Source organism: Engystomops pustulosus, chromosome 5, assembly GCF_040894005.1.
Source record: "Engystomops pustulosus chromosome 5, aEngPut4.maternal, whole genome shotgun sequence".
In the NCBI taxonomy this organism is placed as follows: Eukaryota; Metazoa; Chordata; class Amphibia; order Anura; family Leptodactylidae; genus Engystomops; species Engystomops pustulosus.
In genome coordinates this window covers 49269016-49413194 of record NC_092415.1, presented here as the reverse complement: position 1 = coordinate 49413194, position 144179 = coordinate 49269016, and the positions used below count along the sequence as shown (strand labels likewise).

The 144179-nt window shown below is 42.5% G+C and overlaps 1 protein-coding gene and 1 long non-coding RNA gene across 4 annotated transcripts; one reads left to right on the top strand and one right to left on the bottom strand.

Moving 5' to 3' along the window:
• Positions 1-33886: 33886 nt before the first annotated feature.
• Positions 33887-143326, bottom strand: ATP6V1H (ATPase H+ transporting V1 subunit H). 3 transcript variants are annotated; one of them, XM_072151916.1, is made up of 15 exons: positions 143211-143326; positions 103153-103236; positions 101244-101363; positions 97207-97306; positions 93842-93931; positions 89215-89328; positions 87643-87747; positions 81112-81165; positions 75300-75397; positions 73248-73440; positions 70851-71029; positions 62796-62921; positions 62162-62263; positions 55958-56071; positions 33887-34248 (listed from the first exon to the last, which is right to left on the bottom strand). In XM_072151916.1, exons 3-15 carry the CDS (start codon positions 101345-101347, stop codon positions 34188-34190), a joined length of 1440 nt encoding a protein of 479 aa, XP_072008017.1. In that variant the 5' UTR covers positions 101348-101363; positions 103153-103236; positions 143211-143326; the 3' UTR covers positions 33887-34187. The 3 variants fall into 3 exon arrangements, with proteins under 3 accessions (XP_072008017.1, XP_072008015.1, XP_072008016.1); XM_072151914.1 differs by lacking the exon at positions 143211-143326 and adding an exon at positions 104738-104875; XM_072151915.1 differs by lacking the exon at positions 143211-143326 and adding an exon at positions 104738-104849 and having other exon boundaries at positions 103153-103228.
• Positions 43350-45238, top strand: LOC140132756 (uncharacterized). Its single transcript, XR_011855707.1, has 2 exons — positions 43350-43496; positions 45119-45238. It is a non-coding gene; the product is annotated as an uncharacterized lncRNA (long non-coding RNA).
• Positions 143327-144179: the final 853 nt, after the last annotated feature.

The window sequence follows — 144179 nt, the reverse complement described above, 5'->3', positions numbered from 1 at the left end:
AGCATGGTGTACCTAATAAAGTGGCCGGTGAGTGTATGCCTGCCTCATCCTCTGTCCGTAAAGTATGGCTGTCATTTTGTTCCGTTCTGTCGTAGTTAGTCTAAACAATAACACTAGCAGTCTTCATTGATCTCTACTGCACCCATTTGTCTCCTGTGAACTCTGCTCTGGTTTACTAACAGTTAATCCACTTTGATGGACAGGATCTCTCCTTACTCTCATTGCTGCCCTGTCTGATGTCAGAGAACTGATCCAATCATCTTCTGCATTGGGGCTTAGGCATCTTATAAAGGTTTGTAGAGTTCATTCTTGTTTCTTTATTATGATATATTTGACCCTTCTGTGTGTTTGCACAGTAATTGTGATCTGTATTGTCCTCTTTATTCGGACATGTATTACAGGCAGGAAGAGAACATCGACCAGTTGTCTCTTAACACTTAGGATAGGTTAGGCAAATAGGCAAGCACAGTGGGAAGGATGTTTAGTCTAAGGGACCACTGTCTTGGTCAGTTTCCCAAGTCCATTCCCAGACCACACATAACACTGTCATTCCACATCCCATGGTCCTCCTTCCAGCATCTTGTAGAAATTGTAGGAAATCTGTAGCCATATAGCACAAATCTGTACAAATCTATACAAATCTATACAAATCTGGCAAAATCGGTGTCTTTTAGGACTAGTACTGGTTATATACCAATTTGCAGGACAATTGGAACTGGAAGTCCATATAGGGCCTTAAGCATTCTGCTCAAGGCAAGGATATAACAAAAAAGGAGAGAAGAAACACGTGTAAAACATCAACATGGGGGTGCATAGCTGGCCACTCACCTCATGTGCTATGGATGGGGACATATCAATTTTTTTTATGAATTACATATTACATATTTTTCCACATACAAAATATCATGTGAGAGAAATTTACAAAATTCAACCATAATAAAAATAAAACCCACATGATCCTAACTCCCTATCCCACCTATACCCCATGATCCATCCCCAGAAAGGACACAGACAAACTTCAAGTCATTAGTTGAAAAGAGAAAGGGGAGCATCAGACAGAAGAATAAAGAGGAAACTACTGGAAAGGGGGGACTTTTATAACTCCTTTCTCTTCCTCAAACACACCAAGGCTCAAATAGTCATTTATAATGATTACCCCCACTAAACCTGATCTCATATTGGCTCGTCTTTCTTAAATAAATTTCTCCATTCTACCATGTAAAAATCTTGAGCTGAATTCCAGTTCCTAATTAACACTAGTCTTGCCAAAAACAACAGTTTTAACATCAATTTAAATGTCATACTTGGAAAAACTGAAGTCTGCAATAAGCCTTATACTGCCGCTTTAGTATTGGCAGACAATTGAGTCTTTAATTGGGTCTCTTTCATTTTAAAGACTCGTATCCAATATTTATTCACTTGAGAGCAGCTTCACAGCACATGAAAAATATTTGCTGGACCACTATGAGAAAAGGAATTATTTCTGATTTTTATCATAAAGAGCTCATACACCCTAATAGTACATTCAACTGTACAAACCTGTGATTCATATTAAGTGATGAATAAATCTCTAGCCAATGTGATTCATTTACCGTATATACTTAAGTATAAGCCGACCCGAGTATAAGCCGAGACCCCTAAATTCAACACAAAAAACTGGGAAAACCTATTGACTCGAGTATAAGCCGAGGGTGGGAAATGCATTGATCACAGCCTCCCAGTATATAGCCAGCAAGCCCCCAATAGTATATAGCCAGCCCCCTGTAGTTTATAGTTTGCCAGCCCCTCTAGTGTACAGCCTGCATTGTCCCTGTAGTATACAGCCTGCCCAGCCCCTGTAGTATACAGCCTGCCTAGCCCCTGTAGTATACAGCCTGCCTAGCCCCTGTAGTATACAGCCTGCCCAGCCCTTGTAGTATACAGCCAGCCCCCTGAAGTATACAGTTTGCCAAGCCCCTGTAGTATACAGCCAGCCCCCTGTAGTATACAGCCAGCTCAGCCCCTGTAGTATACAGCCTACCCAGCCTCTGTAGTATACAGCCTGCCCAGCCCCCTGTAGTATACAGCCTGTCCAGCCCCCTGTAGTATACAGCCTGCCCAGCCCCCTGTAGTATACAGCCTGCCCAGCCCCCTGTAGTATACAGCCTGCCCAGTCCCCTGTAGTATACAGCCTGCCCAGTCCCCTGTAGTATACAGCCTGCCCAGCCCCCTGTAGTATACAGCCTGCCCAGCCCCCTGTAGTATACAGCCTGCCCAGCCCCCTGTAGTATACAGCCTGCCCAGCCCCTGTAGTATACAGCCTGCCCAGCCCCTGTAGTAAGAAAAAAATAACACTGCACTCACCTATCCAATGTCCCCCGTAGGTTCTCTTCTGTCTCTGATGCTCGGGTGCTGCCTCAGGTCCTTCGGTCCTCTTCAGGTTCTTCTGCTCCTCTTCGGCTCCTCTTCAGGACATTCCACTCCTCTTCGGGTCTTCGCGCTCGGCCGGCACACAGAATGACATCAGCAGTTGTCGACGTCATTGTTTGTGAGCCGCAGGCATCCCGAGGCTCACATTCCAGGATCAGCGGTATCACCAATAGTGTGGTAGTCAAGCCCCACCTAGTTATGTAGATTTATTTATGGGTCGGTTTGAGTCCCTATCCATTGATACAACCCCCTACTGGACAAAAACATTGTATATTATAAACAATATATAGGCAATCTTTTCCTTATTTGGAAGGGAGACATCTCTGCGGCATTGACTTTTGTCCAGTCTTTAGATTTTAACTGGGAACTTACCTTTACCCTAAATTTGGACAAAGAAAAAATCTCTGGATTTTAAAAGTGCACATTTTTCTAAGTGGCTGAAAACTTCCCATTTAGTCAGTTCTATGAATCGAATGTATGAAAATGCTTATGGCATGTGTGCAGCTACTCTAATCATTTTGGAAATTACCAAGTGCATCGCGCACATATTTTGGAGATCAGCTGCATTTCCCAGCCCTATCCACTACACAAAAAAACGGGATGGTCTTTCAACCACGTTCTGTGTTATTTTTTCAGCTGATTTGTGGGGATTCAAGTGTTGTTCCCTGTCAATCTGACATTATATGACATTTTGGCTCGTTTATTGCTTCTCCTGCTTCAGTCATACTACACGTTGTGTGGATCCATAAGATAATATCTTTTACGAGGTATGTATATCATCAATATCATTATCCTTAAAAAAGCCTTGAATTTGTTGTATGGTTTCGTTAATACTGTCTGAGTAGTCAGTGACTGGTCAGTAATGAACAAGATATATTTTACACGTCCATATGTGTTTGGAGTTTGTTATAGAAAATAATTATTTCATGGTAAAGGAACTGGATTGTGAAATCCTCTTATAATACATAGTCCATAGAAATAGGGCATGCCACATACTGGATGTAACTGTAGGTAAATCAGCATATACATGGGACCATATATATAAGGGACCATATATGGGACCATATATATCTCTGGATATTATCTTATGGATCCACACAACGTGAAGTATGACTGTTGCAGGAGAAGCAATAAACGAGCCAAAATGTCATATAACATTTGTGATAACATTAAAGGAAATCTACCATCAAAATCATGCATGATAAACCAGGGGCTCTACCTCATAGATCTAAGCACAGTGACTGTGGTAATCTTATAAAATTTGATTTTAGAAGAAGGAGGCCATGGATAACAAGTCTAATTATGCTAATGAACCTGAAGGGCTCTGTGGGTGTTAACAGAGCCAGTCAGTGCTGTAGATTTACAGGATGATACAATGAGCAGAGCAGGTCTCTCCTCCCACTGCACTTCCTGCTGCTGCTAGAGAGGGAGAGAGCAGGGGGTTGTGTGAGGCATGTTCTGCTCATTGTAACAACCTGTAAATCTACAGCAAAGAGGGTCTATGGTTATTAGCATAATATTAAAAGCTCATTTTTAGAAGAAAGAAGGCTGTGGATAACAAATACAAGATAACCGCAGTCACAGGGCCTGGATCTTTGAGTAAGTATCCCTGGTTTATCATGATGGAATATGATGGTAGATTTCCTTTTAAATAAATATGATCAATTGTTAATGTCACTAGGCAGAGGAAAATACAGCACAAGTTTAAAAACATCCATGTCCCTCCACATCATTCCAAGAAGCCATCATTTACATATCTACTCCTTTAGTCTACACTAGAACATTATTTCCATAATTATCACCATCTTCCGTAAAGTTCCTTTCTCGCCATTGAACATTGTACGTGAATGCGTCCTTAGCATAATGCCCCCCTCATTTTCGAGCACCACTTAGAATATATTACTGCTAAGTGTACACTAAATTTATGCGCCACCTAAATGCAGCGGAGATTCTCCACACGGCTTATAGATAAGGCACAATTATGCTAACAACCAGATATTTGCTGTAAACTGTGATTAAATTCATTTTTCCACACTCATATACATAAGAATGCATAAAGAATAGCATAAACCTAAAGTAATAATATCATATTACAGATATATAAGGACATTATGATGTATATATGGATTTCACGGTAGGCGATCATTGGCTGCAGTGTGAAATCAGATTACTGAATACACATGGAACGGGAAAAGCGAGGTGTGAATTGGAGTTTGGATTTGAAAATAAGTCATATATCACAGAGTAACAATATGCCACAGCTTGTAATAATAATTAATTGCAAAGAATATTAGCATAGCTTGTGACTGCGAAGATTAAATCTGTTTTGGCAGATAATATTCTGCTGTGTTTATTTCGCTCAGTAAATAAGTAATTGAAGCTTGTGGCGCTGTCCCTTCATTCACGGAAAACTGCAGCACCGTAGGTGATTTCTAATTAATCTCCGATAATCCTGAAGGCTCCAAAAACATATAATAAAGTTTATTGTGTGAAAGGAACCCACCTTAGGTACATATTCCCATTCGTTGATAAGAGGATGTAACGATGGAAGGAGCCAAAAGAGAAATTATTCAATCGGCAAAAAAAAAAACAATGTAAATAAAAACCAGAATACACAATGGGAAGTAAGGATCAACCTTTGCTTTTTATTTTTTGTATTAACTTAAGGTGATTCAGGTTTTATGAAATATATGTTAAGTTTTGAAAACATTTCAGCAGAAATCAACAATTTTGACCTTTAAAGTGGTTTTCCCAGGAAACTGATTGGTGGGGTCTCAGTGATAAGACCCCCACAGATCATGAGAACTGGGCCCGATGTTGCTTGAGATACCTCCGTCGGACCCCTCATCGCTCCCCGAGACAAGAGGACCAGACAGATGCACATGTCCATTCTGGTGTATTCATCTCTATATAGCTACCAGATATTGTTGAATGCGGCCCTACTTTTTCCCCTCCAGGGAAAACCCCTTTTAAGGGAAGTTAATTTTATCTTTTCAACAGATGATAGATGTGGGTCCCACTTCTGGGAGCTGCACCCATCTCAGGAACAGATGTCTGCTGCCAGGGGTGGATTAAAACTGCCATGGGCCCCTACAATTCTGGAATTACTTGCTACATTTGGTAGTAGAATCAAGCTTCTTGGGGAATAGAGGATGTGTCCCTCCTGCCTACTTTCAGTCTGCCATTTCAAGACCTTTGGAGGCCATTGAAGAATTGCCCTTGTGTACAAGTGTATTGAAATCAGTAACAGATGTATGAGGATTTCACGGGTGAAGGCCCTTCTTAGTATAAAATTTGGTGGGTGGTTTGGGTGGCAATCAGACTCCTGGAAGGCTTAGGTCCTGGGCTACTTCCCAAACCACCTATTTTGTAATCCACTACTGTCTGCTGTCCTCCTTGCTGCTGCTGGGCTGAATGTAGATAATGCTGCACATGCCTGGCCATTCACCATTCAACTCTACAGGAGCTCCAACAAGAGTTGACACTATACACTCGGCTCTCCAATAGAGCTAAATAGAGAGTGGCTCTGCACGTGCGGCACTCCCTCCATTCAGCTCATCTGTAGGAAGGAGGTCAGCGGACAGAGGTCTGAGGTCATCATTTCTTCAATCATTTTTAAAAAGCTATAATTTTTCAACACAGTTTTATTTTTATCTTTGTTGAAAACAATTGACCTTTTAGAATGTGATGGTAATTGTTGTTGAATTACAATTAATTTAACTTTACAGAAGCTGGGTCCCAATACAACATTTTTCACAGGATCCCTAATAGAGATGAATGGATCAAACTTCCCATTCAGTTCGGATTGGTTGCCGAAAAGCCAATCCAGCAAATGAATGCCCCTAGTGACTAGCCATGGCTATGATTGGCCAGGGGTGTCCTCTTGGTCAATCACAGCAATGCCAAGTGGCTATGGTGATAATTTGCCAGATTGGCTTTTTGGCGGCCATTGCAACAATATGTCCGGGTCGCTTGGGGTGCACCCGAACCAGAGCGGGAAATTTGGATCTGCTCATCTGTAATCCCTAAATAGAATGTATCACACACAGTACTAGCCTCATTTTGAGGTGCCTGAGTCCAATATAACTGCCTCCTCTGTACCTCCTGAAGGTAAACCCTTGGATTGTGCTGAATATTAGAATACAGTGAAACCTTTCCAGAACACCACTCCTGTGAGAAGACCCCTCCTTAAAAAAAAAAAACGATCTTTTTTCAGTGTCTGATTTATTTTCCCATTATACTCTATAGAAGTTGCCCCCTATGAGCGGATCACCCCTTTATAATGCTAATTTGCTCTGCTAAGAGTGGTCTGCTCAAAGAGGTTTTACTGTATTCTTTTATCTGTAACCTAGGGCAATCACCTCACAGTTCCAAGGGGTATGTTATTGAAATCAATAACATCTAAGACGGTCCCTGCATTGAGCAAAACTTCCTTGCTGATTGCTAGTGCAGTGTCTTGTAATTCATTAACATATAATGGGATCCATTGGAGAAACAACATGGAGTCATTCGTTTTGATGATAAAGCTGACTAATCTTCCTGTAAAATTCAAAAGAACTGCTAACAAAGGCCCCAACGTCTATGATGGAAGTGTGATCATAGCCACATTTAACTAAGTTTTAGAACCCCTTAATATCTTCAGTGTACTTTATTCGACCTTCATGATGTTAGGAGGTACCTGGCTTGAAAATATGGTTCTTGAAGACCGATAACTCAACTAAAATTCATGAAAAAGGCCACAACATTTGCCATTATTCTGGCTCATGTTCCAAAGTTTTTAATGAATACCATGTTGAAAAAAATTTGTGGCTTTGCAAAATAAAACTATTCTATCTATTCATGAAACATGAGATCCCTAAATCACTTTACACCCCAACCTGTCCCCGTTGGTGAGGGGATTGACTGAGTGACCATATGACGGAGGAGATGTACCTTTAGAAGGTGGGTTCCTCGATTTAAAACACTCCCCCCTTCACTGCTGATAAGCTACTACCACTTAATTTTGAAGGAGACAAACTGTGCACCTGGCAAGTATATCACCGCCATCTACACCCAATGGTAGGCATATAGTTCTTTCCTTTCTGTATTTTATTCCTCTGTGTTATAATTCTCTGTTTTGTTTATGTTCAAGAGAAGTCTGTTACGTGAATGTATAGTCATAGTACCAGGATGTCTATAACTACATGGTGTATGCTGTAAACAACTGTGTAGCTATATCCACAGCTGAATGATTTACAAAGAAATGTATCAATGCTATACCAGCGTGAAGTACTATGCACTTCATTAAAGGGAACCTGTCAGCAGAAATTGACCTAATAAACCCCTAGCAATATGTCATGAAGCAGATGAACACCTTCTAGATCATATCTATTTCATGGCCCAGTGTGGTGGCTTCGTTCAGAAAATCAACTTTGAAGTGACATGTAATTTGGTTGTATAAAGTCAAGGAGGTGGAGATTATAACACTGAAGTCAAGCTTTCCTGTATTTAGAATTTCCTCTTCACTGTAATTGATGGTCCTGCATCCAGACACATCACTAACCAAATCTTCTTCATTCTGAGCTGAGGAAAGTTTTACTTCAATGCTGAGCTCTCTGCCTCCTTGACTTTATACAACCAATTTAGATCTCTTCAAAGTTGATTTTTTGAATGATGCCACTACACTGGACCATGAAAGAAACATGATTTGGAAGGCGTTAATCTGCTTCACAACATACTGGTAATGGTTAATTAGGTAAATTTTTGATGACAGGTTCCCTTTAATGGTATGGTATGGAAAAGAAAAAAAACTCAATAAAAAATAATTCTATAAGAAGAAAAACAATGAATGTAGTTTGTTTACAAGTTTTATCTTTAGAAAAGTTTTAAACTTACTTTTCAAGGAACTTGGATGAAAACAAGTTGAGCGGCCATTTCTTACAAAAAGAATACATAAATAAATTTCTTTACAGCAGAAACAAGCCAAAGATGCCCGAGGAATAACAAACAGCATATGTTGTCCTCTTATATAATACCAGAGATGAAGAAAAACTACACGCTATTACAAAACAGGTTTGTCATATTTATTCAGTGTGTGCTGCACAATATAAAACTGTCACAATCTATTACGTTCTGTTTTTCATCTTCTGCTTCTCTTGTCATTACTCGTTTCGGTCTAAGAACGTAATTCTGGTCAACACTAAGTCTTCCGTCTGAATTCACGGAGGGTCAATGAATGAAATAGTTGGTGTTACTAGCATCTGATGCTCATTTTATGTACAAGGTTATATACTAAGCCCCTGTCACTAGTAGTAAATCAGAAATGAAATTCCTTTTTCCGTCACCTCCATTTCACAAGTCAAATATGGAAGTGGAATACAAACATGAAGTTATTCTGCACCTGCTGAAAACAGAATTCTACCCAATAGTATAGTATCAATTTAGGTTCCAAAAGAATGATCCTTGCTAAAGGAGACCCTATTAGTCGGAGTAGAACGTAACACATGTAACATAAGTTCCTGGGCCCTAATGAGAAATCTGTTGTCATTACTATTGTTACTGTTGGTAAACAAATAATTTTGTTAATATTTGAAATGTTTTGGAAGATATGGGCTGTTACACAGATTCAGGGGCAATTAGAATTTTCCTTCTAGCCCCCATGGTTGCATAGATATCCTTCCCAGTATCTGACCAGTATAATCTGTGTCAGTATCTGTGGTTGTGGATCCTCTGTACCACAGCGAGCAATGGCGTGAGCCGACACCTGGGAGCAGTGGCAGCTGGTTTTCACCAGAGCCTGCCGCAAAGCGGGATGGACCTGCTGTGGCTGGGTACCACCGGTTTACTCCACAGGCGCAACTTTGCCTGGTATGGTGGCCAATGCGTGGTACAAAGTCATGAGGCAAAATCATGGTTGGAGAGAGGCAGGATGGGATCAACACCAGGGACAAAGCAGGAGGTCAAGACCGACAGCACGGAGTCAAAGTCAGGAATGGAACCGGGGTCACAACGGAAAATCAACAAACATACACTAGACAACGAAACAAGCTTTTTCTGAGGCATATAGCACAAAGGTCTGGTGGGGAATACTGGGAGAGGCCGGCTTTTATTCAATTCCTGAAAATGGCCAGCACAAATCAGCGGTGCACTGGCCCTTTAAATCTTCGGCTGCTAATAGCGGAGCAGGAAATTAGAGAGATAAGGCATGCAAAGCGGGGAGCTGAGGGCCAGAGAGCGACACAAGTGTGCCTGCGACCTGGGCGTGGGTCCCAGGAGCACCCTTGATGCTGTGTTTGGTAAGAGGGGAGGAGCTGGGGCTGGAGCCGGAGACATGTTATGCTAATCTTCTCTCATACTGTCCAATCAGTGGTAGTCAAAGTCAGAGAAGCTATTATGAATAGTGAGCGGTGTGTTCATCTACAGGCTGTGTTCACAAACATTCCACTAATATTCTGTTGACATTGCGTTTACACTGCATTTACATAATCAAGTTACGAAATTGCATTCACTTTGCGTGTACATTCTGTTTAGATCGCAAACAAGTTGTGAAAGCAAATGCCACAAAATCAATGGAAATGCAAATTTGATAACATGATGTAAACATGATATGAATGCAGATGCTGTGTAAACCCGAACACAATGTTACTGCAAAAGCGATGTAAACATAAGACGTGATGTCAAAGCATCTACCTTACAATATGAATGACATTAACATTAACATTTGTACTAACATCGCATTTCCATTTGCCTTACATTTGCATTGACATGGCATGTGCGTGGTGTTTCGCTGGTGGTTGCATTAACATGTTGTTTTCATCGTGTTTACAATACATTTACATTTAAGTGGCGCTTTTGCCCTTTTACACTTACGTTTACATGGTGTTTGTATTTACTTTATGTTTGTGTGGCGTTTGCATCGCATTTATGTCACATTTGCGTTTATGTAGTGTTTACAACGCATTTACACTTACAAGGCATTTGCTCTGCATGCAAGTGGTGTTTGCCATGTTTACGCTTGAGCTTATGTGGCGTTACACCTGACCGGCGTTTGCGTCTAGTTCACGCGGCATTTGCATTGTGCTTATACTTACGTGATGTTTGTGTCACATTTAGGCTTATGTGGCGTTTGCATTTTTGTTGTGTTTACACTTATGTGGAGTTTGCATTAGCGAAGCATTCACGCTTACATGGCCTTTGGGTTGCGTTTGTGTCTTGCTTATGGGTACACTTATGTTGTGTTTGCATCACATTTGCAGCTGCTTTACCCTTATGCGGCATTTGCATTGCATTTACATCTCGATTACACTTACCCTTAAGTGTCATTTGTATTGCATTTACAATTATGTGGTATTTGCATTTGCGTTGCTTTTACTATTATGCAACGTTTTCATTTATGTCATGTGACATTTTATTTACGCTGATGTGGTGTTTGATGTCCCATTTACCCTTATGTGATGTTTCCTTTAGTTTGCATTTATGTTGCGTTGGCATTCATGTTGCGTTTACACTTACATTTACCCAGTGTTTGCATTTCAGTTGTGGCATTTTATGTGGCGCTTGCATTTGTGTTTATATCTGCGGGATGTTTACATGGCATCAACATAGGGGCAGATTTACTTACCCGGTCAATTCACCATCCAGGGGCGCGTTCTCTGTGGTGGATTTGGGTCTTCCGGCGATTCACTAAGGCAGTTCCTCCAACGTCCACCAGGTGTCGCTGCTGCGCTGAAGTCCGCCGAGGTCCGCCGGAGTGCATGATCCATTGCCGGGTGAAGGTAAGCGTGTGTCCAACGACACTTTTAAAAAAAAAATGCAGCGGTTTCTCCGAATCCGTCGGGTTTTCGTATGGCCACGCCCCCAAATTTCCGTCGCGTGCATGCCAATGCGCCACAATCCAATCGCGTGCGCCGAAATCCCGAGGCAATACAGGGAAAATCGGCGCAAAACTGCGAATCAGGCCCTTAGTAAATGACCCCAATTGTGTTTATATTGCACTTACATCATGTTTGCGTTTACATTGCGTTTATGTTTACATTGCATGTGTGTTTACAATGCGTTTGTGTTTACACTGCATGTGTGTTTGCAATGCATATGCATTTACACTGGACTCGCGTTTTCAACCCGTTCACATTGCAATTTGTAACATTGCATTTTTATATACAGAATATTAGTGGAATGTGTGTGATCACAGCCTTAAGATGCACATAGAGAAATCACAGCTTACTACTGTACATAGTAGCTTTTCTGACAATGGCTGACACTGATTGGACAGTATAATAGAAGATTAACATAACACACGCCTCCAGCCCCAGCTCCTCCTCTCTGACCAAACACTGATTATAATGGTCAGATACTGGGAATGATATCTCCGCAACTGTGGGGGCTAGAAAGAAAATTCAAAGTGCTCCTTAGTGTGTTTAACAACCCCTACAGAAGAGTATGCTAAATTATACAAGTGCAATGTGGTGAAAGGTCATCTTTAAAAGAGTTTTTATGTATAGGTTAATTTAATTTTGTTGGGGAAGGGTTGAGGAGGTTGAAGTACTGTTTACTTACACTTTACTTCTATCAAAATTGGAAAAGTAGGGCACATTTACCTGGTGGCAGGAGTTCACCAAAAGTGATTCGTAGATTAACTAAGATTGTGCGCCGGATATCCTGCATGTGTCGCTTCCCTGCTCAGGTCCGACAGAGTTCACCATCTTTTAAGTGGTGCATGTAAGTGCATTAGCTTGCGACACACTCAGTCCAAATCAGTTGGATCGTCTGACCGCAGGCCCCCCAATTTGTGCTACATGGAAGCAGCGCAGCTGCGCCAATTCCAGCGCAGACACCATTTAAATACCTGTGCAAGCTGTGCAATCCCTAAAAAAGAGTGAAAAACCTGACGAAAGTGAGCAGCGCGACCCTTAGTAAATGAGCCCCAGTGTCTTTGGATGCCTAGTAATTGTAATCTCTAATTTCAGTATAGACAAGATCTTGCATGTGACCTGGTCTATACCTATAGCAGACCTAGGGGCATGGCAGGTAGAACTGACAGACAGATCCTTAGATGATATGTCGCTAATAACCTGACATGGGTAAGTGTTGGTCCTGGAGATCTGTGTAACCATATATTTGTCTTTGATGTAAGTAGCAGCAGGACTGTTAAAAAATGCATAGATATTCCAGGATTGCAGCTGGATTCAGAGCACTCTGATGCATTGGAGTGTAAGATCCCTCCAGTGTACTGCTGCACAGCTCCTTCCAGGACTTGTGTCACTGTGGTAGGATTCAAACAGAAGCCAATAAAAAAGTGACAGCGAGGAGCTGTCCAGCAGCACCCTGAAGAGTGCATTAGAATGTCCACACGAAAAGGTACGGTTACACAGGTCTCCAGGCCAAACACTTCATACTGTTTGCATATTTGATTTCCTTTAAGGGTTTGATAGATGTGGAGTTTGATATCATCATAATAGAAATGTATAGATAGTATATAATATTCTTATCAAAATCTGCCTCTTGATTTTCTGGTCTAAGAGTTTTCTTCCAAGTCTTTTTTTTCTATTCTTTATGTAAGTTGTGGTGTTTGCCTTTAGATTATAAAAGTAATAATTATAGATATTAATATTTAATGGAATATATATTATGGTTATAGTATAAAATGTAAAGAATAAATAGTACAGCTCACCTCCCTTGTGGTCCTGGTGCAAGAAAGTCAGACTCCGAGAACCTTCAACCACGCAAAAAAATTTTTAGCAATGCTTCAGCACTCAGGGATCCAGTCAAAAAAGAAGCTTTATTCCATTAAAATCCATTTAGGTATAAACATACAGAGGTGAAAGTCATAGAGTTGGCACAGGTAATCGACCTACGCGTTTCGCTATAGGAGCTTAATCATGGTCTGCTGTAGCCCCGAAGTTGCCCGAGGTAGTAAATAGTTGGTCTTAGATGTAACAAAATAGAATGGGTTAACAAAAAATATCTATCTGTCTCTCTACCTATCTCTGTCTCTCTATCTCTATCTATCTGTCTCTCCATCTTTCTCTCGCTGTCTCTCTCTGTATGTTTCTGTCTGTCTCGCTGGGGGATATTTATAAGGACCTCTGCGCTACGCCAGTGGCGCAGAGGCCCTGAAATAAACGCAAATGCTAGCTTATTGTTAACTTTTGCGATTATTTGCCCCAATCCGCCACCTTCACGCCAGTGGGGCGTGAAGGGGCGTGAAGGGGGGGCGCGGCCGGGCGTGCGGAGGGCGCAGTCTGCCGTGAGTGGGCCGGTGCAGGGCGTTACTGTCCCCACGCCTGCGCACTCGCTGCTGCCGGCGACTTTTCATACGTCAAAAGTCGCCGGCGTAGGATAGGCCCTGCTGGCGTATAGGCCCTGCCTGGCGTAGGATAAACGCTTCACAGCCTCCTGCCCCGATACATCAAGAGGCCGAAGCCTCTTGATGTATTGGGCTGCGAACTGTCTCTGTCTCTATCCATATTAACTCCCACAAAAGCTGTCTAATACTCAGTGCCTATAGTAACCAATCAAAGCTTAGGACTCATATTAATGATGGCAAAATAAAAGCTGAGCTCTAAATGGTTGCTAACTGCCACAGCAGCAGACAATGGCTCCTGTATATGGTGGTTAATAAATGTATTTTGGAATGGTGAAAATTTCGGCTCGAGTCACAGAGTGTGCAAAATTTGGTGATTGAAAACACAACGGTGCAGACTCCTTTAGTGGACATACATACATACACACACTTACATACACTCAGCTTTATACATTAGATGTTTATTCTGAATGTACTGGATACATGTGATACATCCCATTGCTTCTATACACTTAATGTAATTTCATCAACAGTCTTGTACTTAATAAAGGGGACATGTCAGAATTACCAATAATGAACAGCATACCCCAGTTGTATTACTGCTGTTCCATGAAATATTTGGTGAGTTCTTGTTTTTTAATCCATCCACCTGTTCATAAGATATGAAGTGCATATGTGTAGTAGCTCTGTGCTCCCTTGGTTAGTATGAGCTAATTCATATATAAACGTCTGGGTCCATATCATTTAAATATATGTATGTCCTAATATCTACATATGATCAACAGAAATTCATATATCCCAATGAATAACAATAAATGTATTATTTGGTGAAAAAATCTTATGGAGCCTTAATACTGTTCCCCCTGGACTCTACCTCCTTAGGCCTCCAATTTCTACAGAGATTTCTTCTATAGAAACAGCGCCATGCCCCCACATCAGATACTAAATTATGAAGGTATTCTTCTGTATCCTAGCGTACAATATGTGCATCTAGAGAGCAGTACAGAGACATCATATACACACAAAGTAGGATTTATGTTGGTTCTAGTCTCATGAACCTGTGTCTAAGCATTACTTAATCTGTGAACATTTCTAAGCTCACATTACATGGGTTTTCACCTAATTTGTGTATTTAAAGGAATACTCCAGTCTCAGCTGGTTCATTGTATTATACTTTGTGCAGGACCTGAATGGAGGAGCTTGACTCCAGGTTCTAGGAATACAATGAAAATGCTGCTCCTTCCTTCAGGCCCTTCACCATATATTATTCAATGAAGTAGTCTTGACTGGAATGTTCCTTTAAAAAACTTCAATTCAAGGTCAGCAGAGTATTAAAAATTCAAAAATATGGAAGACCAGGAGTAGATGAGCCACAAGTCCCAAAATCACCAAGCATTGGTAAAGCATTAATGTAAATGTATTTTAACATTTTATAAGCTTTTTCCTGTTAATTCAAGTTGTAAATTGATATAATCGTTCAGTTTGAAGGTTAAAACCTCATGTAAATCAAAAGAAAAATAATGTAAATTCTTTCAAATGAAGATTTTCTTGTGTAGATAAAACATATTCTTTATTAAAGTTTATGAATTCTTTGAATTAGTGTGTATGGAGTAATGGAGAAAAGTGTCAGAACACTCTGAACCTTTGCTATGTTTTTGGCTACTCTTTTCTTCTTTTGCCTCTTTTGTCCTTCACCGCCATCTTGTTTTGACATGGTTTTCCTGTCTATTCTCTCAGTTGTCCTTCTGTGTTCATTTGTTATCTGTTCTAAGCACTTACTCAGAGTAGGGATTGTCGACCAGTTGTGGCTGGGGCAGTCTGGGAAATTAGGTAAGGACAGGTGGGTGAGTACAGGGCCTCTGTACTCACCCACAGGATCAATACTGTAACCATTGTAGCACACTAATCTCTATAACCCCAGTTACTTACTAAATACTTGCCTACTGCTACTTCTGACAATAATACATTAACAAGGCAGGATGAGTAGGCTTGTCCTGTTGATCTGGTACTAGTGTGATCATATTTCTTCTGCATGAGGCCTGTGTTAGAGATACAGGGCAGTTTAAACTACTGCAAGGTTGATAGCGGAAGCTAACAGAGTGGTTGGATAGGTCTTTCATTTCATTTCCCTGCAAGAATGAGGCCATTGAAAAATACAGCTCCTTTTGCAAACAACAAGCCCTCATATGCCTATTAAGTCTGTGTCAGATGATTCAAGCATGTAAAAAGGAAAGTAAAGAGGGAGGGAGGTATGACTAGAAACATGCATCATAAATCCTAGTGTATAAAGTAAGGTCAAAGTATTTACACCTCATAATCCATTCACAACTTGCCAGCAAAAATTTTCAATGACCAGTCATGAAGGGGCCGCATAATAAAATGTGATAAAAAGGTCATACAGTTCTCAACATGTATCCATGAAAAAAAATCCAGCATCCTGCACAGCAGGACACCATTCCCAGCTCTGTACACTAGAACATAAAAAAGTTAAGGGTATGAAAATATGGCGACACAAGACTTATTTTCATACAATTTTTTAAAATTTTTAATTGGGACTATTTCAGAGCTTGTACCACAGAAAATGAGTAAATCTGCTCTGTTGATTCTATGGCCACAACTACTACTACTCTAACTCACATAACTTTCCTTCTGAACTTTCCAATGCGATTTCTATAGGTTAGTAACAGTTCTTTATAAACTTTTTCAAGATGAACACTTAATTTTTGGCTGCCCTCTAAGGCAGAGACAGATACAGATATTTCTATGAATGTATGAATAAGCTTAACAGCTCAGCACCATTTACTATAGTTCCTAGAATTACTATTAGTTCATCAGTTATTACTTCCATTAAGCAGAGAAAGAGTTTCTGCACTTTATTGTTTTGTGTCTCAATGAGAAATAGCACAAATATTAATCAATGACATGCACAAAGTCTATCATTTCAAGGCTTTCTATAGAGACCTCATTACTATAGCAACCATGAATATGCAGAAAAAGAATAAAAATATGAATAAAAGAACTAGGTATGAATGAATAGCTGGCAAAAGACAGAATGTAGAATGTACTATGATAAAGTATAGATAAACGTCATGGTCTAGTTACAATACTTTACAGTATAACAACAATCTTTTTTGTGTCATTGTTTTGCTGCAGTATTAAGAACAATGTCGGTTGTAATGTACATTCTGCAAAAGTTTAAATTCACTACAGTATTAAAAATATTTTCATAATGTACATAATGTGCAATGGGCTACTGCTACTGTGCCAGCTAGGTCAGCAGCTAGGATAACACCAATGTCACTGTGCCAGATAGACCAGCAGCTACTGTGCCAGCCAAGCCAGCAGCTAGGATAACACCACCATTAATGTGCCAGCTAGACCAGCAGCTAGGATAACACCACTGTCACTGTGCCAGCTAGACCAGCAGCTAGGATAACACCACTGCCACTGTGCCAGCTAGACCAGCAGCTAGGATAACACCACTATTAATGTGCCAGATAGACCAGCAGCTAGGATAACACCACTGTCACTGTGCCAGCCAAGCCAGCAGCTAGGATAACACCACTATTAATGTGCCAGATAGACCAGCAGCTAGGATAACACCACTGTCACTGTGCCATATAGACCAGCAGCTAGGATAACACCACTGCCACTGTGCCAGCTAGACCAGCAGCTAGGATAACACCACTGCCACTGTGCCAGCTAGACCAGCAGCTAGGATAACACCACTATTAATGTGCCAGATAGACCAGCAGCTAGGATAACACCACTGTCACTGTGCCAGATAGACCAGCAGCTAGGATAACACCACTGCCACTGTGCCAGCTAGACCAGCAGCTAGGATAACACCACTGCCACTGTGCCAGCTAGATCAGCACCTAGGCTAACACCACTCCTACTGTGCCAGCTAAACCAGCAGCTACGCTAACACCACTGCCGCTGTGCCAGCCAAGCCAGCAGCTAGGATAACACCACTATTAATGTGCCAGCTAGACCAGCAGCTAGGATAACACCACTGTCACTGTGCCAGATAGACCAGCAGCTAGGATAACACCACTGTCACTGTGCCAGATAGACCAGCAGCTAGGATAACACCACTGCCACTGTGCCAGATAGACCAGCAGCTAGGATAACACCACTGCCACTGTGCCAGATAGACCAGCAGCTAGGATAACACCACTGCCACTGTGCCAGCTAGACCAGCAGCTAGGATAACACCACTGCCACTGTGCCAGCTAGACCAGCAGCTAGGATAACACCACTGCCACTGTGCCAGCTAGATCAGCACCTAGGCTAACACCACTCCTACTGTGCCAGCTAAACCAGCAGCTACGCTAACACCACTGCCGCTGTGCCAGCCAAGCCAGCAGCTAGGATAACACCACTATTAATGTGCCAGATAGACCAGCAGCTAGGATAACACCACTGTCACTGTGCCAGATAGACCAGCAGCTAGGATAACACCACTGTCACTGTGCCAGATAGACCAGCAGCTAGGATAACACCACTGCCACTGTGCCAGATAGACCAGCAGCTAGGATAACACCACTGCCACTGTGCCAGCTAGACCAGCAGCTAGGATAACACCACTGCCACTGTGCCAGCTAGACCAGCAGCTAGGATAACACCACTGCCACTGTGCCAGCTAGATCAGCACCTAGGCTAACACCACTCCTACTGTGCCAGCTAAACCAGCAGCTACGCTAACACCACTGCCGCTGTGCCAGCCAAGCCAGCAGCTAGGATAACACCACTATTAATGTGCCAGATAGACCAGCAGCTAGGATAACACCACTGTCACTGTGCCAGATAGACCAGCAGCTAGGATAACACCACTGTCACTGTGCCAGATAGACCAGCAGCTAGGATAACACCACTGTCACTGTGCCAGATAGACCAGCAGCTACGATAACACCACTGCCACTGTGCCAGATAGACCAGCAGCTAGGATAACACCACTACCACTGTGCCAGATAGACCAGCAGCTAGGATAACACCACTGCCACTGTGCCAGCTAGACCAGCAGCTAGGATAACACCACTGCCACTGTGCCAGCTAGACCAGCAGCTAGGATAACACCACTATTAATGTGCCAGATAGACCAGCAGCTAGGATAACACCACTGTCACTGTGCCAGATAGACCAGCAGCTAGGATAACACCACTGCCACTGTGCCAGCTAGACCAGCAGCTAGGATAACACCACTATTAATGTGCCAGATAGACCAGCAGCTAGGATAACACCACTATTACTGTGCCAGATAGACCAGCAGCTACGATAACACCACTGCCACTGTGCCAGATAGACCAGCAGCTAGGATAACACCACTACCACTGTGCCAGATAGACCAGCAGCTAGGATAACACCACTGCCACTGTGCCAGCTAGACCAGCAGCTAGGATAACACCACTGCCACTGTGCCAGCTAGACCAGCAGCTAGGCTAACACCACTGCCACTGTGCCAGCTAGACCAGCAGCTAGGCTAACACCACTGCCATTGTGCCAGCTAGACCAGCAGCTAGGCTAACACCACTGCCACTGTGCCAGCTAGACCAGCAGCTAGGACAACACTACTGCCACTGTGCCAGCTAGATCAGCAGCTAGGACAACACCACTGTCACTGTGCCAGATAGGCCAGCAGCTAGGATAACACCACTATCACTGAGCTAGGCTGTAAGTATGAGAAAATTTCCAATATTGATAATAATTTAGAATAATAATGTGTGATACTGTCTGCCATACATTCAGATTTTGCACCCAGTGGCCTCCACCTACCCTGACCTTGCCCTGCAAGTCACACACCAGTTACACAGTAACTCAAAGCTATAGTTTGTAGTATATTAAGAAAGGAGGTACAAATGTAATAATCCCATATTATAAGTGACATCACATTTGCATATGTACTTATGTAAATCTCATCTATTGGACTGTATTTTAAACCTGCTCTCCATAGAAAGTCACTGAGATCCAATAACAAGCGATACGGCTGCTTCTTTTCAACTATTTTTCTAAATGGGCTACTATTAAATTCTATTGTTAGTTCTAATCTACACATTTAGTTTTTGAAATATGTAAATATAATTGGGTTTAATGGAAAAAAAAAGAAAATATTGTTCATATCTTGTGCTTTATGTATCTCTAAGCGGTGGAGAAATATTGCATTAGTTGTTCAGAATATTTCTTGAAAGAAGAATCTAATATACAATAATTATATAAGTGCCTGTAACGCTCCAGTCCTTTGGATACTTATATATTTATAAAGTATTTTTTTTCCAAGTTGATAAGTCAATTTTTCTCTAATTGTAACCTTATTGTATCTCACTTACTAAACATATCACCCACCATTGATCTCTCCCCAGTTCTTCCGTATCCCAGTGTGGAGACAAATCCTGTATCCCATATTTCAGGTGTTTATTGATTGAAAGCTCTTGTGAGCTTGAACATGTTATTGCTCTATAATGTACTATTTTGTTTGTATATGTGCCCTATGATCTGTAAAGGGCTGCAGAATATGATATGCCGAAGGTGCTTTAGAAAAAAAAATTATTACTATTCTATGTACAAGTTTTACTGAAGTCTCTCAGCTTCAACAGACTTTAATACATTCACGCCCCCCTAAGGAAGAGCACACGCCGGGTCCCCTGACATCCCCACACAAGGGGTGTGAATACATTAAAGTCCGGGTAGGCCGAGACATGCTCTGGCGCCATCAGAATAAAACAGCAAGACAGGTGCAAAAACTTCCCAAAATGGCAAAAACTTCAACTTACTTTTTCTTGCTTTGTACACCGGAAAACTGTGTGATGCAATAGAGAAATACATATTGTTTGGACTTAAAGGAAACCTACCACTACGGATCTACCTACTAAGGTAGATCCGGTGGTAGGTGCCTCTTACGTATGTTAATCTTTAAGTCCCTTTTATCTTTTTTAATCTTTAATTGTGGTAATATGCTAATTTACCAAGGAGGCTACTGAGGCGTCGAGTAGCCGGAACTGAGACTTCACTGCGCGGCTACTCCATGTCCCAGTAGCCTCCTTGATCCTCTTACCTAGACATCTTCAGCGTGCAGCTACAAGGAGCTACAGTGCTTCTTGGATGAGGGCGTGTGGCTCCGAGGAGCTGCATGCTGAAGATTTTTTGGGTAGAAGGATCAAGGAGGCTATTGGGGGGTGGAGTAGCCGTGCCGTGTAGCCTCAGCTCCGGCTACTCCACGCCCCAGTAGCCTCTTTGGTAAATTAGCATATTACCACAATTAAAGATTCAAATAGATAAAGGGGACTAAAGGATTAGCCCTTAAAAGGCTTACTATCCTTACATAGATAAGAGGCACCTACCACAGGATCTACCTTAAAGGAAACCTACCACCATGGATCTACCTATTAAGAACAGTATATGACCCTCATATGATGTGCTGGAGGCTGCACATATGATCCCCCACCACCAGAAACTGTTAAATTATATGATATTGTTATGAATGGCACCTGATATCTGTCCATGTTAGGACCCATCGCTATACAGTGTTCTCCTGAGGAGACTGAAGCCCATATTAAACCTTCTTGTCATAATCTTTAAACAGAGATGTAATAAACTAACAGTAACCCATCAGAAATTTTCGCTGTTTCATGTGGGTTTGCAGGGAAGCACTTGGCATCCCAGGGGATCCAATCCAATATTAGCGTGGAGTCAGAAATCAATAGTGTCAACCCCATCTGCATTTTAATGTTATTGACAGTCCAAAACCATTTACATTTTAAAAACTGCTGTTGTACAAGAGAAATTATCCTGGGACATGTTTACACGATGAAAGAATGTATGTATTTCATATGGTATACTCTGAATGGAGAAATTGGCAGGACACAAAACTTTGAGTGTTGTTCACATTTGTTTGCTTACTATTTGCAGTGAGAAATGTCATAGAGAAGGGTACAATAGTTTCTGCAGGTTAGAAGCATAAAAAGGAGTGCGATTGCCTTGTCGAATATTAAAATAATTTTGATGTGCACCATAAGTTTGCCTGTCATCTATTGAGCATGTATCATCTATAGTATAGTTCAATTCATTCATGTAAGAGGAATAGATGAAGGGGGATGTCAACAGGACAGGGCATTTTTTAGACAAAATGAGTCCCCAAAATAATAAAAACTGTTTTATGGACCGTCCAGGTATCAGGTGAAATAAGCTGCAACGTTTACTCAGCCGAAACGTTACAGCTTGGAATAAAGTCCACAGGTTATTTGCCCTGATACTCGGACTGGAGTACTGCTGTTTTTATCTACATAGATATGAGATAGACAGGTAAATATACAGCCCCCACCCCTGTTCCCCTGCTATATTTGTCCCACTAAATTCACATATAATTCTTTTAAAAGCGCCAACACCCTGATCAGAAAAAGTTGACATTACTTATCGACTGACAATACACAAGCCACCGCTGTCTCACAGCCCCCACAGTCTATATACAGCCCCTCACAGTTTATATACAGCCCTCCTCCACCCCTAAAATCTATATCAGACCTGGGCATAGGTAATCACAGTCTATAGCTATGGGAGTACATGAAGTAATAGTCTATAGAAGTGTTTGTTATCTAAATGATTACAAGGGAGAGTTTTATACTTGAACTAATTTTTATTATCACTGACCAAACATCATTATAATTACTCAGAAATAAGAACATCTTAGTTTTCCATTCAAAGAGTTTTATTGAATAACAAACTGGAATAAAGTTAAAGCAAAAGCATGACAGTAGTATGACAGCAATACAGTTCCTTTTGGGGCAAGATGAACCAATAGCCATATAAAAGTAGTGCATACAGAAGCAATACAGAATGAGGTGGTAAGTTGTATAGTCATACTTATAACTTTAGATAGGTGAAGAATGAAAAATCAAAAGAGAGGACTTTGTAGAAAATAAGTAAGACAGGAGGCAAAGGGATAGGGGAGAGAGGGATGGGGGGGGGGACGGGAAGGAGCAGTCGGAAGTGCACAAGGAGGTCGGGAGAGGGTCCACCAGAGGGGAGTCATGGTGCCCACGCTTCAGCCACATCGCTAGCAGACATCAGGGATCAAGGGCGACCATACATGCAGTAGCGAGGGCCTCTGTACCACCGGGAAAGAATCTTGTAGGCCCAGTGGCGTAACTAGAAGCTGATGGGCCCCAGTGCAAAGACTGTACCAGGCCCCGACAATAATGTATGCTTTATAGTAATAGTCTTCTCATATGGGAAAGTGACACCATAAGGGCCCCCTAAACCTCTTGGGCCTGGGTGCGACTGCAGCCTCTGCACCCCCTCAAGTTATGCCCCTGCTTGTAGCTAATCTCTTGATGGCTGGTGGTGATCACTGATCTCTGAGAGAGGAAGAAACATTTCAACCACTGTGCAGGGGAAAAGTCCTCACCCAGCTCAGACACCCAAGCCGCTGAGTATGGAGAAGGGAGGTAGACTGCGAAGAAGTGAGCAAATCTTAATAGTCAACTGTAAATGAGCGTTTAATGGGTTGTGTTCAGTGCCTAGGGCAGTGAGAGTGGTAAATATGCCCCTGTAAATATATACATATGATGATTTTAGGTAATACCTTTTCATTAAAAGGCCAAAATGTATTTTTTCTAGATTGAAAAGGCTAGAATTATTTGTTGGTTATCCAGCAACTTAAAATATTCTGTATCATACAGACTTCTACTGACCTATACTGAAACCAAGCTTAATGACTATTAAATATGGTCTCATACGTCACATGACATAAATATCATTATTCGGAATACCTTCTTATACTGAGTAATCACTGCTGTCATCACTTATATTCGTAAGTGGTATTATTTCCCTGAGGTGTTAATGATACTAGAGTAATTGCATAATAATTCATAATAAAGTGGCGCTTAGTAAGTTTGAGCATGGTAAATGACATACCTGTCAGAAAAAGTAAACTACACATTCATTTCTATTAGTTGTGCACCAGCGCTCTATTTCATATACAGGCTGGAGGGGGAAAAGCTGCCTCCGAAAGGTCAATGACTTCTATGGAGACCATAGGGCAGACATCAGCTACTTCATAAACTGAGATGCTTGGGAATCTGTTCAGGTACCTGTTCCACCTAATTCCATTGTTTCTAGGATTTGTTATAATGAACTAAGAAACCAGCATATCAATGCACTTGTTCGGAACCAGCAGATATCTTGAAGGATCTAATACATTGGCCGTGAGCTGAGTACGTGAGCGGTGTCCATTGAGTACATTATATACCAAGCAATGGAGAGATCTTTTTTCCAAGTGGTTACTTCCCAGGTCAATTTTGATGTCAAATCACTGATGTTAATGGTCCTTAATCAAGGGAAAACATGTCAAATCTTAAGCGAATTCAGTGTTTACAGGTCAACGGCTAGAATACTTCACATTTCTATTATCGCTCTATGCCCACATTTAGACACAGTTTTCTATATTTCCATTTTCTTTTCAACTGCTTTATGTCTTATTCAATGTTAAGTGGTTTTCTGAATTCCTTGCTTTATAGACAATGGGTCACATTTACTTACCCGGTCCCTGCGCGATGCCCGATCCAGACTGTTCGACGAGGATGAACTCGATTCATGAAGATCGTGCACGTGTCGCTTCCCCAATCAGGTCCGCTGGAGTTCCCCTTCTTCTTCCTGGTGTATGTAAGTGCATGGCTTGCGACAATTTTTAAATTAAACCCCGTGGTTTTGCTGATGGCCCGCCCCCTGATTTGTGTCGCATGAAAGCCGGTGCAATTGCGCCAAAATCCAATCCTGGTGCCAAAATCCCCTTTTAAATCCATGTCCCAGCAGAAATCGTCAGGATGTCCGACAAAAGTGCGGTCCGCGGGACCCTTAGTAAATGAGCCCCAATGTTGTTGTCCACATCATGGTTATCGCTTTTGTTCCCAGCAGAATCCAAAGAGTAGAGGTGAATCCATCATACAACCAATACCAGTGGTGGTCTAAGGACCCCATTCATTTACAATGGTGTCTAGTGTTACATACTGGCGTTTCTATTCTTGTAAGGCAAATAGTAGAGCCTTCAAACAGAAAGCCAAATTTTGTCTTATATCATGTTCCCAAAAAGACATTGGTTACACAAAGTTACGTCATAGCATTACCCACACAATTATTACTTATGTGATAGGTGAAGAGGAGACCTCTTGCTCAGAAAGGGGTTCAATTATAAACAACTACCTACAATCAACATATACTCACTGCTACCCCTAAAAGACATATAGGAAACAGCAGAGAATGACAATGATAACCGATAATCCCCCCAAATAGGGAGATGGATCACCCAGGTGCACCGAGATACTGACACCTATGGATTATACTGTGGAGAGGTGTTAAATATTGTTCTATTATAAAGAATGGGCAGGGAAACTTTTTAAATATTACATCTAGATACATAGATCGGTAGATAGATACAAAAAAATGAAAAATATAAAAATGATTAGCAACATCAGTATTCTTGTCTTGTTGTTGTTCGTCTTCCTATAATTATTATATAACTTATTGTTTCTCAGCAAAAAATATTTCTTTTCATGGAAATCTAAGGCAAGATAAACCAGGAACCCTTACCCAGGCAACCAGGTCTGTGATTGTGGTAATTTGCTTATATATTTGTTATTCATGGCCTCCTTCCTTCTAAAATCAACTTTTAAAATGATCCCAATTAACATAGAAGGCTCTGAGGGTGTTAGCACTTCCCTTTCCCCCCTGTGTGCTGAAAGTTACTGTGCTGTAGTGAGATTAGATTAAGCAGAGGGAGGGGAGGTGCTGAGTGAACAGAGGGGGCTGGTGAGATAGTGTAACAGCCTGTAAAGCCAATGCACGGAGGGGCTATACTAACGCCCCATAGAGCCCTTCAGGTTTATTAGCATAACTTTCCCCCCTCCGCGGACCAGGGCATACCATTATATCCTGGTGCTGCGGGGGGTTATGGAGAGAGCTCACGGGCTGAGCTCTCTCCAAACACAGCGAGTGTCAGTTATATAATAAAGCTGACATTCGCCTGTTACTGCCGCAGTTGGTGCTTGAACAGTCTGATAGAGACTCCAATAGTATCCGAAAGGAAGACTATTAGAGAACATCAGTAAAATTTCTATATACTGCCATAAAGTAGTATTGCAGCATATGGTATGAGCAATCAGACCCTACAGGGTTAAAGTTAAGTTAAAGTTTGAAAAAGTTATTTGTCTCAGAATTTGGCAAACTGGCAAATATTTTTTGTACAAGATATACATTTTTAAACATCTACTAAAGTTATCCCTTTTGAAATGAGGGGAGTTAAAAACAGAAACACAAAAACAAAAAAGGGCTAAGTCCTGTAAGGGTTAAAAGTTTATTTCAGAAGAAAGAAGGTCATGGATAACAAATATAAGAAGATTACCAGTCACTCTCTTTGGGCCACTATGAGAACGGTATGTGCTGTTTGTGGTCCGCAAACAATGGGCCACGTGCTGTTTGCGGCCCATAGGACATCGGCAGGTGAGCCCCACTCACCAAGCCAACAAAAATGTGGCCACGTGGCACATTCACAGTGCTTTACCGCACCGTGACCACACACAATAGAAGCCAATGGGGGCAAAGAGCTGGCTCAGTCTATGCAACCGGTCACTTGCATGAAGCCTAACAGTCACGCAAACTTCAGGATGAAACCTACAGGATATCACAACTAACACCCCTCAACCCAAAGTTATTGTGCCCCTATTGCCACTTGATTATCATAGATTTTTAGTGGTATTAGGTTCTTGCCATAAACTGTGCATGTTCAGCTGGTGAAAATTTCCCAACACCATATGAGCAGTACAGGAGAGAAGCCAGGATGTAGTAGCCTTCCTCTGTGAGAGAGAGGACAGTATAAAAAATATCTGAAATATAAGTAACTAAAACAAAAAATAAAATTTACAGCATAAACTTTGCACCCCTAAAATTATACATTGTCCATATTAAACCTTCCATCTTACTTCATTTTAATGTTGAAATGAGACTAATATTCTAGTCCTGAAGTGGTTAAAGTGCATTTTTTTTATCTGGCTTAACTTTATTATAATTTAATATCTTTATATTTTTGTTTACTGTTTTCAAACAGCGAGAAAATTCCATGAACATGTCCTGCAGCCGGCAGATACCGCTGCGGGGATGGGAACAAGTCATTTCTAATCGTTAGGATTTTGTTTACTGACTTTACAACAAATGCCCAGAAGATATAGACAAATGCTGAATTTTTCTCTTTATGTTTTTCCTTTTCATATTATTATGGTATTGTTTTGTATCGCAATGTGCAGCATTTTTACAAATAAGATAAGATATGGATAAGATTTTTAGAAAGTCAATACATAAACGTCGGATGGATTTATTATGGTAAAATGTAGAAACACTACACTTTAAATCCATCACGATAAACCAGGGACACTTACACATAGATCCAGGCACTGTGACTGTAGTAATCGTCTTATATTTGTTGTCCCTGGCCTCCTTCCTTCTAAAATCAACTTTTAAAATTATGCTAATGAGTCTAAGGGGCTTTGGAAACTAGTCCCACTGGCTGAAGCTTCACATGATTTTGCACCTTCTCATCGTACTGCTTCATGATGTTATCTCACTGGCTCCTTAGGATAATGCCTTCTGGTTCCTTAGCATAATTCTAAAGTTGATTTTAGGAGGAAGGAGGCCATGGATAACAAATATAAGAAGATTACCACAGTCACAGTGCTTGGATCTATGGGTAAGAGTCCCTGGTTTATCATGATGAATTTTGATGGTAGATTTCCTATCACGTTTTTCCGTTGGGTTTTCCGAATTTTTCCGTTTTGCGCCGAATTTCCCCAGGTTTTAGGCACACGCAATCGGATTGTGTTGCATCGGCGCCGGCTTCCATGCGACGGAAATGGGGGGCGTGGGCCGTCGGAAAACCCAACGGATTCAGAAAAATCGCGCTATTTAAAAAAAAAAAAAGTGTCGCTTGAACCACACTTACATGCACCAGGAAGAGGATGGTGAACTCCTGCAGACCTCGGTGCAGCAGTGATACCGAGTGGATATCGGGCGCACGACCTTGTGTGCCGGAAGACCCGAATCCTCGGAGAACGCACCGCTGGATCGCGGCAGGACCGGGTAAGTAAACGTGCCCAATGTGTTTTAGCTGTATAGAGAACCTTTCACCACCTTCACCTAATCCAACTGTTTACATCCTTTATTAGACAATTGTGCCTATATATTAGGCCCTGCCCTTGTGATCTAGTATAAATGAACTCCACTGGCAGTGCCAAAATTATTAAGAATTTCTGACCACTAAAAAGGGTATTCCCAGCTTGGATATTTATGGCGTATGCGAATATGTGATAGATGGGGGCCCCAGCTCTGGAACTTAGTCTCAACAATGCTCAAGCACCTTCCTATGGAGGAAGGTATCTTTTATTACCATAGGTAATGTTTGGATTGGCCAGAGACATAGGCGCACTGCCCCTTTAAATTTCTGAAATGAACAAAAGTTGCAGCCAGTTGCAGTAGAGATTGTGGAGAAGAGGATAATCCAGTGGGCAGAAGCAGATAGGAGTAGCACAGCGGGAAGACGCTTCCACCATAACTTTTTTTTGTTGGTTTGAAAATACATTGGACCCCCTTGAATATAATCGTTAACTCATAATTTGTAGGGAAGAAATCCAAGTCCTGAGTTACAATGATTGCTGATAAAGATAAACCTTGGGGTCTTATACCTCTTACATATCACACATTCCCTGTTTTTTCCATGAAATGAATAAAAATATGGATTTTATGGAACGCATTCACATGTATAGAAATGTAGAATACACTTCACCTTTTACAAAGAGCGCCAAAACCTTTATCATCCCGATGACTTTTGTTCAATAAAATGATGCATTTACGAGCAGTTAATTGTTCCGTATGCAAAATGTGCAGTAAAAGCACTGACCAAATAGATTAAAACCCCGACTTCAGAGATGTTTTTACATTAGTTAAGTGGGATTCATTAAGCGCTTTTGATGTCAAAGCTATTTCTGGCCACTGTGAGGTCTCATAAATGAATGACCAATTATCTGAATTAATATGTGCCATCACACATACAGCGTCCTTCAAAACACTGCATTGTGTCTAGTCCACAAAAGTACTGGAAAGAGTAAAAGCATAAAGGAATATTCTCCTGCTTTTTAAAATGTTTTTCTTTTATGTTTTTGTGTTATCAAAACAGAAATGTCTTGAATAAAGAGTAGTGGGAAGGGTTCATTTCACAGTGTAGAATTATCCGTCACACTTCAATCTCTACCATTATTGGGGATGCGCAGATCTGAACGCAGCCAATTTCTCCCCATTAGCAGTAACAAGTTGGTTTTTGAACATATTAACCCCTTATGTCCACACATGTTTTCACATTAATGACCAGGCACTTTTTTTTCATCAATGCCTTCTACAATTTACTGTATAACTTCATTGGAGTTGTTTTATAGGAAAAAAAAAAGTAGTTTTTAATAGCACAATTATGGGTTTCATATATCCTACTGGTAAACCTTTATTAAGTCTTTCTGTGCCGAATACTTATAAAAGAATGTTTACTCAGAAATCAAAAGGTGCGCCTTATATATGAATCGTACTTACAGACAACAGCTGCTTTGAACTGTGCACAGGTCTGCCACCTGCTGGTCATTCATCCTTATAAGGTTCACCTTATAATCTGGTGCGCCTAGAGTCAAAAATATCCTTTATTATTTACAACATAAACATAGTTAAACAAGAAAGAAAAATCTTTCAAACAAGTACTTCTCCAAATAACTAAATACCTAAATGGCACTTTGCTAGAGGGGAAGAAGGGGTAGGGGGCTTAAGGTGAGGGGAGGGGCAGCAGTACATCATACAGATATATAAGGATCGAAAAAAAAGAGGAAAATATAGAGACAGGGAGAAGGAAGAATCCTTATATATGAACCTAGATGTTTTAGCAGGCGCTTATAATCCGGTGCGCCTTATAGTCCGAAAAATATGGTAGGTCAATACACATACTGTACAAGACCACCAAATGTATAGGGTTTTTAGAAATGCTTTTTAGGCATATTTTTTGCAAAAAGCTCTGTAGATTTTATATGTGCACACTTGAGGTTCATAAAGTTTTTGATAGCGATTCATATAATTTTTTTGTGTTGCTCGTGAAGAGCAGCCAGCTTCGTGCAACCAATTAGCAGGGGTGTAGTGTAGTAGACTTCCTTTGGATTGGCAATATCATTGAAGCAAGCACCATAACCCTTCGTCACAGATGGATGCCGATGAACAGACCCTCAGTGATCTAATATTGATGGAATATTCATTTTCAAGCCCCCTGATAAGCCCTTTATAGACCATAACAGACCACAAAAAGCATTGAATTGACCAATACATTTGGAACTTATTTGCCTAACACATAAATTCCTTGCCATTTAGTGCTTCAGTCTTAGAAACTAAATTGGCAGGTGAGACACTTGTGGGGGTTGTCAGGAATGGGGGGGAGGGGGCTCTCAATTACTCCATTTTGTATTGAGGTAAACCTTTTATAACTGCCCAAACTGAACTGAAAAACAAGCATCACTTTTCAATGTACTATAGAATATTTTTAATAAAAAAAAATAATAACCAGGTACACACATTACACGGCAGCTCGAATTAATTCTTCAATATAGAAAAAAAAATACATTTTTTTCTTTCAGACTACGAGGAACACAATGAGACCCTTGACTCAAGTACATTTAATACAGTTTAGTGCATATTTTCAGACCTGCTGTGCTGTACATTATGAACTGTGCCACACGTTGTACTGACCCTCTAGAGTCAATTGCCTCCCGGGACATTAAGTGTTTACATACTAATGTATGTTATGTATGCAGTGGAGGGATTAGGGTTATAAACTATAATTATAATCTCATGCATTATGAATACAAACAGCTATGGACACCGTGTACTGAGCATGTGGAGAATCTTGCAAGCCAACTGCAACAAAAAAGTATAATATTTCACATAAAATACTGACTTATATGACCTAAAACTTCTGAGCCAAACTTATTTTAAAGACCCCCTGTCACCCAGCATCACTCACCGCTTTATTTGTCTTAATAAGTCTGGCCTGACTTATACTCCCTCCCATCATACAATGGCAGCCTGAAAACTAGAGATGTAAAAAACTATAGATGTAAAAAGATAAAACGTCATACAGCAAATAGAAGCAAAGTGATGGATAACCAGTATATCGGGGGATCTAGCAGAGTGTCCGGTTTCTTTGTCACCAGTCAAGATTTCTCATGGTGCAAATGTGCGGCTGATTGGTCAAACGGATGCTGCATGAGTGACAAATGTGTCTTCTATTTTCAATGCAACTTTTCTCCTCTAAGTTGTCACTAGTTGCACATTTTGTCACAAAAAAGTCACTATTAAAGACCTTGTTTTTTACCAATAATTATTCATGCTGTGAAGCAAACAACAGAGCAACGCAAAAAACAAAGTTACACATTGGAAAGTCCTTCTAATGAAAACAATCCACCTCCTTCAGTTTCTCTATTATTTGTGTTGTGCCAATTATGGAAATCTACCATCAAAACCCATCATGGTAAATCAGGGACACTTACTCAGAGATCCAGGCACCATGACTGTGGTAAACTTGTTATATTTGTTATCCATGGCCTCCTACCTTCGAAAATCAAATTTTAAAATTATGCTAAAGAGCCATAAGTCCCTCTGGTAATGCCCACAGAGCACTTCAGGCTCATTAGCATAATTTTAAAAGTTGATTAGGAGGAAGGAGTCTATGGCTGTAGTAGATTACATATAAGATATACCTTATATTAGAACAGTCACAGGGTCCGGATCTATGAGTAAGTGCCCCTTGGTTTATCATTCTTGATTTTGATGGTAGATTTCCTTTAACCCCTTTAGGACGCAGCCTGTTTGCACGTTAAGACTCAGACCAGTGTCTCTTAGTATTGTAATAACTTTTTAACACTTTATCTTAGCTAACTGATTTTGAGATTGTTTTCTCGTGACACATAGTTTATATTAGTAGTATTATTTTGCTGATTTTTGGGGGTAAAAAACCTGACCAATTTTTTTTTTTTGTAGAAAACTTTTGCAATTTGTCTTCTTTCTACTTCCATATTTTTTTACTTTTGCATATTTTTAACGAATTTTAGAAGGTTTATATTTTTAGTAGCACGTTCTCAAAAAAGCGTGCACTACTACATCCTCCGCATACGGCATGCTGTACTTTATCCTCCACACACCGTGTGCACTACTCCTACTTCTACTATCACTATGCACTTATAAGTCCGGTTGGGAGGGAAAACGGAGTGCATAGCGCAAGGAAAAGCGGATTATGGGGGAGGGGGGGGGTGTACGGGATTGTGCAGTAGCTGCAGGTCAGATTCCACATACCTCTCCAACACCACCAAATACAGAATGGTGTTGTTGGAGAGCGGTGGGATCCGCCCTGACTTGCATATGTCATGACATGATCAGTCATGACACGATCATGTCATGACATATGCAAGTCAGGACGGATCCTACCGCTCTCCAACACCACCATTCTGCATCAAATTGGTCCTTTGATGTCAGCAGGTGGGTGATGCCTAGCAATCCCCACCGGCCCCATAGCTTTATTTTATTTACCGTATATACTCATGTACAAATCCTGTGCAAAATAATTTGCTGAAAACAAAAAAAAAACTAACTCCGCTTATACTTGCTTATAAAAACTCACCTTTCCTTGCAAGTCCACTTCTTGATGTATACATCCAGCCAATTGACACCCCCAGTAAATAGCCAGCCATCTCATGCCCGGCAGTAAATTGCCAGCCAGCCCATTCCGCCCCCCCCCCTCCCCCCAGTATGCCTATCACATTAGAAAAATAAACTCTGTACTCACCTTTCCAATGCCCCTTGCAGGTCCTCTTCTTGATTGCTGTGGGTGGCCAGCAAGTTATACCACCGAGTCAAGTGGGTGCAAAGGAAGCCTTAACCCATTCAGGCCCGAGTGGGCACGGGTTATAGTGTAGAATTGTGACAGGCAAAGCTCCTGATACATCCAGCACAGCGGATGGAACAAAATGTGCTAGCATGTGATTAAAAAAAAATCCTATAACCCATAGGGGGATATTTAATGCTACATATGCATGACCAAGAGTCTGTGTGCTTACCTTTTTTAGTGGATGGCACGCGGACATATTAATATGAATGGACCCATGCAAACAACTGTGTTTTTAATGCATCTTGGTGGATGCAATGATGTGAACCCATCGGCAACAGATTAAACATTGATGATATATGGAATACAAAAAAAACCCCACAGCTACAGAGCCCAAGAATAGCATCTATTTGTGTGCATGTAGCCTTTCACAATCTAAAAACATTCAAGGTTAAAATGGGTTTTCCTGGGAGGAACATTATCGTTAAAATAAGCTCATACCCTACCTTACTGACCCGGGTCGCTTGCATTCTGCTGCAATTATGGTCCCTGCTGGTCTCTACTTTCAGGTCTCACTCTGCCAATTACTAGTATCAACAGGGAACCATCTCAGCCAAAGATAGTCCAACCAGTAGCTTCTATAGGGCAGATTTACTTACCCGGTCCAGAAGCGATCCAGCGGCGCGTTCTCCGACGCCGATTCGGGTTCTGCCGGTATGCGCCCGATGTCCACTAGGTGTTGCTGCTGCGCTGAAGTCCAGCGGAGTTCACCTTCTCCGTCTCGGTGTACACAAGTGCTATTTTTGTGACAATATATTTTTTTAAATTCTGTGGTTTTTCCGAATCCGTAGGGTTTTCCGATGGCCACGCCCACGATTTATGTCACGTGAAAGCCGGCGCTGATGCGCCAAAATCCGATCGCGTGCGCCAAGATCCTGGCCCAATTCGGCGCAAATCGGAAAAAAAAAAATCAGGAAACCCGATGGAAAACCGCGATTCGGACCCTTAGTAAATGTGCCCCTATGTGTCAAGGGGACACCTAGCAGTGTTGGTACAGGGTGGTTAATACTTTATTTAACCCATTCCAAGACAATTAAAAGAAATAACCACCCCAAAGAGCTTTTGCAGGTAGTGAAGGCAGATTGTGATCCCCATCGGAACTGTACAAGAACACTTATAGCAGCACTAAAATTATATTTTGTTTATATATTTTATATATTCCAAAGTGACAGGAAAAAGAAAAGCACTATGGGACTGGATTGTGTTGGGAATGTATCATTTATTTGTATTAAATAAATTACCATCGCTACATATTGATCAGTCTTCTTTGATTCTTGCACCTTGAGAACAACCAATGTCTTGTAGTCCCTCCAACCACCATGTCATAGTGAACAGTAAGACACACTAAAACATCTTCACATTTATACCTCACTAAAACATGGATTTTTATGGCAAGGAATACAAACACACAAAGAAGTATGGTAACAAAAAAAGCACAATAACACAAGGATTGGAGATCCAGAAGCATAACATGGATGCTGCAGCACATCAAGGATAGCCTTAACTTCTGGCAGTCACTGCTGGGGGTTGTTCTGACTGCAGCTGTTTTCCCAGATATTCCCTGAAAAACATTGAATAAAAATATTACTGATTATTACATATTATTACACAGCCATGAACAGAAGCCGTTCCATATCTTAACCAGATCCAAATATGGTCAAATGTTTTGCAATATAAATAGTTTACAAGTTGACACATAGCACATTACACATAGCACAATGTTTTAGGCTTCAAGGCGTCACAGAATCAGACAAGACAATGGTCACATGGCCACATCCAATCAATGGTTATGCATAGGGTAAGCCAAGAATGGGACCATGCGATCAGATATCCTGGTTATCCTGAGGTCTTATATACTGCTGTACTGGGTGATGGCCATTTTGTTGCAGCTTGAATTTATTTATTGTTGGTGCTGTTAGTGTTAGGCCCCGAGAACATGAAGGTTTTCTGGGGACAACATTATGACATCGACTAGCACGCGTCAGCATGCATCTCTATGGGCTTATTCACACATGTAGTTTCTAGGACCCCATCGACGGCCTGAGACAAAACAGTCTTCTGCCTCCATATAAAAGTTGATCATTTATAAAGTGTGAGTGATGCTGCCTTCTTAGACCAGTAGGGATGACAGTCTGATACAGCCAGAGGCTGTGGAGATCCCGCACCACACACACCGTTGACAGAATTTTTTTTAAAAAAAGTGATATTTCTATTTAATTTCCATTTCTGAGGTAAATTATCGGAGTATCTGGTACAAACCAAGATGTCAGGCACAGCAGTCACTTCATTTACCTCATAGCAGGTTATATGCCTTTCATGCAACTTTCTTACAGATCTGCCTGAGGCTCTTATACTTGTCTAACCGTGTATTATACAAGATAGAGGGGCATATGTATAAAATACTTGGATTTTACACCAAAAAAGGGTATAAAATTCACATTTATGACTTGTAGGTCAAAAAAAGAAGTGGCTTTAATGAAATGTCTATATCTATATCTGGACTGACCGAGGCTACACAAGAATTTTGACAGTTTTCCAAATTTTCTATTTTTATGGTTTATATATTTATGTAGTAATGTATGACTAGTCTTAGTTTACACAGCACTGATAAAGATTTCTACGTTAACTTTGTATCGCTGTTCCCCTGGCCAATTATAGCCATGGCTAGTTGCTAGGGGTGTCAATTTGCTGGAATGGCTGTTCGGCCGCCAATCTGGCAATATGTCCAGGTTGAGCAGATGAACCTGAACATCAGGCCCGCTCATCTCCAGACAAGACCTAACAAATCAGTCAGTGGGATTGTATGTATAGTTGGAATATCTTTTAACCAATGTTAAAGCCTTCAGTTTTTTTTTTGCAGAAGTGAAAAAACAGCACAACTTAAGTATCAGAGAAGTTTTTTTTTCTTTTTTTATTTTTTTTTTTTTTCAGCCCCGATACCCCCTGTGGACGCCATGTCAATGGCGAAACATGTCGGGGGGGCTGCCTGAGCCTATTTTTAATTGATGGCGATCTAGTTGGAGACTCATTTAGGACTGAGGGTCGCACTGCAGAGAGCATTAGCCCAGTAATACATGCCAATGACTATCAATGTATGAATGTGTTGTGTGGATGGTGTGATTTAGCTTAAAATCAAGTATGCTATGGTTTGTGGTGTGAAAATATACTAGTTCCCAGAGGTGAATAGGTATATCCTATAGAGACAATTCGGTACACACCACCGCAGAAAGGTAAACAGCCGCTGCTAGCGATTACTTTACAACTGTCTATCCCGATAGCATATCGGTATAGTAGCACCCCCTAGCGAGTCACACTGCTCCACCAGCCTATCGTACCAGCCTACAATATCAATTGAGAATTTCCTCCACATCCGCCATATTCTTTTAATGCGTCTCTTTATGTCAAGGCTCATATATATATGTTTATATTGTGATCCTTTTAAGGAATATCGAAGTAAAAGTTAAATTTTAACGGGTCACAAGGACCTCTTGTGTTGCCTCCTAAGCAACAATTGTAAATATATAAAACGGAAACAGAACGCGCACGCAGTGCACCTTGTGTAATACCCTTAAAGAGTTTCCCTTTTGACAGAAGTTTGACAGATGGTTAAAGGGGACTCGGATTTCTCATATTTCACTTGAACATGGTAGTCTAAAGTTTGTTCTAGAAGTGTCCTAATCATGGGGCATTTACCTCTTTACACAGTCTTGAGTTATTTTCCTGTTGAGCATTCAAACAACAAACCAATGGATCTGTGCATTCCCATCATTGAAGAGCATTAAAGAGAACCGGTCATGCAAATGTATCCCTCCAAAGTAAATACTTCACTAAAAACTAATGATTAAAAAGCTTTGCCCTTATCCCTAAATGGTTCCCTTCCATGGCTGCAATGTTACAAAAATCAAATTTGTAAACTTATATAAAGCTCACCAGAAGCAAGTCATTCACAATAAGCAAGTCACCCATATCAAAATATATGTGCAATGTCCTCCTTGTTCCTGATTGACAGGTCTAAGTACTATGATATTCTGCTGTATGGAACATAGAGAGAGCTTGGTTACATCATTGGACAAAATGTCATGTGACCAGGACAACATCATCAAGTCCTGTTACATCAACCACATCTACCCCATTCATGTATCTGATTGCATGAAATCACAGGGAGAAGTAGCAATCCATGGCAGATGGGGAGGAGTAGAAGTCCATGGAGGCTGTTGTGATTTCATGTGATCAGCTACATACATGGGGTAGAAGCTGCAAACTTAAAAGGACCTTAGATGAAGTCAGGCTGGTCACATGACATGCTGAGAAGAGGCATGGGACATGGGGAGGCCGTGCACAACATGCCCCCTCTGATGCCAGGGAATATAACAAAGCTGATGTTATGAGCATTTAAGGGAAACAATTTTTAGCTAAAAGAAGGATGTCAGTTAGTTAATAGGGCTCTATAAGAACCTGTCATTAGCTGTATTTGTGAAAATGTGGTGACAGGTTCTCTTTAAAGATGCAAAGTTCTAGCTAGCATATTGCCATCTATACATGTGCTTGAGAAAAGCTCAACAGCAGCTGAAATGTTATGGGCTAGATAAAGGATCATCCATGGAAGTGCTGCCCTTCTCTTCAATGCTGCTTTGTACCTGTGCAACCGAATGATCGATCAATATACTAACGGTTCGTTACTATATTCCGTATACTAACGGAACCGTTAGTATATTGATCGATCATTCGGTTGCACAGGTACAAAGCAGCATTGAAGAGAAGGGCAGCAGTTCCATGGATGATCCTTTATCTAGCCCATAACATTTCAGCTGCTGTTGAGCTTTTCTCAAGCACATGTATAGATGGCAATATGCTAGCTAGAACTTTGCATCTTTGCATCGGTTTCACTTTACATCAACAAGAGTAAATAGGCCAGAGCAGATGAGTGCCGATGTAAACCCACTGTAAGTCTCCAGACTATCATATAACAGTTTGATGAAGAGGAACCTTTGGAAATTCGATGTCAAGCAATTTGTGCCAGAAACAACCGATTCTTTAGCAGTATGAGATTCTAATTCCTTGTATGGGATATTTGTACCACCCAGTAGAATCCCCACCAAACAGTAAGAGAGTCTTACAATTAATTCTACTAATAGTTTCTCTCCATGACGTTCCATCAGAACAGAGATCTTACTTCTGATAACGAAGCACCGGCGGCCGTGGTGACAAACACTATAATTTACACAACACAAACCCTGGTATCAGCTTGTTGTATTGACAGTGTGATACAGAGCGGAAATGTATCTCTGTATTTAAGGAAGCCTTTCCCGTTATTTATCTTGTTATAAGCCATGGGGTATCTTCCATCAAACTGCAATGACATCTTATTAATAAGCGGCTGCTATAATCTGATCTATGAACATTTCTGGGAAATGCAGCACACACATAATCCAGTCCTCTGCGAGACGGGAGGCGTTTTACTGACACATCTGATTTACAGCTACAAGTTTCTTTTAATAGAAAACGTGATTTTTATCACTACAGAAAGTTGACCATATTAAATGTTGATCCCCACTCACTTAGACCAAAGCGTTCCCTGTCCAGAATGACTGGTTTTTAGTAGAATTAGTAAATTGTAATACTAATTAATTCAAGCCAAAATAAAAAGATGCAAAATGTCAACCACTGAGATCTTTGTTTTCTGGCTGATCGATGGGTATCGTTAAAAGTAGGAATGATCATGAATGGACATTTCAGTTAATGGGAGTCTACCAGCAGTTTTGACAAAATCTGCAGATTGTATTCGATAACATCTTTGTGTGTGTGTCAGTAGCAGCAGAACTGTGAAAAAGCAGTGGTGCACTAGTGTGTATAATCTCTACAGCAGCACCACCCCTCTGCTCTGAGCAAGAGCTGTATCAGGTTTCTGGTTAGATATTAAAGCAAAGAAGAGAGGCTTGAGAGCTGTTTGAATGCAGAGATAAAAAAAAAAACAACGCATAGAAGTGAAATGAGACACCCCCAGCATGCAATAACCCCCAGTACACAAGTCCAGCTACAATAATGGAGTATAAATACATTTTTCAGTCTTACTGCTACTAAGAACACAATCAAATATACGGTTACAATGATCACTCTTTAATTAATAGAACCATTCGCCAGTGTAAAAGGTCCTCTCAATTCGTACTTGAAATTAATTTTCCCTACCCACACAATAAGGAGATACATGTCTAATGATGAGGTTGTCAGAAATCCAATAGCAGACTATGGAGCACAGACCAGAACTTTTCCCCGAGCTCCACAGACTTCAACGGGAATCGAGGAAAGCTCATAGATTGAGGCGTTTTACACATCAGGTTTTCAGCTAGGAGTTTCTCTAAGGAAAGGAGGACTTGTGATCCACCGCCCAACCCATCACATTGTGGCCTGGCATTCACACCTCCAGGACCCAGACAGTTATCCCATATCCTGTGGATACAGGAGTAAATGTCCTTCATAAGAAAACCTGCTAAAGTACAGTATGGAGTATGAATGTCTAACAGGAGAGGACCTACCTGTGTGTCCTTAACATCATACTAAATCTATAGTTCTAAAAAGCTTAGAACTTCCCAACCCACACGAGCAATGCACATAGTAAGAAATTAGATGAACTCATGGATGAACTGCACAATATCCTGTAGATGCTGAGTACATTTTACAGAAGGACAACCTTCACAAATCAGGATAATGGGTTTATCAAGGTACAAACATGAGATTCTTTTCATCTAAACATGAATGTTACATTACACGGAAGAGCGGCACATCAACCATCAGGTCATGGGAAGAGCCTCGCTTCATTCTGCTTGGGTGGCTAAATCAATGAGTTCTCAGAGAGGATAAAGCGCACCAATGTGTCTAGTCTTATCATGACTTAAATTTCATAGAAATAAACTGGGTCATTAAGTGATAAGTGCTAATATCTAAATATCCTTATATTGTCCAAAAATGCACTTGTTTGTAATGATAAAAGGTGTGACAGAAGATGAAGACACGTGAAGAACGAAAAAAAAAAGCTGCCACGTATAAGAAAAATCCATCCCCCTGCTACATGTAATTATCACAATAGATTTACCATTGACTCAGTTACTGCACTTGGTAATTGCTGCTCTACAGCTACAGCCACTGCTAGGAGGACATCGACAAATCTAATGAGGACCCTGTGTACGGTGTCACCTAATTTATTTTATTAAAAAAAGACTTTCCATGAAAATAATTGACCTGTTACTTTATATCTCCACCCAGTACCTAAAAATATTAGACATATGATAAGTGCTCTACTAGCTCAAATAATCTCCTAAAACAATGTTCTCCAACCACCAGGCCATGGTTCAATGCTGACCCGGGACTAGCAGAAGGAGCACGAGGCAGTGCAAGGAGCAGGACCAGTATAGAGGTGTGAAGAGTCCCGCAGACAAGCACCTCCTCCAGCCTCATGTAACCTCCCACAGTTACCACTCCCAGCCAGCGCCGGCATCAGCACTGGGCATATCTGGGCAAGTGCTTGGCCCATAGCTTCTAAGGTTGTACATAAGGAATCCATGGGGGTGAGGGGGGCTTTATCCAATTAATCCATAGGGGGAGAGGGGACTTTCTACTAAAAAAAACAAAACATGAGGTGTTGTTATAGATTCCTCTGTTGCCGTCATGGAGGCAGGGAGCTGCAGTATGCAGACTAGTTACCGCGCCCTGAAGAGAATTCCTGAGGGTGAGGTGAGGAGCAAGTGGATTTCTCTTCACACAGCCTAGTGTCACTCTTACCCAGTCCTTCCTGAGGGAGTGGTTAATGATGTAGCAGAGATGAGTAACACAAAGACACGGTCTCTCTCAACTACTTCACACTCCACCCTCAGGAATGCTCTTCAGCCTTAGCATTGTCAGTGAAGCTTGACTGTATACTATAGCTCCTCGCCTTCATGACTTCAACAGAGGACATCAATAATAGTCTTTTTTAGAAGAATGGTGGCTCGAATCCCATGGAAACATTCTTCAGTGGAACAAGTATCAAGATATCTAAAAGGTACTGTAGGGTTTCTGCAGGGTCTTTCTGGTGACAGGTTCTCTTCTTTTCACGTTAGAAACAATATTGGGTTCCTTTATCTCTGAGTTGTAAGTGGATACAGGATAGAAAGACGATTTATATAAACTGCTTAAAAGGTAACATGTCACCTCTGCCATGGATTATGAACTTAAAACAACACCTTATTAATTTTAATATGCTTTCCAGGGTCACCGTGCATGCTTGACTGTATAAAAGAGCTCTCATGTTCTGATGTACCACACAAGGAATAAAAGTGCTTTCTGTATGAAAGTTCTAAATAACATCAATAGTACACTAATGAATAAAGTCCTGTTTAAGTTTATGATTCATGACATAGGTGCCAAGTTCCTTTTAAAAAATGAAAAAGGGCAGAGGAAAAAGGACACACCATCAGATTTCCTTATTATCATATTAAGTTTACCAATATAATCTGCACTATAGATTGACTGGAGTATCAGAGATGATATGATGGCAGGGAGAAGACTGCAGCTCTAGATGTGACTGGAGTATCAAAAATGATCTAATTCCTCTACAACAATGTTGGTTAAACGTTACTCTCAAAATCATATTAAAAAGGACATCTGCCATCAGTTTGATGGAGGGTAGACTTCTTTTATTATAACTCTATAACTAAAAATCGAGGTGCTGTGAAGCTCTCGTGACATAGCCAGAGCATACAGACTAATTAGTATTATTTTTATAACTCTATATATTGCCACAATAGCAGCATATAGAGTTATAATTAAAAAAGTACTGAAGAACATCATTACTCAGGAAGTTCTTAGCAGGACACATCTACCATCAGTAAAACTGATGGTAGATGTCCTTTTACTCCTTCATTACCTATAGCAACCAATCAGAGTTCATATTAATGCCTTGTAGCAAAGCGTATTTTGGTAAGCAGAGGGTGAAAATCTCCACTCATAACATAGTCTATGATGTTCCTCAAGTCACAGTGAATTAGATATAAACACGTTATGGGAACCTGTAATTTGGTTAAAATGTAAAATCCTGCTGCCAGTTTCCCTTTAAGGTTGTCTGCAAGAATAGAATGAGTGATATAGAACTCAAACCGATACTTTTTCGGGACCTAAAACCTGCTCAAAAGCTAGGAGATAATGTATTTTCTTTGTCATTTCCACATACTCCGATTTGTGTTGCTACATCGCTCATGGAGTAAAGCAGCGCTGCAAACATTAAGGAAAATGACTGTCCATTAGGGTTATTTATGTGTGACACAGTGGAACACATTAAACTATATGCTCTTAAGAGCGGTTGCTATCATGATTCAGGAAATGGGGAATTATTTTTGATTAACATTGTGTATTTGTGATGTGCACTATTTTCATGAGATGGGAAAGTGCAATGTATGGGGGAAGTAAGTCATGTTGTAAGTAGCCTTCCCTTATAGCTGAGCATAATCTAATGGACTGGATATTAAAATATAGGTTTTAATAGGTTCTCCACCTATTTGTGATCAATGAAAATGTCTTTAAATATTGTGAAACTTGCATGTGAAATAACCTCTTTGCCAATATATGACATTTCTCAAAATTTTCAAAAAGAATAAACATTTTGGGGGATATTTATAAGGGAGGGAAATGGTTCTTACCACTATGCACCAGCGTAAGATAAATTGTAACCTTGGAGAGAATTGTTACATTTACATAATTAGGTTTCTGTTCCTTTGTGCCAGTGCAGATCCATCACAACAAGTTAGCTCATGTTATAAAAGGCACAGCTATAGCTCTGTAGCCAATGGCAGCAGTTTCCAGGTAAAAAAATAAATAAAATAAAACAGGGAAATCTAGAGACATTTCATACCCTACATGAGGGGACTAGTATTTTAGTGGTGTTAAAGCTGGTGACAGGATCCCTTTAAGAAGCACTTGTTATGGCTTCTATAAATTTCCAGCCTAGTGTAGATTTCTCATATATACAAAGCTTTCTTTGTCTCTGAGGAGATCTCACTAAATCGTGCAATGAACCTTTCCCTGGGCTTCTGAAAGGAGGCAACACTCAATGTCTGAAATCTCAGCTCTCGAGCCAGTAATACTTGACTGCATATAGAAATAAGGTCAGAAGCAAATCCACACGAGATCCTGTATCTAGCAGATGGGTCTCCGGTGAAAGACATGAAACACTGAGTTATCTAGTTAGGAAGTCATGCATTATTATTCTACTGTCATACATGATTGTTGGATTCCTTAGAAAGAATACATTTCTCTACACTATTCCAACACTAAAAATCATAGTGATCCATGAGGGGCCGATAAAACCTTTAGGCAATGGATATTTGATCTCATAGTTCCCGACATACAACCTGGCAAGCAACATGCGGCCTTCTGGTCTTTTTGGTGCGACTCCTAACATCCCATTCCTGATAAACAATTACTTAGAATTTAACGAGTCATGATGGGGGAATGTATAACCTAGGAACCTGTGATGATGATTTAGGCGCAAGAGGGTTGTCTACAACCCTCATAAAAGTACAGAGACATGATAACAATGATGTTCTAAATTCTGGAAGACTCAGCATTATCCAAAAAAAACAAAAAAAAAAACAAAACGAAAAACAGTAGTTACTTACCGGTAATGATGTTTCCTCGAACCACGACGGCACCAACCAGAGAGAGGGATCCGCCCCCAGGGACAGGAAACCTGAGCATAAAAAACACGCCCTTCCTATCCTGCCTCAGTGGTTACAGAGACTTGGAAGAACCTTATTAGTACATCAGAAAAAACATTTCCATGTAAGCATAATTCTGATGCCCAAAATTATTATTATTTATATTTAATTATATTAACTCTACCCATGGACTACCACAAATAAAAAAGGTAGGAAAAACACCCGGGTGGGAATATACCTGGTGCCGTCGTGGTTCGAGGAAACATCATTACCGGTAAGTAACTACTGTTTTCCCCATCACCACGACGGCACCAACCAGAGAGATTTTCAGAGAAATATTTAGGGAGGGATAACAGAGGAGAGCGATTTTCTCTGGTAAAGAGTTCAAGAGTACCCACCACATTTAACCGATAGTGTTTAAAGAAAGTGTGGGGGGTAAACCCGCATGCTGCCTGACACATCCGGTCCCAGGATGCATGTCTAAATTATACCCAAGATGTGGCAAGTGCTCGGGTAGAAAGGGCACTGATAATTTTTTGAGACTACATAGGTCAAATTCTACTCTTTATAGAGGTCTAGACCACCGAGTAAACTGATTATTTGCCTTTACGCAATACACATACTCTTAGGATATATTATAACCCGAACCCCTGGCCTCTAGGTTATGAAAACCTTCTTCCCCTTCAGATTTTGAATTGGTGCCAAGGGACATAAGAAATATTCTGTATGACCAATAATAGATAGTGGAGGTCAGATCGAAAATACTACCGAAGCCACAAGATTAGGTCAACCTTTGCGAGTAGGGACATCCTACTGTGGGACCTAATGTGGAGACTTTATGACCCAATTGCCTCTGGATTTCATGTCAACTTACTAACCAGAAAAAACTGAAGGGTTTTTTTTTTTTTTTTTTTTTTTTTTAAGAGAAAAAAAATGATACTAGAGAATATTAGAATGTTCCAAATCAATCTGAGATTTGCATGACGGACAAAAGCTCTGCCAGTCCTCTATTTATTTAGGATGTTCCTAAGGAATGTGTTACAGAGCATATTCCTTTACACTGTATGATCCTCTGACAATTTACTCCTTGTTTGTTCCCCGATTGTTATAATCTTCAGAACTTTGAGAATGACTTTTCGACCGACTCCAGATTCTCTGAAAAACTGTACCTTCTACCTAGGTTCCTACACCTTAAGAAGACAGTACATATAATAACTATAAGAACCTCTTAGAATCCTGACAGCAGCTTGTTTAGATTCCAGAGGACTGACCCCTAGACTGTCTAGTGAAAATTACAGCCTGTACCTTACTTGCAGAAAAACAAGTTGTAGAGGTCTTAAAAACTAAACTAAGACCTGGTAAACAGTAGATAAAAACTGGTTTATACTATATCCATTTTAAACCTTGCTATAAGAAGGGACAGCTTTGCCCCAATGGAAGATAACCTCCCTATATGCAACACAGAGGAATGACTGGACATGAATGGAAACATCAGGGCCATCGCTTCCATTGTTCCAGATGACTATTCAGGATCTGCGCGTGTGGCAAAAATTGACGCGGCTTGGGCTGAAGGAAAGAGGTGGTTTAGTATTATGTGGGTATATGATAGGTCAGTGATGGCGAACCCTTTATAGCCTCAGTGCCCAAACCTCAACCAAAAGCGACTTATCTATTGCAAAACTCCAGCGCAGCAACCTAAGCAGTAATGTATTTCTCTTTGTTAATTGACAAATTTCATTCCTTCAGCCTCCCAAGGACACCAACCCGGTTGAAAGGAAGAGGGCAAATTCATCTATCATTGTAAGAAGATTCTGCAGGCTGACTCTGAGATCTGTCATGTGAACTTTATTCTGTGGTGATGGTCTGGGTGCCCACAGAAAAGGCTGCCTCTGGCACCTATGCCATAGGTTTGCCACCCTTGTGACAGGTGAATGGCTCCCTGACATCATAAGGACTTGTGCACCTGCACACATAGTAATATCATAGTAACAATATTTTTTATCTCCCTTGGAGTTCTAAGTCATAAAAGTAAATGATTGTTATTTCACATGAATATATTTGAAACAGATGAATGTTGTTCACTACAAGTTATTAATGGCGGATTTGTACAATTTGGTTGTAAAATGCACCTGGTATGATCACATGCTTAATTGAAGTTGTTCATATATGTGGAATGTTGGATTTATCACATTGCTTGAAAAAAAGAATCCAGAACAGGGTCTGAAAAGTTACACTTGGGTAAATAAAGCACCCATCCATTTCAAAAAATTTTTTTTTTTTTTTTTTTTTTTTGAGTTTGGAATGCAGTCTAGTATATCTGCCTGGTGTGTCAAGACCAGTACTGAGGTTTTCACCAACAAAGCTTTTTGTTATTGTTTTGGTGCTACTGGACTTTCGAATGTTTTTCCAGGTCTGAGAGGATGCGCTGACAGTCTGTCAGGCTCCACTAGTTTAGAATCTGCAAAATATACTTAAATCTGCAGGACATGAAAAGAGACACTGACTTGCTCTATTTTTGTGACCTTGAAAGGAAGCAGACTGTTGGGCTTATACTAATAAGCAGACAACCATCAGGGGAATCATATCCCCTTGGGAAAAACTCCCCAAGTCTGGGTACACATGGATATTGGGAGTCTGCTGTACCAGCAAAACACAATGCAAGGAGCATATCCTACCCCAATTCATCATCTCTTGCTCCCCTGTAGAGCAACCGCTCGGAGCAAGGATTCCGGAACCATTCACATTACCTGCTTACCTGGGGACCAGCTGCTTCCAGCAAGGACTCTGGCATCGTTCACATTACTCGCTTACCTGTGAAACTACTTCTTCTATCAAGGTTTTTTGGCATACTTCCCATTATCTTGTGGGTACTTGTGGAGCCACCCCCCACAGACAGTTTTATGTTATCATTCACATTACCTTGTGTATCTGTGGAAAACTGTTCACAGCCTGGATTATGTAATAGTTCACATTACCTTGGGTATTTGTGGAACCACCGCTCACAGCCTGGATCATTCACATTACTTTGTGTATCTGTGGAAACTATTCACAGCAAGGATTATGTAATTATTCACATTGCCTTGGGTATTTGTGGAACCACTGCTCTCAGCAAGGAGTATAGCATCATTCACATTACTCTGTATCCGTGGAACTATTCACCGCAAGGATTATGTAATTATTCACATTGCCTTGGGTATTTGTGGAACCACTGCTCTCAGCAAGGAGTATAGCATCATTCACATTACTCTGTATCTGTGGAACTATTCACCGCAAGGATTATGTAATTATTCACATTGCCTTGGGTATTTGTGGAACCACTGCTCTCAGCAAGGAGTATAGCATCATTCACATTACTCTGTATCTGTGGAACTATTCACCGCAAGGATTATGTAATTATTCACATTGCCTTGGGTATTTGTGGAACCACCGCTCACAGCCGGGATCATTCACATTACTTTGTGTATCTGTGGAAACTATTCACAGCCTGGATTATGTAATAGTTCACATTACCTTGGGTATTTGTGGAACCACTTAACAGCAAGGAACATAGCATCATTCACATTACTCTGTATCTGTGGAACTATTCACAGCAAGGGATATATCATAATTCACATTACCCTGCATCTGTGAAACTATTTCCAGCAAGGATTGAGGCATAATTAACAATATACTCTATACCTCATGTGATACAATTGCTGATAGCAAAGATTATGGTATTAATCATATTACCATTTCCCTATCTTGGCCTCCCTGGTCTGAGGTTGTTGGGGGGGGGGGGGGGGTGACTCCTAGTCAGGCTCCATGAGCCTGCCTTTAGTGATGGATTCCCATCTTTCAGTGTACGGACACTCAAAGTCCACTTTCTCAGCGAATACATAGTCAAATGTTAATGTGTTAATGGTCCCGCAACCACAATGTGTTATATGAATAAACCTTTTATATCCTATTGTATGTAGATGTACAAGGTTGGAGAGAGCAGTTTGAATTAGGTTAGGAAACTGCACATCTTAACAAACTGCAATATGCCAACACTGAGTTGTTTAAAACCTAACAAGTTTGCAGGCATAGCCCATATAATAAATGTTTTACTACATCTTGTAATCTTGAGTTTCCAAATGATCAATGTTGATGGGAACTCACTTTTAGTCCAGGCCATGCTTTATAAAAGCAGCATGTGGTTCATCAGACCTTCCAAGATAACTGAAAAATAACCATGTGCTCTGTGAGGGGTCTCAGTCCTGCACATCTCTCCACCTAGGAGGAGAGGCTAACCTGCAAGTCGTTAGATAATTAACTCAGCCTGCAAGAGTAATTAATCAAAAGCTGTGACCTGAGCTACTAACCAGGATTACAGACCATCTTCCCATTCTGGGACTTGCAGATTTTAAAGCTGCATAGATGCAGCCCCCTCACAAAAGCAAGCACGTTTAGTTTAGAATGGCTGGTAGCCTTTCCATAGGTTAACCAGAATTCATATTACACACTACATATCATGAGTGTAATAGAAGAAAAGTAGACTTACCACCCAGAACTCTCATATAGGTACAGAGGTTCTGCCGGGTCTGTGGGGATACGGTGAGCTCCTTGTCAGGTTCCGTTAGCCCCTCAAATGGATAATCCAACAGACACAAACCAATCCAACTGGAGGCGTGTTCTGTACGGGACGCCAGAAGTCCCATCCTGTTAGCGCCATTCACCATGTGAGGTGTGTCTGGAGAGTTGTCACACCATGTAAACTCCGAATCCTGCTTCTAAAGATGTCGGACACGGCTGGGCTCCCACTCTGGGGTCAGCAGCGTGCAGCAGGAACCCCGAACAGGCGCACTCTAGTCCCCACATCATGCTGTTTCTGGGGCTAGGCTTTGGATCACTCCAGATCTGGACGATCTCCAGCTCACTGGCTGGGTTCAAAACCCTAGTACCTGTTGTCTGACAGGTACTAGGTAATAGTTCTCTACACACTCAGGTTCCCGCCAGGGACAGGAAACCACTGAGGCAGGATAGGAAGGGCGTGTTTTTTATGCTCAGGTTTCCTGTCCCTGGGGGCGGATCCCTCTCTCTGGTTGGTGCCGTCGTGGTGATGGGGAAAAACACATCTACTACCAGGTTTAAAGATTGTATGCAAATGCTATGAAGCCTGGAGCCACAAAGGATCATTTGCATACAATCCTTTATCCTGGTGGTAGATGCCCTTTAAATTGGTTGACATACGGAATCACCGGGGTGGAGAAGAGTCACTCCTGGCTTCATAGGACAAATATATCATCATAAATTACCCAAAAGGCACTAAGTTACCTTATCGAAGGAGATTTGTTGCCAAAATTATGTCTTAAACCCTTTCACGCTCTGCGCCGTAGGTGCATAGGCTGTATAAAGAGAGCTCACTGGGCATTTAAAAGACGAGTGGTTGCCGCCATATTTGTTCTGATCGTCACTTCGCCGGGACGTCGTAAGGAAAAAGCGATCATTTACCATGATCAGTGGCTCATTGTAATGAATAGTGTGTAAAAATGCCATATAATGCAATACAAAAGTATTGCAGTATATGGTAGGAATTATCAGGCCCTCTAGGATGAAAGTAGCCAAGAGGGTCAAAAAAAATTGTAAAAAGAAAAAAACATTGGAAAAAAGTTTATATATAAAACCTAACAAACAGTAAAAATCACGAAAATGTTAGTTATAAAAATGGTTATTGCCGGCAGTGAACCCGATAACTGAAAATAGCACCCTAATGTCCGAAACGCAACTTTTACACCATTTTACATTACATAAAAAGCCATCAAAGTACACCAAAGTATATAAAGGTTAATAGTGTCAGAAGATGGTGAAACATTTTTTTTCATAAACATTGTTTTAATTTGTGAAAATGTATTACAACACAATAAAACCTATATAAATTTGGTAGCACCTCTATCATACCGAACAAAATAATAAAGCAGATTCACAGACTTTTACAATGAACAGCGCAGGTCTCCCCTCCCCCTTCTCCCTCTGTAATCTAGCAACAGCAGAAAGTGCAGGGAAAGGGGAGACCTGCTTTTCTCATTGTAACAGCCTTTGAATGTACAGAACAGGGAGCTCTGGTAACGCCCAGAGCCCTGCTGGCTCATTAGCATTATTGTAAAAGTTGCCTGTGCCTGGATCTATGAGTAAATTAGATTTCTTTTAAAGTATGAATTAAGTCCCAGGAAAAAAGGAACTATTGTATTCTTGTTTTCTACATCTGAGCACAAGTTGATAGAGTACATTTCTATTGACAGTTAAATTAATATAAAAAGGCAATTTTCTCTGCCCCCCCCCCCCAAATAATTTTCTATATTAGGAAAATGTTTAATATTGACCAGTTCTTTTAAAAGCTGTTACCTGTATAAACAGGAATACACTTGAAAGCACTCAGTCAGCCATGTAGCAGCGGAAAAAAGTGCCTCTGAGAAAGTGTAATAAGGTCAATGAAAGGAAAACTCAGGCTAAGATTTTCTGATCATTAGTGTCTTTCTGCACATGCTGAAGACCTTTACTGTATTTGCTATAAATTATTAACACTGGACTACTTTAAGGGCTATTCCCATCTGGACATTAATTTAATTTATCTCATTTAATTCATACAAAAAATTGTACCAGTGTGAAGATAGTGTGCCATAAATTTAGTAATGTTGTCCCTCGGAAACAAGAAAGCCGTACTTGGATATGACCACCCTGGTATCTGTACCCAGACATTGAGCCAAGATCGACCACCTGGATTCAGCGATCATTACCACTCAATGGCTGTGGGACATGCTTACTCTTAGACATTTCACTGACGGGATGACCCCACACCCATTTTAAATGCTGCAGAAATGCTGGCACTTTGGGATTAAGCAAAGTCATTTTTCTGCAGTTCTCCCTGTGATTAAGGAAACGAGGAATGTAGACTATAAGACTCAAACCTTTCAGAATAGAAAAGCGTGTTTTATTGTCTTCATTTAGAAAACCCATACTTACAAGGCAAGGAAGTTATGGCTGTGTGGCTCTAGTGTTAGCAACAAGCGTATAAATTCATGGACCATCTATTGGTAATGGGATACAACTGTACAGTTCTATGGTTAAACCCGGGCAGCCATTAAAGAACAAGCTATAAATATGAAGGTCAATGAAATACACTATCAGCTGCCAAGAACAACTACCACACCCAACAAGAAACCATCAAACACTGTATATTCTAAAGGATTAATCCAAAATTCAAAACTATTAATGCAAAAAAGGGAAGAAATTCTATTTTATCCTATTTTTATCTATTTTGTAGATTGAGAAGAACAAAGCAAAAAAAGTTGTTTTGGTGACTTCCATGTACGTGTATTTCATATTTATTTATTTAAAAGGTACATGTCCATGGTTATGTATTCCATAACCATGGACATGTACCTTTTATACTACATTCTACAAAATTGATAATACAAAAGTAACATAAACAATTGGAAAATTATATTACAGATCTATATTTCTGGACCTCACCATGGCAACAGGTAATGGTTACATGGCCGACTGCATTAAGAGAATTGGAAAATAATGCAAAATAGAAATAATATGTACAAAGTGACTAATAACTTTTCAAGACTCAAACAATGTTATTTAACCAATGTCTTAGAAGCCCCTTACAAGGAGGGCTTGTAGCATTAGGTGAAAAGGCATATGCCAGTTACGCGATTGACTAAAAGCACCAAATGCCCTCAATTATTAAGCACATGTAAAATGGAAATATATATGATCACTAAAAATAAAGCCCTTGAACCAGTCAGAATAAAATGTCAGGCTTCTCCAGGAGCTGGAAGTGGGTATTAGACATTTCCTAGAATTAGTAGTAGAGATAGAGATTAAGATGATCAAGAGAATCGGCTGTAATGAGGCGGCATGTGATCGGGCTTTATCGGGTGCGTGCTCGGGATTTTAAGAGGAAACACTTGAAAAAGCTCGATAACATAAAGCTCTGAAAAGGGTCAAATCTAAAAGGCTTTTAGAAACACAAGGACAGACAATTACAGACACAATGGCAGCTTTTAACAGCAACCTCTATGTGCGAAGCTTGGCCTCATCTAGAAAGTAAAATTGCCTATTTGTCATAATGTGTTATCTACCATTCTCCGAGGTACATAAAAAGGCGATTTGTAGGGGATCAATCCATCCAGCACCATATAGAAGGAATTAACTAATCCTATAATGAGCATCACATCTAAGCCTTCAGGTTGGTGCCTAGAAGAGAACAGATGCATATGGCTTGTCACAGTAAAATAAGGTTATGTCCGCATTATCATTAGGCCCAAACACTAACGTTCATGAAAATAGATTATTTCAAGGCAAACATCGGTTGGAGGAAATGAATCGTAGCTGACAACATAATCTAGTCATCATTGAGAACTTGTCTGTGTGTGAAATTACTGACAGAATAACAGATCTCGAGACCACAAAGCCTCATTTCTAAAAGAAAAGGTTTCCAGACAGACCTATCCTACGCTTGGTGATCTGGAACATGAATGACCGAAATCCATGACTGCAATGGCCAGTATGGACTAATATAACATATATTTCTTCTTAAGTTGAATTTGTATGCAAGTCAAAACTGTATATTTTATAATTGTAGTTCCAGCAAAAAATTTTTTTGGTTTACATTTGTTTTGGAGTTTGCATTTGGGTTTGTTTTGGAGTTTGGAGTTTGCATTTTTTGCTGTAATGGGACCAAGGATTATCAATGAAGCTTCATTACAGACACCTTACAGCTGATCATTGCAGCCTGGGACTAAAGTAAAGCATACAGAGAGCTTCACCAGAGATCACAGGGGCAGAGGGGTCCGTCTGTAACTAGGGGTCATCTGTAAGTAGGGTGTCCTTAAGTAGGGGACCGCCTGTATATAGAATTTTAAAAATTCTAATTTTAATTATACAGTTAATGCACCCAGAGTGCGTTCTCAGCACCAGGAGCACTGCTACTCGCGAATATATCACTTCCCGATAAATTCCCTGCTTATGTAAGAGAGGGTAGTGCTCAAGCAAGGAATAGGGTGTGAATTGTGGAAGCAGGGGGCGACGCAGGAACAAGGGATTTTTGCGGTAATAGCAGTGCTCTGGGTGCCGAGGACACAGTCTGGGTGCACCGACTAACTCATTAGCATAAAGATTGAAAGGGAAAATTCTTGGAAATGAAAGAATGCACAGAAATAATAAAGATATGTTAAGGATCACTGTCAATTTCTCTGTAACATACTGCCAGAAAATCATAATCTTTGGGTAGATGGTAGATTCCCTTTAAAGGTTTTTCAGGCAACAGTCTGTTTCTGTCTTATCAGAAGTAATGCTTCAATGAAGCGCTATAGGGCGGTGCATGAGAATGCATAGGGACTCTGTTTGCCATAGGCTCTGAGCTTTGAGATGCTGGTCTCTAGGATGTCAATTAACTCTATAGAGGTCAAACAACAGTCCACCAATCATCCTCAAAAAAACTTCCCTGATCAGTCCTTATTTATAGAGCAGTGTAGTCTAGATATCAGTTTCTTGCAACTATTACAAGGCAGAGGTGATGACGACTGCCTATTAAACAGCAATACCCTTATTCCTAAATGGTCCCTTTCCATGCCAATGTTAAAAAAATCAGTTTGTAAACTGTATCCTGTATCTATACCTGTATCTGACTGCTGCTCGTATACTTAGGGACCATCTGGCAATATTCAACTACAGACATATACAGCTTCCTTTACTTTCCACAGCAACGGCTCTATGAAATTCTACACAATCCCTTTCTGGAAGGTTGAGATAGTGACAGACAGGAGTTGTGTGTGACACAGCACCGCTACATCATTAACTACTCCATCAGGAAAGTGGGGGCTGAGAGAGACACTGGCTATCAATAAAAGTCTTTTTTAGAATAATGGTGACTCCAATCCCATAGGGGCATGTATAAAGACATATAAAAAGTACTGTGTGTTATTTGTGTGGGGGGAGGGTCGCTGGTGATAGTTTCTCTTTAACACTACTATATAATTGCAAAAAAAAAAACCTATTTGAAGGAAAATAATGCATTATTTATGTTCCCGCATCCTATACAGATTATCAAGAAGAAGAGTAAATGAATTTGCACTTAGCAGGCGCAGAGCTCCCATGTCTTCATGCAGTTTGAGGAAAATCTCATTTTTATTACAGGTGATTTTATCGCTGCCTCAAGTTTGTTTGAATTCAATTCCTTTCCAGCCCATAAAAATAGATTTTAAACATCCGTATTTTCTTGTTACTTAGGACTTTTCCTAAGGGCGGGTTGAGGCATTAATGGATTTATTTTCTCTGGTGTCTTCATTATTTCTAAGCCCCCCTCGCTTAGCATCAAGTACAAGTTATAGAGAAGTTTTTAATATTACATATTTCGTGAAGAAAACCTGCCAGCAGGAATGTGATTTTTGGCTGGATACAGGTTCCAATATCCTATGCCAAGGTAATTTTAAAAAAAAGCCTTTGCCAGCATTCTGAACTAGTAGTTTATAATAGTTTATTTTACATTATCTGGCTCCCTGTCAGTAGCATGTGGTGTGTCCCTGTGGTGGGAGCAGCTGCAGCCTGTGTGTGCCTGTGTCTGTCTCCTCTCCTCCACACTCAACCAGCTCCCTACCCACTTCCTGTCATAAGCAAGGGAGGGAGGGGGATGGCGTGGAGGAGCAGCAGAATACACAAGGTTGCAGGTTGCAGCTGATGGGGAGCCAGGTAATGTTATATAAAATGATGAAAAGATTCAGAATGCTGACAAAGGCTTTTTTAAAATCAGCACAGCATAGGTTATTGGGAGCCATCATCAGAAAAAAAATCACATTCCTGGTGACAGATTTGCTTTAAATACTCACGCATAGTTATAAGCAACCTGTTCCTTAACACACCTGGGCTATGTCTATATTAGCTATAGGAGCAGAATAATGGAAGAAAAGGAAGCCCTCGATATGTTACAGATACCAAAGGCCCAAAACACTTTGAGGACTACAAGAATAAAATGAAATAATGTAACATTGAAAAGCATATTTCTTCAGCATATCCTTCATCGCATAGCATGGGGTGCTCATGCCTGGAAGGGCTTGTGATACCACTAAATTCCTTCATCTCATATCAAATCTCCAGAATACGGTATATTGGTGATAGGAGCCAATGGTTGACTCAAAAACTAGGCTCCCAACAAACAAAGGCATAGCTTATGCAAATATAATCTGGAAAGAAAATACCACATACAGTGGGGCAGATTTACTTACCTGGTCCATTCGCGATCCAGCGGCGCGTTCTCTGCGGTGGGTTCAGGTCCGGCCGGGATTCACTAAGGTAGTTCCTCCGACGTCCACCAGGTGGCGCTGCTGCACTGAAGTTCCCCGAAATGCACTGATCTTCACCAAGCCGGACCGAGTGAAGGTAAGCGAGAGTCCCACAACACTTTTTTTTTTTTAAAATGTGGCGGTTTTTCGGCATCTGTCGGGTTTTCGTTCGGCCACGCCCCCCCGATTTCCGTCGCGTGCATGCCATCGCCGATGCGCCACAATCCGATCCCGGGGCAACTGAGGGGAAATCGGCGCAAATCGGAAATATTCGGGTAACACGTCGGGAAAATGCGAATCGGGCCCTTCGTAAATGACCCCCAGTATGTGCAATCTCCAGGCTTATTAGCAAGTCAATATAATGGAAAAATCACATAAAGAGGTTTCCGAAGGTCAAAAGCTGAGAGGACACAGTTACAAACTAATGGTTTATACCAAGCAAATCCAGTATTAGGCCTCATGTAAAAGACAGTGTATGCCTGATGGCCAGATGCTAGCCGTGTGCTGTTTGCAGCCCGTAGAACAGGTGGGCATTCCTCATCTCGTCAGTGTCCAGTCAAGGTGCCCATCCGCCCAGCACGATCATGGTGTCTCACTGCACTGTGCACAATAGAAGTCAATGGGGGCCCTGATATACAGGGTTCAGAGAACTATTTCAGTGTAATGATGAGTCTCTCACAATATAGGACATCATTGTAATCCTGTAATCATTACAGAAAACAGGTTGTTTGAAAACAGCGGTTTGAGGGCCTTCATTTTTACAGGAAATCTTCCACCAGGATGAAGAATTGTAAACCAAGCACACTGATGTACGTGTGGGTGTTCCCTCTGGCAGGATCCACTTTTCTTTTGCACTTTATGCCCAGGTATTTAAGAAAAAAAAGGCTTACAGATTATGCAAATAAACCTAAGGGGCTTTAAGCCCCCATTGACACATACGGAGCCCGGAGCGCCTCAGGCTCATTTGCATAGTTCAAAAACTTTTTTTGTAAAGACCAGGGCAGAGAAAGCTAAAAGAAGAGCAGATCCAACTAGAGGGGGTACACCCCAGTATATCAGTGTTCTTGGTTTACAATCCTTCATCCAGGTGGTAGATGTCCTATAAGGCAGCTTCCCTTTAAGCCACAAAGTCACCCTTAAGGCCAACTGCACACAAATGTGCTCAATCCGGTCACTGCTTAGTAGTGGGCTGATGGGATCCAAATAGCACGCAGTTTGTTCATACCCATTTAGCAGAATTATCTTTACAACTACTGATTCACAAGCTGCAACTTACCAATTATGGACCATCAATTTCTGCACGGCTAGCAAAGCATTGTAACGGACCTGTTGGTCTTCATGATGCATGTGGTTCATTACCAGCTGCTTTCCACCCAACTGCTCAATCACCCTGAAAGATGAGAAAGGACTTGTCATATTGATCGCCAGCACTGTCTAATAGATTTACCTGTGACGGCAGAAGCTCTTCAGAACCTCATGACTCACCAGTATAAGGCAGGTTCTTCTCATCTTTTATAGAACATGCATTATTAACTGTCCACAAATACATCACGAGTTTATGGGTTTTACTTTGTAGCAACATATTCACATGTACATATCCCCAGTCACTGCTTGTGATGAGCATCTGTCATGCCTCATCCTAATCCTTCTACCTACAATCTACATCTCTAGTCATATAATGACAAGTGGGGACACACCAGGAGATTCTTCTACTCACCAGGTAAAAATAGAAGAGAATAGAAAGTGTGTTTGCAAACAGTATACAGACACAGAATTAGAAATTATTTCTGCTTTACGTGAATCCGGGGCAGTTCTGATGTTTTATTCATGTTATTCAAAGAAATTATTTTCTCTAGTCACAAAACAGGAATTTTTCTTGATAGATGAACACTCAGCAAACCCTTCCCCATCCATAATCTCCAGTTTCATGTAGGAGTTTGCAAAAGTTGTGGTGGGGTTTGGCAGAAAAAGACTTTGAAAGACATGTTCCTGATGAAGGAAAGCCCACCGGACACCGGCTGCTCGTAATATAGCAGAAAACTCTATCTTATATATGGGAGGAGTAGACCACTGAGCATGAGGTATGCCTGAGGGAGAAGCTATAGCTTCCGATATCATAAAATGGTAAAGAACTTTAACTGAATACTTATGGGTAATGGGTAATGCTTAATATTATGTCCAAATAAAAAATAAAAATAAACAAAGTAACCAAACCATTTAGTAGTTATTCATTGAGAGCAGCTGAAACCAGAAACCAGACAATTTGAGCAGAATAATTACAGAATTAACAGTGGGGCAAATTCTGCAGACATTCTTCTATGTGTTCAGTTATCCTTAAAGGTTTTGGACACTTCTCAATAAATCTCTTCTATCAGACATGTTATTACATGTCTAAGTACCTGGGTCTTTGCCTGCTTTGAAAGCAGCAGCATTTCCCTATTCTCAGCATGCTGCCATCTGTATACACACAGTTGCCATCTGTCTCTGCTCTAGAACGTCCATGTGACATCACCCCTCTCTCTTCTCAAAGTCTATCCACGCTGACACAGACAAGGAGACGGAAGGGGGAGGAAGAGTCCTAATGTACTGCTGCAGCACCACCTGTTCAGCAAAGCTCAGCAATGTAAAGAAAGAAGCATAAAGGGTCTGCACACAGTATAAAATAAGTGGCAGGACTTCTTAATCACTTGCTGAACATTCAGGGATCTACATGACAGTCAAATCACAGAGACAACTTATGTAAATGTGTGGGCAGCCCCTTTTAGGCTTCCTCTTGGACCTGTGTGCTCCACCATTAACAATTGGCTATCTTGTGAGCGTCAATCAATTTATTTGGCCCCATAAATGAATGGTTAATGAAAAAGTACTGCTCAGTCACCTTAAAAGTGTTTGTGTGATCATATTTACACTTCGAGTGGAACACGGATCTATTTTACAGGAGTACAGGAAATTTAGAAAATTCCATACACTGCTGTAATACACAGACTATAATGAACAGATACAACATCAAAAACACACCTATACCTACAACAATGTACTTCACGTATCAAGGCGAGTAACCCCTACAGGCATTGTGTGTATCCACGGGGGAAAACACACAACAGGTTCGGGATCTAGGGTTTAGATTAGTAGAAATCCATTAAAAATTTCAAGTCCATTTTCTAAACTAAAATACTTCCTTTACATTATCACAATCTTATGCCTCTTAAGGAACTTCTGCTAATGGTCTCTTACACAGATACAGAATAAGTAAGAAACTATTGAATGGTTACGGCTCCAATTTGTAGATTTGCTGGAGGAGATGTTATCATTGCGTGCCTGTACCAGAAAAACAGGATAATAAACATAAACCAGACACGTAAGGCTATTCTATCACTCCTGGCATATAACTTAGATAGCATTTCCATCAAGTATTAAAATAAAAAAACCCTTCCATTTGTGCTCAGCAGCTCTTCCCGTGATGGCCGCTGCATGTAATCTGCCGGGAGCTGTTCTAAATGCAAATCGCAAGCTGCTAATGTATGGGGTTAGGATTCCAGGGGCACAATGCGGCACATGTTTACTTCGCCTTCATTGTACAGCACATTATCTCACACAGAAGAAATTCTCCATGTTCTGTGTCTGGAAGCTCAGGCTTTGCATCAGGAAGACACTAGGTTTGGGGCCACTGAATTTTTACCATGTCCTTATGTAGCCAAAATTTCACACGTGCATCACAAGTGCAATGCTCCCAAATTCATTTTTTGCAATGGGCATGCGTCTGGAGTCACTTTTTAGGAATCCCAAACTCATCCCTGGTAAGTTTTGATTTGATCTAGGTAGTTTGAGAATATGCTAGAGATGTTTAGCAGCCCCTAAAACTAGAAAAAGTGGCAGTGGAGACAAAATTTTCCATCTCTGAACCACACCCGACTATATATCACATTCTACACTACTTTATTATATACAGCTTGAACGTTTTATTTGCCCCTTTTACTCTTATACCCCCTATCAATCCCATGAGGCCTCACCCAACCTCATCACTAGCGCAGGGTGCTACAACAGTTTCAAATATATGAAATCACCCATCACTGGGTTTAGCGATGCCCCCTGCTCCTCTACAGCCAATCCCGAGTGTGGGGAGTTATTCATATATTTGAAAAGGTCACATGGAGAAGCTGTTCCCCAAGGGTGGGGGGGAAACTGCTCCTTTCCAGCACCTCCCAATTGGCAACTGCCTAGTCACACAGCAAATGCTAATGAAAGGTACAATATAACATATCTTTTTTTCGGTAAAACCTATTTTTTATACAAAAACACTTTGGCAGTGTATGTACTATGCTCTGTGGGGACTGGGGGAGTGCTAAAAATGGGTCTCCTGGTGACAGGTTCCCTTTAATATAAATTTCTAATTTAAAGATACAGTAAGTGTTGGCAGTGTGCAAATTAAGTGACCACCAAGGCTAGGAAAGTAAAGTTTAGAGTAAAGACACCATCTTCTGTATATGGAAGGGGCTTTATGTGATAAATTTAAGGCTCTCTAGTGTGGGTGCACGTCCAGGACCTGATTAATCCTCAATATACAAATAAAAAAAATAAAATTGGCACACTAAATGATTCAAAAGACAAAAAGTGGGTTACTTTATTCCGATAATGAAGCGTTTCAGTCTTCTGATAAAGGAGCTCTACCTACCCATTTGATCTCCTACCTCATGAGCCTGCGACCACTGCTGCACTTCCATCAGTTCTGTTGTAGAGACCTGCACTGGTGATAAGGTTTCATGAGGCCTCATGGGATTAATAGCAAAGGGCCATGTGAAGCATAAAAAGGACAAATAAAGAGTTCTTGATATGCATACAGCTTGAATGTGATTTGCAGTCAGGTGTGGTCCAGAGATTGAAAATGATAAAGGAATTGAAAAGCTACACTTTGGGAGAAAAAAAAAAGTTACCTAGTTTTTGTTTTTGAATCCTTTGGAGTGCCACCATTTTTGTTCATATTATATGAAATTAAGATAAGTTGTGTTCATGGTTCAAGCACCGCACTGGCCCCAAAAACATTTTTGTGTGCATAATGCTCGTTTCTGAATTTCAGCACTGGCTACTGCTATTGCCAATAGTTTCGTCAGAACTACTTTGTTAGCTAAACAAACTGGTATTTTGCTTTCTGATGTGATAATGGAGAAGGCCATCTTGCACCAGCTGCATAGTCACATGAGCAATAGAAACCTGGAAACAGGAGACGTTTATTGACTTCTATGGAGAGCTGAGGACATCATGAAAAACGGATCTCTATAATGCACGTGCATTATGAGGCTTAGGGACTATAGTTAAAAAACTGCAAGATTAGGTTAAACATTCAGTACTTATAACCAGTAACAATCCTATGAATTATGAATTCATTCACCATCAGCTTTTCGGATAAAGGATTGTGTATAGTGAAATGATGGGAGTGCCAAGTGTCTCCGCTGGTTTCTAGTAACCATAGAGATATGAAAGGGCCGGATAGGCTGGAGACCTTGGATGTATTGTTCAGGAACGCACTTAGAGGTGATGGTTCAGGAATAAAGGGGATGACTCAATAGTTGAATAAATGTTAAGACAAAGAAAGCAGAGGTGCTAATGCTGAAACTGCAAGAGGAGTTAGTGGGTATTCAATAAGCTTCTAAACCACACATACATGCTGGCGAGTGCCTCCTAAAACTGGATCCATTCTTTGATTTGCTTTGACTCCTTCGTCTACTAATTGTTAACACCTGCATTCGGTCCTCTGGCCAGAAGTCGGCGGACAGAAATGCAGAATGCAGGTGTGAATAAAGGAGCCCTGGATTTCTGGCATACAATCCCAGAATTGGGCACAATTCCCGATGTATGACTAGGAATTGCACCCATTTCCCCCCCTAAAGAGAACCTATCCAGTACATCCGGTCCCCCAAAGCAAAGGTCTTATCTCATTTACTGTAGTGAGTTGCTCTGCATGATGATATTTATTATCTGATATTCATTTTAAAATGAGTCAGCAGCTCCTGTGAAGTAGGCATGGAGGGGGCAAGTGTGGTGGCTAAGTCAGCTAGGGTGTTCTGTGGACACTACCTATAACTGCTGCAGGCCATAGAGGAGTGGTGGCGAACCAATGGCATGGGTGCCAGAGGTGGCACTCTGAGTGCGCTCTGTGGGCACCCAGACCCTCGCCGCAGCTCTGTTCACAAGACAAGACTCGTCCTGCACTTTCAGGGAACTTAAAGGGGTATTCTCATCTAAGCATTTATATTCAGTTTCATTAATCTACCATATATATACATTTCTTCAGTTAGATGTTAATAAAAAAAAAATTACCTGTGTGAAGATAATTTCTCATAAATGCAGTCATATGGTCCCTTAGAAACAAGACTGTGTCCTTGGATATGACCACCTCTGCTGGAGTGATTGCACAAAGAAACCAAAGTTTTTTGTATAGGAAATGTCCAGGAGTTATTGCATGTCCTACAGCCGTCCTGTGGTACTGAACGCTGAAGCCAGGTGGTCAGGCAGGACTCAATACAGCATGTCTGGCCACCACTGCTGCCAAAATGGGAGGTGGTCGTATCTGAGGAAGCTATCTTGTTTCTAAGGGACAACATTGCTACATTTATGAGAAATTATCTTCACACAGGAACATTCTTTAAATAACATCCAATTGAAGAAATGTTTACATATGGCAAATGAATTAAAGTAAATGTGAATGCCAAGATGGGAAGATGGGAAAACCCATTTAAGATATGCTGCTTTCAGTGCAAATGTAAAGCGACCATTCCTTGGCTGCTTGGGACTGCAGGAAGAGTGAGAAGGTGTGTACAGGACCTATTTATATTTGGAGGTCCTCCTGCTGACCCCATGATTCTTCCTGTACAGAGGGACTCTGGAGAGAAGATACAATGATAGTCCAAATTTACTACTTAGCTTTTTTTCCCAACTTGGTTGGTGTCTTCAAGGCTGCTATGATGAAAATTGAACAAGGAGCAATAAGTTACTGCATAAAGTCCTGTGTTGGCACTTTTTGAAAAATAAGTGGGATATGGGTTGTAGTTTGGGCACTCAGAACTTAAAAGGTTTGCCGTCACTGCTATAGAGTAATTCTACAACAGGCTGGACATGGCGTATAACTGCTCGGTGGTGCAACCCTTACTGGGTAGATCAGGAGGTCGGAGCCTTCTGATTGATGTGGCCAGTGACCGGCGGCACAGTTCAGATCATACGCAAGGCGTCTACCTCCGCAAAGTGTCTAAAGCAATTAATAAACATAGCTTAAGATATATAACAGATATCTTGATTAATTGAGCCAAAGCGTTGCTTTACTTAGTAAAAATCTGCTTATTTTGTAAGAATAAAAAGTAGAGGCACATTTTAACTAAACATCACAAACTATTTTTTTCGCCCCGAGTGGTGCGAAACACATGGACACATCCATCTTTAGTTGAATATCCCGTATCACGTATATACACTACATAACCAACACACTTGCCTTTTTCCTCTCGGATAATGTCGTACATACTCTCCAACATCATGAGCCGCCACTGCAAGGACTTGTGGGTCATCAGAGACTTCTAGGAGCTTAGTTAAGATTCTACAAAAATATTCAGCAAAAGAAAATTAAAGGTGGAGTCACAAAAAGCAAGGATCTTTTCACTTAATTTTTGCAAATTACATAGCAGTCAGTGCTCTATAAGCAATAAGACACCTTTTGTACAAAGAATTGTGCATAGACATGTGTGTAGAAATATGGAAAAAATAAAAAGAAATTTCAAAATCTGGTTGTGCCATTCCAGCTATTCCTCCTAGAAAACTGTGAACACATTAACAACTTGGTGTAACCAACTGGGGTTCCTACTTATGCTGACATTGACTGTTTTGTGTTAATGGTGTAGGGCCCACCCCTTTGACAATAGAGTTCCAAGAAAGATGGTACCAAAATATTTCAGCTTCTTGCACTTTATTGATCAGCTCTACAAAACATATATAATATTTTATGTGATGCACATATATCCTTACAGAGCTACACCTTGCTCTGCAATAAGTTCAGTAATTGTTAAGTTATTGGAATACACATATTAGGATATTTTTCTAAACTTCCCTACAGTGAGGACACTAGCGCTTACTTCAAGAGCTCGTAGTTCTTTTCGTTTAGTCTTGCAGCGTTCTCTCTCCAAAACTTCTCCGATTTGTGGACTGGGCTCCATTCCAACCTTCCAGACTTCAGCTCAGAACTGTACTCATCAAATGAGCTGTAAAAGAGGGCAAAGCATAAGACTCCTAACAGCGTCACACAAGTAGACAAGCTTGCCAATTGGCATTGTGTATTCTAGAAGGTAAGCTGTGCTACAAATAGGCATTAGTAACAAACATCATGGTATCACAGTCAACAGTGACAGCTCGAAGAAACAAATCTATAAGCAGACAGTAACAGATGTTATGCTAATGTAATTATTTACAAAATAAAATAGATGTCCATGCTGAAAGCACTTAAAGGGATAGTACAAAGCAATACTGTTATCCCCTATCCGCAGGACAGAGGATCGCAATCTGGTCAGTGGGAGAGATGGACTACTGGTAATCCAATGAGTACGGATTCTTATTGATCCAGACAATGGGGTTCCCATTCTCACCCACTGAATGAATCCACAGGTCAAGCATGTGCCCTGTTGTGTTATTCAATACTATGGAAGCTGGCACTAACACTCACTATTAATGTCCTGGAGAGAGGGATATATGCATGGAGCGTGAATGGGAAGGCCATTGAGCCATATGAACATCGAAGTCCATTTCTGTAATCGATATGGGACCCAGCAGTCAGACCATTACCAACCTCAGCATTGCCTCCTATCCTGTTGACAGGAGATAACGATAACACTCGGAACAACTTTTTAACTCCCAAGTCTGTCATAGTACCATCTGGACTTAAAGGACATCTACCAGGATGAAGGATTGTACACCAAGCACGCTGACATATTGGAATGCGCCCCCTCTGGCAGGATCTGCTCTTCTTTAAAGAGGACCTTTCACCAACCCAGACTTCCTTAACTGGACATACCAGCATGTAAGCTCTAGCATCTTGATTCTGAGGCACTTGGAATTTTCCTCCTAGCCCCCTCCGTCCCAGAGGTATAAGCCCCGGGATCTGACGATTCTGAGGGCTGTATGGTCAGAACGGAGGAGCTGCACCACAGGTGGGGGGTGTGACTATGCTAAAATCCTCTGACACCATCCAATCAGTGTCGATGGTCTCAGAGAAGCTTATTATGCCCTTGTTTTTAAGAAAAAAAATCTTTAAAAATTAAGTAAATGAGTATGAGGGGCTCCAGGTTCCATTAACACCCATGGAGCCTTGAGTCCCTCAGGATCATAAACAAATAATCACTTTTTTTTTTTTAACCAGGGCATAAGAAGCTAAAAGAAGAGCCGATCCTGACATAGGGGGCCCACACCAGTATGTCAGTGTGCTTGGTTACAATCCTTCATCCAGCTGGTAGATTTCTTTTAACACCACTGGCGTAGTAGTAGCATTGCAGTATATCGAATGAGTGACCAGACCCCCTGTGGTTGAAGTAAAAAAATAAATAAATAAATAAAAATAAATAAATAAAACTTTCTCTAGAAATTAGATAAAAATGAACAAGCATAATCATAAACATGGTATGATTGTGCAGCCAGATCACGGCCCCCATTATGGTCATGTGAATGGAGTCTAAGCTTGAAATCAGTCTCCATAGAGACACACACTGTACAGGTTGGAATACGGATCTTTACAGAGAGGTAAGGAATAAGATCAGGATCCTTATTTTTGTTTCAAACTAAACAGACCAAAACAAAGTATATTAGAAAAAATGTTCCCAACTCTCCACAGGACACAATATTAAAAATGATTTCAAACAGTGGTTACTCTCAAAGGTGAAAAATAGTCTCTGCATGTAACAGAGCAGTACAGGGATGAATACAGATTAGGCTGCATGCACACTGCCGTGAGCCCGCCGCACCGTGGGGAGAGGAGGAGGAGGAGATGAGCGCAGCTCATCCCCGCCCCTCTCCATAGCGATGTACGTGTGCTGCACCTTACCACTCCCGTAGGGCGCCGCGGGCCCATAGAAGTGTATGGGGGACGTATATCTGCCGCATATACGTCAGCCGTATATACGTCCCCCATACTGTAGTGTGAATGAAGCCTTAATGTATTGTTGGATCCTTTTTTTTCCTTTTTATCACAACACAATAAACAGGTTTCCTTTTCTTTAAATTGTGCAATAAAATATGCATTTCATTATTTATATCGATTACCTAGCACGGATGTGTTTTACCATCTGGCCGGTCACTACTGATAATTGGAGATAATTGGATATACCCATCACGGAACGTTTCCTTAGAACCAAATCTCACAATTATAAGACGATTCATTCTCATGAAGACAAATACTTTTGTCCGCTTACGGCTTTAGCAAATTTAAAAACGACAGGGAAATTCCTGCTGCTTTAAAGAACATTTAGTCATTGACGCCAGAACTGCAACTGAGAAACAAGTAGACAAACTGTGACATCTATAAAGATGACACAAAACCTAACAAGGAAAAATCTTGTAACTGTAAACTGGTCCAGTAAACACGTCAATTTGTAAGATAAGTGTGTTGCACCTTAAGGACCCTTTACAAGAGATCCAATGATATTTATAACTTTTAATCCAGTCTGGAGCCAAGCAACCAATTATCCTTAAATCTTCTCCTGCCTAAAGATGTCCAGACGTCTGAGTCTAGTAACAGAAGCAATATGTGATGTGGAGGGAATACTAATGAGCGCTCCAACACTCATCAAGTAGCTCTTGGCTGCTATAGACGGGTCTATCAATCCCCATTATAAGCAGGCACATGACTCGCTAGATACAGTGGAGTGGTTGTGTTCAGCAAGTATACAGTCTACTTTAAGGCTTAATGCACCTGAACGTATGCCCACTGTGCCGTAGCCCTAGAAAATAGTAGCTGTGTGGCCGTAGATGTATGGCCGCAAGTATGCATCCCCTGACAGTCGCGTGCATGAGCCCTTAGTCCAGTGAGAAAGAATGGCAACACTCAAAACTTATATGAGCGACAAGGATGAAAAGGATGGTGTTGAGGGGTGAATAGACAACTATTTGTTGGCCTGGTCGCTTGTACCTTTCTCTGATTTTTCTCCTTCTGCTGGCCAACAAACAAGTTCATATATCATATTTCTCCCCAGACGCCATCTTGTTCACTGTCAGCCATTTCATGATTCAGACACCATCTGTTTAAAGATAGTATTTGTCCTTTCTGCATGTTTTCCTTCTTCTCTGCAATGCCTGAAGGTCATGTTTTGACTAGTGGGGGACTTCTCAAAAGAAACAAGGTCTTATCACTTAATGAACTGTGAACAGGCTTGTTAGAAGAAACGAAAGCTAGAGTTCATTTGGGAAAAGCACTTAAGGGGAGTTTCTGGGAGTTCGCTCAAAGTATATTCAAGATAACCTATAGCATTTCAGTATTTTATCCACTTTTCACACCCTTTACAAAGCATTTCTGTTTTCAACATACAGGGCTACGCACCTTGAATAAAGTGTGATTGAGTGCAGCTTATGATTTGTATGTGTCTTTCTGTTATCCTGGTACCCGCAGCTATCTGTTACCCCTGTAACAATTCATTTGGAAATTACCTTACAACTGAAGAAGGGTTGTTAGAGTCCTGGATAAAAATCTCTGAAAATTACCTGCATCTTACCTGGGTGTGCAAAACCTGAGCAGATGGTGTGCTGGGGTTATAAAGCCTACATCTATATAATGCCAGGGGATGGCGAGCTGCAGCCATGCAATGTGTGTTTGTATTTCTTACGATTTGGTTACTTGTGTAGATTGTAAGCGCCCCTTAATTTTAAAAAGTGACAGACTGTTTTGAGATGCTTTATACATTATTTATGGGTGAAATCTTATTTGTAATATATATTGTGAAAGGTGTATTAGACCCAATCCAAAAGGTGTATCATACCCAAGAATAGTTAGGTATTTAACCCTTCCTGGTGTAAGCCATTTTAGGGCATTAGGACCAGGCCTGATTTTTAAAATGTGCCCTTTTATTCTTTTTTTAATTGCACTTTTTTTTAGTTTTATTTTGTCGCAGGGTGATACACGAACAAGTGATCATTTTATCACTGTTTCATTGTAATATACTGCAATACTAATGTATTCTGCATAGGCTGTCTAAATAATGATATTCAAATTTTTTCTGTGTTGAAGAATATCAAGTATAAAACCCTATCTCACTGAAAAAAGACCTAGCAGCGGTCATTGCTACAGCTCCCCTCAAGCCATACATTATTAGATAATGTAGATAGATGGAGGAATATTTCATGGGATAAAATCACCGACTGTGGCGCTACAAGCAGCTACTGGGGCAAGAAGGGGTCATTAAAGGAAAGTGTTATTAATATACATGAGATACAGATTGGGGCCAATGATTCCAATAGAAGTGGAGCCACAAGAAATTCAGAGTAAGGAAAGACATAAGGATGTTAGAGAAGTTGTTGACATAATGGTCCTTATATAAAAACATTGCTTTTAGTTCATAAATACGAGGATCGGTAACCGTACCATATATTGTACATGGGAATAGAGTCACAAGACGGTCATGATCAGATGTTATGCTGATGTATGTGATTATATGACTGCTAAATAAATAAATACTGATTTTTTTTTGTTTAACAATAAATGTTAAATCTTGTTCATAGAAAAAAAGTCATTTGGGCACAATTATTAACCCGGTCCATGGAGGTAACCGAAAGTGCATTGTCCGACGATAATGCACTGTGCCGCAATTCACTAAGATCGTGCGCCAGATATCCTGCGTGTGTCACTTCCCCACTCAGGTCCGACAGAGTTCACCATCTTCTTCTTGGTGCATGCAAGTGCTTGGCTTGCGACACAAATTGAAAATTATATCCCACGCTCAGTCCGAATCTGTCGGATCGTCAGACGGCCCGCCCCCCGACTTCTGTCGCATGAAAGCCATAGCAGCTGCGCGAAAAAACGATCGCATGCAACACAATCCCAGCGCTGTTAAAGACCTGTCAAAGTCGTGCAGATCCCGAAAGCAGCACACAGTCCGACGAAAGTGCGATCCCCGACCCTTACAAAATAAGCCCCACTGTGAGAAAATAAGCAAAAATTTATATAAGACACAGTCTAATTTCCGGAAAAACATGGTACTATTTTTTTTTCTAAATGGATGGGTGGACATAATATATATTCCCCCTGCCCCATTTCATACTGCGGATATACTGGGGTTGGCTTCCTTATCGGTATATTCATCAAACAATGGTAAATATGGCTCAGAAGGTAAAGAACGATTTCTGCCTTCTTTGTGGAGAGCCATGGCAGCATTGCTTCCCGACTAACAGAGTTCAATAAAGTTCAATAAAGTTCAACAGTTCAAGTTTAAAGTCCAATATTGGTTGCTGTGTAACTGCATGGATGCCAAAGACATCATTACATTACATAGCACAACTACTGATAGTAACCATTTAGACAAGGGAACTGATGCGCCTTGGGTCCTTGTAACTAATTAAAGCAAATACTTGGTTGCTAGGAGCAGTCCATATAGTTCACCGCATGATGTTATGATATTAATCAACTACCTAGAAGTGCGGATTATATTGTATTATTATGTCAAAGGAGACTTTTCCTTGTCATCATATTAGTTAGTTATTTTCCTCTTATTCTCCACTCCAGTGCAGTCTAGTCATTAACATGGGAACAAAGTGATCTCCTGTTACACAATGCAGATCCATAAAGACTGGGCTCATTATAGCTACATTATGGCAAAAGCTACATGTATTCCAAGAAACATAAAAAACCATTAAAGCAGCACATAGACACTTCAGCAGAACAACACACACTGGAGATCAAAATCAGAGAACACACAATTTTCCTAAATGTCAAGGTCACTGTAGTCCTATGTGACTAAATAGCAGTACTTTAGGTTTATTTCAACAATTGTATATAATCTAAAGCACTGAATAAAAATGTAAATGTGATAATTGACCTGCAAGCTATTGGTGTTAATCTGGCACCTGGTGCCAACTTCGTTAATTATCTGACAAATCCTATTTAAATGACAGCTGACTGAAACCCTCTGGCTGCAGGTTTTCTCAGCCATAGTAAGAGAAATTGGTCGTTGCAAGTCTATGATTTCTAGAATAGTACATCTTTACACCATCACAAACTCATTCAAGTCCCCCAAGAATGCTGATCACCCTCAAAAGAGAAATGGAAGAGAGGACAGGTTAATGTGGAGAATCTCCATGGGTAATTGTTTAAACACTGCAGCTGGAAATGCTCACCAGTTCAGCACTGAATAGAGGAAGGATTTGTCTCATGTTTTAAGAAACTGAAAGTCCACTCTGCAAGTCCAAATCTATGATTTGCAGAAAGATTCTAGTGTCTAAACTCACCTTTGCTGAGAAGCAAGTTGTGTGTACAGAGGAGAAGTGATCTACAGTTCAATTTAGTGATGAAAGCAAGTTTCATTTATTTGCATCTGATAATAAACATTGGGGCTTATTTACTAAGGGTCCCGCTGCCGCATTTTCGTCGGGTTTCCCGACTTTTCAATTGCGACAGTGATTGTGTCGCATGCGATCGGATTGTGTCGCAATCATGCCAGCTTTCAGGCGGGCTGTCGGACAATCCGATGGATTCGGACGAAGATTTAAATTTGTGTTGAGGAAGAGCAGGTGAATCCAGCAACCAGGCAGAAAACATTGCAAAGCATAAGTATAAAACTTAAATTTATTTCATCCTTTAAAAGCGAGTTAAAATGCTACTATAGTAGCGAAAAAACTGACGCGTTTCGAACTAAATGCTGTTCTTAATCATAGTCAACTGTGACTATGATTAAGAACAGCATTTAGTTCGAAACGCATCCGGGTAAGTAAATGTGCCCCATTATGTTCACCAATAAATTAGGGTAAGACTGAACCCAAAGAGTGTAAAGAAGTGAAAGTGTCATGGTTTGGGGAATGTTTTCTGCAGCAGTATTTGAATCCCTTAAATAGCTGAGTTAATGCAGGTGTGTATAAGAGCCTTCAACAACACCTGGTTCATTCCTTGCCTTCATCACTCAATCAACCAGCAATTTTCTTGAAGGACAATGCTCTCTGTCAGACAGCAAAACATGCAATATGCAGCAAAGACTTACCGGCTATGGAGAGGGCTCGGCCCGCGAGCCCTCTCCACGCACCAGGACCCGGCATCCGGTGTACATTTAAAATATCAAATGTGAAATAAAACAAAAAATGTCCTATACAGAATTTTCTAATTTTGACAAAATGTTTATTTAGCTCTAAAATTTATATGTTCATGCAGGATAAAATGAGCAAACACATGTTAGATTTTAACACTCTATGGGCCCATAACAGAGCTCAGAAGGGAAGGAGCATCATCACACTTTTGGAGGGCCAATTTTGCCGAAACGAATTTCAGGTGCTATGCAGCATAATATAAGCCTATAATATATCAGAACAAGAGAAACCCCTAAAAAGTGACCCCATTTGAAAACTAAACCCCATTAAGGAGTATACTAACATTCTTTTTGGGGTGGCTATATCCCATTGGTTACCAACCAATAAGAGGAGTTGAAATGATCTGCTTCCCAGGCGGTCTATCAGACAATGATGGTGGCAGTGTGTGTGATGAACAGCTCCTGCTGGCACGGGGGAAACAGAGAAGGACACTAGCTGACAAACCACACATTTGAGGAGTGGGGGGAATAATGCTATTGTTGCAGCAGCCACAAAGAGAGTAGATTTTTCTTAAGGGGGTCTTTTTCTTTATTGACTAGGCTGTTGTGCAATGTGTCATGGAAACTGTAGTCTCAGGTCTTAAATAAATACTGCAGAAAATAAATACAGTAAATAGTGGAGCAGAGATCATATGAACAAAATTAATACTTTTTTTTTTTTTTACAGAAATGGGCTTGTTGTATGTTACAGCATTTTTTTGTGATAATTCGGAAACCCCCTTTAAAGTGTATTCCAGGCTCTTCAGTATTGAGTGTAATATATAAAATATGTAATATACAAAATATGTAATATATAAAATATATGTATAATTGTTCACAGAGATTACAGGGATGCCAGACAATCAACAACTGAGTGTTGCATACCTTAAGTCTTGTACACTTTCTCCCAGTTTTTCCAAAAGGAATTTGATGTCTTCAACTATATCTTCATCATCATACTTCTGCTGTTCCAGGTTTTCCAGTTGCTTCAGAACCTTGCACTGGATCATGGCCAGGGCATACTCCTGACGGGTTTCTCTTTCAGTAGACTTTTCTAGGAGATTCTATAACCAAATTGAATATTAAATCATTTTTAATCTGTTATCATTAGGTTTCTTTGTGTCACATATGAAATGAAATCTGCCATCAAAATCAAGCATGATAAACCAGTAAACCAGACACTGCGGCTGTGATAATCTTCTTATATTTGCTTTCCATGACCACCTTCTTTCTAAAATCAACTTTTAAAGTTATGCTCATGAGCCTTAAGGACTTCTGGAGGAGTTACCAGAGCCCCTCAGTGGTGCAACTTCACAGGCTGTTGTAGGAGCACTTCCCCCACCCCTGTGGGTTGAAACTTCCTCTGCCGCCAAGATTACATCAGGCAGAAGGAGGGTTGAAGTTCCTACAGAGCAGGGGGGAGGGAGAGACATTGTAACAGCATGTGAAGCTGCAGCACGTTGGAGCTCTGATAACATCCCCACAGTGTAATTAGCATAATTTAAAAAATTGATTTTAGAACCAACATGGCAGACAGATTTGAAAAGATAGCGCAAATGTTTTTGTTATTGTGATGCAGGGTCTTCTCTCCTGTCCCTTTCTCAATAGCCACCACCACAAGTACAGATGTAGAGGTGGGTACCAAGTGGTAGAGAGGAGGAAAATCCATCAGTATTAACTTTTTGGGAATTTCATGGTAGGGAAGGAGGAGCCTCCAATTTTAGGTATCAGGGCCCATAAAAAAAAAAGTGATCACAGGGTTTTGCTATCTTACCTACAAAAAAATGGAAAAATTGTGTCTGGTCCTGGAGGCACAAATTACCTTGGGCCTGAACTGGTTAAGATTTCTGTAGATCAACCAGAAATATTTTTACATGGCTTATGTGCGCCTCCTTTCAAGCGTTAATGGGAAACACAAGTTTAGCAGGTCAGTAATGGAAGACGTATTTATAACCTGTGCTAGCGCCATTGTGTTCCATTGCTTTGTCGCGGTGTTTTATGCTGAACATAAATTCTAAGAAATTCTTACTGCATATAGAAAGTAGCCTCATGCCTGTGAACAAGGTGTAAAGCAATGATACTCATAATATATGTCATTGTGCCTTAAATCATGGCTCTTTAAAATTTTTTATTTTTTTTTTTCATGAAAAAAATATGACTGTTGCCGCAGTAACAAGAAAACCACCGTAGCGTCCTGTTTGGCAGCATTTACAAGACATGAATTTTAATGTCCGATCTATAGATTACAAGTGAAACGTGTCTGAGCCGCTGCAGCAGGATGCCTCAACCTAAAAGTTTTTTGTCCATGTGCTCAATAGAAAAGACCAAATACTGACCGATTATGGTAAATGGATGGGTTAAGGGGGTGTGCCACGTATGGTTTTGAAAACAATAACATTCTTTATTTTAACACTTTTTAGAATAATTTTTCTGCTGTCACTTTATTTATACATACAAGACACGCCTTTTTCCATTGTGGGCGGGACTAAAAGCTAAAAATACGACCATGTCTTGTATTTTTCCGTGCACAGGCCCCATAATGTCCCTATGACTTTTGCCTGTATGAGGCCTAAGAATGTATTTAACTTACTTTGTCATAGATCAGTAGAGCAAACAAGTAGCTTTCATATGTAGGTAATGAATGAGACTATAGGGATGGTCAAAACTTGTGAAAAAACACAAACAAACACAAGAGCATAACTGTGTTACTTCCAGAAAAATCCATAATTATTTTTATATTTGTAACCCTAATAACAAAAGGTTGTCTTCCCCAAGTATGGCTGAGCAGCAACCACGATGGCTACACTGGGTGGGATTCGGGTAGCTGCTGTAGGATAATTGCTGGGGTGCTAAGGAGGCCTGAGAGGACTCTTCTATCCCCCTGTAATCACTGGAATGGACCTTGTCGTGAACGTGCCAACTGTGAGGCCCAGTTCTGGTATTCCCAGCTGTCTGGGTGCAAGTCCACAATAAATTTTGTCCGGGTGGACTCTGGCTTCACTGCCTAACTAACTGCCTTCACTGACAGAAATAAAATGGCCGCCATTCAGGTAGTGAAGCCAAAGCAGCAAGTAGACAGTGTCAGCATCTGGACTCGGTGTGTATCTTAACCCTGTTACTGAAGGGCACTGTGCTGTGCTCTCAGCAGGACAGTTCTCCCGACACTAAGCCTGCTGCGCGTCAGCAATCACGTCTCGGTGTGTCACATCTGACAGGCCTGTGATAGGTTAGCCATCACTGTTACTGGTGCACATTAAGTGATTGACTATACCAAGGACTGACCTTAAACGCTGCAAGGATGATTCTGGTGACTTTTTCTTTGACAGACTCCTGGAGGATATCAGACAGGACTGGCACAATGTTATACCTTCGCAGGTATTCGCACATTTGCGGACTGAAGGCGAGCAGCCAAATAGAGAAGATCATCTGATATTGAAGTTGAAATCCACATTTGTTGTGCAGTACAGACATTATGCTGAAACAGATAACATCAGGTTAATAAGAAGACCACCATGACCGTGAACAAGCAGAGACCCATTGTTTTCTTTAAAAGAAATCAACCATCAAAATCCAGCAAGATAAACCAGGCGCACCTTCTCATAGATCCAGGCACTGCCATAATCTTCTTAGATTTGTTATGCATGGCCTCCTTTCTTCTAACAGCAACTTTCTAAAATTATGCTAATGAACCAATAGGGGTCTGGGGGAGTGTAACCAGAGCTGCTCAGTGCACTCGCTTCACAGATTGTTACACTGTCTCCCCACCCTCCCCCACTGTTACTTCAGCACTCTCCCCCCTCTCCCTTATGTAATCCCATTGCAGCAGAGGAGGTTTCAGTAAACAGTGGAAGGGAGGAGGTGCTGCAGCCCAGTGTAACAGTATCTGAAGCTTCAGCATTAAAGGGAACCTGTCACCAGGAGACCCATTTTTAGCACTCCCCCAGTCCCCACAGAGCATAGTACATACACAGTGCCAAAGTGTTTTTGTATAAAAAAATTGGTTTTACAGAAAAAAAAGATATGTTATATTGTACCTTTCATTAGCATGTGCTGTGTGACTAGGCAGTTGCCTTTTGGGAGGGTCTGGAAAGGAGCAGTTCTTCCCCCACCCTTGGGGAACAGCTACTCCATGTGACCTTTTCAAATATATAAAACACCCATCACTGGGCTTAGCGACGCCCCCTGCTCCTCTACAGCCAATCCCGAGTGTGGGGAGTTATTCATATATTTGAAAAGGTCACATGTTTCCCAAGGGTGGGGGGGAACTGCTCCTTTCCAGACCCTCCCTTTTGGCAACTGCCTAGTCACACAGCAGATGATAATGAAAGGGATAATATAACATATCTTTTTTTCTGTAAAACCTATTTTTTATACAAAAACACTTTAGCAGTGTATGTACTATGCTCTGTGGGGACTGGGGGAGTGCTAAAAATGGGTCTCCTGGTGACATGTTCCCTTTAAGGGGCTCTGACAACAGCACTTCATTCCTTTAGCATAACTTTCAAAGTTGGTCTTATAACAAATATAAGAAGATTATCACAGTCAGGGTGCCTGGATCTATGAGTAAGTGCCCCAGGTTTATCATGCTTTATTTTGTTGGTAGATTTCCTAGATAACCATTTTTAAACTCTTTAAAGGAGTTTTCTGTCCCCATACTCTGGGCTGTCCATTAGTAGAGTATAGGGTAGAGTTAGTAGAGTATCCATCCACAAAATTAGCTATCCGTAGTGCATCAGCTGTCATTCACTTTAATTAGAGCTTATACACTACGGACACTTGTACCTTCAAAAGAAGTAGCTGATCGGGACGGGTACCAGGCATCACACTCCCACCTGTAATGACCGATGGCTAGGAAATTAGTTATATAAGGAGCCAGATGCCCATTCAACGGACAGCATTTTGGCACAATTTAATTTTTTTCCCACCCCAACCCCGCCCCCCACCGCCAAATCCTACACAATAAGATCATCAGCAAAATGCTAATAAGGCTTTCTACAGTCAGATGTGAGGTCCAGGGCATAACTAGCATATTAAGTGCCAAAATTGCTAAGAAGCGGCAAGGGTTAGAGAACAAATTCTGACACCTTCTAAGGATACAAAATGTTGGAGATGTCAGAGGTTAAAGGTCCTTTTTAAGCAGGTAATAAACATGCAATTTGCTGTGAAGTAATTGTCTTCTTACACTTCAGAACATACTTGGCTCCTGTACTTTTTGAATGTCTTATCAGTAATCATATTACTTGAATTCCCCAGCCGCAGTCAACTCCATGGTGACAGCAATTGTCTTTTCAAAGCTTCTTAGCATTTATCATTAGGTTCTGGAAGGAGCCTTACCAGGTGACACCATCTGCTTCCACCCACGCGAAGCGATACTCATTAACCCTTAGCATCAGCTGAAGGCATCCGGCAACGCACTGCACGTACTGGGAGCTCTAGAAGTGGAAGAATATCGGACGTTAGAATCATAGCGATTTTCTGTCATTTACTGGGTACACTCTAAGGATGCAAAACGTGGTCCCCATCCCAGTTATTAGGAGAAATTGTACACCCGTCTTTATTGTAGCCAAAAACGTGACACAAGTCCAGCAGAGTACTACAACATTGTCGGCATATCCACTGTCTCTATGTAATAATGGGAACCTTTATCAAAGTAGCAGGAGGTTGAGGGTTGTCACCCAGTGATGTGCAGCGTTCTCCTTGCTCACGCTATTAAAGTACCTAAACAAGTCCCTTCTTGTTTGCCATTCCTGACATGTTTCTGCGGCACAGTGTGACTTTTCCCGCTGCAGAGCATAAAACACATTAATGGATTTGTGGCAGTATGACGCTGCGATGCCCATTGAGAGAGTGATAGATGGGGGCTCATTTATGCAGCTGCAGAGTTTGTGCTTTTGTGACTTCTATTGCTGGAACTTACGGCCTTGTCCATTGTATAAAGTTTATGTAAAGGATTATGCAGTTGTCCTGTGGAGTGTTTAATATCATCTGGTTAATATAGTCTATATATTGGGGAAGTGATATGCCATACTTCAGGGCTGTGTTACATTTATCATCAAAATCGAGCACGATAACTCATAGATCCAGGCCCTGTGACTGTGGTAATCTTATATTTGTTTTCCATGGCCGCCTTCCTTCTAAAATCTACTTTTAAAATTATGCCTTAATGTCTCCTGAAGGTGTTCCCAGAGGCCCTCCATGCTGCTGATTCACAGGCTGTTACAATGAGCAGAACGTGTCTCACCCAACTCCCTGCTCTCTCCGTCCTCTCTCTGCCTGTGTAATCTAGCAGCAGCAGAAAGTTCGGGGGGGGGGGGCTGCACTGTGGGGCTCTGGAAACACCCACTGGAGCCCTTCTTGTCATAATTTTAAAACTTTATTTTAGGAAGAATGAGACCATGGATAACAATTGTAAAAAGATTACCAGAGTCACGGTGCCTGGATCCATGAGTAAGTGCTGCTGGTTTATCACGCAAGATTTTGATGGTAGATTTCCTTTAAGACACACAGAAATACTTCTTTCTTAACAGTTACAGGGACTTTCCATTAAGAAAGGGGGTAGCTTGCTGATCAGTGGGGTTCCAAGTGTTAGGACCCCTACAAACCATGAGAAGGGGTAAGTTGAACCCCAAATTAACAGAGTAGCAAGTTGCACATGCACCCTATTGCTACATTCATCTCTATGACACGGACAGAGATAACCAAGCGCCATACTCAGTCCATGAACTGTGAATGAAGTGGCAGCACTGCTGTGCTTTTTGTTCTGTGCACTGAGCAGCTCTACAACACTTCCCCTCTGCTCTGATTGAATGCTACAATAATAATTACACTCTGCACGGAGCTGTTCATCAGTGCTAAGAGCACAGCAGTGTGAGGACACAATCATGGGGGGAGATTTATCATTAGTCCTATGTAGCTTCTTGGCGTATAATTATCTATCTTTAATTTTTTTGAAAGTGACACAATGGCGAAAAAAATACACCAAAGAGTGTGCAACATCACATTTATTAAGTGAGTATTTTCAAAAGAACACAAATTTAAATCGCAAAACTACATCACACAAGAAGTGCTGTATGTGGGTCCATCGCTACTACAGGGGGGAGATTTATCTCATACTTGCACAATTTTGAAGTTTTTGTTCAATTCTATGTTTGTGGTATCTGAGAATTTCCTGTGCAAAAACATTGCAAAAAGGCAGAAATTGAGGAGATGTTAAACATACGTGCGACTGGTGCAGTCTATTCGCATAGAGCACACACATCAGAAGGCATTTAACACTGCACATACACCGGACTATAAATCTGTCTATTGGAAACCTGCCAGTCTAACACAGACAATTGCTCAAAATCCTGCCTAATGATAAATCTCCCCCGATGGAGTACAAATTAACTATTCAAAGTCATGTTACTGCCAATAAGTTAGAGAGAAGAAATATTAGAGGCAGACAGCCGCTTGTTAGCGTGTCTTCCTTGTTAGCAAATCATCACACCCAACCTACCTAATCATTTTATTGCAGTTATGATCTACCATATGAGGAAAGTGGCAGGACACCATCATAAATATAAAAAGACTGACAGCTCAGGGGCATCCAATACCCATCTCAATACCCCTCTTATAGAAGCTTATGGTAACTGTGCAACAATTCAAACTCAAATAGTAATGGCACTGGCAAAAGGATGAATGTCACTTATTATAGGATAGAAAAATCACCTTTACTAACCCCAGATTTCACCCTGTTCCAATTTTCTCTTATTTAAATTCCGAAAATGTGGAAAACAGAAGTAATTTGTAAGAAGAGAACCTAAACAGTTATCTAAAAGACCAGGAAAAAACCCACTCCAGTGGTCCAGTGTGCATAGGGCCTTACCCAACCTCAAAACCAATGTGTAGTCCTCTCGGGACTATGAACGGATCCGCAGCTTGTTTGCACCCCTTATCATTGGCATCTAAATTACACACATAAAAGACTGTGGAGCCGAAAACACGGGCACCTGACTCTCACACAGGACTGTGGAAACCACAACCGTGTGCATTAGCCAATAGAAATCAGTCTGTCTGTGGGTTATCCGTTAAATAAACAAATAAGCCCATGGACAAAACCAACGTCAGGAGCAGGGAGCCTAAATGCTGGACTTCCATCATAGGTTTTAGGGAAGGTTTTAGGGAAGAAATAGAACTTTTGCGTTTGTAATCTGTGCCTTCATTCTGATGTTACATCAGGTAAGATCTAGTGCAGGTTATTCTCACCTGAAGTTTTATGGCCAAATTATCAGATCTATTTGAGTCTTATCCAATACTATGTGACCCTATAAGGCATAGTTTTTCCTATGAATAATTTACATCTCGTACAAATGTATACATAATCTCTATATGAAGGAGGATTTTCACAATGAATGGAAACTTTGTGTCATTAGAGAGGAACATTTAACGGAAGATTCCAAGGTCAGTTCTCTGACGCTACATGCAGAATGTTCCTTTCCAACCTCTCCAGACAAAGGGGTAAAAAAATTATTCACGTAAATAAATATGTAAAGCTCTGAAATGATAAAAGGAATGTGTGTGGTGGTGTAGGGGCCATTATGTGTGACTTTCAAGGATTTCATTTACAATATGAAACATCAATTTGTATACAATTTTCTAATGTTAATGACATTGTTGATTCATGTAAATGGAAAACCAAAAGAGACAGAAATGTCTACAAGAAGTAGATCCCATAGCTCCTCATTTAGATATGTCTAACGAACATGGGGAGAGGAGGCCGCGAAAGGAGTCTCCATATACTTCTAGGTAGAAAATCATCGGCATGACTCCAAAAGGACAGCAAGGTTTCCAAAAGTGTGTCCTTAATACCAGTAGCAAAAGCAGATCTAGAACACAAACCAATGCCCTAACAAGTGAAGCGATATACAAGAGCAACGCACTGAAAACATGCACTTGTACTTTGTAGATTTAGTGCAGTTACTCCTCCTAGCTACATAGACTAGACCTACTATTAACAAGCCGTTAAAGGGAAACTGTCACCAGGGACCTCATTTTCAATAAAGACAGGCTGCAAAAGCAAATTGCTGCTGCACTGCAAATATGACTTTCTGCCATTTCTCAACATTTGCATTAACGTGTACCCTGACAGAATCCTCTGTGTAGTCCCAGGCGTTGGGCTTTGGTTTGGATGCATTTCAAAAAACAACATGTGACAGCTGCTTATTCCTCAGCTCTTAGCCCCCATCTTAGTGCTGCTGTATAGCTCCTCCCTCCTGCTCCTTCACAGTAGTGATAGGTCGCTCATTGACAGCATGATTCCATCTAGAGAGCCATTTAAAAGCCAGCTCTTTTCAGTGAGCCGATCAAAACAAGCCAAATCACTTAAAAGAGATAAAATTCCTATCACTACTTCACAGAGCTCACAGCCTGGTGAGCTGACATCAGTGGGGAGGGAGGAGCTGTATAGGAGTACAAAGGTAGGGGCTGAGAGCTAAGGACTGAGCAGCTTAGACAAGTCAAATGTTATTTAAAATGAATCCAAACCAAAGCTCAAACCTTGGGACTACACAGAGGATTCTGTCAGGGTGCAAGGTAAGTTACAACACACAATTATACTGTAATGCAAATGCTGAGAACAGGGGTATTTACAATGCAGCAGAAATGGGGTTTTTTTTTAACTGTCTTTAGGTGACAGGTTCCCTTTAAGAATTTGGTCAATGTTTTGTGTATGTGGCTGCATTTCCTGGACCAATTGTGACTGAACATTGTGAACTAAATTGCTGCAAGATTAATTTGTCCGACCTGAGAAACATGGCCATCACCCTGGATGTCTGGCTGTCTTCAGGATAGGCCCTCACTGCAATACAACTACAGATATACTAATGAATGAATTTGGAGAACCCACCCTAAGGAAGTCAGCCAACGCCGCAACTTTTAGTGGTTCTCGTATAAATTCTAATGTGTATCAGCGTGTGGGAATACATGCACACTTATTTCCACATACCTAAAAATGTAAGTAATGGCCACAAATAAAAGTGAAAGGGGAATGGGCTTCAACTATTAGAGAGATGAGCGAAACGATACCAATTATTTTCAGATTCGCTTTGATGAAACGATAGCTCCAAATGTTATACATCTCCCTCTAGTCTTCTAAAAAACAGATTTTTTTTTTTCTAAAAAGCCTACTTGTTAAGTTTATTTTGTAAAAAAAAATTTTTTTTAATTTTGTGGAAAATAAAATTTTATTTAAAATTAAGATCTGGATTTTAGAGGAGTGGATATACAGGCGGTCCCCTACTTAAGAACACTCAACTTACATACGACCCCTAGTTACAAACGGACCACTGGATATTGGTAATTTATTGTACTTTAGTCCTAGGCTACAATAAACAGCTGTAACAGTTATTACTAAAGCTGTAATGAAGCTTTAGTGTTAATATTGATTCTTATGACAACCCAACATTTTAAAAATCCAATTGTCACAGAGACCAAAAAAGTTCTGGCTGGGGTTACAATGATAAAATATACAGTTCCGACTTACATACAAATTCAACTTAAGAACAAACCTACAGACCCTATCTTGTATGTAACCCGGGGACTGCCTGTATACCAATTTCCAAAAACCGGATTAACATCAGTTGCGACTGATTTGAATCAGTCCCGAACCAAATCTTTTGAAAATTCGGCGAAGCTTCAGGGGATCTAATCCTGAATGAGTCAATCATCACTATATTTGTAACAAAAATAAAACTGACAACATTATGTCTTGCTGCTTATTTCCAACAAGCCCTTACAAGGAACCTTGTTATCGCTTCTTCCGCCTCCACAACCACCTATGTAATGCCTTATCATGCTTTCCATCCAAACCTGGTGATTTTGATGTCCTATGCTGTACTTACCGGGCTGAACCTAGGTCACTCTCGGACTATCTATAGCTTTGGTCCACAAGACGCATTAATGTGGGCGGCAGAGATGAATTACAGAACAGACTGGAATTATAACACATTGATGTAATGACTGAGGCTACTGTAAAACTAACAAAGATTAACTGAAAGAAACCGGCAGAAAGTAACATGCTGTTAACCTGGTGTCAAGTAGCTGAGCTTCAGCCTGTGATTCACCATTATACCACATCAATGATGATCTGTTTCCATTTCTGAACACTTACATCACTTGGAGAAACTGTTCCCGTTTCCATAGCACCTCCACTTCCGCGTGATTTCTGAAAGATGAAAGAAAAACTTAAGTATTGTGTATTTAGTTTGCTCTTGTCCATTAAGTTGCTTGGCACATTGGCGCTTTAGTCTACATCTCATTGGGTTGCGTAGCTAGTACATCACTGGTGCCAAGTGAGTATGAGTGCGAGTATTCATGAAATGTAAAAATCTTGTACAATGATAACAGGACCTGAGTTCTAATAGTCATATGTAGATAAACTATATCTGAACATAAAGAAGCAGTACATGACACCTTGGAAACCTTAAGAACCTGTCATGATGTAAACACTGGATTATACAGACAAAATAAAGCAGTAGGATCCAAGCTGATTGTACAGTGTCCTATCTGCAGGCAACATGTCGTAGAGCAGAAGGATCTGAGCTGATTTTAAACCGTGTCCTATCTGCAGACAGTATGTAATAGAGTGGGGGTAGCTGAGCAGATTTTCTGCAGGCAGCATGTCATAAAGCGAGAGGGTCTAAGATTATACATATTCCCCTATCTGCAGGCAGCATGTTATAGAGCAAGAGGATCTAAGATAATACATAGTGCCCTATCTGCAGGCAGCATGTTATAGAGCAGGAGGATCGAAGATTATACATAGTGTCCTATCTGTAGGCAGCAAGTTATAGAGCAAGAGGATCTAAGATTATACATAGTGCCCTATCTGTAGGCAGCAAGTTATAGAGCAAGAGGATCTAAGATTATACATAGTGCCCTATCTGCAGGCAGCATGTTATAGAGCAGGAGGAGTAGAGAAGATTGTACATATTGTCCTGTCTGCAGGCAGTATATTATAGAGCAGGAGGAGCTGAGCAGATTGTACATAGTGCCCTATCTGCAGGCAGCATGTTATAGAGCAGGAGGATCTAATATTATACATAGTGCCCTATCTGCTGGCAGCATGTTATAGAGCAGGAGGATCTAAGATTATACATAGTGCCCTATCTGCAGGCAGCATGTTATAGAGCGGGAGGATCTAAGAAAATTTTACATAGTATACTTATCTGCAGGCAGCATGTTATAGAGTAGGAGAATCTAAGAAGATTATACATAGGGGCACATTTACTTACCTGTCCCGTTGACACCGCCGATCTGGAATGTCCGACGAGGATTCGGAGCTGGCGCGATTCACTAAGATCATGCGTCCAATTTCCTGCATGTGTCGCTTCCCCACTCAGCTCCTACGGAGGTCACCTTCATCTTCCCGGTGCATGCAAGTGCTGATCTTGTGACACAATTTGAAATTCAGCGGTTTGTCTGAATTAGTCGGGTTGTCCGACGGCCACGCCCCCAATTTGTGTTGCATGAAAGCCGGCGCCAATGCGCCACAATCCGATCGCAGGCGCCAAACCCCAGGGCAATTCAGTGCAAATGAGAATAGTCGGGAAACCCGACGGAAATGCGTCCAACGGACCCTTAGTAAATGTGCCCCATAGTGTCCTATACGCATGCAACGTCATAGAGCAGGAGGAACTGAGCAGATTTAACATGGTGTCCTATCTGCAGACAGTGGGGCAAATTTACTTACCCGGTTCTGTTGCGATCCCCAACCTGGACGGTCCGACGAAGATGAAATCCTGTGCGATTCATGTATCCGCCAGAGTTCTTCCCGATGCTTGTAAGTGCGTGTCTTTCGACCCAATTTGGAATGTTTAATCCCGTGCATAGTCCGAATCCGTCGGGTTGTCCGACAGCCCGTTTTGTTGTAAAATACTCATTATAAAACTTGTTTGTTTTTGATGACTCTAAGACAGCCATTCAGTGATACACCCCCCCCCCTCCCACCGATCTGATATCATTATTTCCATGGTTTGATCCAATCAATAAGGGGTTCACATACATTACATAACGACGAGAACAAATGAAAGTAGCACAAACACTAGAACAAGTGGAAGGAAGACCCTGCCTATGAGGGTCACAACATATAAGGTAGGGTAAATGGAGACACTGATCTGACGGTTAAGTCACCAATGTCTGAGACAGTCTGGGGTGGGAGCAGGCAAAGCAAGGGGCTGCAATGAATTTTCTTTATACTGTTGAAAAGCTACAATTTGGTAAGATTATTTTCTGAGAATTAAAAGCTGCAAACCTGTGTCCCATCCCATTCATGGTGGTAGAAGTACTACTGGTGGTTATGATTTGACTAAATTATACTGGGAAACCTGAAGTGTTCTGCATTGTACAGCCCTATGAAAGACGCCTTTGTACTATGAGCCGGCACAACGTGGACATTTGTAGTCTCACAGCTGGACACTTACAAAGAACTTTTTAATATGTTGAAGATGCAGAATTTCACAAAAGGAAACAAAAGTTATTGAATGTGGCTTACAGAATGCAGAACAGCAGAGCGCACATCTCCCTGATACTGCCGAATACAATCCCCTCTATGCACCTGAAGAGGCCGTTTTTAAGAATATCTTATGAGCTTAGCTTCTTTTCTTCTTTTGTGCAACTACTTAAGTTTTAATTTGAAAAATCTTTATTGGAGGAGGCCACACATTTCTTACAAGTATTATCTCTATAGAAGAGCGGTAATAAATGGGAGTAAGGCTACATTCACACTACTGATATTGGCATCGATTAGTCTATTCTGTTATGGGCTGGAATGGATGGTAAATGGAAGTCCTTCATTTCACTCTCATTCACCTTGTGTTACACATCTGTTATTTGTAACAGCAAAAACAGTGCTGCCGCTAGGGTTGTTCTGCTGTTAAAAATAGTGGAGCTTTTAATGGACATCATTTGGTGTGAACTGGGTCTTAACTGCCTTTTACTGCTGCTAATATAAAAGCCAGAGGAGAAATCGCAAGAACACTCATTCCCGCCGCTGCTGTGTAGTCGTAGAAGTGATCAATCACCAGTGAGATTGCGACTTTTCTGCTGACTCTTCACTTATTATATTAAGGCTACATTCACACGGACGTATGAAAACGGACGTTTACGTACCGTTTTTTTTACGGATTACATACGGCCACATTCATTTCAATGGACAATACATCCAACCATTTATATTGCCGTTTTTGACACTGGAGCTTACCGTACTGTATACTAGCCATATAAAAATATAGAGAATGTCCTATTTTCTCCCGTATTTCAGTTCTGTATGCCCTAGAAGTCTATGGGGACGTATAAAATATGGGTTACATACGGGCTGCATACGGATGAAAAACGTCACATATATACGGGCTCATACGGCCTGCAAATACGGGACTGGAGAAATAATATGGTTGTGTGAATGTAGCCTAACACTGTACATCGGTGTTTAGTACTGCAGCTCGCACCAATTCACCTCAAAGGAGTGAGCTGCCATTTAACTAATGGGATATAAATCAACTGTCCTCAGGAAGGGAACAAATAAAAAGGATACTTCATAGCAGAACTGTAAAGTTTATAGTGTTTCCCTATAGCGGAACACAAACATTTTTCCCATATACATTCATTATTAGATGAGCCGTTTCTCATCTAATTCTGCAAAGCATTTTGGTTGCTAAGGATAGTTCAAAACTCTACAGACCCAAGGGTCAGGGGGTGGGATTATGCACTGTGGCCTCAGTGATTACAGGAAGCAGCTTCATCTTGTCTGCTCTGTCCACACTCTGCTCTTATGTTCCCACACACAGTGCACCTTCAACCTGCAGCTGCTCAGTTTAATAATCTAGTGTGCACAGAATATCATCCATAAACCTTCTCTGCTGACCACCTCCATCACTCCACAATGGAAAGAGTAGGATCAGCAGTCTGATACACAGGATAAAGACTATTTACTTCTGTGTACGCTATGTCTCCTCCTTTCTCTGTACTCCCCATCCCTCACTGTTCTGGGATAAACTGTCACATTTGAATCACATTTGCGTTCTACAGCAGGAACACTATGGGAAAGATTCAGCTGAGTTTCTGTGTCCTGATTGGCTGTGCGTCTAGTGGTAAAGAGGAGAGCCCAGTCTTTTGGGAAGTTTCTCTCACAGCTGAAGATATATACAGTATTTTTCGGACTATAAGGCGCACAATCTATAAATGCCTGCTAAAACGCTGAGGTTCATATATAAGGCACGCCGGAATATATAAGGATGAATGATCAGCAGGTGGCAGACCTGTGCACAGTTCAAGGCAGTTGTTGTCTGTCAGTACGGTTCATATATCATTTCTGAGTAAATCAAAGGATTTTTTGTGTGCCTTATAGTCCGAAAAATACGGTATATTCATAAACATTTTATGATAAATTGGAGCATTGCATTTACATTTATACCCAATGGTGTCTGAGACTGTAATGCCCACGTGCAGCTATACAGTGTTCTTATAAGGGGTGTAACAGAGCAGGCAAGAGAGAAATAAATGGGTTTATAAGAGATTTGGACAGTTAATTGATAGAAGTGAAGACTGCAATAGTACTGTGTATAGTTTAATAAAGTGTGCAAATTATCATAAGGTTTTTGTCCTCTCAAGATAGTTTGAGTGTAACCAGTTAGGCTCAGTGCACATCTGCATTGGATTTCCATTGTACGCTATGAAGGGGTTATCCACTTTCATCAAATGATCAATATTGTTTGAGTTATGAAAAGTTCATGGTTTACTAGATCTCTGCTTGCCGTCATTCAACAAGAAGCTTCATTGTTTACTTCCTGTAGATAAAGACTAGTCCCTTTTCATGTGATGTCACACAGGTGCACTGCACGTTACTACACACAGCTCTGATTACTCTGTGATATATTGAGCCGTGCACCTGTGTGACATCACATGACCAGAGTCTGGTTTTTATTGACAGGAAATAAACAATGAAGCTTTGTGTTGCAAAACAGCAAGCAGAGATCTAGAAAACAGTGAGTAATTGATGCAGAAAGCATATTGGAAAAATGGTAGAACTTTTCATAACACAAACAACATTAATCATCTGCTGAAAGTAAACAACCGCGTTAAGTAGAGTGTGACAGAAACCAAAAATTGAAGGTGGACTTTAATGACTTTACTGACTTTAATTATGTCAGGTTCTGTTACAAACCTGTTATCTGTAATTGCGAAAACTAAGACGCGGATTGCTGCACTATTTTTTTCCTTAATAAGGATTTGATGGTCCAGACTTTGATGGTACAATAAAAATAAAGATTATTATTAGAGATGAGCGAACATGCTCGTCCGAGCTTGATGCTCGGTCGAGCATTAGGGTACTCGAGACGGCTCGTTGCTCGGACGAGTATTTCCCCTGCTCGAGATCGAGCATTTAATTAAAAAAACACAGTGAAGAACAATGAAGAATAGAATAAAAACAGTGAACACAGGATCATTTAAGTGAAAAACACAGTGCAGAACACAGTGCAGAATAGATTACAGATGTTCGGCACATCTGCTTACTTGTCGGGAGATACGCGCGGAACGGCGCGAACAAAATAGCATGTGAAGAACAATATATATGTGTGTAAAGAACACATTGCAGATGTTTCCATACATCTGCAATGTGTTCTTCACACATATATATTGTTCTTCACATGCTATTTTGTTCGCGCCGTTCCGCGCGTATCTCCCGACAAGTAAGCAGATGTGCCGAACATCTGTAATCTATTCTGCACTGTGTTCTGCACTGTGTTTTTATCTTAAATGATCCTGTGTTCACTGTGTTCACTGTGTTCACTGTTTTTATTCTATTCTTCACTGTTCTTTACATCTGCTAACTTGTCGGGAGATAATATACGCGCGGAACAGTGAAGAATAGATCGCAGATGTTTGCAAATTATCAGAAGACATTCTTTTTCAATTAAATAACACATTTTATTCCCGAACCATGGTCCCTTTGAAAAATGCTCGGGTCTCCCATTGACTTCAATGGGGCTCGTTACTCGAAACGAGCACTCGAGCATCTGGAAATGTTCGGCTCGAGTAACGAGCACCCGAGCATTTTAGTGCTCGCTCATCTCTAATTATTATCAAACACAGGGAAAGCATGCTCTATCTTTTCTCCGTGTACAGTATGGTGCCACTGTACCACCACCGGGTAGCCAAAGCCGTCTAGGCGGACGTATATATCTGGCCAATATACGTCCCCCACAACATTCAAGTGAATGCAGCCTTAGCCTAACAAACCAAAAATATAAATTCCGGATAATAGGTGCAGCACGGGAGAAAGTTTAGGGATGTCAATGTTTTTTATAAAGGGATACAAATAGTCAAAGAAAAAATCATACAGATTTTAGTGTGAGGTCCAAGGAGAGTCTTGAGATCTATTAGATACGTTTCCCATCTCTAATTGTCAACACTATAAAATATGCAGCAGTTCTTTGTAGATTTTCAGGTTTTAGTATCTGTAGTCATGCTGGGAGATATTACACGGTCCCACCTCGCTCAGTCTTATTATACGCTGACATATAGACATATAAGTACAGCTAATGTACAGCCCGTAATTAAGACTCCATAATGGCAGCAATTACAATTCTCTGTCACTTCATACAAAAACTCCACAATCTACCAATAAAGCCAGTGAAAGGAATACCTGGGAGCTCAGCTGAGTTTTAATCCAGTTGAAGTAGTAATTCAAGTCGCTGCCTTCCATCAATTCTCTCCCCCAGGCTGCCAATTTAGCAATTATACGTGCCGCCTGAAAAAGAGTGGAGGAAAAAGAAAAATTGATTTTTATTTTAACTCACAATAACCATAACAAGTCACTATTTTATGGGCTTCATTTCTTAAGCGTGGAGCATATATGTAACAAATGTTATTACTTATACACACCCATAGTGAATGGCTTGGGAATACTAGTGGATATTCTCCTAACTACTCGTTCTACATTTGGTTACGGCCTTTTGCCAATGAGCCAGTTAGGATCAGTGAATGGAGCAGGATGGTCAATTGTCCATAGTAGTTTGAAGAAGGCCCCCTGTTATTTTTGGACATGTGCTATCTATTGTTATTTTTGGACATGTGCTATCTATTGTTATTTTTGGACATGTGCTATCTATTGTTTGGAAGGCTAGTACATGTCCCCGTGTATTTGTATGAGCTCTCACACATGGCCCGATACATGAGCCAACTTCCTGAGTCTCAGAGCAGGGCCTATTCCTTGCCAAGCTTTCGACTCGGGCAATCCTTTTCTACTGTCATCGGTGTGTGAGCGGATCTCACATGCCGATGACATATGGGCTGAAAACAAAGGACCATAGACTTGCTGTATTCAGCCCGAAAGCACATCACAGTCATCCAAAGTCCAAATGTAAAAGGTTTAAGCTGGCAAGTTAGTTCAGAAATTCTCCATTCTGACTGGTAAATGCAGTCACATGTATCGATCTCATGTAAAACTAGCCTTGGGTCCCTTGCACATAATATATGCTACGCCCTGGGCCACTCACTCCTCCTCTCCCAATAAGGAGCCATGCAGACCTGCTGTACTGTTAACAGTACAGTATGGTGACACGTGTGTGCTCACCGGACCGTGGCCAGGCTCCATAGACGTCTATGCGTCTGGATATCCATTTGTGTAAATGGAGCCTTAGGCAGAAATTAAAGGGAGTGTATCAGCAGTTCTCACCATATGCGGTGTTCGGTAACAGTCCGAACCATAAGGTAACCATACCTTTGTGTGTGCATGAGTAGAAGCAGGACTGTGAAAATGCATATGTATATATATTCTGGGATTGTAGATGGAAACTGGAGGAGTCTCCTTACACTGCTTTGTCCTCTGAATTGTACTACTGCCTCGACACTTACCTATTCTTTTGTAGAATTGAAGCAGAAGCCAGCCAGGTAGCATTCCCACGTTCAGTTTATCAGATGCAGCTTTTGTAGCCAAAACCAGGTGTGGATGATAATGGGTAAAAACATAATTGAGAGGAGTTACTCCTCCTCATTTTTCCCACTAAACTCCTGGCTTGGATATCAAAAACTGCATCTGAAAAACTGAACGTGTGAATGCACCCTTACTCATAGCAGAGGCAGAGAACTGTGGAGCAGCTCAATGCAGAGATCTAGTTTCCCTTATAAAGAAAAAAAAATTCTGTGACATGGAGGAGAGATCACATATAGCACTACAAAATGCGAGTTATAAATGGGAACATAAACGTTATTTTACCATGTGGACAGTGAACAGATCCTGGCGATTCAGCATCGGAAGAAAGTAGGACCATGCCGTGTTCTTCCCACGCCGGGCATAGTCAAAAAATATACTGACGCGTTGATGATTTTCCTAGAAAACATTAAAAATGAGCATGAGAAACCACAGATAACAATACACATGTACATTCCTAAGAATTGCTGACAGGCAGGGAGCTTGACAAGGCCTTTATTCCAAGAAGTAACAAAAAATAGACCTTCCTTTTTCTAAACTTCCTGGAAAATCACAGGGGCAGAGGCTAGGAAAAATGTGAAGAAAAAAAAAAACAACAACATATCATAACAATTATAGAAATATCTAAGATCAAGTGCCCTACACATAAATATCACAATCGATGGGAAGAAAACAGATGTATCACAACTCATTCTTTATCACTGTACATGTCCGGATAAGGTTGGAGGAATCCCAGAAGTGGTGAGTGCACCTGAACATTTCTGACAGCATCTAGTTTATGGATTGTTCAAAGTGAACCTGTCACCAGCTTTTACCCCATTAAACTAGCCCCCCCCCCTTAGGTAGGGAATTAAACGTCCTTTCTAGAATTTCCCCTCTTATGTGCAATCTTGCCTGTTTCTCCTCTAAACCATGTGAAAATGAGCAGATAAGAGCCATTTATTGCATGAGATGAGTCAAGCTTAGTTTGGGTCAAGCCATGCAGCAATAAACCAGATTTACAGCCCCTTCATTCTCAGTGATGGCATACCCTTCTAAGAGATAGGCATCTTACATTATAGTACTATCCCTTTAACCTCTTTTTGATGGTCATTGGTGCCTGAATGTCCAGGTCAATATTTGACGTTCTGTCATACGCTTCTTTAAATTACGATACCTTTGTAAAAGCTTTACATATAACAATTTTTACTTTGTTTTTTTCATAACATGTGAGACTTTAACTTGATAGAATTTGCCGATAATTTACTGATTAGTGACTACAAATGTGAAAAAATGAACTTTTTTATCATATTTTTTTATTAAGTAGCAAAACGGAATGAACCTTTACTAAAAAAATATGTTATGAATATGTACAGAATTATTCCATCACCTTTTCCCAGGTTCAGCTAAAGATGCAGAGGGTGCATGTACTTCTGCAAAGTGAAAGTCTTCTGCACCTTCTTCTACATTCTTCAGATGACAGGCTGGAGGGGGGCATATTTCAAATGCCTGCATCTTCTGAACCCTGGCAACTAGAAACACAATTCTGGAGAATCTGCCCTTTAATATGATATGAGGATTGTGTTTGGATGCTTCACAACGCCAGAGAATACAAAGCCAAAAATCAAAATTGTTTACTAGAAATTCAAGGGTGGATATCTGTGGTATCTGAAGTATCCATACATAATCGATATACCATATTAAAGAGGAGATGCTCCTGTATTATATGATTGTGTTTCTAGGTGCCTGGGTTCAGAAGATGCAAGTATTTGAAGCTGGGTCACTGTCATGATGTTTATAAACCTCCTTACTGCACGAGGCATGTGCAAATAGAACCTATATAGAAGTATGGCAGTTGTGAAGAGGTTAATAAAAATATGTGTGAAGTAACAAACCCTTCTCTGCTACATCTTTATCGTAGAATCTCAAATAACATTATGAAGGATAAGAGTTTAAGGAAAAGTTTGTAAAAAGCCTCTACCTTAAAAGGCTATGCTGTACAGTATAATTCAGTAAGTACCGTAGACTTCATGACATTTGATCTCATGAATAATAAGAACAAAACGGCTGTCATATCTGACATCTGGTCTCCAGCGCAGACAAGAGAACACAACTCAAACTTCAGAACATCTACATGATGGGAAAATTATAACTTTCGCAGAAAACACTCTGAACGCCAAGTACAAAAGAGAATACGGAGAACAAAGGAGTAGAAGCATCAATAAAACCAGCTTACATGTCACTTCTTCTGAGCCTCTGGAAAGTAATATTAAGGCTAGCCTTAAATCTTAACGTGTTTAAACAATAACAGAACTTTCGCCATCACCATTCCCTTTAGTAGATTTCATGAAGGGGGTATTATGGGAATATGAACATCATAATGGTATAAATAAATGAATTCAACAAAACTCAATCTCATTAATCACAAAGCGGAGCTTAAATAATTTGCTTTTATGATTCATAAAATGTTATGGTCTTTCTAAAGTAGACAGAGTTATCTCCAAGATGGCTGCCATCTACAACTACATGTCCCATGATCCCACAGTTCTCAGTAACTCCTCCACCCTCTTATGCTCTGCTCCCAGTGATGATGTAACAGACTGTCCTGCTCTGTTACTATAGTAATGATGTGTAACTGCCATCACTGCACATTACCCCATTGCGATGTAGTCTCACTGCAACACTGGCCATACTGGATGCACTGCAACCAACCGACTACAGCCAATCATAGTGTTGATCACATGACCTGCCCAGGTCGATGCAGGACATGTGATGTGGACATGTGACCAGCGGCCATCTTCTGTCCTGTGTATTCTCCACAGGGACAAAATCGATACACTGATTTAAGGGTCCAAAAGGATTTTAACTCTCCATTGTGTATGTCCCTTTAACCACTTTGGGGAGCAAAATTTTAAATAACAATTAATTACATTTGAACATGAATTAAGCTTATTCCTGAAATACCCTCTATTACTAAATCACCTTATCACCAAATATGGGCTCCACTCTCAATGCTACCTACATCTCTTCACTTTCAAATGTCTCGAAACACACAAAAATGCTTGTAGGTGTCCATTCAGCCACTCACCGGCCAAAGCAGTGCGGCTTGAGACTCTGAGAAAGCTACTGTCCCCATGTTAAACCAATTTAATAATTCCTTAGTACTAACCACATTAACTAATGTTGTGGGTCAGTCCAATAGAAAAGAAACATCCATGAAACTTTAACTGTATCATTACAAAGTCATTAGAAGAACTTTGCTTACAATAGGACTTCCATCAGAACAAGGCTGCAAGAAACAGTAACCCAGAAAGTCCCCAAAGACACCCCGTCATTTATTAACCGTAAAAACACAAATGCCGAAATTATCTAATTATCTGACTGCCATCAATTCTTGGATTTCTCCCTTTAATAATTCATCTATTACTTTAGAGATTGGATGAAGTGTACAGAGTGGAAATGCGAAAGATAGTTGAAGAGGAAAGAAATCCAAATACTGTTTACGATGAATGTAAATTGCCCTCATTATTAAGGGACATCAATCACCCTAATTAGAAGCTTAGCTCCGCTCATTTGTTTACAGATTAATTAAAGTGTCATCATTAGTCAAACAGATAAGGGCAAGTAAGTAAATGCAATGTCCCAGCAATAATTTGATTGAATATTCATTTTCTACAATTCAGTTTAAAGCTGGAGAACTTTATAGCTCTGGAGGTCTCTGGAATCAATGTGTCAGGGTTAATTATGGATTTATGTATTCATAACCACACAATATTGAATGTCAATATTAATGATATTCTATAACCTGTAGAGACAGCAATCCGCCCAAAGACACACAGGTTGCGAATAACAGACCACAGATTTGTTGTTGTGAAGCCTGTGAAATGGACGTGTTCATGAGTAGACTGAGGTTCCGTTAACACCCTTCATTATGGATAAGCGTAATAGAAACAAAAATGAGAAGGGGACTGGAAGGTCTTCTGCTCACCTTCCATTTCTTATAGTCAATAAATGGTTACCTTACAAATTTTTCCATTGTAAGTTATAGAAGTTCATTACAGAAGCTGCCAAACGCAAGTGTGAACTAAGACTTATTCTAGAATAATTCTGTCCGACAAGGGACTTGTGCTGTAGGTGGACACGAGATATAAATGGCTAACACACAAATCCCTATTACTGTTACAGGGATGGGCCTCCAAGCATCATAATTAAATATGATACAAGGAGTCCCTGACTTCCTATGGAACAACCGTGTGGTTCTGAAAACATGATTACAGTATGGCATGAGGGTCCCAGCAGCGGTTCACTGCATAAAATATAATCATTGGATCCCCATCCTGGGAACAGTATTTGGTCCATGATATGAGGCCACCCCATGGTCCATGGACCAATCATGTTCTTGTGTTCAAGCCCTAAACAGCTTAATGTTCTGCCACGTCTTCTGCTACTAGCTGAGGACATGGTCATAATATTTCCATAAGAAATAATTATACTACTCCTATAAAGTTGTGTGTGTATATACAAAAATCATTAGGAGAGGTTGTCCATAGAGACATCCCCCTCAAGTTCATGAGAATGAGAGTCCATTGTACTCCCGCTGCACCCCACAAGAAAGGATGGTCTGGTCCCACATGCGCACTGCTGATCCATTTACTGTCTATGGAACTAACAGAGATGGCCAAGTATAACGCTTGGCAATCTTAGTCAGCGCCATACAGATACAGCAGCAGGGCACATGTGCACATACAGTGGACCCCATTTCCAATGATCCGTGGGGGTTCAATTAGTGAGACCAAGAATGATTGGCAAGTTAGCTGTTATCCTGAGGATACGGGCTAACTTGTTATCACTGAATAACGCCAAGGCACCAATTTACTACTGCATGATGAAATCGCTCAATGCCAGCAATACCTGTAATTGTAAAACATCTTACCTGAAGCATATCGTCCACCATAGTCAAGATGTACTGGACTGTTTGCTCCTTGGAGATGTGGGTCATCAGGTTGATGAAGGTTTTAGCACACTGAAACGACATAATAACACTGTATTATCATCCTTATAAAATGAGGAACAGAAATGAGACCAAAGTTTCAGGATTGCACGAAATATTACCCATGCATAGACATAATCTGGAAGAGAAAAATCAAAAATCCATCCACAAGGACCTGCCACAGAATAAGTGATTAATATCTGACTGGGGTGACTCAAACTATTGGACCCCTCCGCCATTGATAATGAGAACAGGGATCCCCGTTACTCCAGGGAAAGGAAATCCAAAATCCAGCTTAAGAGCAATCGCTGTTTCTGTACTGTCACTGCATTGAGAATTACATCATCCAAGTTACATTTATAAAAATTACCAATGCATTTACGGTTCTGCCAGTACCTTGATATTATATTTATGGATACTATCATAAGGTCCTGGCAGGGTGATTGCTCATGGACAGATAAGATCACATGACCCTGCATCTGCGGCCATTTAATGAACAGGAATGTCTGGCTGATGAGGTAAAAGACAGGAGGTTTCACTTTACAAATGAAGATACCGGAGCAGAACTAATATCCTTCCCCTACACATTACCAAAACATGAGATAAAAGTGGCCAACCCCTTTAACTATGTCCTTTTTTTTTTTTGCTTGAAAAAACCCTTCTGTTTGTAAACATCAAAACTGAAGAATCTCTATTCTGCTAAAATACATGCATGACAAGCAGTGGAAAGCTGTCGTTTATTTGGTCTCTTTATACCAAAATTAATAGTTTTCATAGGGAAAGTTTTTTCCCAAAAAAAAGTTAGGTGAAGTTTACCTTTCTGTATGCAGAGCTGTGCCCCTAGTCCCATGGAAGTGGCCAGTGAGGAGTCCCGCACCCTTGGGAAACCGCTACGTCATGTATCGATTTCAAATAGAAAAAAATCCCATGTCCCTCATATCCCCCTTATTCCCAATGTACTTTTATTTATAGCTGGTTACATATAGTACACCTGGTTCCCTGCCAGCAAACTGGATTGAGTCACAGGGGTGTCTGAGTAAGGCCGCAAGCCTGTGTCGTTATCTTCTTTATCTCCCCTCTGCTCCACTACATCTTCCTCCCGCCCTCCCTCCTGCAGACTGAGCAGATTTGCTTGTAGCACTGGTTCAGTTCACATCTGCATGAAGGAGGGGTCAGAGGAATGAAGAGCAAGTAAAGCAAAGAAGAGATACTGGTGACGAAACTTTTATCTACTTTGAAAAGTGAGTGGAAGCATTAATGTTAATTATAAAAGCAGATTGGGAATTAGTATTACAAAGTCTGTGGGAACCTAACATTAGGTGAAAATGTGTGATCCTGATGACAGGTTCCCTTTAACAATCCCCCTGCTAGTCCAGCATCTTAGGTGCAATGCTGCGAGGACAAGAGCACTGTCCGAAGCACTGAAGTAGCAAGTTCAGTTTTTTTATGCTACTGGTCCTTGCAGAATCATTTTATTTTTAATTTTGCGTGAAGCAAGTGTTGCTGAGAAAGTGGGACCAAGCTAAGTCCACCTCTCTCTTAGCAACCCTTGCTACACGCATTGATCTGAAGAAGGAGTCTCAGTAACGCATTATCATTAAAGCAACATTTAAACCAATACTTATGAAGTGTGGACACCTTTCCAGAATAATTACCATCCAGCTTGTGCCGTTTCAGTCACCCCTCCCTGGTCTCCCCAAGTACTAACCACCGAGTTCAGTCTACACACGGTATCCGACTGTTGGGCAGCTCCTCCTGAATAAATAGGGGTTCTCCACCATTTGATTGTGTTTTATCCACCTTAGGAGAGTGATCTCGCTTTTGTATTTCCTAGTACTAAAGTTTATATTAGCTGATAGTCTGCTCTAACACCCACGACTGGAGAGCTCTCCAATCGCAGATGTTAACCCCTTTACACTCCATGGTCATAAGGGGCTTCAATCCAGGGATCCGTTCCTCTTCAGGTCAGACCCAAGGTTGCCCGATCAGTCCAGCAGTCAGAACCCTTCCGGGTCTGGCTGTAAGCTGTCTTATATTAGTATTGCTGGACAGTGTCAAGCAAAAGTGTATATAAAGCAAAATAAGTTAAAAAAAAAGACTTATAAAAAAGTTGAAGCTCCGTAAATGACACACTCCCATATAAAAACCTCGTCCATGTCCATAACAATGTGCATAAAAAAACCAAATCATTATTTGACCCATATTGTGAAGGCCATTAAAAAAAATGTGAAAAGCTTTTCCAAAAAGAGGATTTTTCATCAATACTCTCAATAAAATAAGCCCTAATCCAGAGTTGTCAGCCAAAAAATAAAAAAGTTAAACTAAAACGATGTTACTCTGAAAAGATGGCGAGGCCAAAATTAACAAGATTTCTCCAAATTACTTTTTATTCAGTAAAATTGCGGGAAAAAAAAGCCATATAAATGAGGCATTACCGTAATTGTGATAAAAATAACATTTTTATGGTATTGTAAACGGCAAAAAAAATAAATAAAATTAGATGATTTTAATTTCGTCTACCAAGAAAGAGTAAATAAAATCTCTTCAATAAACTATAGATGCCAGAAAATTATGTACCCGAAAAGTGCATCTTATCTGTCATTTGTCCAATAATTAAAGCCTGTACAATGTGAGAATGCAAATCAGCTCTGAATGCTGCTTCTAAGCCCAGTCATGTGCCCATAAAACAGTTTACCACCACATATGGGGCATTGGGGTAATTTATGGGGTATGAGGGGTAATTTATGGGGTGTTAGTATTATTTAGGCCACTTGAAATCTGAGCACATCCCTCTAAATATAGGTTTTAGCAATTTTCCACAAAAATGTGAAAAATGTCACCCAAATTCCAAGCCTCATAACATTCCAGAAAATGAAAGAATGCATAAAAAACCCGTGCCAACATAAAGCAGACATTCGGGAAACGTAAGTTCTGAATTCATTTGGGTGCTATGAGTATCTTCCTGAAAAGAGATCATCATTTGAAGCAGAAAATGGATACGTTCCAGTGTTCCAAAGCTATAACCACTTATAGTGACACGGGGCAGGTTTGAAAGATGGGTCCGTGTCCTAGAGTCCTAGGGGTTAAAACAGTACAGACAACCTTAAATAATGAGAGCTTGTATCTGCTGAGGAGTATGTTGGACAAGTTTTGACAAAAAGCCCTTGAGTGAGAGGAATAAATATGACCACAAACGGATGACCTCCGACCTGGAAGTGGAGAGCAGCAGATTTCTGGTTATGTGCACATTGCAGGCGTTGTATCTCCATGTCAATGTACTACCAATGCAATATAACAGATCAGCTTACCTGATTGCCTTCATTGGTTAATATGGCTTTCTTCTCCTCCGAATTAGACTTTTCGAACCTCAGGATAAATTCACAGTCTTCTCCTGAAATCATCTGCCCCCTGGAATAAAGTATAAGGGTTACATAGTAGATGGACTCTACTGTGCAATATTTCATATTACGGATGAATAGAGCGGTGTGATAGAGGTTTCCTAAAGCTTAAATGGGGTTGCCATTTTGCGCAAATATAGTATTACTGTTAGTATGATTAGGAAACAATTTTCTTATATACTTTCTCTCTCAATTACTCACGGTTTTCTAGATCTCTGCTTGTTGTGATTGTATAAGGCTGGGTTCACATTATGTTTTTGCTGTACGTTGTAAATACACATCGGGCAGATTACCGACTTGGTCTTACAGCACATGGCGCAGACGTATCCCACTCTATGCTTGTACAGTGGGATACGGCGCCCAGTGACTCCTCCTCCCCATTGAATGCGGGGGGAGGAGTGAACAAGAACACCAGACGGCGATTGGCTGCTGTGATAAAGTCTTCATCAATGATAGACACAGGAAATAAATCAGGAGGACAAGAACTGAAACTCAGTCATAACAACTGCTAATGTGGGAACCTGTATCACATGGGAAATACACAATCCAAAATGAATGGGATGGAGTAAACTGGACAATAGTTACACAGGGGCAAGTGCCCTTGGCCACGCAGAAACGCAGAATAATAACTTGTAGATCATGTTTCTTCCATGGACCAATGAGGTAGCATCTTCCAGAAAATATACTTCATCTTAATCTACAAGAAACCCGGATGGCGAGGTCTCTGGATGCAGGACCATCAATAGCAGCACATGGGGCATTGACTTCACCTCTGAGCTCTTCATCTCCATGACTTTATACAACAAATTTGCAACTCACTTAAAAGAAATAATGGGGCTTGGGTCACTACCAGCCTGAGAGAGAGAAGAGTCACAAACACCTGACATGAGTCACAAAAGCTAATTTGCATATCACAAAAATACCTGTAATTAAGGTACAGTGGCCCACTGCGTATGTATGAACGTAGCAGAGATGTCTGTGTGTGCAAGTAACAAAACTGTTGCCGAAATAGTTGTGTGCCCACCAGGGAATTTTTAATTGATGTCAAATATAATTTTTCCTGTTTTTTGATATCCAAATCTAGGTAGTGTCTTATAGTCCAAAAATACTGTAAACCTATTTACAGGGCCATATTAGGGCTTGAATTCTGCTATAAAATTTCCTAGTGGCACCATCTGTTTCAAAGTACTGGGTGGCTGGGAAAAAACACCAATTTCTCTTTAGTGTAAAAGCTGTTTACATGCATAAAATTGACAAAGCCAAGATAAACCAGGGACACTTACTCATAGATCCAGGCACTGTGACTGAGGCCATCTTATATTTGTTATGCATGGTCTACTTCCATTATTCCAATGAGCCTGAAGTGCTCTGAAGGTTATAACCAGAGACTGCCTGTGCTACAGCTTTACAGGCTGTTACAGGATGTTTCAGCACACAGGGGGAGGAGGAGGAGGTGCACCTGTACAGTGTAACAGCCTACAGCATGGAGAGGCTCTGATAACACCTTCCAAACCATTTATTGTGCAAGAGCATAATTTTAAAAGTTGATTTTAGAATGAAGAAGGCCATGGATAACAAATATAACAAGATTACCACAGTCTGAGTGTATAGATCTATGTGTAAGTGTCCCTGGTTTATAATTCCTGATTTTGATGGTAGATTTATTTAAAAAAAAAAAAAAAAAACATGAAAATATAAATGTTCATCTAAAACTTATATCCAAACTTGAAATGAACTATGGAATGTCCGGGAGTTACTGCATATCCTAGAGCCATCCTGTGGTAATGATCGCCAAATCCAGGCGGTCAGGCAGGACTCAATAGCACATGTCTGGCCACCGCTGCCTAATTGTGAGGTGGTCGTATTTCTAAGGCACAACATGGCCACATTTATGAGAAATTATCTTCACACAGGAACATTTTTTTTTAAATAACATCCAATTGAAGAAATGTTTACATATAGTACTGAATTAAATGTGAATGCCCAGATGGGAATTCCCCTTTAAATTATGAACAAAAAACAATGGGAAATTTGTTATGGAGAGCATATTTGGCACTCTTGTAAAAAAAAAAAAAAAAAAACACATGCAATAATTGGTTATATTTCAAAAAATATGTAAAAATAAAATTCATACTGCACAAAACACCGTCCTAGCAAAATAAACATTTTACTATGGACTATATGAAAATACAACTTAATAATCCACACAACCACATGCAACCTTGAAGCAAACTATGTGGAGTATAAACAAAAACACATTTCAGAAATATTTCTAGAAATTTGTGCTAAACCAAACCTTGACTGAATTCATAACCTAAGTACTTTATACTGTACTCTGCATCTTCCACATGACATGAAACACTCCGGATATCTATACAGCAAGCAGAATACCAGCCTCCCCCAGCACAGGGTCAGGCGGAGCGGCTAGGTCTACCAGCTCAAGGAGCAATGTTGACACCTAAACACAACCTCTGACATGGTGTGTGTGTTATGTACACAGCATTGTGCATCCACACTATTCTCCTCCAATCTCATCTGAGATATAGATTGTGCAAAACAATCCTTTCTATATACTACACCACAAAGTAGACCCTATAACCAGATACCTCCAGACATGTCCTAGACCAGTGTTGGAATTAGCATTAGAAAACAAAGCAGAGGATCAATCTATTTACATTCTCTGTACGTTTAGCAAACAACATTCTGAATCCAGAGATAAGACTGTTGTTCCAGAAAACAAGATCCTGCTCTTTGCTTTTCGGCTGAACAATCTCCACCTTGAACACAAAGTGGGAGTTTACACTGAATCCATATAAATCAAGAGGTTGTAACTTTATAGGAGCTATAAAAGAGTGTTCACAAGTAAACATTTTCTTTAGACTGAAACAGATGATTTCCACTAGAGATATGTCAATGATATTACATAGCAAAATCTCCCCTTTACATACATAAAGGTTTGAGGGACACTATATAGCAGTGATGGCAAACCTTTTAGAGACCGAGTGCCCAAACTACAACAAAGACCCACTTATTTATCGCAAAGTGCCAACACAGAAATTTAATTTGTGATTTATACTCCCTTCTCTGTCACAGCTTTCATTGATACCAGCACCTGAGGACACCAATAAAGCAGAAAATAGTCCCAGGTAGAGCTGTCACTTTAAAATAGCTCTGTGCACAGCAAGTCCTGGGCTGTCTGGGACTGCAGGAAGATACCTGGAGTCATCTCTGGTGATGGCCTGAGTGCCCACAGAAAGGGCTCTGAGTGCCACCTCTGGCACCAGTGCCATAGGTTAGCCATCACTGCTATAGAGTCACCAAGTTATACTTCTATAGAGAAGGGATGACACCTACAGAAAGTTTCATATTTCAGCAACATAATGATTTTCCTGGTATTTATATGGATAAAGGTTTGAAAACTCCATCTCAGTGTATTTTACTGTAATCTGTGAAAATACACAGTCTAAGTACTCATCCTTATGGTGAAGTCAGGGTCGGCTTTAGGCCCCTGGGCGACAGAGCCTCACTGGGACACTTTGCAGTGAACTCACATGGCGGCATTAAAAACAAAAACAGTCTCCTGTTCCCCAAAATATTTCCTAGTTTACCATACCAAACAGCTCCCTCCCCCCCATGGATTACTTATGTACAGCCTTATGTGGGCCCCCTCAGCAGCTCTGGGCCCCCGACAATTGCTCAGGTATGCCCAGTGCTGACGCCGGCCCTGGGAGACGTCACGCGTGGACAACTGTTATGCAGAAATTTTTGTTAACAGATGTGTTCATGTTAAAGGGGCTAGAAGGAATCTAATCTATGTATCTATATTAAACCTCTGCAATCTCTAATAGGACAGAAAAAAATAAGAATTTCCAGGAAGGTAAAATAAAATACCGTGTGCATCTGGCCTGACATATAAAAGCACTAGTGAGCTGTCCATGTGTACTTACTGGAGATATGACTGCCAGTTCACTTTGTTAGCACGAACTTCTGCAGCTTTGGCCGCGATGATGTTGGTAGGAACAGCAGCGTCAACCGCTCCTCGAATATCCATCTTCAAGTTTTTGTTCCTAAATACACAACATTTGCATCACTTATTTTGTCCCAAAAAAACATGTAAAAAAGCCTATATAGCTCCATAGTGAGGTACAAGAGCTATTAGGGTGCCAAACACTTAACCCTGCAATGCCCTATAACTATTCCCTACTGCAGCTGGAATTTCCCATTCTTATTATAAATGGCGCAGCACATAATAAATTTATTCATAAACTGCGGTGACCATAATAAGGCTGTTATTTTGGGAACTACAGAGGCTCACTATGAGCCCTGCTGTAACACCAGGGCAGACCAATAAGGGAGTAGAACATGTGACTATATGAACAGAATGATGGGTTGATGAGTTATTCCATTAGGACAACCCGTCCATTTACTAAGGGTCACAGAGCGCACTTTCGTCGAACTGTACGCCTTTTTTGGGGATTAAACGGGTAAGACAGGTATTTAACAAGTGTCTGCGCTGGGATTTTGGCGCAGCTGCACTGGCTTCCATGCGTCAGAAATCGGGAGGGGGCGTCAGACGATCAGACTGATTCGGACTGTGCGCGGGATTCAACATTCAAATTGTGTCGCAAGCTCAAGCACTTACATGCAACACGAAAAAGATGGTGAACTCCGTCAGACCTGAGCGGGGAAGCGACACATGCATTATCGCCGGACAAAGCACTTTCTGTAAACTCCAATGGACGGGTAAGTAAATGTGCACCTATAAGTCCTTTTAGAGTGTATACGTTCAGAGTGGGACTCAGGACCCCCTTTATTTATCAAAAATGAAAGACGCTGCAAAAGTCTCTCTAAATGACAGCAGAAAAATGTTGTTACTTTATGTCCTTATCCTTAATTTGGAAAGAGGGCTGCAGTTCCACATTTTTATCTCAGGAAGCTGAAAGGCTACAGTCATCAGACATAGTGAACGGTCGGCAACTTCCCCTTTGCTATTAAACCAAGACTAGATAGCAAAACTAAACTACAGCAAGGTACAAAATATAAAGCAGATCACCAGTTACAGACAGTCTAGGAGCTTCCCAAGCATTATAATCTGCTGGGAGGGTGTAGTAGAGAAATTAACTGTGATTTCTATTGCACCTTAATTATATCTGTCTATTATACTATTTCCTAAAATATTCCCAGTTTAAACCATATGCTAATGAGGTAGTTGCTGCACCCAGGATCCCTAGAAGCAGGAGAACTGCTATGGAAATCATAATACATTTCTCTATAGCATGTTGCCAGCAAATTATAATGCTTGGTGGAGGTGGTAGACTCCCTTTAAAGTAATCCCGATGCAGTCCATCGCCTCTGTAAAAATATACGTAATAAATGTGGGTACTGCTCAATATAGCCTACTGGTGTATCCATTTTTGGTCACCACAGTATTTTTGGAAGAGTTCTGTGGAAGCCTTCATGTGAAGGTAGGGAACAGTGGATATCAGGAGAATGTAGCCCTGCTAAATACAGGGGTTATTGCACTATAACATCACAGAACAGATTGCCAGGGGTCCCACTGATCATGAAGACATGGATCTTATAATTGTGGGACCATGCACTGAGCATTTTGTGAGCAGTATAAGAACTCTCCTTGTATATAAGGTCATGTGCGGTTTTCTTTATATATAATTTACTTTGTGAGGGAGGGAGACTTAATACTAATAGTTGTCACAATCACAATCATCCCTCGTTCTCTTCACAATGTGCAGATTCCTGTGATGGTACAACAAGGGCTTTGTTGTCTGTAAACACTGATCTGGAGGGAGTGCCATGCTGACAGCACCAGGACAGGTTCTTGTCAGTCCACAGCCTTACCCTTAGCTGGTAACAAGCAGCAGACTCTGGATTGGGGCAGTGCCACGCTGATCTGGTAAAACCGAGTAGATGTGTCTTATGAATCTAGGGAAAAAAAAAAAGAATACACTGAAGGACGGCATTGTGCCATGGAGATAATAACTGTGCTTATTCTACATAGCCGGAGGACCTCGTGCTCACATGCTTCATTAACCAAGTCTTCCTTCCCTGTGCAAGTATCCTGGCAGGGTGGGAGGGGTGCCACTTCTGTTCTTTCACTTACTTCAAATGAATGTGCCCCAGAATTTCTTAATTAGGTGCAATTGTCCTCTCCTCTCACACAATGCACAATGTGAGAACATCATCACAAATAATAACATGCGGAGGAGTCAATTTATTCGTATATTTCTAGGAGTAATAAATAACAAGTACTAAGTAAGATGTTCCAGAATACTCATGTAGAAGGTTTTAGCCAACCATAGCCAATTACACTATAAAGTATCAGACATGCATCCAAAAGAAAGTTTGTAGTGTATCCAAATACATAGTGTGATCCATCACCATCATTAGCTGTACCTTCACATACAATAGTATTGTATATTACTATGAGAAATATAGGTATATTGACATATAGGACAGAAATGGGGGATTGTCCTTTTTTATCTGGATCCCACTCCCACATAAAATACACTGAGAACAGTGACGTTTCATACAGCAGTTACAGATGGATCTCATACTTGGCTGAAACCAGGGGTCAGATTATCCCCTTTCTCTCTATATTAAAAGGACATCTACCAACGGAATGAAAGATTGTAAACCCAGCACACTGACATGCTGGTGTGTGCCCCTTCTGGCAGGATCTGCTCTTCTTTAAGGTTCTTATGTCCTTCTTTTTAAAAATATTTTAATTTGCATACATTTTAAATGCTCTCTTTTGTAAAAACCAGGGAATTTGAATCTAAAGGAAGAGCAGATCCGCACACACCAGTATGTCAGTGTGCTTGGTTGACAATCATTCATCCTGGTGGTAGATGTCCTTTAAGACCCTTGTCTTATAGATACATGATGTATACTACAAACTGCAGTTCCTGATAATGTGAACAAAGTTACAAAGCAACACAGGTCCAGATCTGTTATTATTAACAGAGTTTGTCCTGTCTGAATTGGGAATGGGTCCTAATAGGAGATCCTAACATGTATGCATGAGATTCCACATCTCTGGTATGTGTGGGAGATGTGTGACTACTGGAGACCACAATGTGAGCAGCTACAAGTCCAGGCCGGTTTTTTATCATCTATATTTTATCCACCTACAGGAATAATGCCAATGTGAACAGGGGCAGACACCTCATAACCTGCAACCAGAGAGAAGACAATGCAAGCATGAACCGCACTACCTCCTGATATAGGTACCATGAACTTTCACATAATACTGACACAACACACCCAGCACTGCTACATCTAACCTTCGACACACAGAGCACAGCTGAGGGTCTCCATGATGGACGGGGCACATAACAATAGCAGTAGTCCAGGCCGGGAGGAGGCCGCAGCACCGCCGCTAATTCTTCATTCCCAGGCTGAGCCCCCTGCCCCCATCACTCACCTCCCCACAGGCCCGGGCCGGTACCGCAGCAGCAGGATCCTCCGTGTGACCTCTCCGCCGCAGCTGACAAGTGATGCGCGGTCATGTGACGGGAACTGAGTCAGGTGACCGCATCCCGGAAGCAGAAGCAGGGAAAGCGAGGCGCCGGTCACGTGACCAGGTGAGTGGGCGGAGACTGGCGTTGTGTACACATGGACATTGCCGGGAAACGCTGTGTAACTTTTTAGAAAGGAAAAACTAAACGTGTATACAACATATATACTAGTGTTTTATTCAGTATTCTGAGAGTTAGGGCAATTTGAATCTTTTTTGACTCACTTGAATTAGAGGCAAAGGAGACACAATTTTACCCTCAGAACATCTGATATGACCCATTTTGCTAAGTTATTCAAGAAGAGTTAAACGGAACCTGTCACCGGGAAAGTGATTTTTAGCTGGTGACAGGTTCCAGTAGTCTATACTATGCTGATTTTTAAAATACATTTGTCAGCTTTCTGAATAATTTCAGTACTTTATATAAGTTTAATTCACATTACCTGGCTCCCTGCCAGCAGCGTGTGGTGAGTCGTGGGGGAAGAGGAGGGCAGCTGCAGAATGTGTGTCTCTGTGTCAGTGTCCTCTCGTCCACATTCATGCAGCTCCCTCCCCCCTTCCTGTCATGTGCAATGAGCTAGTGATGGGTCGTTAGCAAATGAGCCAGGTTTTGTTCATGAACGACATGAGGACAAGAGGACCAGTCACCCAATTTATCAAGCAGCTCCTAGTGCTAGATCAAACGCCGCAGTGTTAGAGTGATAGCGTTAACGGCGGGGTACAATGTAATTGTCGGACAGCTCGCAAAGCTGTCCGACGTATTCATGAGGGGGCAGGGTTGGGGCGTGCCTAGGGGCGGTGACTGCCACTTAGCACGCGGCAGTCACTGCCGGCCTATGGAGCGAGCGGGGCGGTCCGGGGAAGAGGCAGCGCCTCGGACCGCCCCCTCATGAATACATCGGACAGCTTTGCAAGCTGTCCGATGATTACATTGTACCCTGCTGCAGTGTTTGATAGCGTTACCGGAGGTTTCCGGTAACGCTATCACTCTAACACTGCGGCGTTTGATCAAGCACTAGGTGCTGCTTACTTTAGTAAGCAGCTCCTAGTGCCGAAAATTTAGGTGACAGGTCCTCTTTAACCCTGCTCCTAACTGGTTCACCACGTCCCCTTTACAATCGGGTTAAAAGTGAAGTGGTGTGGGTGACTGACTGGCCTGTGGCTCCCTATTATATATTTAATAGGGAGCCGTTGAGGAGCCAGAAGAGCCGGCTTTTCTTAGTGAGTGGAGCCTAATGAGCCAGGTCATTAAAGGGGTTGTCCGAGTTCTGAAAAAAAAACTAAGGGAGGCCGGGAGGGCACTGCTTAAAAAAAGAAAGTCCTACTTACCTTCCAGTGCCCTCCGGTATCCAGCGCTGCTGTCGCTCCGGTCCGGGCGCCATGTAAACAAACATGGCCGGCGGAGCAGCGCTGGACTCAGCTTCCGGACGGCCGTGGCCGGCCACGCCTACCCTTCCCTATTCACAGCATTGTGAATGCAGGCCAGAAGTTTCTTGGGTCCGGCCATGTTTGTTTACTTGGCGCCCGGAGCGACAGCAGCGCTGGATACCGGAGGGCACTGGAAGGTAAGTAGGACTTTATTTTTTTAAGAAGCGCCCTCCTGGCCTCCCTTAGGTTTTTTTCAGAACTCGGACAACCCCTTTGAGAAGAGACAGAATTCCTATCACTACATTGAGCAGACAGGGGAGGAGGATGTTGTGGAGGAGAGGAAGAAGGAATGCGGAGACTCAGGTACACACATGCTGCAGCTTTCCCTCCTCTCTGCTTGCAGAGAGCCAGGTAATGCAAACTATTGAAATGAATGCTGACAAAAGAATTGTTAAAATCACATTAGCATAGGCTATTAGAACCTGTCTCCAGCTAAAAATCACATTCCTGGTGACAAGTTCACTTTAACCCCTTAAGGACGCAGCCATTTTGTAGCTTAAGGCTCAGCCCGATTTTTTGGATTCTGACTTGCGTCTCTTTATACGGTTATAACTTTTGAACACTGTTACTTATCAAAGCGATTCTGAGATAGTTTTTTCTCCACATGTTGTACTTCATTTTAGTGGTAAATTTTGGCAGATAAGTTTTGCATTTATTTACAAAAAAAAAGAAAATATGATAAATTTTTGGAAAAATTTGCCATTTTCGAAATTCAAAATCATTGCGTTTTCAGGCAGATCGATTTACCACCTAAATAAGTTGCTGAATAACATTTCCCATTTGTCTACTTTACATTTTCATAATTTCTGAAATGTCTGGATAATTTATTTTGATGTCACGCGGCTTGCAAATAGAATATCGCTTTTCCGGATTTTCAGAATTGACTATTTTGGGGATAAATACAGTTTGGAATGAAATTTTACATATTTAGCATCAAAACCCCCTATATAACCAACCCATTTTCAAATCTGCACCCCTCAAGCTATCAGAAACAGCTTTTACGAAGATTGTTAACCCCTTGAGATCTTCATAGTAATTGAATCAAAATGGAGGTGAAATTTAGAATGGTCATATTGTTCCCTTATACGTTCATTTAGCCCTAAAATTTACACATTTCCAAAAGATAAAAAGAGAAAACCCACCATACAATTTGTTCTGCAATTTCTCCTGAGTACAAAGACCCCCCACATGTGGCTGCGACTTGTGTTATGGGGGCACAGCGAGGTGCAGAAGGGAAGGAGGGCGCTGCAGCTGCCAGGATTTTAGTTTCCTCATTGGCCCCTTTTGAAGGCTATAAAATTTTCGCTTTTTCGTTATTGGGGCCATGTGATGCCATTTTTTTTGCAGGATGAGATGCTTTTTCCAATGTTACCATTTTGGGGTTTGTATCACCTATTGTTGAAAATTTAGGAACGTTTTTTGAGGACAGGAGTAGAAAAGCATCAATTCTGTACTGGATTTTTTACTTCTTTTTTTTTTGGTGTTCACCGTATAGACTAATAATCATGTTATCTTTATTCTATGGGTTGATACGATTACGGGGATACCAAACATGAATATATTTTCTTACGTTTTACTAAATTTGTCAAACAAAACCCTAATGTGGGGAAAAATCTATCATTTATGTATTGCCGTCTTCCAAGTGGCATAACTTTGTTACTTTTTTGGCTATGGAGCTGGTTGATGGCTTGTTTTTTGCGGGACATGTTGTACATTGCACCAGTATCATGTCGCAGTACATATGGTTTTTTGATCACATTTTATAGCATTTTTTGTGGGATTGAAAAGGTAAAAATCATAATTTTTGGAGGGTTTATAACAGTTTTTTTTTACGGCGTTTATCGTGCGGGTTCAATAATTATTTACTTTTATTCTACGGGTTGTTACGGACGCGGTGATACTATATATGTGGGGTTTGTGTTATGATTTAGACTTTTTTTTGAGTTATATGTCTCTTTATATGTTTTGGGGGTTTGGGGCATTTTTAATGATTTATGACTTTATTTTTTTATTGAATAACTTTTTTTTTTACTTTTTCACTTTTATAACATGGGACATGAAGAAGCAATCATCTGATTGCTTCTTCATGATAATATTCTGCAATACTGATGTATTGCAGAGTATTATCAGTGTCAGCCTATACACTTGCATAGGCTGGCACTGTGCCAGTAAGATGACGTCACAGACGCCATCTTACTGGCAATTCTTGCAGGTAACTCTGGGGTCCAGATCGGACCCCAGAGTTACTATAGCAACGATCGGCGCACCCCGAAAACTGTTCGGGGGGGCCGATCGTGGGGGAAAGATCCCCCAGATACATGTTAGATGCCGCGGTCGCGCTGACCGCGGCATTTAACGGGTTAAGCACCCGCGATCGGAGACAACTCCGATCGCGGGTGTTACACTGGGGTGCCGGCTATCAGTCACAGCCGGCACCCCGTCTTTCCCGATGCCGGTTCGGCTCAGATCTTGAGCTGAACCGGCATCAGCTCAGCGTCCGATATATCGGACGCTGAGCGCTAAGTCACTGCGCTCAGCGTCCGATATATCGGACGCTGAGCGTTAAGAGGTTAATATTGACAGGATGGCGTCTGCATGGTATGACCTCCAAGACGACGTCATTTCCAATGTGGACATGAAGAGAGTACATCACATTCCTCCTACAAGCACATGAGGAAGACTGAATCCACATGTATATCTATAAATCACACAACGGGGCACATTTACTTAGCCGGTCCTGTCACGATCCCCGCTGTGCGTTCCCCGGCGATCTTGGACTCACTAAGATTGTGCGCCCGATTTCCTGCATGTGTCGCTCCAATGCCGGGTTGAGGGAAGAGCGTGCACGTGCATAGTGTACAGCGCAAGCACACCTCTCTGCTTGTACCGCCTCTGATCGCGTTCCCCATCGCAGGCTTACTTTCAGCCGCTGTGTCAGACCATGCCTCAGCGCAGGCTGCGCCTCTCTCTACTTCTTAAAGGAGCAGGACGTTTCTCAGCTAGGCTGTAACAGCCTATCAGTGTGCATCTCCAGCCAAATACTCCAGCATGCCCTTTTTACCGCGCCTGAACAAAGGTTCCTAGCTTGCTAGTCATGCTGCATGGTATTCTGTTTCTGTCTGCTGCCCGTGTTTGACCCCGGCTTGTTCCCGACTCTGTTTTGATCTGCGCCCACTGGTATACGACCCTGGCTTATTTATTGAACTTGTGCTGCCTGTCACTACCCTCTGCCTGTCCCTGGATTCTGTTTGTACTCTGCCTGCTTTGACTGTGGACTGTTACTGACTGCTCCCCTTCCCTGGTACCACGTACAAGTACCTCTGTGCCTGTTCGGCCAGCTGCTCTCTGTACTGGGACCAGCACAAGAGGTATCAGCCTTGCGATATCTCCGAATCAAAGTCCAGATCCCTGAATACTGGAGAGGTCCAGGCATAATGCTCTTGTGAAACCAGTTAGATAGCACAGTGGGTTCACAAACCACTGCTCGTCACACTGCTCAACCCGGCATGGGAGCATGTGCAGTAGCTAAATAGAAGTACCCTCTGTATCTGTCACTGAAACAAGGGAAGGGTGAAGGTATGACGGTGTACATATTTTTACATAAATTGTAAAGGTTTATTCAATTTTACTGCTTATTAAAAAACTTTAATGAGAAAAATGACAAAGAATATTTTTGTTCACATTTCTAGTTACTTATAGTTTGCTTATATTGCAATGATATGTAAAGCTGTTCTAAAGATCCCATCATTTAAAGATGAGCAAAAAAAACCTGCAAAATATGAGCTCGACATTCAGGTAACAAAGGCCACTAAGCAAAGGAGAGGACAAAGAAAGGTTAAGCTCAATTCCACTTGGCTTGCAGCATTACTTCAAAATGATCAATCTTCAATGAGGTATTAGTTAACTTTTCAGGCTCTAAATTTATCTGAATTTAATAAAATAAATATATAAAATTGGAGCCCGAAAAGCATAAGCTCGCAACCCACGTCAAGGGTCCTCATCATCTTGGGAGTCCCTAAACTAACTACTCCAAACAAAATAACAAACCAACCTAAGCTAACTAAAGAGTCCAGAGCCAATTGAATTTCTGCTGTTCGGCATCCAGCTGCCAAAGGATGGCACTCTTTTTACATCGTCGAGGTCGATCTGAAGAGAGCTAAGAGGCATCTTCCACTTGCTACATAGAATCCCAAAGGCAAGCTCCACATATCCTCTGAGCCTCTGATCATCTAATCCAGGCAGAGGCAATGGCCGCTGTACATGGAGGGAAAGTCAAAAACCTTCATCAGTGCCGATCACAAATGGTGCAGGAGATCCAGAAGATCCTGGCATACATCTAGGCCCTGAGTGGGACCTGTTTGGAACAAAGCCAATCAGTCAGTCTGGAAGTCATAAAGACAGCTCCATCAACAGAACTCAACTTGTAAGTGTAATATAGAGGCACTTTGGTGGGAGGTCCTTTGAAGCTACTTCCTGAACTTCAACTGTTAACCAAGTATCAGGTCTTTTCTGTATACTCCAACACTATTCCTTTCTTCTGTCTTGGACCTGTGATTCCTAGGTCTTGACTATTGTAACCTCAACTCTGCAAACCTGCTGGTTACTCTGACTCCAGCTTTTAACTTTGACTCTGAAACCTGATAGTAACCCTGATTTTGAACCACAGACTGCAAATCTGCTAGTGACTCTGACCTGGGCTTTGATCCAGCACTACATGTCTGGACACAGGACCATCAAATGCTTTCTGTTAGGCTAAGCGACCTGAAAGTCTCTGGCAGCCAAATCCATCCTGCCTCACAGCAGAGGGCTTGCCAGACATCACTCCTGCAGCAAGTGATAGAACATGTGGAAAAGCAGGAGTCCAACCAACAACATCTGTTCCATTGCTTACAGTTCTTTTCATGCTTGGACTACTGTAGATACTCGAGTATAAGCCGACCCGAGTATAAGCCGAGACCCCTAATTTTACCACGAAAAACTGGGAAAACCTATTGACTCGAGTATAAGCCGAGGGTGGGAAATGCATTGGTCACAGACCCCCCCCCCCCAGTATATAGCCAGCCAGACCCCTATAATATACAGCCTGCCCCCTGTAGTATACAGCCTGCCCCCTGCAGTATACAGCCATCCCAGGTTGCCCCCAGTAGTATGCAGCCTGCTGCCAGTAGTATACAGCCAGCCCAGCTTGCCCCCAGTAGTATACAGCCTGCCCCCAGTAGTATACAGCTTGCCCCCAGTAGTATACAGCCTGCCCCCAGTAGTATACAGCCTGCCCCCAGTAGTATACAGCCTGCCCCCAGTAGTATACAGCCTGCCCCCAGTAGTATACAGCCAGTCCCCAGTAGTATACAGCTTGCCCCCAGTAGTATACAGCCAGTCCCCAGTAGTATACAGCTTGCCCCCAGTAGTATACAGCCAGTCCCCAGTAGTATACAGCTTGCCCCCAGTAGTATACAGCTTGCCCCCAGTAGTATACAGCCTGCCCCCAGTAGTATACAGCTTGCCCCCAGTAGTATACAGCCAGTACCCAGTAGTATACAGTTTGCCCCCAGTAGTATACAGCCAGTCCCCAGTAGTATACAGCTTGCCCCCAGTAGTATACAGCTTGCCCCCAGTAGTATACAGCTTGCCCCCAGTAGTATACAGTTTGCCCCCAGTAGTATAAAGCCAGTCCCCAGTAGTATACAGCCTGCCCCCAGTAGTATGCAGCCTGCCCCCTGTAGTATACAGCCAGTCCCCAGTAGTATACAGCTTGCCCCATTAGTATACAGCCTGCCCCCAGTAGTATACAGCCTGCCCCCAGTAGTATACAGCTTGCCCCCAGTAGTATACAGCTTGCCCCCAGTAGTATACAGCCAGTACCCAGTAGTATACAGTTTGCCCCCAGTAGTATACAGCCAGTCCCCAGTAGTATACAGCTTGCCCCCAGTAGTATACAGCTTGCCCCCAGTAGTATACAGTTTGCCCCCAGTAGTATACAGCCAGTCCCCAGTAGTATACAGCTTGCCCCCAGTAGTATACAGCCTGCCCCCTGTAGTATACAGCCAGTCCCCAGTAGTATACAGCTTGCCCCTATTAGTATACAGCCTGCCCCCAGTAGTATACAGCCTGCCCCCAGTAGTATACAGCCAGTCCCCAGTAGTATACAGCTTGCCCCAAGTGGAATACAGCCTGCCCCCAGTAGTATACAGCTTGCCCCCAGTAGTATACAGCTTGCCCCCAGTAGTATACAGCCAGTCCCCAGTAGTATACAGCTTGCTCCTAGTAGTATACAGCCTGCCCCCAGTAATATACAGCTTGCCCCCAGTAGTATACCGCCAGTCCCCAGTAGTATACAGCTTGCCCCAAGTGGTATACAGCCTGCTCCTAGTAGTAAACAGCCTGCTCAGAATTTTAAAAAATAATAAACTTATATACTCCGGTGGCCCCGATGTGCAGCGCTGCTCCCCCGATGTCTGCGCGGCTCGTCTTCAGGCTTCCCGGCTCCTCTTCTGTCACATCATGCTGGGCGCCGCCATTGTTCTCTCACGGGCGCCGCCCGGGAGAGAACAATGGCGGCGCCCAGCACGATCTTACAGAAGACAGAAGAGGAGCCGGGAAGCCAAAAGACAAGCCGCGCGGACATCGGGGGAGCAGCGCTGCACATCTGGGCCACCGGAGGGTGAGTATATAAGTTTATTAATTTTTAAGCCCATTGACTTAAGTATTGACTCATGTATAAGCCGAGAGGAAGTTTTCAGCACATTTTTTGTGCTGAAAAACTTGGCTTATACACGAGTATATACGGTACTTTCATTTACCCCTAGTGGCCCAAGTTCCAGTATCTGATATAAGTATTACTCAACCAATTATTACAGGCACATGTTATATATAGATAGGCTGACACACATGTTTCCCTTCTATAAATCTGTATGACCAACTCTTTGCATAGAAATATAAAACCAAAAAAGAATCAAGAGTATTCAGATCCAATTAAATCAATACTTTATTAAGAAAAAAGACATAAAAATAGATATGAATAACACACATATTAAAAAACATCAGTGGTGGTACTCCAAAATAGACTATATTGCCATCTAGCCCGATTGAAACCCAGGGAATATATTGCAGAAAAAATAGTATAGTATACATCAACATATAGAGATCAAACAGGTCAAACAATCTAGCTCTTCGCCAAATGACCTCATTACTCTATGTAACAAAGTGGACATTAAATTCCAAGAATGTTCTGTTGAGAAAGAGGGTCCAGACTTTTTATTTCAAGCTGCCTCCCAAATTTTAGGTTCCCATGGTGCTCCAGAAGAACTCATGCAGCTGGGATGAGCCAAACTCTTGTCAGAGGAATGCAGAACCACTTGTATCTATATTGTGCAGGCATCTATGGTAATCAGGTATCAGAAGGATTTATCCAGTTCCACATCAAACTCCGGATTATGAGAGTTAATGTCAAATTTCTATTGGTTCCCAAGATGGTCAGTATAGTTATCCTGGGGTTGTCATGGTTACAGAAGCATGCTCCCCACCTCAAATCATCTCTTGGGGCCCTTAATGTCATCTTGTCTGAAAAAGGTGTCACCAACTAAACTGGTCACTCTCTGTCTCTACCAAACTAGTGAAGTTATTCCACAAGCCATATCACTCCTTCAGCTTTCTCCCCAGTAGGCCAAGGATTCTTAACAGTCTCTGATCTTGGATCAACTATTAAAGGATGATTAAAATTATTAACATAAGTACCTTCTTTCCAAGCTTTTAAAGAATCTGCAGTGCCACTCTTCTCAATAAACAGGATTTACAACCTGCCCACACCCTCATTCAAATCACCTCTGAAGACAAACACAAGAAGGCCTTTAATACCCGCAAAGTTCATTAACAGTCCTTTTTTATGCCATTCAGTCTCAGCAATGTGCCTGCAGACTTCCAGAGTTTTATGAATGAAATCTTCCATGATGTACTCTAATTTTTTGTGGTAATTTATCTGGATCACATTTTGACCTTCATTTGATCAATCCTCCCCGCTGAGTTCTTACCCAGCTAAGGGATAATTGGTTCTTCTGCAAGTTGAAAAAAATGTTTTTGCAACCCTTGATATATCCAAACAAGGTCCAAGCTATCCTGAATTGGCCTCATTCCAAAGTTTTAAAGACAGTCCGCAACAGAGAAAAATTTGGTTATCAAAGACAATGAGCTTCTTACCATTTAACTTTGGAAGAATAGAGACAACTTTTGGAAGTAGCCCTACATCAAAGTGACTATTAGAATCATTTATCTTCATTCAGACAGATATCTGAACCCTCGCCTAGCCTGGTGCTCTCTTTTCTTCTCCCATTTCAATATAAGGGGTCACCTATCATGCAGGCTCAAAGAATATAAGGGCTAACATACTTTTCAGATCCTTCATTGCAACCGATAAGGAGCCAGAAGCTAACCCAGGGCACATTATCAATTCCATGAGTATAACTGCTAGCCAATGCCTCCGAGGAAAACAAACTATGACCAAAGTAGAAGGCATAGGCATGGCCCTCCCACTACACAAGGCATGTAGTAGTCAAAAAGACCCAGGAATATCTATATAGGAGTTACTAGTGTTCCTCAGTTCCTCTAGACGTATACAAATTCTTGTCTCTGGTGTGAACAATATAAAACTTCACTTGTTTGATCAGTCTTCTTCAACCGCTTCCCATTCTAGAGTGTCCAGGGACACATATTTCCATTGACTTTGCTACAGATCTCCCACCATCTAAAGGTTAGAATAACATCTGAGTTGTTGTGAATTCTCCAAGATGGTACACATCCGAGATATATTTTGTTTGCACAAGTGTCCAAAGGAAATTGTATTGGTCAAGGGAACAAAATTCACATCTTGATTGTGGCTAGCCCTAAGAAATTTGATGAAATCAAACTGAACTTCCCTTCAGTTTATCATCTGCAATCCATCAGATAAACCAAGAGGGTAAACCAAGACCTGCAGAAGTTCCTTAGGTTTTATCTCTCCCACATGCAGTGTATTTGGATAAAATGACTGCCATGGAGTTCGCACCCAGCAATTCGTTCCATGAATCCTCCACTAAATCTCCATTCTTTATAAACTACTGCAAACATCCACTGTGGGAGATTTGGCCCAGTAGAGACCGTGGTAGCGGGGTACTGTGATGCAGTTCAAGACAGTGATACCAAGGTACAGTCCAAAACAGGTCTCGCCTGCGTTTATTGCAGCAGCAAAATAAAACAGCCTTTACATTCAGGCATTAAACAAACAAAATCCTACCCGTCAGGGTGCTAACTAAACAGAGTTTCTCTAACTCACCACTAGTACATAAAATAAGTCGCTGCTCCAGGCACAGAGGTCAGGGCTGCGTGCTCGCCAGCCTCCTTTCAGAGAGACAACACTTTCAGCTCTGCTCAGCGGCTTTATGCAGACTGATTAGGCTGCTCCCATCACCTGTGTCCAAGGTGCTGGACAACACAACCTCAGCACTCAGGCCTCGCATAGTATGAAAACCTAGGGGAAACATACCGCCCATCCACAGTTAACCCCTTCAGTGTCTCACATACCCTCCCCCTCTGTTTGACCCTGTGGGGGCGAACACTTTTGGCCATCAGACAGTGGGTACGAGACAGGGCATCGGCATTCCTATGCAGCTGCTCGATGTTCTACCGTGAACTTGAAATTTTGTAACATTAGGAACCACCTTGTGACCCTGGCGTTCCTCTCTTTGGCCTGACTCATCCAGGTGAGGGGAGAGTGATCGGTTACTAGCGTAAACTGTCGCCCTATCAAGTAATACCTCAGGGATTCCAGAGCCCATTTGATCGCCAAGCACTCCCTCTCAACTATACTATAGTTCTTCTCAGGGGGTGTGAGCTTGCGGCTCAGGAATGTCACAGGATGTTCCTCACCCTCCACTACTTGGGACAGGACAGCCCCTAAGCCCACGTCAGAAGCGTCAGTCTGCACAATAAAGGTCTTGGTGAAGTTAGGGGTGATCAGTACCGGTCCCTCGCACAAAACTGTCTTAAGTCGCTGAAACGCACCCTCAGCCTCTTCACTCCACTTTACCATTACCGACCCGCTACCCTTGGTCAGGTCAGTCAGGGGTGCCGCTATTGTCGCAAAATCAGGAATAAATCGGCGATAATAGCCCACTATGCCTAGGAAAGCCCTCACTTGCTTCTTGCTCACAGGTCGTGGCCACTGCTGTATCGTCTCCACTTTATTTACTTGGGGTTTGATGACACCTCGCCCAATACGGTACCCCAGGTAACGGGCCTCTTCCAGACCAAGCGCACATTTTTGGGGGTTTGCTGTCAACCCTGCTGCCCTCAGGGAGTCTATCACTGCTTGTACCTTGGCTAGATGACTCTCCCAATCGTTACTATAGACTATGATGTCATCCAGGTAGGCCGAGGCATATCTCCGGTGAGGTTTTAGCACGAGATCCATTAACCTCTTGAATGTGGCGGGAGCCCCATGTAGCCCAAAGGGGAGTACCACATTCTGAAATAGCCCATCAGGAGTAACAAAAGCTGTCTTCTCTCTAGCCCTGTCAGTAAGGAGTACCTGCCAATACCCCTTCGTCAGGTCAAGGGTGGAGAAGAACCTAGCCTGTCCAAGTCGTTCTATCAACTCGTCAACTCTAGGCATAGGGTAAGAATCAAATTTGGATACCTCGTTCAACTTCCTAAAGTCATTGCAGAACCGTAGGGAACCATCAGGCTTGGGAATCAACACAATAGGACTCGACCAGTCACTTTTAGACTCCTCGATAACGCCTAGGTCTAACATCTGCCTGACTTCTTCGGTTATGGCTTGCCGGCGCGCTTCAGGGACCCGGTAGGGTTTTTGGTGTACCCGGATGTGGGGTTCGGTTATGATGTCATGCTTGATGACTGAAGTACGACCCGGTAACTTAGAGAACACATCAACATTTCGGAGCACAAACTCCTTCGCTTCCTGAATCTGGGCCCTGGAGAGGGACTCCGAGATCCGTACTTCAGGCACCTTGGCATCGGGTACACCTACCTCGGGTGTCACCTTCTTGGGGACAGACGCTTTTCCTACTCCCACGGCTATCAGGGACTCTCTTCCCCTCCATGGCTTTAGGAGGTTCACGTGGTATATCTGTTCGGGCTTCCTCCTCCCCGGCTGATATACCTTGTAGTTAACCTCCCCTACTTTCTCCATGACCTCATATGGACCTTGCCATTTCGCCAAGAACTTACTCTCTACGGTGGGCACAAGAACTAACACTCTGTCGCCTGGGTTAAAGGTCCAGAGTCTGGCTGATCTATTGTAGACCCTAGACTGGGCCTCTTGTGCCCTTGTCATGTGCTCCTTTACAAGGGGCATTACTGCCGCTATGCGGTCCTGCATAAGGGAGACGTGTTCAATCACACTACGGTGGGGGGTCCTTTCCTGTTCCCAGGTCTCCTTAGCTACGTCCAGGAGTCCACGCGGGGAACGGCCATATAATAGCTCAAAGGGTGAGAAACCTGTGGAATACTGGGGTACCTCACGTATGGCAAACATCAGATAAGGCAACAAACAATCCCAGTCCTTCCCATCTTTGCTTTATCTTGCAATTTGCCTGCTGCTTTCACCCAGGCCATGCAATGTTGCAGGATGTAGCGAGCCTTTCAGGTGTGTGTCTTTTGAACTGTCCGCATCCTCCACCATATGTGGGAGATTTGGCCCAGTAGAGACCGTGGTAGCGGGGTACTGTGATGCAGTTCAAGACAGTGACACCAAGGTACAGTCCAAAACAGGTCTCGCCTGCGTTTATTGCAGCAGCAAAATAAAACAGCCTTTACATTCAGGCATTAAACAAACAAAATCCTACCCGTCAGGGTGCTAACTAAACAGAGTTTCTCTAACTCACCACTAGTACATAAAATAAGTCGCTGCTCCAGGCACAGAGGTCAGGGCTGTGTGCTCTCCAGCCTCCTTTCAGAGAGATAACAATTTCAGCTCTGCTCAGCGGCTTTATGCAGACTGATTAGGCTGCTCCCATCACCTGTGTCCAAGGTGCTGGACAACACAACCTCAGCACTCAGGCCTCGCATAGTATGAAAACCTAGGGGAAACATACCGCCCATCCACAGTTAACCCCTTCAGTGTCTCACACCACGTTTACCAACCCCTCCAAACTTGCCTTTCTACAAGTTGATTCTGAGATTTAGAAATTTACCACTATCTGGTTTGAGGTCCAAGCTAGTCTGCAGAAAGCTTTGGCCCTGAACAAGAATTATTGGGATAAAAAGAGACGCATGGTACCATCATGTTGTCCTGATCTAGCCGTCTTCCCGCTTCATGAGACTCCAAGTACCTTGGATGAAGTTAGCTCCTCTATTCATCAGTCCTTACTCCATAACTACACCCATCCTGTGACTTATTGGCTTTATCTGCTGCCATCCTCTTGTGTTTTTTATGCACCACTCCTTAAGCAGGTGGTACCTGTTTCTCTTCGTTCTTCTTGTCTGCCATGCCTCTTAAACCAATCATTGTACAACATTAAGAAGTATATGAGGTTCTAGATGCTGAAATTTCTGAAACTTCTTGTCAATTGGAAGGGCTATGTTCCAAAGAAGCAAATTTACTTCTTTGCATCTTCTAAAAAGGTTCATTACAGAAAAAAAGTCTGTTGTGAGATCTGGACATTGTTAGATTCTGCATGCCAGCACTTTAGTACTGTTGGAACAGGCAAAGTGAAACTATATCAGGCCCGCAAGGTTAGTGACCTTAGCGACACTCTGCCACAGTGCTCTCTTGCTCCAGTGGCTGCTGTCCACCACAGCGAGCACTGAGTATTTGTACCCAGGGGGACTATACTCCAACCTGTGTTATAATCTAGCTGTATCTCAAAGAAATTCCCTGGGGCTGCTATCACACCATGTTACTGCTGTTGCTGCTCTGAGCGCCATATTAGGTCGCAAATTCTCTCGATCTGTCAGCACCTCACTGCTTCTTGGAGAAACAGGATCATTACTAGAATCTACCACCTATACCCTGGGTCAGCGGCAGACATCTTCGGTGCTCTTGGGCTGTTATGAAAGGATTCAGAGTCAGAGCTTTTTCTTTCTGTGTATAGCTACATCTGCAACTAGAACACAACAAGGTAACAAGGTTCAACAGTTAAGATATTACTATATATCTTATATATTACTATACTATGTGTATATATATATATATATATATACATTAAACTAGAATAAATGCAAAACTAAAAAACTAATACAATCATTGGAGCTATTATACTCAATAGTCTCTGTCATTTTGCCCCTATCTGGGCTTTTGCCTCTCTGGGCTTTTACCTCTATAGGCTGGTGCCTCTGTGGGCATGTGCCTCTGTGGGCATGTGCCTCTGTGGGCATGTGCCTCTGTGGGCTGTTGCCTCTCTGGGCCTGTGTCACTGTGGGCCTGTGCCTCTGCCTCTGTGGGCTGGTGCCTCTGTGGGCTGGTGCCTCTCTGGGCTGTTGCCTCTCTGGGCTGTTGCCTCTGTGGGCTGTTGCCTCTATGGGCCTGTGCCTCTGTGGGCTGTTGCCTCTATGGGCCTGTGCCTCTGTGGGCTGTTGCCTCTATGGGCCTGTGCCTCTCTGGGCGTGTGCCTCTCTGGGCTCTTGCCTCTGTGCGCTGTTGCCTCTCTGGGCCTGTGCCTCTGTGGGCTGGTGCCTCTCTGGGCTGTTGCCTCTCTGGGCCTGTGCCTCTGTGGGCTGTTGCCTCTATGGGCCTGTGCCTCTGTGGGCTGAGCCTCTCTGGGCCTGTGCCTCTGTGGGCTGTTGCCTCTCTGGGCCTGTGCCTCTGTGGGCTGTTGCCTCTATGGGCCTGTGCCTCTGTGGGCTGACCCTCTCTGGGCTGTTGCCTCTCTGGGCGTGTGCCTCTCTGGGCGTGTGCCTCTCTGGGCTGTTGCCTCTCTGGGCCTGTGCCTCTGTGGGCTGTTGACTCTATGGGCCTGTGCCTCTGTGGGCTGAGCCTCTGTGGGATGAGCCTCTGTGGGCTGTTGCCGCTCTGGGCTGTGCCTCTGTGGGCTGTTGCCTCTGTGGGCTGTTGCCTCTATGGGCCTGTGCCTCTGTGGGCTGTTGCCTCTATGGGCCTGTGCCTCTGTGGGCTGTTGCCTCTGTGGGCCTGTGCTCCAGTGGGCTGTTGCCTCTCTGGGCCTGTGCCTCTGTGGGCTGTTGCCTCTCTGGGCCTGTGCCTCTTTAGGCTGTTGCCTCTCTGGGCCTGTCCCTCTGTGGGCTGTAGCCTCTTTGGGCCTGTGCCGCTTTAGGCTGTTGCCTCTCTGGGCCTGTCCCTCTGTGGGCTGTAGCCTCTTTGGGCCTGTGCCGCTTTGGGCTGTTGCCTCTGTGGGCCTGTGCCTCTGTGGGCTGTTGCCTCTCTGGGCCTGTGCCTCTGTTGGCTGTTGCCTCTGTGGGCTTTTAACTCTATAGGAAGGTGCCTCTTTGGCTGTTGCCTCTCTGGGCATGTGCCTCTGTGGGCTGTTGCCTCTATGGGCTGGTGCCTCTCTGGGCTTGTGCCTTTCTGGGCTGTTGCCGCTGTGGGCTGTTGCCTCTCTGGGCTTTTGCCTCTCTGGGCTTTTGCCTCTCTGGGCCTGTGCCGCTGTGGGCTGTTGCCTCTATGGGCTGTTGCCTCTATACAAAATACACCCTATTGCAATAACTACTCCGATAAAGAAGAATGTAACTATAAAATATATAACACTGCATTTTATGTAATAATAATAATAATCTTCATTTATATAGCAGCATCGAATTTTGTAGCACTTTACAAATCATAGGGGGCTTATACAAGTATAATATTACATTACAGAGTTACAGTCATATGGAACAATAGGAGTGAGGTCAAAAATATAACTACTATAATACTGCCCCCTATGTACAAAAATATACTATTTTTGAGGAGGGGGAAGCATACAAAAAAAGACAACATCAACACGGTGAGGTACTACAAGTCCCAGCAACCCTTGGTGAGGCACCACAAGTCCCAGCAGTAAGCGGACCTGATGACAGCAGTGAAGTTGTTGTGCAAACACCACAAATCCCTGGAGGCGGCAAACTGCAGGAGGACTCAGGACTCGCACCTCAGGGCGCGTTCACACGTTCCGCTATCGTCGTGTTCATAACGCCACACTAGCGCACAGTGGGCGGGGCTCGGGCCGATCGCATATGCGTTTCCTGGGAAACGCATGCGATTAATATTGGAAACGCATATGCAATCGCCCCAAACTCCGCCCCCTGTGCGCTAGCGTCGCGTTATGAACTTGGCGCTAGCGGAACATGTGAACGCGCCCTGAAGGTAACACCATGGCACCCCAGGGTGTTTCTCCACAGGACTTAGCTGTGTAGGATGTGTCTGGGAAGGACATTCAGGACTGTGATGTGCAAGGGGTTAATGCTGATGCTAATGATGCTGCTGATGTGCCTAATATTGTGGTTGGTGTTTCTAATATTTCTGATGTTTCTGTGCATGATAGTGTCCCAGCTGGGGAGTCATCCTAGGTACAATCTATGGCAGCTGGTGACGCAGATAGCACTGATGTTGTTGTGGAGGGTGAGGGACAATCAACAGCTGAGGAGTTCCCCCCACTAGTCACACCACAGGCAGCAGAGCCCCATGGTCCGGGTGGTCATCAGGGCCCTAGTGCAGATGATCCACAGCCCACACATCCCCCACAGCAGGACAGGGGTCAGTCATCAGGGAATGCTTGGAGTCGTGGTTCCCCATTCTTCTCCTCTAATACCAGCTATACCGGCCTTCATCCATGATTGTCTCATCGTTAATCCTGCTGTCCAAAGGGAAAGAGCCTAGTGACATCAAGAACTGGAGGCCTATCGCCCTCTTGAATGTTGATAGGAAAATTCTGGCAAAAATTCTATTCTCTTGGTTAGTCTGTTTGTCCCCGGCACTGTTGGCAGGCTCTCAGTACGGCACAGTAAAAGGACGGAACATCTCTGGAGCAGTCATCTCGATAAGGGAGATGTTTGAGAGATGTAAAGCTCTGAGGTGTGGGAGATATGTTGTAGGTCTGGACCAGGCTAAAGCCTTTGATAGGATTGACCATGATTATCTATGGGCAACTTTATCAAAGTACGGTATTCCGGGACAATTTTTGGATTGGCTCAGGACTTTGTATAGAGAGACTGAGAGCTTTCCTCTGATCAGTGGTTGGCAGGGGGCACTTTCAGGGTAGAGGCGAGGGTGCGACAGGGCTGTCCCCTGAGTCCACTGCTGTATGTGTTTGCCATCGATCCGTTCCTGAGATTACTGCAGGGGTGTGAATTTCAGGGGGTGCCGGTCCCCCATTGCTTGCCCCTGGATGTTGTTGCCTACGCGGATGATGTTACTGTGGTGATATCTGAGCCTCGTGAGGTGGAGATGTTGTCTTCAGCCATCAGAAGTTACTCAGAGGCCTCCGGATCTCTGGTCAACCTTGAGAAGAGGATACTGCTCCTGGCTTTGATTTGCCACAATTCGCCAAGGCCTCCACCCATATTAAAATTCTTGGGGTTAAATTTGGGAGGGAAGACAATTCCACACTAAATTGGGAGGATAAGCTGGAAACCGGAAATGTAAAGGTACAGGGATGGAAGAACTGGAGGCTGACCTATAGAGAAAGGGTTACTGTGCTGAAGACTTACCTGGTCCCTGTCTTCCTCTACGTCTCTGTCGTCTTTCCTTTGCCAGAATCTTTCTCCACTAGGCTCTTTAGCCTGTTCTTCCAGCTTTTATGGGGGAACAGGTTGAACCCAGTAAAAAGAGGTATCACCTACCTGCAGAGGAGAGAGGGTGGACTGGATATCTTAAATCCAAGGGTTTTCTTTGACTCCATGTTTCTGAAAGTAAATTTTGGTTGCCTGGGCTCAAATAATGGTCTCCTGTGGGTAAGTAGTGTCAGGGACTGGATATTGCCTTTTGCAGAATCTTGGGTGCGAGACGGAAGTCTCAAGAGGGGCCGATGGACTCCTGGCTTCCGCCCCCAGTATCTGGAGTATGGGATACTGTGTTTAAGGAAATGGGGCATTGAAAAGTCTTTCATAGAAACTAAGACCAGAAAAGATCTGTACTCCAGAGTCTGTAGGACTTTCTATTGCTTACAACTGGCACTTCCAGATTGTCCAACCACCACCCTACAGGACAGTTTGAGGTTTCTGAATGGTCGGAGGCTGCCCCATAAGTTCTGTGACATCGCCTGGCTGTCATTACAGGGGAAGCTCTTTGTCAGGGGAAATCTAAAATTCCTAAGTGTGGCAGATCGTATGTGTCCCCTCGGGTGTCAGCAGGAGGAGACTATGGTCCACTTTATATCAGAGTGCTGGGGTGGACGTAACCTCTGGCGTGACATATCCACCAAGCTAAGAATCCCATCACTGCAGTCCCTTAGGTACACCGAGATCCTCTATGGCGTGACCCCTAACATAAGTAACATCGACCAGGAGACCATGTACATAGTGATCCAGGTCATCAAGTATTATCACTGGCACATGAGAACCAGAGTGTCCATACATAGCGAGCCATTCCATCATAATAAAGCCATAAGCCTCATCATGTCAGAGCTCAGGTGGATCCAGTCATTGGAGGTCAGGAAAAAGGGGCAGAATATAAGATTTTGGAGGAATATTCATCTAGAATATAAATATATCTATATCATAAATATGTCCGATTATATAATGTGGATGCATTTGTGTTCTTATGTTTTTCTTTATTTCCAAAATGGACTCTTAAGTTAGATTTAATATAAATTTTATTTTTATGAACATGTATGATTTATACTGAATGATCTATGATTTATTTTGATGGAAAAAGTATTTCTGTATTTGTTTGTTTTATTCTAATAAAAATTGCCCCCTATGTACAAGAATATAACTACTATAATACTGCCCCCTATGTACAAGAATATAACTATTATAATACTGCCCCCTATGTACAAGAATATAACTACTATAATACTGCCCCCTATTTACAGGAACAAAACTACTAAAATATTGGCCCCTATGTAGAGGAATATAACTACTATTAGTACTACTATGTCATATAACACCGCCAGCCAGTCAGCCCACGCCCCCAAGTATATAACCAGACAGCCCCCCAATATATAGCCGGCCAGTCCCCCCAGTATATAGCCACCAGTCCCCTGTATACAGCGAGGCAGTCCCCTGAAGAAAGCCACCCAGCTTCCCCCGCAGTATATAGCCAGCCAGTCCCCCCAATATATAGGCAGCAAGTCCCCCCAGTATATAGCCATGCCCCTCTGTATACAGCCAGCCCCCCCCCCCCGTGGGCTGTTGCCTCTCTGGGCCTTTGCCTCTGTGGGCTGTTGCCTCTGTGGGCCTGTGCCTCTGTGGGCTGTTGCCTCTATGGGCTGGTGCCTCTCTGGGCTGGTGCCTCTCTGGGCTTGTGCCCCTGTGGGCTATTGCCTCTCTGGGCCTGTGCCACTGTGGGCTGTTGCCTCTCTGGGCCTGTGCCGCTGTGGGCTGTTGCCTCCATGGGCTGGTGCCTCTCTGGGCTGGTGCCTCTCTGGGCTTGTGCCCCTGTGGGCTGTTGCCTCTCTGGGCCTGTACCGCTGTGGGCTGTTGCCTCTCTGGGCCTGTGCCGCTGTGGGCTGTTGCCTCTCTGGGCCTGTGCCGCTGTGGGCTGTTGCCTCTCTGGGCCTGTGCCGCTGTGGGCTGTTGCCTATCTGGGCCTGTGCCGCTGTGGGCTGTTGCCTCTCTGGGCCTGTGCCTCTATACACAAAACACCCTATTGCAATAACTACTCCGATAAAGAAGAATGTAACTACCAAGAATGTAACTATGTAAAATATATTATAACAATGCATTTTATGTAATAATAATAATCTTCATTTATATAGCAGCATCGAATTTTGTAGCACTTTACAAATCATAGGGGGCTTATACAAGTATAATATTACATTACAGAGTTACAGTCATATGGAACAATAGGAGTGAGGTCAAAAATATAACTACTATAATACTGCCCCCTATGTACAAAAATATACTATAAATCTGCTCCCTTATGTAAAAGGATATAACTATAATACTGCCTCCTATGTACAGGAACATAAATACTATAATACTTCTCATATGTACAAGAATATAACTACTATAATACTGCCCCCCATCTACAAGAATATAACTACTATAATACTACCCCCTATGTACAAGAGTATAACTACTATAATACTGCCCCCTATGTACAAGAATATAACTACTATAATACTGCCCCCTATGTACAAGAATATAACTACTATAATACTGCCCCCTATGTACAGGAATATAATCACTATAATACTGCCTCCTATGTACAAGAATATAACTACTATAATACTGCCCCCTATGTACAAGAATATAACTACTATAATACTACCCCCTATGTACAAGAGTATAACTACTATAATGATGAAGCAAAGGGAGAGAAGGTGGGGATCCAGCACCAAAAAATGTTCCAAGGGAAAAACAAGCAGTTAAAACATATTCAAAAATGTATTCTTCATGTTAAAAATGCCAAAATGCAAGGCATGGATGCAAAAAGAGACAAAAGCACGTGCAGGACAGGACACCATATACAGCGGTAACGCGTTTTGGACTATCTGTATGTCAGTCCTTAGTCATACCTTGTTTGCTGTAGCCCGCTGAGAGTTTAAATTAAGATGCTTCCGACGCCCTAAGAGAGGTGTGTCCTGAATGAGCTACGTTCGGTCTGTGAGAATAGTTTTAGTAAATGTAAAGCAAATCTTGTTTATAGTTGAGACCTTTTGGGAAACGTGTCTCAAGACTCAAAATCCAAAAAGCTTCACGGGTTAATAGTAGTTTCTTCCAATTTCCCCCCCTGTTTGGACGTCTGACGTGTTCAATGGCTGTGGCTGTCATACCTTTCATGCTCCCGGTGTGAATGTCCTTAAAGTGTCGCGAAATGCCAGATAAGTTTCGTGAGCTAGAGACAGTGGTGGGATTAGCACCTGTTATGTGCTCGCTGATACAATCTTTCAGCTTTCTAACAGTGCAGCCCACGTATTGAAGGGAGCATTTTGTGAAGTCTCACAGTTCATGTAAGATTTGATGGGATAAGAAATGTGAGTAATCATAGATGCAAAAGAAGTATGCAACACCCTCGCCGATGCAAGGCAGAGCTGTGTTTGCAAATACGTTCCACCATGTAGCTTGCAGCCTGTGTAGGGTCTGATTAGCCCCACAGCATGTCACTACATAACACTAGATAACACAGATGAGTATTGCAGTGGTAGATCCTGCCTGGCAAGGCAGGAGTTAATTGCTTTATGTGATGTAAAATGTGTCATCCAATCACATGTATTATCCTAATGTATTGTAAGCTGGGATGTAATTGGAGGAGTAACCACCACATGACCAAGAGCTGAGAAAAAGTGACGGTTGGAGATTTCCAACAGTCAGTTCAGTCAGAGAAGTGAGTCTGACAGGATTCAGTCAGAAAGACTAGCCAGTCAGACCAAGCAGTGAGACAGTAGAGTGTAGTGAATTAGTCAGTGAGAGGAAAGGGGTATCATCCTACCTTCCAGGGTGATACCTGAAGCAACCCAGCTAAAGCATCCTACTAGGACACAGCTATCTCCCAGCCTGCCATTGCATCCAGGCTGATGATCCCTCCTGTGGCTCCCTCCAAATGCATCTCAGCACTCCACCATTTTGTTAAGGCACGTTGCTGCGGTTCCTGTCGGTTCCAATAAAGAACTGTAAGTTGTTTTTGTTCAACCTCTGCCTCCGTCTGGTCCCTGCTACTTTGGCTGCCATCATCACAGGCACCCTGTCCACTACACAGAGACTTATACTCTAGACACCAAAGGGTTGCCCCAGGGAGATCCGCTATAGCAGCCTCTCCCTCATCATTTCTTGCCAACACCACCTTGCTGGAGACCTGCCAGGCTGTAGGACAGCCCTCCGGTTCCCCATACCAAGCACCGTGACACAAGCGTACCTAGGCCGCAACCGCCAGCCACTCAGGTACTGCGGGTCCAGGCTGTCTCCAGGCCCCAAGAAAAGGCTAGGCCCCGGTGGGGGATGTTGCAAGTGGCGTCACGAACAGGATCATTACTTATTCTGGCACTAGAGACTGTACTTTATTGAAAAACTACTGTGCTGCCTAACCCTGCTACCATTCGGGTATAGGCCCAAGTGATTTTGTGCTATATTTCACATTGACTTTATTACTGCTGCCAAGCGCTGTCAAGCATCACTCCAGCAATCAGGGGGTTAATCCCTGCCAACGGACTCTGTTAGCTCAACTACAGTTGGTGCAGAGCGGTTGAAGCATTTACCTCACAAGGCTGTGGTGCAGCAAGTATTTCCAGCCCGCCAAATCCTCACTGGCGGGAACTCCAGAGTCGTCACTAGGCTCCGCCCCCTGCGCGAGTGGCGCGAAGCACCGTGGAGGAGGAGCTGGAGCGTGTGCGGCCGGCAACGAAGAGGGTTAATCGGCCATCTTGGATTTCGGCGCAGGCCGCGCCTGAAGCCTGCCAGCAGTGTGCGCCTCATCCGGAGTTCCGGCGCACGTGTCCTGCGACTGGAGGAAAACACCGCTGAGCATAACCGAGCCCCTGCTACCTGCCGGACATCGGGAACGTAGTCCTTCATGCACCGGAGCTGTCCTGTCACCGCGGCTGATCCTGAGTGAGTACCGCTGGGGAAGTTAAAGGGGGGTAGAGATTGTTTCCGACGCTAGGTTATTGGCTCACCTCCCAGGGAATAGTGACTTTGTCTTAAAGTGCCCACGTCCCATTCTAGCCATCGCCCATAGCAACGGACATTGTGTAACCCTACAGACTTCCCTCAGCTAGGCCAGTCATGTCCGCCCAGGACGAAGATACGGGACTGGAACAAGTCCCGTCCCCTGGTCCCTCCTCAGGGTACCGGAGCATGTTAAGTCCTCCAGAGAGTCCCTTCAGCCCTGCTACTGCTAGTGGCCCTGTGACCCCCACCATTATGCCTCTGACTATGCCATACTATCCGGGGGCCCCCTGGTTACCCCACTGCGAAGGAGAATCACACACTCTCCCTGAATTCAGGGACAAGTTGTTAGCCACCTTCGCCCTGTACCCGTTCACAGAGGAACAGAAAGTGGGCATTCTAACCGGGCAGTTGAAAGGACCCGCTCTCAGGGAAGTCAAGTCTTGGCCCAGAGAACAGTGTCAGAATGTGGTCCAAATTCTTGATAGGCTGCGCAACACCCTTGACAAGTGTACTGCCTCAGAGTTGAAGCAGCAATTTTTCGGGAAAAGACAGGAGCCCCAAGAGTCCCTCCGAGACTTTGCCCTCTCCCTACAAGAGACATGGAAGGCCATAACCAGTCTTGATCCCAAAGACGCTGAAACCTCTGATCAAACCCTGAGGGAACAATTCATTAATGGACTTGTTGATAGAAATCAAAGGTGTCAACTAAAGATCATCTCTTCTCAACATGCCCAGGCCTCCTTTCTTGAGTTTAAGGAAATTGCCATTGACATATTAGGGGACCGACCGCCTACTGGACCGCAGAAAGAGCCTGAATCCGTGGAAATGGAGGAATCTGCTCTAGCTTGCCATCCAACGCAGTCGACATCACCTACTCCTGCGGCTACGGAAGTTGCTGGCTTAGCAGGACAGGTCTCTAATCTGGCGGACACCCTGCATAAAATTCTCGATCGGTTGACCCAGTTGGAAGTGACTGTCTCCGCTATGAGGAAGAAACCTTCAGAGAACTCTGTACGGTCAACTACCCCTCGTGACTCCCCGGCCAAACAGCGCCCAAGAGAAGCGAAGTCGTTAAGCACCTGGAGTCAGAAGGAACCCCGCCAGCGGTGCAGCTACTGCCATAAATATGGGCATGAAGAAGATGGATGTCGTCAGTTAAACGACAAACACTTGGAGCTAAGGGACGACCTCCAAGGGAAGGACCTGTAAGTCCCCGAGATGCCAACTGGATGCCCAGGTTCGTGGGGACTCGCCCCATGGTTCATGTAACCATCAACGGAGTTACCCTACAGGCCTTAATTGATACCGGCTCTCAAGTGACCACCCTCCGGAGTGCTGCCTTCGAGAAATGCCGAGGAGGAGCATCCTTAGTCCAGCCTCCCAAGGCTTACTTGAACATTATTGCTACGAACGGAAAACCCGTACCCATCCGTGGCTACTGGGAGCCCACGCTAACCATTGGAGACACTGAGTTAACCAGACAGGGCGTAGTGGTGACACGAGTGCCCGAAAACAGTAACTTCTCCCTGGTACTGGGTACCAATGTCCTCCGCAACTGCTACCCTGAAGTGCTGAAGGCTCTCCACGACTCCTTGCCAACAGTGCCCAACGGTTCCCGGAAGGTAATTCAGGAGACTATGCAGGTTCTAGCGGCGCAACAGAAGTTTGCTGGCCTAATGGTGAAATCTGCAGAGCCCGGATCAAGGATCCCCAACCTGTCCGCCTTCAACCTGGGACTGAGACGTTAGTATGGTGTCGAGCCTGCATGGGCGTCCAAGGTCAAGACTACCAGGCGATAGTAGAACCTCTACCAGCTGATGAAGACCTGCCCATTCTAGCCGCCAGGAGCCTAGTCACTGTATCCCGAGGACAAGTACCCATTCGACTACTAAATGTGGGAGACTCCCCAGTGGATCTGAGAAAGTACCAAGCCGTAGCCACTCTCTTCAGCGTCCATCCTGAAGACTTGGTGGAAACCTCTCTGTCTGCCTCCCAACAGTTGGAACTGAAGCAAAGTGCTGAAGGTGAGCCTGCCGAGCAATCCTGGTGGCTTGAGCTCAATATTGGAGACAAAGATTTTACTCCTGCAGACCAAGTACAAGGTGTCCTGGATGTCGTTATGAAGCACCACCAGGCCTTCAGCAAACACCCACTGGATTTTGGGCAGACTACCCTGATCCAACATACCATCCCTACTGGCTCTCATCCCCCTATCAAGGAGCGATACCGGCCCATACCTCCAGCCCGCTACCAAGAGGTGAAAAAGCTGGTACAAGAGATGAAGACAGCCAACGTTATCCGGGAGAGTCACAGCCCATGGGCTGCCCCGCTGGTCCTTGTGAAGAAGAAGGATGGAACCCTTCGATTCTGTGTTGACTATAGGAAGATCAACAATATCACCCACAAGGACGCCTATCCTCTGCCTCGAATCGAGGAATCCCTCGCAGCCCTAGGGTCGGCTGCCTACTTCTCTACCCTGGACCTGACCAGTGGCTACTGGCAAGTGGCCATGGCGCCGGAAGACAGAGAGAAGATGGCTTTCACCACCCCAATGGGCCTGTTCGAGTTCAACAACATGCCGTTCGGGCTATGCAACGCCCCAGGCACATTTCAACGGCTGATGGAGAGATGTTTGGGTCATCGCAACTTCGAGACCGTCCTGCTATATTTGGACGACATCATCATCTACTCCAAGACTTATGAAGACCACCTCCACCATCTGGCTGAAGTCTTCCAAATCCTGACCCAACATGGGTTGTAGGTCAAGCCATCCAAGTGCCACCTGCTACAACCTAGCGTCAAGTACCTGGGACATGTGGTGAGCGCTCATGGAATTGAGCCAGATCCAGAGAAGATTGCAGCTGTCCACGACTGGCCTACCCCATCAACCATACGGGACATCAAAAGCTTCCTGGGATTTGCCAGTTATTACAGGCGTTTCATCCCGAAGTTTGCCCAGCTGGCGGCTCCCCTGCAAGAACTTCTAAGGGGCCTGCCAAAAGAGAGCCAACGTTCCCGAGTATCCATTGAGTGGACAGCCGAACGAGAAGCTGCCTTCCAGATGCTCAAGCAACGGTTGACTGAGCCTACAGTGTTGGGATATCCAGACTACAGTCTGCCTTTCACCCTATACACTGATGCCAGCAAGCAAGGCCTAGGGGCTGTACTATCCCAGCTCCAAAACGGAACTGAAAGGGTCATAGCCTACGCCAGCCGTTCCCTCCGAGAACCGGAGCAAAACGACCAGAACTACAGTTCCTTCAAGTTGGAGTTTCTGGCGTTAGTCTGGGCTGTGACCGAAAAGTTCAAGGACTACCTGGCTGCATCCTTCTTCACTGTCTTCACAGACAATAATCCCTTGGCGCATCTGAACACCGCTCGTCTTGGAGCACTGGAACAACGGTGGGCCTCTAGACTTGCCAACTTCAACTTTACCATCAAGTACCGGGCTGGTAAGACCAATGACAACGCCGACGCTCTGTCCCGTCTCCCTGACCAGTGGGAGGGACCCTCCACGGATGCTCAGTGGGAAGATGTCGAGATGCCAGCGTTCTATGCCCGGTTTGTGCGTCAAGATGCCCAGAGAGTTTACTCCTTACCGTCAGAGGCAGCGCCAGCTACTCCTCAAGAAGAGTCAGAGCCCCCTGCGGAAAAGGACCTCTGGATAAGTCTTCAGGCTGATAGCCGCACCATAGGAGAAGTAATGGACTATCTCTCTAGTGGGCGAGTGCCTGAAAGAATCCGCCGCAGAAGAGCTGATGGAGAACTGTCTCAATTGTGGCGCCATAGAAAGACTCTGAACATGCATCAGGGTCTGTTAAAGAGAAGAACTCTGGACCCTATCACTTATGACCGGCTGTACCAGATTGTGATTCCCAGGAGGGACGCCAAGATAGTACTGGATATGTACCATGACCAGTCTGGACACTTTGGTGCTCAGAAGACTGAAGCCACCCTCCGAAGGCGCTTCTACTGGGTCAACATGAAGCCCGACATCGAAGCCTGGTGTCGGGAATGCCCAGCCTGCACCATCGCTCGAGGAGAGCGACACAATCAAAGGGCCCCTCTACATCCCATTGTGAGCCAACGGCCCTTAGAGATTCTGGCATTGGATCATGTGAAGTTGGAGCCCAGCAGATCCGGTCACAGTTATACTCTCACGATCATCGACCACTATACCAAATTTGTGGTTGCAGTACCTGTCAGAGACCTATCTGCAAGGACCACCGCAACGGCCCTGTGGAAGAGCTTCATCCTCCCCTATGGCTGTCCGGACCAGATCCTTACGGACCAAGGAACAGCATTTGAGTCCCAAGTCTTCCAAGAGCTGTGCACTCTATATGGCTGTAAAAAGCTGAGGACCACAGCCTATCATCCCCAAGGCAACGGGCTTTGTGAAAAGATGAATCAGACTCTAATCAACATGCTGAGGACTCTGACCCCTGCAAAAAGGGCTGACTGGCCAAAACTGTTGCCCGAATTAGTGTACCTGTACAACAATACCACTCATTGCTCCACAGGATACACCCCGTATTATCTGATTTTCGGGAGACACGGCCATCTCCCTGCTGATATGACCTGGGACATGGAGTCCCCTGATTCCCAGTCTTTACTCCCCCAGACTGACTGGGTTCACGAACACCAGAGGCGCCTGGTGGATGCCAGAGAAGTTGTGGATCTGCGGTTGGAAGAGGCCCGAGAGAAACAAAAAAGAGACTTCGATCGTAATGCCTGTGCTGAGCCTCTTGCCCCAGGAGATCGAGTGTGGCTGCGCAACAACCATCCCTCCAGTAAGCTAGATGGGCGTTGGGAGCGTGAGCCATACCTAGTTAGGGACAGTCTCTCCCCTGAAGTCTACGAGATTTCAAGAGGAGACCGTCCACTACTCCGGGTACATAGGAACCGGCTGAAGAGATGTCTTCGTCCTTTTGCCCCTATGTCCACACCTCTCACCTTGACCCCCAACTTACAGACCTCCTTGTGTTCACCTACCCCCAGTTTCTTAGAACTTGTGACTGTTTCTTAGAACTGTTTTGTTGTTTCCACTCCAGTAAGAGGTACCCCAGAGAGACCATCATCCCCACCGCAGTCTCCAATACTGCTGCCTGTGGAGGATGATCCGGCTCCAGTGTCTGCAACCCCTGAAGCATCAGAGGCAGCTGAGACTCCGACTCCAGCGCCTGACTCAGAGGAGGACGATGAGGAGGTTGTTATCTTCTCCAGGCCGGAACTTCGGAGGTCTCAAAGGGAGACAAAAGGTAAAGCTCCTGCGTACCTGCAGGAGTACCAACTGGTGTCACACAGAAGGAGGAGGCAGGTACGCTTTTCTGACACCGAAGTACTTACCACCGAAGAAGATACTGAGTAACCCCTGATGGGCTGAAAGCCTTACCAGGTACTCTGCTTATTGTACATATTGTAAATATTATTACTGCTATCCACAAGAGCCAGAGACTTTCCTGGGACTCTCACCCCTATTTATTTATTTCAGTCAAGAGACATACCTTGAACTGCCCACTGTCATGTGCTATGATAGCACCCCTACAAAGGACTCTGTCCCTCTACACATAGAGGAGACCCTTTGCATCTTTATTGCACTTTTCCCACTTCAAGGGCTGTACCCAGAAGATGGACTTTGCTATTAAAGACCTTCTGTGAGACTTTTGCCAACCTCAAGGAAAAGTTTCTACTTTATTTATTTTTATATTGCACTTAATGCCTTCCTTTTAGGTACGGACATTCTACATACACTCTTTATGCCTTTCCTTTTCAGGTAAAGAGACATTCTTTGCTGCTACCCTGAGTAGCCTAACTATCTGTAATGTTTGTAATGTTATAAGATGTGTACCCATTGGGCTCCTAAGCCAATGTGAGTTTACAAAATGTTTGCACACTGTCAATTTATGTCTGTAGTTTGCACTAACCTTTTATAGGCTTTTCAGATTGTAGTGTGGCTGTGTCGGACCGTCTAATCTGTAAACCTTGACCGCTATCTTATGCCTCAAACCAAAGCTTTGCAAGTGGGGGTAGTCCGTAAACTGCGGGTCCTTAGGGGACCGGGGGTGTTAAAGATATAGCACCTGGATGCCACTCACACAAGGGTAAGAATGTCAGTCGGCAGGTACTTGTACATTGTACAATGTTTTATTGTGTCGCATATGCCAATGTAATGCATATATACACTATATATTTGTCGCCAGGGAAGAAGTGTTTATATAACAAATATACAGGCCCCGGTGCAAGGAGTGGATTACAGTACATGACACCACACCTTTCCTACTGTACAGTTTGGTTTAATGGCGTCAGCAACCAACTGTCACACATGTCCTTGTCTTAGTCCGACACCAACCCAGATGCCTGTCTCCAGGACCATGGGCGGTTTGTCCCTACAGATCATGTAGCCTGCACTTCACAGAAGTGCCCCTATCTACCTCTGCGCCCCAATCAGTCTGTAGTTGAGCCGAGGGCGGCTCTTTTAATTGCCCCGGGGGTATGCAACACCCTCGCCGATGCAAGGCAGAGCTGTGTTTGCAAATACGTCCCACCATGTAGCTTGCAGCCTGTGTAGGGTCTGATTAGCCCCACAGCATGTCACTACATAACACTAGATAACACAGATGAGTATTGCAGTGGTAGATCCTGCCTGGCAAGGCAGGAGTTAATTGCTTTATGTGATGTAAAATGTGTCATCCAATCACATGTATTATCCTAATGTATTGTAAGCTGGGATGTAATTGGAGGAGTAACCACCACATGACCAAGAGCTGAGAAAAAGTGACGGTTGGAGATTTCCAACAGTCAGTTCAGCCAGAGAAGTGAGTCTGACAGGATTCAGTCAGAAAGACTAGCCAGTCAGACCAAGCAGTGAGACAGTAGAGTGTAGTGAATTAGTCAGTGAGAGGAAAGGGGTATCATCCTACCTTCCAGGGTGATACCTGAAGCAACCCAGCTAAAGCATCCTACTAGGACACAGCTATCTCCCAGCCTGCCATTGCATCCAGGCTGATGATCCCTCCTGTGGCTCCCTCCAAATGCATCTCAGCACTCCACCATTTTGTTAAGGCACGTTGCTGCGGTTCCTGTCGGTTCCAATAAAGAACTGTAAGTTGTTTTTGTTCAACCTCTGCCTCCGTCTGGTCCCTGCTACTTTGGCTGCCATCATCACAGGCACCCTGTCCACTACACAGAGACTTATACTCTAGACACCAAAGGGTTGCCCCAGGGAGATCCGCTATAGCAGCCTCTCCCTCATCATTTCTTGCCAACACCACCTTGCTGGAGACCTGCCAGGCTGTAGGACAGCCCTCCGGTTCCCCATACCAAGCACCGTGACACAAGCGTACTTAGGCCGCAACCGCCAGCCACTCAGGTACTGCGGGTCCAGGCTGTCTCCAGGCCCCAAGAAAAGGCTAGGCCCCGGTGGGGGATGTTGCAAGTACTTTTGTGGATAAATTTACATATATTACATCTTGCACCTCCGCAGCAATAGCTACCTTTGGTCTGCAGCCACGATTTAATGGGGGCACTGGACATGAATGTGTTAGGGGACAAAATATTACCCAGAGTTCTGGCTCTGGTGGAGACAAACGAGACACCTTCTGATAAAATATGTTTCAGAATAGAGTCGTGTTCTAAGATAGGTAAATGTTTTTTCAAAATCTTTGTGATGTCATAGAATTGAGTGCTGAATTCAGTGCTAAATGTAAGTCTGGGCTTATTTTGAGGTACTGTATTTTTGGGTAGTAGATAGGTTGATCTAGACTTAGCTATGTTTAAAGCTCTATAGCACAACTTTTTTTTTGGTGCTGGATCCCCGCCTTCTCTCCCTTTGCTTCATCTCCATTATCAACAATTGGATCTCTGGATCAGTGTTTGGGGAACATTCCGCGCACCCGGCCAGTGCACACTCCACAAGAAAACCGCAGCCTGCGATTGGTGAGTCGTTACCATAATATTTTTTTCGTTTTTCTTCTCTTATAACTACTATAATACTGCCCCCTATGTACAGGGATATAACTACTATAATACTTCTCATATGTACAGGGATATAACTACTATAATACTGCCCCCTATGTACAGGGATATAACTACTATAATACTTCTCATATGTACAAGAATATAACTACTCTAATACTGCTCCCTATGTACAAGAATATAACTACTATAATACTGCTCCCTATGTACAAGAATATAACTACTATAATACTGCCCCTATGTACAAGAATATAACTACTATAATACTGTATAATGTATAATAATAATTATATATATAATTATATATATAATATATAATAATAATGTAGAGGAATATAACTACTATTAGTACTACTATGTCATATAACACCGCCAGCCACTCAGCCCCCCCCAAGTATATAGCCAGCCAGCCCCCCAATATATAGCCAGCCAGTCCCCCCAGTATATAGCCACTAGTCCCCTGTATACAGCGAGCCAGTCCCCTGAAGAAAGCCACCCAGCCTCCCCCCCAGTATATAGCTAGCCAGTCCCCCCAATATATAGGCAGCAAGTCCCCCCAGTATATATCCAGCCAGTCCCCCCAGTATATAGCCATGCCCCTCTGTATACAGCCAGCCCCCCAATATATAGCCAGCGCCCCCAGTATACAGCCAGGCTGCCCCCCAGTGTGTAGCCGGCCAGTCCCCCAGTATACAGCCAGCCAGTACCCCAAGTATATAGCCAGACAGTCCCCCAAGTATATAGCCAGCCATTCCCCCAGTATTTAACCAGCCCCTAGTATAAAGCCAGCAAGTTCCCCAGTATACAGCCAGCCCATGACCCCCAGTATATAGCCAGCCAACCCCCCTAGTATATAGCCAGCCAGTCCTCCCAGTATATAGCCAAAAGCCCCCTGTATACAACGAGCCAGATCACTGTGGAAAGCCAGCCAGCCCCCCAAGTATATATCCAGCCAACCCCCCAGTATATAGCCAGCCAGTCCCCCCAGTATAAAGCCAGTAAGTCACCCAGTATATAGCCAGCCAGTTCCCCTAGTATATAGCCAGCCAATCCCCCAGTATATAGCCAGTCCCCCCAGTATATAGCAAGCCCCCCTGTATACAGCCAGCCCCCCAGTATATAGCCATCCCACCAGTATAAAGCCTGCCTGCACCCCAGTATATAGCCAGCCAGTCCCCCAGTATATAGCCAGACAGTCCCCCAAGTATATAGCCAGACAGTCCCCAAAGTATATAGCCACCAGCCCCCTGTATACAGCGAGCCAGTCCTCTGAAGAAAGCCACCCCCCCAGTATATAGCCAGACAACACCCCAGTATATAGCCAGCCAGTCCCCCCAGTATAAAGCAAGCTAATCACCCAGTATATAGTTAGCTAGTCCCCCAAGTATATAGCCAGCCAGCCCCCCAGTATATAACCAGCCCCCCCCCCGGATACAGCCAGCCAGTCCCCCCCAGTATATGGCCAGCCAATTCCCCAGTATACAGCCAGCCCATGCCTCCCCGTATATAGCCAGCCCCCCAGTATATAGCCAGCTAGTACCCTGTATATAGCCAGCCAGACCCCCCCAGTATATAGCCAGCCCCCTCTGTATACAGCCAGTCAGCCCCCCCAGTATATAGCCAGCCCCCCAGTATGCAGCCAGTCTGTCCCCCAGTATATAGCCAGCCAAGTACCCCAAGTACTATATACTATAACCACACAGCACACATACACAGATCTTTTGCATATAATATAACCACCTTGTACACCTATACAAGTCTGCTGTATATACTATAACCACATAGTACACCTATACAAGTCTGCTGCATATACTATAACCACATAGTACATCTATACAAGTTTGCTGCATATACTATAACCACATAGTACATCTATACAAGCTTGCTGCATATACTATAACCACATAGAACATCTATACAAGTCTTCTGCATATACTGTGACCACACAGCACACATATACAGCACTGCTGCATATACTATAGCCCCATAGTACACCTATACAAGTTTGCTGCATATACTATAGCCACATAGTACACCTATACAAGTCTGCTGCATATACTATAAGCACATAGTACACCTATACAAGCCTGCTTCATATACTGTGACCACACAGCACACATATACAGCTCTGCTGCATATACCATAGCCACATACTCCACATATACAAGTATAACCACATACAAGTCTGCTGTATATACTATAACCACATAGTACACCTATACAAGTCTGCTGCATATACTATAACCACATAGTACATCTATACAAGCTTGCTGCATATACTATAACCACATAGAACATCTATACAAGTCTTCTGCATATACTGTGACCACACAGCACACATATACAGCTCTGCTGCATATACTATAGCCCCATAGTACACCTATACAAGTTTGCTGCATATACTATAGCCACATAGTATCATAGTATCATAGTATATAAGGCTGGAAGGAGACGCAAGTCCATCAAGTCCAACCTTTAAGAATTAAATAAATGTTTTATCCCCGTAACCCGTGATATTTTTTCTCTCCAGAAAGGCATCCAGGCCTCTCTTGAACATGTACATAGAGTCCGCCATAACAACCTCCTGCGGCAGAGAGTTCCATAGTCTCACTGCTCTTACAGAACAAAGAACCTTTGTCTATGTTGATGGTAAAATCGCCTCTCCTCTAGGCGTAGAGGATGCCCCCTTGTCCTGGTCACAGGCCGAGGTATAAAGAGATCTTTGGAGAGATCCTTGTACTGTCCGTTCAGGTATTTGTACATTGTAATGAGGTCTCCCCTCAGTCGTCTTTTTTCTAAACTGAATAATCCCAAATTTTGTAATCTGTCAGTGTATTCTAGTTCCCCCATTCCCCTAATAATCCTGGTTGCTCTCCTCTGCACCCGTTCCAGCTCTACTATATCCTTTTTATACACTGGTGCCCAAAACTGTACACAATATTCCATGTGTGGTCTGACCAGGGATTTGTATAAGGGCAAAACTATGTCTTTATCATGAGAATCTATTCCTCTCTTGATACATCCCATTATTTTATTTGCTTTAGCAGCAGCCGCCTGGCTCTGGTCACTAAAATTAAGTTTACCATCCACCAATACCCCCAAGTCCTTTTCAGCTTCAGTTTTACTAAGTAATTGACCGTTTAGAACATAATTATACTTTTTGTTACCATGGTCCAAGTGCATAACTTTACATTTATCTACATTAAACCTCATCAACCATTTCTCTGCCCATCCCTCAAGCTTCCACAAATCCCTCTGCAATGCTAAACTATCGACCTCAGTATTTATTACTTTACACAGCTTAGTATCATCTGCAAATATTGAAACTTGACTGTGTAAACCCACTACAAGGTCATTAATAAAAATATTAAAAAGAAGTGGCCCCAATACTGACCCCTGTGGCACTCCACTGGTAACATAAACCCAATCTGAGAATGTGCCATTAATGACCACCCTCTGTTTTTTATCACTAAGCCAATTACTTACCCAAATACACAGATTTTCCCCTATTCCCAGCAGTCTCATTTTATATACCAACCTTTTATGTGGCACGGTGTCAAATGCCTTTGAAAAGTCCAGATATACAACATCCACAGCGTCCCCCAGATCCAGTCTGGAACTTACCTCAGATTAGTCTGACAGGACCGATCTCTCATAAACCCATGCTGACGCTGAGTTATAAGGTTGCGCACAGTGAGATACTCCAGGATAGCATCTCTAATAAACCCCTCAAATATTTTCCCCACCACAGCAGTTAGACTCACGGGTCTGTAGTTTCCAGGATCGCTATTTGATCCTTTTTTGTATATTGGTACCACATTTGCTATGCGCCATTCCTGTGGAACCTAACCAGTCCTCAGTGAATCTTCAAATATTAAAAATAAAGGTTTGTCTATCACCGTACATAATTCATGCAGAACCCGGGGGTGTATGCCATCTGGCCCCGGTGATTTATCTATCTTAGTGGTTGCGAGGCGGCGCCGTACCTCTTCCTGGGTTAAACTGTTGACATTATAAAAAGAATTTACATTATTCCTCATTGTGTCTTCCACCAGGGGATTTTCCTGGGTAAAGACAGTTGAGAAGGCGACATTCAGTAGATTGGCCCTTTCCTCATCTCCTTCCACCATGACCCCCATGTTATTTCTAAGGGGACCCACACTCTCTGTTTTTAGTTTCTTATCATTTATATACTTGAAAAATAATTTGGGATTATTTTTGCTCTCCCTGGCAATATTTCTCTCTATTTTTGCGGCCTTTATCTGCTTTTTACAGGATTTATTTTTCTCTCTATAATCCTGTAATGCCTCATCACTACCTTCACGTTTTAGCACCTTAAACGCTTTATCTTTCTCGCTTATTGCTTTCCTTACAAGACTAGTTAGCCACATCGGGTTTTTCTTGTTCCTTTTATGCTTTTTCCCATAAGGTATGTGTTTCTCACAGGACTTTTTCAGAATATATGAGAAAAAGTCCCATTTTTGGGGGGGGCTTTTGTCTTTGAGAACATTATCCCAGTCTATGCCTTTAAGGTCTTCCCTTAGTTGCTGAAAATTTGCCCTCCTGAAGTTTAGAGTGTTGGTTGCCCCTTCACTAACGCTCTTAGTAAAGCGTAATACAAAATCAATGATATTATGATCACTATTCCCCAGGTTCCCCCCAACCTGTAGTTTTTATACCCTATCAGGTCTGTTGGTTAGGATAAGGTCCAGCAGTGCCCCCCCTCTTGTTGGCTCCAGGACTAGTTGCGACAGGTAATTGTCTTTTGTTGTTGACAAGAACCTGCTGCCTTTGAACCTGCAGGTTTCTGCCCCCCAGTCGATATCTGGGTAATTGAAGTCCCCCATGATAAGTACTTCACCATGCTTTGAAGCCTCATCCATTTCACTTATCAGCATTTCCTCTGCTACCTCCATTATATTTGGAGCCTTATAGCAAACCCCTAATAATATTTTATTATTCTTTTTCCCTCCCCTTATCTCCACCCATAGGGACTCCACATTTGCGTTACTGATGTCATCTCGCAGGACGGGCTTGAGGCAAGAATTCACATATATACAAACCCCTCCACCTTTTTTATTTATACGATCCTTTCTAAAAAGACTATAACCATCTATAGTAACAGCCCAGTCATAGCTACTGTCCAGCCATGTCTCGCTGATACCCACTATATCATATTTCCGCTCCAACATCAAGAGTTCCAGTTCCTCCATTTTGTTTGTGAGGCTTCTGGCATTTGTGTACATACACTTTATATGGTTTTCCCTGTCCGTATTCCTTTTGTCCTTATTCCCCAATCTCATTCCAGCCCCCCTTCCTCCCCCATGGACTATGACTCTTCCCAGCTCTCTATGTACACTGTCTATTTGCCCTGCACAAGTGTAGTTGCCCTCCCCCCAGGTCTCTAGTTTAAACACTCCTCCAACCTTCTAGCCATTTTTTCCCCTAAAACAGCGGCCCCCTCCCCATTGAGGTGCAGCCCATCCCTACTGTAGAGCCTGTAGCCGACAGAAAAGTCAGCCCAGTTCTCCATGAACCCAAAACCCTCCTTCCTACACCAACTTTTGAGCCACTTATTTATCTCCTTTATCTCCCGCTGCCTTTCTGGTGTGGCACGTGGTACAGGCAGTATTTCGGAGAAAATTACCTTTGAGGTCCTTGCCCTGAGCTTATGGCCTAAATCTCTGAAATCATTTTTAAGGACCTTCCATCTACCTGTTACTTTGTCATTAGTGCCAATGTGGACCATGACCGCTGGTTCCTCACCAGCCCCTCCCAGTAATCCGTCAACCCGATCCGCAACATGCCGAACCCGAGCACCCGGCAAACAACACACTGTTCGGTATGCACGGTCTTTGTGACAGATTGCCCTGTCTGTTCCCCTAATAATCGAATCTCCCACTACCAGCACCTGTCTGACCTTGCCTGTGCTCCCATTACCCTTCTTACTGGAGCAGACAGTCCCCTGGTTGCTAGAGGCCACGTCTTTCTGCAGCATTGCTACCCCAGAGCTGATATCCCCCTCATCCACCAGCCTGGCAAACTTATTGGGGTGTACCAGATCAGGACTAGACTCCCTACAACTCTTCCCTCTACCCCGCCTTCTACATGTTACCCAACTAGCTGCCCCCTCACTCTGCACCTCCATACTTCCCTCCCCACACCCATCTTCCCCAGAGAGTTTGTGCTCCAGGAGCAGAAAACTTCGTTCCATATTATCAATTGCCCGCAGCCTTGAAACTTGCTCATTTAGATCCAGAATCTGGGCTTCCAGGTGAGCAATTTTCACACACCCCACACAGCAGTATTCCCCCTCGAACGGCTGTTCAAGGAAAGCATACATGGCACAGGATGTACACCGTGTAGCAATGCCACTTATGGAGTCCATTGTTCTAATGGGGATTACAATAGAAATATGCACAGAAAGAAGAATCTACAGTCAAAGTAACACAAAATACAGCAGTTACCTGCTAAAGCCCCTCAAACTTAAGTCCCTTAAACCTAAGTCACACTTAAGACACTGCACACACTGAGGATCAATGCACACTCGCCGCCAAGCTCGTCCACTCGCTTTTATGATGCTTTTTTTTAAAGGTTATCTACCTCAAAAATCTGCAGAGCTCACTGCAACAAGATCTGGCTGCAAAACCCAAGTACACCTATACAAGTCTGCTGCATATACTATAAGCACATAGTACACATATACAGCTCTGCTGCATATATTATAAATATGCAGCACACATATATAGCTGTGCTACATACACTATAACAACACATAACACATATACAGCCCTACTACATAAAGTATAACCACACATGTACAACCCTGCTGTATATACTATAACCCCATAGTACACATATACACTTCTGCTACATACGCTATAAGCATACACTACACATGTACAGCTCCGCTGCATATATATAACCCCATAGTACACATATACACTTCTGCTACATACGCTATAAGCACACACTACACATGTACAGCTCCGCTGCATATATATAACCCCATAGTACACATATACACTTCTGCTACATACGCTATAAGCACACACAGAGCTCATGTAGGTTTACACTTCATTACATGTTCACACCCTGTAGACAGTGTTCTGCACCTGTGTAACTACATGGACCTTTATCTCTTCCTCATGACATCATGACAGGTCCTTCTCTCTGGGCAGGTACATTATAAGTACGGCAGTATGGGGAGGACGAGGTCTCTGACACATCCCCTCCAGCAGTATGTACAGTATATGGTGTATACAACATGATGCCAGCCGCTCCCTACCGGACAGGAGAGGATACACATCTGGAGAGGTCCCTCCAAGCTCTGGGGGGATTATCCTGGGATTACTGAAGGTCTTCTATCCCCGGCCTGGAGGATCCTCTGCCCCTGGTCTGGTATGATGGCTGTGCTCACCAAATTTCACTATGCAGAACGCTACAACCATTGTGATGTTGTCAGCTGTGCCCATAGCAACCAACTGTGTCCATAGCAACCAATCAGAGCACAGGTTTAATGTATATTCATGCAACTGCTATAGAATATGAAAGCTGTTCTCTGATTGGTTGCCATTAGTAATATAGGCAATTTTACTAAAGACATCTTTGATCCATGATATACACATGATATAGATGCCATGGAGTCCATGATATACACATGCTATAGATACCATGGAGTCCATGATATACACATGCTATAGATACCATGGAGTCCATGATATACACATGATATAGATACCATGGAGTCCATGATATACACATGATATAGATACCATGGAGTCCATGATATACACATGATATAGATACCATGGAGTCCATCATATACAGATGATATTGATACCATGGAGTCCATGATGTACACATGATATAGATACCATGGAGTCCATGATATACACATGATATAGATACCATGGAGTCCATGATATACACATGCTATAGATACCATGGAGTCCATGATATACACATGATATAGATACCATGGAGTCCATGATATACACATGATATAGATGCCATTGAGTCCATGATATACACATGATATAGATACCATGGAGTCCATGATATACACATGATATATATATACCATGTAGTACATGATATACACATGATATATATATATACCATGTAGTACATGATATACACATGCTATAGATACCATGGAGTCCATGATATACACTGTGGCCTCAATTGTATAGTCAACTGTTACTTATAGGAGCCTATAAATGGTTTAGCTATACATAACATAACAAATATTCTG

Excerpts from the sequence above, each read along its gene's own strand:
- ATP6V1H (XM_072151916.1), bottom strand. The coding sequence starts at position 101,347 with ATGGATATTCGAGGAGCGGTTGACGCTGCTGTTCCTACCAACATCATC. Across the intron at positions 93,932-97,206 it reads TAACCAATGAAGGCAATCAG|TGTGCTAAAACCTTCATCAA; the intron begins GTAAGCTGATCT and ends ATGTCGTTTCAG. Across the intron at positions 56,072-62,161 it reads CATTATCCGAGAGGAAAAAG|GGTGATTGAGCAGTTGGGTG; the intron begins GCAAGTGTGTTG and ends CTCATCTTTCAG.